The sequence below is a fragment of the Aedes albopictus genome, chromosome 2 (assembly GCF_035046485.1).
Source record: "Aedes albopictus strain Foshan chromosome 2, AalbF5, whole genome shotgun sequence".
Classification (NCBI taxonomy): Eukaryota; Metazoa; Arthropoda; class Insecta; order Diptera; family Culicidae; genus Aedes; species Aedes albopictus.
Genome location: NC_085137.1, coordinates 206,063,709 through 206,207,887, shown reverse-complemented (window position 1 = coordinate 206,207,887; position 144,179 = coordinate 206,063,709). Strand labels below are relative to the sequence as shown.

Below are 144,179 nucleotides of genomic sequence, written 5' to 3'. Positions count from 1 at the left end.
GTTGGTTGATGGAAGATGGTTGCCAAGTGTAGTGATGTGCCTCAGTGTGATGATGAATGGGATGACGAAGGACAATGACGACGTCGAAGATAACCTGTGTCACACAAAGACCACGAGCAGTACTGGATTTTTGGATGTAGAACCTTGGAATTGCACTCACCGATTTTCCATGAAAAATATGCCTTGGGTAAGTGTACTACGTTGATTTCGGTGATCGGATGATGGGAGGTGACGTGCTCCGACGCCAATATCCAAAATGGCGCTCTCCAGTGGTTGGGCAGTGAATCAATTGGGGAATTGGAATGGCGAATTGGTTTCCTCCTTTTCGGTGCCTTCGACCAACGAATCCGGCTCGAAGGACCAACTGATCGATAGCTTGGGATTATAAGCCGGAATTTGTCCTGGTTGGTCGATCCTGGGGTGCCTAGGATCCGATTCCTATGCCTTGGGAATTGGGTTTCGGTTGGGGTCAATTCACTGCCACTACTAGTCGGTTTAGTTAGCACAAATACACCTTTTATTCACTAAAACCACATACTACGGAATTAACTTTATTCAAATTGACGTACTAACTTAACATTAATTTATTTAGTCTAAGCTTAAAATTCTTCCTCAACACGTCTCTTCACATGGCTATCAAATTACAGACTAATTTCTCATGGCAAAAGGCCAACTTCTTCTAGTTTTATAATAGTATTGTTCACCATAGTCTTCTATAACAAAGTCGTAGAAATTTTACAAAGACAGAGTCCAGTTGGTAGCGTGGCCGTTAGCACCGGCTATAAAAACTGTTTAGGGTGTCTCCAACATATACTCTAAGTAGGAAAATCACTTCTATTGTAATCGACCTTCCGTAGCATATTTACCCAGCAACCAGCTTTCCTATCATACCTAGAGATCATAACAGCTGAAAGAGACGCAAAACGACTACATTCTGATTCTGAAGACAAACCCGAGCAGAGGAGAATATCAAATTAATAACTACGAAATCACATAACCTGTTTTATATCTTGTTTTGTTATTATTTAATTATCAAGGCATAGCTTTTCCATAACAAATTTTGTTGGGCAATCTTATTTAGTTATAATCAAGCTATTGATATACATTCACTCGATTACATTTCAATAACATGTTTTGTTGAAGTACAAGTTTTGTTATTGTTGTACTATTGATTAACTTATCGACAATAGCACAACAGTAACAAGTATTGAAATCAAAGCGACAGTTCCATAATAACGATCAGTCCTTTTGTTTTGTTCCACTTTTGTATTCAGTTATTAAGGAAATTTCCGAACGAATCCTCTGAAAATTCCTTAAATAATATTTGGGAAAACATTTGGAAGTTCTGGAGGAACCCTTCGATACCCTGGAGAAGTCTTCAAAAGAACTCCTAGCACAGTCTTCTTGAAAATTCCAAAGTAATACTTCTGAGCATGAGCATGAGCATGAGATGACCGTACAATTCGTAGTTGCTACTCCGTTACTGACCAGAACGGTCAACATTGCACAGGGAACCAAATGGATGGGGCCTGGGTGTAGCTTTCCATCCTCAATGTGCAATTTTGAAGGTTCAAAACTTTATATTGTCAGTACCGGCGCCGGCCACGTCCTTACGGTCATCGGGGAAGGGAAGGAATGTTGGTGTGACATCCGTTGCTACTAGAGACCGTGTGTACCTCCGCATCCCCACGGTTGTCACATGAAGGAAGTTTGTTACAAGGGAAGGGATAGATAGTTCCATAGATCTGGATTCACATTGGTAAGTGATGTGAGCTATGCAACCCTTGATATGATTTAGTCTTCCGCCAGCCGGCTGTCGGAAGAATACAATAATTTTATTGTATGTTTGTGTATTAAATTTAATTATATACCGGGTATGAATATTTTTGAACCACGCTTATGTCGGATCAACTCGTAATAACGCACGTTTTAAGCTTATCGTTTCTCAGTCAGAAAATAAACTGTATGCAATTCCGTTTAGTGTTACTGCCAACGCTGAAAAACCGAAACCCGCGCCGTAGCTTTACGACAAAACTGGACAACTAAACAACCAGAATCGTTGCTTTTGAGTTTCATGTTCTTGTATTATTTTTTCCGCGTTCCCGTATTAATAAGATTGTGGATAATAAAACCGTTGTACATATTTATTATCCGTGAATGTTCGCGACGCGTAATATAAGTTGAAGATGTGATGAACAAAAAAATATCGTTAAAAAAACGAAATTATGGTACTCGGCACGAATAAATCGACGCGGAAAACGTAGTCTACTTGTCACTGTATCGTACGGTAATCTTGACCTTTCTAAAGAAAGAGATGCTTCGCCGTTTTGATCGCTGATTGCCTGCTTGTAAATCTGAAATAGAAAAAAAGTATTAAATTGTGATACGTTCTCCACTGTTATATTTTTGTAAATTGTTATTTATATATAGTTTAAATTTACCTTCATCCCTCTGAAACAAACGGTATATTAGCAGTGAAAAATAAATAGTATAAAAAACATAAGTAAATAATGTAAAAAAGTACACCAAATTTTGATCCTGGAATGTTCCTGCATTTAAATAAACCAGGCTGGAAAATAGCAAGATCAAAACTTGAAATGGTAGATCTTACACCGTAACGCACCATTCCAAGGTGATCTACCCACGTTACAGGTAGATTCCAAAGTAATACTTCTGAGCAATTATTAGAATTCTTGGCAAAATCTTTTGAAAAACTCCAGGTGAATTATTCGGAAAAAACACCTGGTGAAATTCTCAAAAAAAAATCAGAGAAATCTCAAGATGAATTTCGAGACAAATAATCACGGGGAATTCTGAAGAAATCCGTGAAGGACCTTTGTTCATAATTCTGAACGAATTTCTAGAGAAGTCTTTGAAAATCTGTGAATGATTTCGTGGAAGAACTCTCGGATAAATTTTTCGATCATTTACAGTATTGTTACTCATGTTATTTGTGGGTTCGTGAGACAAAGTGAATAATTTTATATAATACTAGCTGTCCCGGCAAACTTTGTCTTGCCAAGTTGTGGTTGTTTGACAACTTTTGAGGTCATTGTAGCAACACCCTCTAGAATAATTTAATTTTGATCACGCTAAATTTGTTCCCGGCTCATACAAAATCAGTACCTTATCATTTTTTTTACTTTTCTAGCGGATTTTCGTAACTTTTCGTACATATAAACACAGCCACCATGAATACGAATCTAACCATGCAAGACTCATGCTGATCGGTCCACCCGTTCTTGAGTTTTGTTGCCTTAAAGGGACTTCAAATTCATTTTTATATATATAGAAGAAGTATCATTATTTACTTAGTTACGATTTTGATATAATAACAAATTTTGCTTTCCGATTATTATCAATAACAAATTAATATTAAAATTTGTTATTGAAATATTTTCCAAATGCACTGTTATTAAGTTGTTATTGAAACTAACAAAACAAGTTATTAAAATGGTTTTCCAAGAACATTTTTTTGTTATGATATTAGTTATTTTGCCGCTTATGACAGACAAGTTTATAACATAATATGTTATGTTAATAACTTAAAAATAATCGATTCTATTATTCAGTTATTTTAATTTAATCTAATCTAATCTAATCTAATACAGACGCAGCCAGTACGAGAAAGCATCCTGGAAAGTAATCGGGCTAGATTAGGCCCAATTACTTTTCTTGTCAATATTGATGATTGCAGCATATCAGAGATATGACACAAGCGTCAAAGCGGCCAGGCCTACTGCGTTGTATTTACCGCAAAGATGATTCTTCAAAGTACCTGGAGCTCAGAACATTTTTTCTTTCGTCAAGGTATTTTTCGAATCTACAGGGGAGGAAGGATGCGTGGACATACCGTACCAAACGCTCCAGGTGTTGATGAATATGTTTGAAAAATATGACAATGTATATAATAGAGTTATGTATAAACAAGTAGGTAATATTGGAAAGATCTCACCAAATTTTAGCCTGTTTTCGTAGTCCAATGTCGATAATCCGATTCATTGTCCTTGAGTTTCCGCTTTCATTTTTTCACTCTTCGTTGTATTTTGTCGTAGATCCTTTCGCACTTCGCATACTTAAGTAGCTTGACGGTAAAACCGACCAATCGAACACCTATGTTGCTTGGTCATCCTACATTCGAAGGCTCGCCGCAATCGTACTGCCGCTATCTCAACTTTTCCAATAACAGACATGAAGCTCCAACTTCTTCTCCTTTTTCGCAAAACGCACGACAAAACATGAAGCGCGAAAATAAATTTGTGGTCACTTATTACCGTCAAACAATTTCCCACTGGAATCTACGCGAGTGACGATAACTTTGGTGCTCGACGGAACGATTTTTTTTAATGCGCGAGACCGAACTTTTATTAGTTGTATGGGAACTCCGAATCAAACCTGTGGTCACGTGTTAAAATAACTAAATTCACCAAAGCACTATAACATTTCTTTAAATATGAGTTTGAAAACGATCGGCCGAATCAAAAATTTAAGGAGCAAAAACATGACAGCCAGAAAATTTTAGGCATGCGCGCGCTCGCAGACTGCTGCGATCTTAGATTCTATTATTCAGTTATTTTATCCATTAGAATAACCAGCCACAGAAGTTCAATGTCGCGACTGTTCGTGTGACTAACATCTAGTTTGCCACGCCCTTACAGCGTCACTAGCGGTACTAGAAGTGTCAAATAAATTTTGTTTACCAAAACAAAAAATTCTCTACCAGATGGACACTTCAAACAATCAATTAATACAATTAAAGTTATCTATACAATTAAATAGGAAAATTGACTACAGCGCCAATGGAGTTCTAGTGTATTTCTATTTTTTATCCAAATAACACAGGTTCTTATGCAGTTGTTATTCCCTTCTGCTCGGGAATGTGAACAATTTTGGATGTTCGAGGGTTCGACTGTTTGGATGTAACGATTGGTGGGAGTTCGGCTTTGCAGTCTAAAGTTCTCGAGAACTTTAGACTGCAAAGCCGAACTCCCACCAATCGTTAATGTGAACAATTTTTGTTAAAGTTTATCGTGGCTAAAACATCGATTTTGGGCAGTAAACTAAGCCTTATATTGGCTTTTTGGCATTAGCGGTAAGCGAGTCGCAAAAAATCGTAGGTGGTACTGTCGTAGACCGCTATTATGAGGATTCCCGTCCGAACCAAAGCACAAGGATTCGGGACCAATCACTGACTCTTAGACAAGACTGACGAAATCCTCCAATGCTCGAGAACTGTCCTGGCCACTTGCTTGCGACTGCTGAGGGATGAGAAAGGATGATTAGTAGTATGGTACACGCTTGTATGGAAAAAATAAATCCTCGCTCCAGTCGACTTTTTAGATTCCATTTAGGTCCCATATGAACTGTGCAAAATTTCAACGCAATCGGTGAAACTATAATTTAGCGCAAGCGGTTCAAAGTTTTCATAGGATTTACTATGGGAAAAGTTACACTTTCAGATAAAAAATCCCAGAGGTCGTCCCTTGTCTCCTTAATTCAAATCGATCAATGTTTCTTGTAAAAAAATCAATTATGAAACTTTCCTTCGAAGACAGCAAAACAATTGGATGCTTGTGGAAAAAGTTATTGATTTATTACCGATTAGTGATCCAACGAACGGCTTCTTATTTTGTTTTATCAGCAGCACTGCTGCTGCCGTTGTTGCATGGGGTGGCGGGAGGCATCACCACCCCCAGAAACAGCAGCAGCCAAGGCAGCAGCTACAGTGCTGCTAATAAAACAAAACAAAAAGCCGTTCGTTGGATCACTAATCGGTAATAAATTAATAACTTTTTTCACAAGCATCCAATTGTTTTGCGGTCTTCGAAGGAGAGTTTCATGAATTATTTTTCTACAAGAAACGTTGATCGATTTGAATTAAGGAGACAAGGGGCGACCTCTGGGATTTTTTATCTGAAAGTGTAACTTTTCCCATAGTAAATCCTATGAAAACTTTGAACCGCTTGCGCTAAATTATAGTTTCACCGATTGCGCTGAAATTTTGCACAATTCATATGGGACCTAAATGGGATCTAAAAAGTTGACTGGAGCGAGGATTTGATATTTGTCCCATACTAATGATTAGTTGTGAACACCTATGAAAGAAGTATACAGCTCTACGATCTCTCAGGCCTAGGTGTCATTGGAATTTGAGTGTTGTTAGTGAAAAGGTAATCTCCAAAGGATACGTTTGGTCAACGTTCAGGTACACTATTTGTTGAACTGCTTTGAATCAGTTGTCTGTCAGCCTTATTTTGGCCTTATAGAAAAATTAAAATATGACTTATAATAATAGTCCTGTAGCTTGTTACTTGTAATTATCGGTTGCATGCCCAAGTAACACCGAAAACATAATCCGAAATAACAAAAAAAAAATACTTTGTCTTACAGCAGTTGTTATGAAGTTTCTCGAAACATATTATGTCATGGATATGTCGTTTTCATGATAGGGTATCGCGCCACTTGGGCGGTGGCTTCTATATTCGTCTGTTTTCCACTATAACTCAGTCAATTTTGAACCAATTGACTTGAAATGTTGTACACGGGTAGATATTATACCTATCTCACCACATTCCAAAAGTTGTGTCAATTGGTTCAAATTTGACTGAGTTATAGTGGAAAACAGACGAATATAGAAGCCACTGCCCAAGTGGCGCGATTCCCTACCTAAAACTTATGCACAGTGATCTTGTATTTAGAAGTCTTATTAAAGATTATATTTTGTTTTCTCAAACAAACCTTGCATGTTGTTTTCGATTATGTTGGGTATGTTCTATTTAAGTACACTTTGTTTGTTACCATACATGCTCAGTATGTCCTATATGTCATATTGGAGTAACATTTTCAGTTTCTTGTTTAGGACTTGTTTTCAATTATGTTTGGACAAAACATAGTATGTTTCGTATGTTTATAATTAGTCGAATTTTGATTTTCTGCAGTATGATAGAAAACATCCCAATTTTTTTTTTTTTTTTTGAACAGGGACATGCTGCACTACCGATCATAGAAATGTCGATTAAATTTTTATTACCTACGTAAAAAATATACTCCTAACAGAATCTTATTTATGAATACACCTAAACCTCGTTTTACGTCCACTATTGGCTTAGCGAAATAAAATTCTTCTGCCAAAATAATAATTGAAATAGACCTTTTTATATTTTTGTACACTTCTCCTAATTACGGAGATGTTTTAAAAAATATAAAAATGATGAGTTTGCTCATTTTCTTGGCGGCAGAATTTTTTGTCGCTAAGTTATGCATGGACGTAAAAAAAGGACAAGGTGTACCTGTATAAAAAAATGACAGAAATATATGTTACCACAAAATTTGATTATCTATAAGGGCTGATTTTACCGTGCATAATGCTTTTTGAGCCGCTTCAATGTATAAACTGTGATAATTATTTGATACTTGATATTTGTTGTCTTTCCAAATCGTGATTGATATCAATCCGTACAAATACCTAACCAAACATGGGAACCAACAATAACCACAACAAAATTATCCACAAAAACAATATCAAGCCAATTTTGAATCATATCTCAAAACATGTATCATGCCATGTCACATAGTATCATTTAAGGTGTCATGATGCATCACCAAGCTCGCATAGGAATCATTGACTTTTTGCTTTTCAATGATTGTTGGCCTCGCGTTTTTGAAGTGATGAAAAACTGTCAATCTTGCAGCCACGCAGCAGAAAAAGTATCACCGCAATCACTACGAGTGAGCAAATAGGATTTTTCATACGACTATTCGCTTTAGTGGCCGAGAATTATCACTTTGAAATATCGAGCCACATATCCAACATAACTGCCGATGCTGATGATGCCGTAAAAAGCCTTAATTTTATTTCTAAATTATTGAATATTTATCAAATATTCTATTATGTTTCAATAATTTGTGATATGCATGTATAAACTTGACAAATTCTTGAGAAAAATAAAGCATGTTTGAGTTTTTGTGTTAAAATAAGATGGAAACTATTTATTTATTTTGATGCAAAATTCTTCAAAAATACTGATTTATAAGGTGCATTAATTTTATCGGGGTACAATAGTCTTTTTCACCGTTAAAATTGATTGGCATTAACCCTTTATAAGGCCGAGAAAACTAGAAGAGTTGTCAAAGCATACTATTATGGAAATGATTATATACATGATTGGCCGGAACAAATCTCATTTTCTTCTTTTGTCACTGTTCTCGTTGACTGGTCAAGGGGGAGGATGATAAATAATAAATGTATTCGATGGAAAAATATCCAAACAATTAGGCAAAATCGGTAAACTTATCGGATTTATTAAAAAAAAATTCTGGGGGACTCTAATTACACCTTAATTTTTTTTAAATTCTTGAACATTTTTATTTGTATCCCCCCTCAAAATGTTGAATTCCGACCAAAATTTTCCGAGGGGGCGGTGACATAAGAGAAAATCGAAATTTGTGTCAGCCTTACATGTGCAAAGCAATTTTTGTTTGAGAGAAACTCTCAAAAATTTAGGTAGCAATATAGTTGCCACTGCCCGTTTAGGGTACTTTTCTTCTTTTGACCTCGACAAAAAGCCGGAAAAAAGAGTTTAGAGTGGATTAGGGCTTAACCCATAATATAAACTGTGTAGTTCAACTCATGTCAACACAGAATTTGATTATTTCTTAAAATATTTACCAAATCTTTAATTTTATGATAAGTTTGAGCTAGTTTTCTTCACGCGGTCAAATTTGGCCATTTTTGAGACTACAAATGACTCATAAATTGTTGTTAAAGCTTTGTTTAGGTCCAAAACAATACCTGGCGTTGTTAGTAATCCCAATTTTGCGTAAACCAAAAAAAAAAAAAGTTCGAAATAAATTGTTAGGTCCAAAACAATACCTGGCGTTGTTAGTAATCCCAATTTTGCGTAAACCAAAAAAAAAAAAAGTTCGAAATAAATTGTTACAAATACAAACAAATACAAACAGTAGGAAGCAATATAGTTGCCACTGCCTTATAAAGGGGTTAAAGTTTATGATCACAGTATGGCAATTAGGCGTTAAAGTGGCTTGGTAGAATTATTGATGCATGCCGATTTTCGCAGTTGTCGATTTGTATTATTGACATATTGAAACTTAATTATTTACGGCAATAAAACATCTTGATTGCCAAGGCACTATTTTCTGGAATTTGTTGAAAATATATAAAGGAAAACATACTAAGATACATAATTAAGTATGCTCAGATTCATATAGAACATGAATATGACATCACAAAGATGTTGCGCAGGCTCCACCTTCTGCGCTTTTCCAGTCGTATAGCAGTCTGAAAATCGGTTTTATAGCTTCAAACCAAAACTTTGTAACTGGTCATACTGGAGTCGAAACAATTTCTATAAGACAAGACATGTTGTGTTAGTTGGGTGAATAGTCCACAAGTAGTTTGGACTTATATTATTTATTAGTTGGTGTAAAGTCGCGTCTGGCTCGGATCTACGATAAATGATACACCCGTGTGCCTTTGATAGCAGTCAGAAATCAACTGAGTTTATTTCCGTTTCTCTCTTTCAATGTTAGTCTACTACAGAAGGTATAGCAGGGCAAGGTAATTGTAATGAAGGTATGTATGTACGATTGCAAGATTAAATAATAATAAAGGTTTGTATTCAAAACATTGTTTCTTCGTGGATACTACATTCCTCCCTTTCTTTGGATTATTCGACATTACTAACTTCAAAGTCTTTCAAATACAATGGTTTCTTCGAATCCCGTCGTGGCCGAGACTTCTCCGCTTCTGGTTTAGACGGCAAAGGTTTCGCAGAGCACGGTATGTTGTTTAGCCCGTCCGTTGCAGCATTTGTATCACCAACGTTGGATTTACTAACCTCCGAGTTAACGGTTTCCTCTTTGTCCATCGTATCTTCACGTTCAGAGCCCTCCTGACATTCCGATCCGTCGAATGCCGCCGTAACAAGTTTCTTCACGTGTGACACATTCCTGTGGATGATTCTCCCAGACTGCGTAGACTGTAGTGTACAGTCAGAGCCTTTGCGTCCAACGACTTTGTACTCCTCGGAATCGAATGTAGTCGACAACTTGTTGTCCTTTTGAACTCGTTTCAAAACAACTATATCTCCGACATCTAGGTCATTCACCTTTGCCATTCGCCGTGTATCCGCATACTCCGCTTCTTTCATTTTCTTAACGTGGTCACGGTCCTGAACCTCCTCGAGAATCGTATTTGCTTTTAGCATAAGACCGGGTAATTTATCCTTTATTCTCCTCCCAAACATCAACGACGATGGTGCCACTCCGGTTGTTGAATGCGGTGTCGAATTATGCATCAAGATTAAATTTCTGAGGTCCCACTGCCAATCAGAGTCATCTGTCTCTTGGCTGATTTTTAACCGCTTGCCGATTGACCGATTTATTCGCTCGACCTCTCCGTTCGCCTGTGGCCAGTACGGGGTCGTTCTTCTATGCTCGATACCATATTGCTTACAAAACTCCAGTAGTTCATTGCTAATGAACTGAGGACCATTGTCAGTTTTAATCGACTCTGGCATTCCGAAACGGCAAAAGGTCTCATGTAACGCCTTGATTGTCAAGCTAGCGGTGATCTGCTTCATAATAATTATCTCAGTGAACCGGCTGAAATAGTCAATAATAACGAGGAGATTATGCCCAGATGGGAGAGGTCCAACAAAATCGATTGCAATGTCAGCCCAGGCTTTCTCTGGCATTTTGGTTCGAATTAATGGTTCAGGATGGTTAGGCATTGAAACCAGAGTACAGGCTTTGCATCGCTTCACGTAATCTTCGACCTGCTTATCTAGTTGAGGCCACCAAACTTTTTGCCGTAGTCGCCTCTTCATTGCCACCATGCCTGGATGTGATTCGTGGGCAATGGCAAGTGTTTGACTCTTCAGAGATTCAGGAATAACCAATCTATCCCCTCTTAGCAATAAATTTTGCACTACACAAAGCTCAGGCGCAAACATTTTGAACTCCTTAACCGAGTCCGTCCAAATTCCTGTTTCTAGGCTTTCGATGACCATTTGCAAAACCTCATCATTTGATGTTTCGTCTGACACTTCTTGAACCGTAATAGCATTGGGGATGTCGGCCACCGCCAATTGGTAGATACAACTCTCATCTGTAACGCTGAAATCTGTTGGCTTTGACATGGACAGTCGCGACAAAACATCTGCCAAGTTGTTGGATCCTGGTTCGTATACCACTACATAGTCGAAGGTGTGCAGTCGTAACACCCATCTCTCGATCCGTGCACAAGGTTTGGTTCTTTCTTTGAACAGGAAGTGGAGAGGTTTACAGTCGGTTACCAGTGTGAACTTCTTACCCAGTAAGTACAACTGAAATTTTTCTACGGCCCATACCAGAGCCAAGGCCTCTTTTTCCGTTTGGAAATATTTCCGTTCAGTGTCCGACAATGCTTTGCTGGCGAATGCAATGATTCGTTTCTGACCATGTTTGTCTTGTTGAAGGAGGACGGCTCCGAGTCCAACAGGACTAGCATCTGCTACTACCACGCAATGATCATTTGGATCATAGTAACCAAGACATTTAGAGTTGCAAATCGCTGCTTTGATCTCTTCAAAAGCTTCAGAATGTTCGTCTTGCCAAACAAATTTTTCGTCAATTCGCAACAACCTACGAAGAACTTCTGTTTTATCTGCCAGAAAAGGAATGAACCGTCCGACGTACGTAATCAAGCCCATAAAACTTCGTAGCTCTGACACATTCACTGGTGGTCTGAACGATGCAATCGCAGCCACTTTGCTTTCCATTGGACGAATACCTTCACAAGACAGTTCATGCCCTACGAACTCTATCCGAGATGCATTGAAAACACATTTTTCCTTGTTAAGAAGGATACCATATTCCTGAATACGCTCCATTAACCTAGCCAACCTGTCATCATGTTCTTTTTGCGTTCTTCCCGAAACCATGACATCGTCTAGATAAACAACAACTCCTTCCAACCCGGCAACAATTGACTCCATCACTTTCTGAAATAACTCGGGAGCGCAGCTTATTCCGAACATAAGACGTTTGAATCTGTGTGAAAGAACATTTTATTCGTGTTTTATTATCAGAAAAAAAAATGACAAAATCAACGTCAAGTATGATCGGCCTATTTACCTGAACAAACCCTGTTTAGCAATAAAGGTAGTGACTTCCCTTGAACGTTCAGCAATTTCTACCTGGTGGTATGCCTCCTTGACGTCTAGCTTTGAAAATCGAATGGCTCCATTTATTCCGCCGAAGATTTCCTCGATTATTGGCAAAGGATGTGTTTCCCTGAGGACGGCTTTGTTAACTCTGCGCATGTCAACACACAGTCGGATCTCTCCATTGTCCTTGAGAACTGGGACGATGGGAGAAACCCAGGCTGAAGGCTGATCAACCTTCTCGATTATATCTCGATCCAGTAGACTCTGCAGTTTGTCCGCGATTTTTGATTCCAAAGCAAATGGGGCACGTCGGTAAGGCTGTTGGACCGGCTTCACGTTGGGATCAATGGGAATTTCCACTATCACTCCTTTGATTTTCGGAAACATTGCACATGGTTCCACTGATCCCACATTGTACCCTATTTTCAGCACTCTCAACTTCTTGGCTGTTTCGTCGCCCAAGAGATTCTGCCTGCCATTTTGAGTGACATAGAAAACAGCATCTGTCTTGCTTCCGTCGGCTTCAATTTCCGCAGAGAACATTCCCATAATTTTCAGTGGCGTAGACGAACCGTATGCCTTGAACGAGCGGTCCACATGAGTACTGAGAGACAGTTTTGCACCCTTGGCACGAAGTTTTTCCCATGTGTGGAAGTCTACGAGGTTGGCTGCAGCTCCTGAGTCAATCGTCATTTCGATTCCAACTCCCCCAACTTTGAATCTGAACACGTTCTCACCCATCACGTAACAAATCTCCTCATCGGTTTTGCTGTCAGCTGGCTTGCTCTGGCCACCTGTCTCGTAAACTGCCTTAATCCGTTTAGTAGGAGGAACTGTGTCCTTCCCGTCATCGTTCAATCGCTTGGTACACCATTTGGCAAAATGTCCGAAACTACGACATTTTAGGCATTGTGCGTCCTTTGCAATGCAAGCTTGACCTCCTCGCAGATGTCCTCGACGGCCGCATCCGAAACAGATTCTGTTGTCAGCGATGACCTGACGATTACCTCCGCCTTGACCAGAAAATCGGGAATTTGAAACCGTGTTCCAATTTGTTTTGCCATCCGGACGGACGAACTGCCGGCGAGAATCTCCAGCGAAACCAGAAGAACGATATCCAGGGGGTTGGTACGAAATTTTCCGAGGAAAATTGTTTTGCGGATTGACTTTATTCACAGTTTCCACGATAGTTGTCCCTTTTTCCTTTTGAGCCATCTCCTTGCATTGCAGTTCCACATCCTCCATTGTCTTTCCAATTACCACAACCTCTTCCAAAGGACGGTCCCGTTCCAAAATTTTCTTCCTCAGAGCAGATGACAGGCATTTCTCCGCGATTTGATCAATGATCATACTGTCCGAAACCGAATTCCCTTCCAGGTCAAAATCGCAGCGACTTGCTTGGACCCGTAGCTTCATCACAAAGTCCCCAAACCGTTCTCCGGGTTGCTGGGCGATCTGACGGAAGACATGCCTTTCGTATGTACGTCTGCGACATGGCTGAAAATGCGCTTCGAGTTTCGTAATAGCAACATCGTAGAATGGTGAATCTGGGGCAACGTGGGGAATGTCATGAACGCCGGGAAGATTATCAAATATATCTTGAAGATCGGGTCCTCCAAGATGTAGAAGCTGATTCCTCTTTTCGCGTTGACCAGTAATGCCGCTTGCAGCCAGGTAATACTCTAAACTGCGTTTCCATTTCCTCCATTCGGTTGCGAGTTGGGACTGGTCAGTTTTCGTATCGAACGGTTTGATTGGCCTGAGGGAATCCATCTGTCTTGGAAATGTTATTTAAGTATAAATTACTTCTGAAAATTATTTTCAAACATCTTCTAAAGTGCATTTTCATAACCGGCAGTACGAATGTTAAAATTAGTAAAAAAGGAAAAAATTTCCAAGTGACACTAAAATGAAATGAAATATTATGGCAAGGTGGTCTTATTAACTCATACCGTGTTGTGTGAGGACACTTTTCAAAAACCGATTACTTAAAACCTATCGCAGCCCTGTATTTCACACAAATAGTTCGTTGCACTTTCAACAACAAAAAAAAGTAATTTACAGCTTGATTCACAGTTCATATGCCTATAATGTAATTCGCTTGCTACTGATTTATTTTGTTGTGAATCGAGTTCTCCACTCATTTCAAAATTTTATTTTTAAACATCGCTCACGTTTAGTTAGTTATTAGGGATGTGAATCCAGTTCTCGACTCATTTCACATCAGGTTATAATCATCATCTTCCACATGTGTTACCAAAATCGAATGAATCCAGTTTACAACTCATTTCACTCTTGTATCTATTAATCATCAATACGCATTTATAAAGTGAATCCAGTTCTCAACTAATTTCACTTGACTCCATCAAAACTGCGAATCATTTCAAACATTTAAGCTTCTACTTTACTCAGTTTTGAATACAGTCGACCCCTTGGTCGACCCTCTACACCTCGAGATTGAAGGGACCGATCAAACCATCGAGATAGGGAGAGATATCGAGATGTAGAACATCGACATGTGGAGAGTCGACTGTAATGTGAATCCAGTTCTCGACTCATTTCACATCGGATTATTAACATCATCTTCCACATTTGTTATTAAAATCGAGTGAATCCAGTTTACAACTCATTTCACCCAATACATCCATTCGTCATTGCAAATTCATAAAACATCCCGTTCTCAACTAAATCATCTTTGCCCAAACAGCCAAAACTACGAATCATTTCAAAACATTTAAATTTCAACATTACTCCGTTATGAATGGTCAATTCAGTTCTCAAATACTTTCCCTTTAGATTAATATCAATTTGAATGTTTGCCTTCAATATTCATGAAAATAATTATCATCGTTCTAGTTGCCATTCAATCATAAAGCGAATGCTTTTCTCGACGCACCTTCTAATTGAATATTTTCCATTTTTTTTTATAATTTTTATATGGCTTCATACTCACTTCAATACGTTGTTAAAATAGGCATCTACTTAGGTATCTTCAGACATAAGATAAATTATTAGAGAGACTTACCAGACTGTTGGTTAGGCGACGACTCAATAACTTTCCGTTAACCCGTTCAAACCAATGTGCTCAACTCATTCCTAGCACAATTTTTTTTTAACCACCTACATCCACAACCCCCATCTCATTAAAAAAAATCTATCACCTTTTTTGCACAGCTTCGCTTCAGTTTGCACCCAGTTCTTCACGGTAATCGCCATCTTGTTTGCCATCTTCTAACACAACATTTTCATATTATTCATCTCTTTTGAAACACCATACGCCATCATGCTTATGTAATCCACTATCCATTCCATATGTCAAAATCTTTTTTCATCACACATTGAACAATGTACAGCAATTTACCAGATTCTTCACAACTTTCGTCTTCTTGTGCCATCTCTGAACGCAACATCCGAAAAAAAATCACAATTTCTTCCTTCATTAATGATCCATTTTTCCGCCATCTTTAAAACACAGCATAATTTGCCCACACCATTCAATTGATGTTTCCCAATAAATTTTCTTCACTACCGTTTGCTCCATAGTATCATTTTCAAACGCCGCCAGCTGTTCCTAACTGTTTCAGCAATCCCACGGCTTAGAAACGCTTCACCATTTGCATTGTGTTCCCCATCACCTTTTTCTTTTCCACGTTTTGCTTCTGCTCTTCCCAAATTCAGCCATCACCAAGGTCATCACATAACCACAACGTTTGCTGCATTAGCCACACTACCGGCGCTCTGCCCCTCTACATCTTTCCATCTCACACGCCATTTTGATTCCCTTTTATCATAAAAATGCACCTTAGAAGATGTTTTTCCCAAATTCACAGTATTCACAGCAATCAATCACAAATTCTACTTACAATAATGCTCTCCAAATACTTTGCCCGAAAACAAAATCTATTTTCCCAGCTGCTTCTACCACGCTAGAATGTGAGCTTGAAAACTACCGAATCGGAATGTTCCGCTTTACCTCGTCAGCCAATGTAAAGTCGCGTCTGGCTCGGATCTACGATAAATGATACACCCGTGTGCCTTTGATAGCAGTCAGAAAACAACTGAGTTTATTTCCGTTTCTCTCTTTCAATGTTAGTCTACTACAGAAGGTATAGCAGGGCAAGGTAATTGTAATGAAGGTATGTATGTACGATTGCAAGATTAAATAATAATAAAGGTTTGTATTCAAAACATTGTTTCTTCGTGGATACTACAGTTGGAAGTACCGTCAAGTCGCCAGTCACCGTAGGGGCTCTATTCACCGTAGGCATTCAAATATTTTAGAAACTTTTCACAGTACCATTTTGACATGAAGCCATATTTTGCTCGTTCACTGCATTCGTAGTAAAAAAAACAAAAAACAACGCTTACGTGATTTAAGCAATTAACTAATTGTAGTAGCGATTTTATTTCACCAAGAAGCCATTAAATTCACCTATCAGGTATGTATTTTGCATTATCGAAGCAACTTTACAAGAAAGTGCGGTTTGCTTTTCTAAATAATTCTAGCAAGTTATTACTTAAAATGATCACAAACGAAGAAAATTAACTTTGCTAGGTAGTAAATGGGTCCCTACTAGCGTGGTTCAAAAAATTGTTTTTGCTCCACACCACTTATTCGATTCGTAACCAGATTCTATGCCTTCTCCCAAAATTTGAGCTCAATTGGTTGAAAATTGAGAGTGCACAAGCCCTTCGAAGTTTGTATGGGAATTAGTATGGGAAAAGGACGTTTTTCATTCAATTGACCGTAGCATTTCCCCAAGTGCCCTATAGTGTTAGTTGACCCTTAGTACTGCTAGGCTACTCTATCAGCTACAACTCTTCCGAAGACCACATTCAAATCGGACGCCTCATTAATTAGTTATTGATTTTTATCCAGAAGGAAAATCTTTGGTCATGATCATTACACTATTCGATGGGCATCACTGCAATTTGCCTTGAAACATAGTAGCCATGATTTATGTGTGCTATCTTTGGCGACATGTGCAGCAATGTTGCCTGCTGGAAAACTGAACGATCACTGTTAAAGTTTTTGCTGCTGGTCAAAAATCGATAACTAATTAATGAGGCGTCCGATTTGAATGTGGTCTTCGGAAAAGTTGTAGCTGATAGAGTAGCCTAGGAGTACCAAGGATCAACTAACACTATAGGGCACTTGGGGAAATGCTACGGTAATTGAATGAAAAACGTCCTTTTCCCATACTAATTCCCATACAAACTTCGAAAGGTTTGTGCACTCTCAATTTTCAACCAATTGAGCTCAAATTTTGGGAGAAGGCATAGAATCTGGTTATAAATCGAATAAGCGGTGTGGAGCAAAATCGATTTTTTGAACCACGCTAGTCCCTACTACAATGGTGAATGGTGACCTACCACGGAATCAGGCGACCTTCCCATCCTCTACTGAATATACTATATCACCAATTTTTGTGAAAAAATTTCTACTTTTGTGGTTCTTACTTTAATTTTAACCTACAATGAAGGCAATTAACAGCGATAACAACAATGTTTATAAGATTGGTGTAAATCTTTATTCGCCCCAAATCTCCCTCCCCAAGCATAACCACAAAAGGAGTCGTGGAGAACCAGGGCGCCCTCCAGAGTATTTAATCCCTACTGCGCTAACCGGAGCAATTGCGCAGTACAGGGTGGCCACACAAAATCAAAATTGAAATTCCCGCATTTTTCCAGACTTTTTCCCGCATTGATTTTGAAATTTCCTTATTTTGTTTCATATACCTGTGGAGCATGTAAAACATCCAAGAATTCGAGCTTCCAAGTGGATCTGTAAAACTTACTTACAGTTTTACAATATTTTGGAAACGTTAACATCGAAAGAAATTTACATGTAACATATGCTTGAAATTTGCTTCTAATTCCGGATGTCCTGTAACGTAAACCTGTACTTGAAAATATTTTTGTCGGAATTACCAAAAGATTATAAACTCTGTAAGAAATCCTTGATGAAGGTCCAATAAAAAAAATCTAGTTAGCTAGCTGAAATAATACTCTTTGGTGAATTCTTTAAAGGAGTTTTTTACGCTATCCCAGGAATTATGAAGGTATGAAGGACGGCATTACTGACGTAATTCTGTTTTGATTCCTATAGCCTAAATTGCACATAGTTTTATATTTCGTATATATAAAGGGTTTTTACAAAGTCTCGCTGGCTATTTATGTCAAAACTCTAGGAAGAAACTGGCTTCTGAAGATACATTTAGATAAAAAAATGTAGAACTAAGTGACCCAATTGTGTCAGCTCCTTTTCGGAACACTTTTTATTTTCTTCAAAGACTGAAACAGTTTTTCATAATTTTTATCTCTCTATGTTCTGCATCTCAGCAGTAGTTTGATGATAAAAATTAATAAATTGTGACTGTATGGTAATGAGAGCAAAAAGTATGTCGCAAAATGGGGCTGACAAAATCGGGTCTTTACTGTATTCCTGTTTAGTGGGAATAGCTAGCGATGAATTCCTTAGTGAAATTTTTATCTAATTTGGAAATTACATGAGGATTGTCCTAAATGGTTGTCTATTGTCTATTCATAAAGAATTTCTAGCTGAACTTGTAGAAAAAATCTCAAACCCTGAAAAAACAAAACTTTGACATTTCTGACGAAATTTGTAAGGCTCTTTTTAGAAATTTCAGAAAAAAATCGTTATTCTGGGCTTAATTTCTAATCCCATTTTTAAAAAACTCACTTGGAAACTCGTGAACATTTTTTATGAAAACTGTTGGATACAGTATACTTCTTTTTAAAAAGGAGTTCGTGTAGTAGACAGGCCATACATTGGAAGATTTCATAAAAAAAAACTAGAAATTCGGGGTAATGGCTTTCAGTCTGTTTCAATTCAAAACGGATTCTTATGTTTTCATCCGTAGTTTCGTACACATTTATTGTGCCTTCTTCTTAGGAATTAACAAAGTCCCGTTTTATCGTTAAGGGCAGCATAGGCACAATGTGTCCGAAATGTCGGATGAAAACATAAGAATCCGCTTTGATTTGAAACAGACTGAAAGCCATTACCCCGAATCAACATATCACAGTCGTATCATAAGGAAATCTAAAGAATTATGTCTTCTGGTTATCAACTTGCCAGTAATTCTACAAATCGTTATGCAGAAAACACTTAAAGAGTTTCTCTCGTCATCCATTCATAATTCCATAAAAAATCCACCAGAAATTCTTCCGTGACGACTGAATTTCCAATGTTTTAGTAATTATTCAAAAAAAAATAAAATAAAATGCCACTATGTTAGTGTGATAACTTTGTTGATTGCAGAGAGCTTTTCTATGAATTTCAGAATGAGTAATTTCTAGAAATACCGTTAAATACTCCTGCAAAGCAATAATATCAAAGTCCTTCACTAGCAAATTAAGAAATAATTTTAAAGTTTCAATGAAAACATTAATTGTAACTTTTCCCAAAGCTCAGTCGGACAAAAATCTAACTATTACATGGAAAAAATCTGGATAGAATCTTTAAAATTATGTCAATAATTTCTCCATGGTCTCAATCAGAAAATCCTTTCCAAATTTCGTCAACATACAAAATCCCATCAGCAAGAATTCTCTGATTACCACCAGAAATCCAGGGGTTTCTAGTTAATAAAAAACACGCTTAGTTTTTTTCTGGCAGTAGACAGTCTAAACTCTGCAAACTACGTGATACCTCGATTATACTCGAACTGTATTTCTCGACAAATAGTTTTGTGAAATATTCTGTAGAAAATCATTGAAAGAATTTCATACTCTTCTAGTTAAAATACATAATAGTTTTTTGCGCATGACTTAGATGATTTCTGGTTTACGTCATTATTAAGCTATGATTAACCATGTATCAGTAAGTCTGCTTCAGAGGCATGTTCTCCTCCATTTAGGAAATTAGTACCAAGTAACAGGCTAAAAATGTTCTAAGAACATATTGCAGTAGTATTCTGTTATTCTGTCTCAACGAATGTTGGAGAAGAATTTTATGGAAATTTTGATAAAATTAATCAAAATTATTTTTGTGATACTTTTTTCACGTTTTGTAATTTAGGATTTTTAATCGTTCAAAACTTTATTTCGAAAAATTGTGATTTAAAATAGGGTCTAGGGGTTTGTGGGGCAAGATGGCCACCCTGTGTTTTAAGCATTAATTCGCAACACAAAAATATTCTGCATGGATTGTGATTATTAACAATGTTTCATGTTTATTATGTGCGAAACAGTTACTATTAGTATGGAAAATCAGCTATTAAATAGTGTTTGAAGTTTGAGTGTTCAAAAACTGTGTTTTCTTGTAGTATTATTACTTCTAATTTTAATGATTTGTAATGAAATAACATCGTTTTAAAAATTATTTTTAATGTTTCATGGTGTCTATATGTGACTGTTGTTGAACATCGACAAAAAAAATTCAATGTTTTAAATTAATTATATCATATAAAAAATGATAAACGTATCGTAATCATTCGGGGCAAGATGACCACCTGTGGTAAGGTCTATGTCGCCATCGAAAACCAATCTAACAGCCTCAAAATTGTTATTGATATTTAGAGATGCTGCAAAACCACAGAAAATTACTTTTTCATATTAGTTGGAGCAGTTAATATTAACTGCGATGGAGATGATATCTCAGAACAACTTTGAAGTTATCTGGTGTTGAATGGTAATTAATTTCATTGAATATTTTGACGCAGGGTTGGAAGATCATAGTTAAAACCGCCTTAATAGGGTTCGTTACAAGACGTTGAACTACAGTATAATGCAAGAAAAGAGTAGTAGGATAGCGAGCCACTTGGGCAGTGGCCGGTATTTTGGGCACTTTTCGCTTTAACTCAGTCAATTCGAAACCAATCGACTTGAAATTTTGAACACGGTTAGATACTCTACTTATCTCACCGCGTTCCAAAAAATGTGTCAATTGGCTGAGTTATACCAGAAAATTGCCCAAAATAGGAGCCCTTCCGAATTGGTTCCACTTTCCTAATGTGACTGCAGATAAATCGTTTCGAGAGAACATTGAAGAAATTTCTATCAATTTTGTTTCAAACATTATCATAAAGAAAATGTTGGCAAATATCACACCCTCTGTAGGCGAAGCGCTGCGGGTGATTCGACCTTGGTTTATTGAACTTTTCTTAGGGATTGAAGCACACTACACTGAAGTTTTTTTTTTTACGACGGTAATGGTCCCGCGTAAAAAAACCGCGTTATTTCAAGACCCGTCGTAAAAAAACGCGTTATTTCAAAAAACGTCGTAAAAAAAGTCAAGTCACGTTAGATGTGGTGCTGACTATTTTACGCGTGTTTTTTGAAAAAACACGGATTTTTTTTACGACGGTTTTTGAAATAACGCGGTTTTTTTTACGACGGGTCTTGAAATAACGCGGTTTTTTTTAGGACGGACCGCGTAAAAAAAAACCGCGTAAAAAAAAACTTCAGTGTAATTGTAAAAATTTAGCTCTGTGGTCGTCTTGCCCCGATGGGGTGGCCATCTTGCCCCATATGGCAAACATTCTATGTCGAAAGTATCATTTTTCAAATGAATTTATTTTGCATTCGTAGTGCAAAATAAAATGTTTTTTTTTGTGTTAAGAACCCCCCTAAGAATAACTAGGTTAACTGGAGACCCAATGACGGTTCATTAAGTGCTACATCTATATTTCCTCACACTATCCCAGGATACATGGGCGTAGTCGGGAGTAGTAACATTCATGTTTATGATATTCTTGTTAATGACTATTAATGACTTCGAGTTTCTATTAAAAAAGACTAATTCCCCTGTTTTCAAAAGCAGTCTGAACTAAACAGCTAAAACGAACATGGTTGTTGCATGTATTTATCTACAAAGAACACCGTAACTACGCTAACGTTTGCTAAAAAATACATACTTACTCTAATACTTACTGCTGACTTACTGATTCCAATTATCCGCCGAAGCAATAAATGCAGAAACCACCTATCGTTGATACCGGCGAATCAAGAGTCAAAGCGGAAATGAACACCATTCACACTGGCAAACCGATGAACAAACAAAAAACCCTGGTCCAAACTGTGATATCTTGCCAAAGAAACACAACAACAAGCATTTCACTTTTTTCATATTATTAAATAAATTTTCTTTTTTGTCGATTTTATTCATCAATATGATACATATTTATAGATAATGTTCTGCACTTTTCCACTTTTTCTCTGTTTCTCTTGCTCTCTGTTTTATCATTTCATCGTTTTTTTTGTTTGATGTCTTTTTGTTTACTAAACGTTACCTTATACTCAAATATAATAATCATAATCATAATTATACATCACTTGAAATCATAAACTTGTTTGTTTGTTCGTTCTTTTTGCTTGCGTGTCTGTCAACTGAACATCCTGCATGCACGCCCGACGCCAGGCGCGTGTCGTGAGTGTATGTATGAGTGACTCTCAGTTATGTGCTTTTGATGTCAAGTCTTTTCGTTAAGCTTCTGTATTTTGCTTGGGAATGTGTATGTATGTGTGTGTGCGTAAATCATAGCTGCATAATAGAAGTACTAATAGATATAGAATCACCTGTTGTTGTTTTATCATTGCATTCATTCATTCTCACTCACGGCATGGCATACGTTCTCTTCATTTAATTAGCTTCATTCGCATTCACTACACTTGGTTTCTTGTTTGTTGCATAATTACTATGATAACTTTTTACAAATTACATCGTTTTGTTCCTGGCTTTCGTTTTATGCTCATCTGTACCGTTGTATCTGTGATTTCACTGCTAAGTGCGTGTTAATTCTTTTGTAGGTGCACTCACGTGAGGGTTTTCTTTGTTTTGACAGGCGGAAAACATGTTCTGATGATCACATCCAACTGAGGGTTCTGTTTTCACGATGAATTAAATAATTTGCTTTCGCTGCGTTCCAGTTTTTACTGTGCGCGGGTGCCCTAATCAGTACAGATCACTATAATTGGTAAATAATTGGAATGATTATAACTGAACCTTCGTCGAAAAAGTGGTTCCACTGTTTGCGTTTTTATATCTCTTTCGCACTATTCGCTACACACAATCTCTCGCTTACACGCGCGCACCTAACAAACAACCAAAAAAAATAAAAACAAATCTCTTTCGCGTGTAATCTCAACTTCCGAATATCGGGGAAGATACAAAATGAGGCAAGAAGAATTTATCGTCGATAAACAAAACGAGAAAAAGCCTAATTTCTTCCGTTTTGTCGTTTTTATTCGCTTTTTTTCTCCATCTAACAAGGCAGCCAACGAAACGTAGGAGGATTTGATACAGAAGTTGGCGCGGTAAAGAAACTAAAACGTTCAATATATGTACAAGTTCTACTAGTTTCTCACTTGGCTCCCTTCCATCGAGACGATGCACTCGCCCTGTATCTATCTTTCGTAGGTCTCTCTTTTCTAACCAAGAGAGTGGCGATGCAGTTTCTCCACTTATAGCCATTTTTAGTGTTACTAACCAATTAATCATAATAATTTACAACCACACGTTCGCAGTGTGTTTCTTTTATGTATTTTCTTTTGTTTACCTATAAATTAAATGAGCACTGGCTAAATTTGTCGTCTTTGATTTTATTTTCACTTATTTTTTTTTTACCTTATTTGCGTTTGTTCTATATAACTCTGTGTGTTTACTTCTTTTCCGCGGTCTCTCTTTCGTACGTTGACTTTGCTAGTGTTTGTGTGTTGATTGTTTTCAATGTTTAAAAGTAGCTTGATTCTTTGCAGTTAAAAATCACTGGATTTTGGACGTGTGTTGTTGCATCGACAGTACCCAGACAGTCACGGACGGGAGCCCTGCTCACATGCCTTGCTGTCTGTTCCTAATTGAGAAGTTCCCTCATCAGTTCATTATCCGACCAGACTCTCCAAACTATTTCTCGAAACGGGGCTGTTGAAGACAGCCTCCGTCGACAGCCGCGGCTACCGTATCGCGATTTTGCATGGTGTGAAAAAATGAATAAACTTCCAATAAAGTTGAAAACTTTCAAATAAATTATCACGCGAGCGTCGAAGTCCTCCGTACGTTTCTGAACCGGGAGCACAACCCGAACGGCACATTCAAAGAACGCGAAGATGGCTTAATCATTTCTCAAATTAAACTTTTTTTGCTTTTTCTCGCACCTAAAACGGCACCCGAAAATGACTTGGAGCGGTTCGAGGTGGACCCCGAAAGCAGCGAGAAAAAGTGTTTAAAAGATGATAGATTTCTCTATTTAGAGACGAGGTTTTGTTATGCTTTGGAATTCTCGACCCAAGCCGGGTCTTTAAGGTGAGACAGAATTGTGCTTCGGGAAGATGATGTGGCCTGCCAACTACCGGGAGAATGCTTCCAGCCAGGAAAGCCGACGGCAAGCAAACTGCCTCGGCGTGAGAAACCGTCGGCTAAAGGATTAGTGTTCATTGGAAGACGGTTGGAGAAAATATGATGATGAATGTTTTGCGATCGGTTGTTATGTTTTGTTTTTCAGGGTTATATGCCACAAGTAGGATTTAGTCACGGAAGCTTTGGTATCAGGCACATCTGTCAAAATATGTTGACAACTGCTTGAACATATCCGAAGGATGTTAGAATTGGTTAGAAACACTGGTTTTCTACCAGAGACGAGACAACTAAAATCTTATATCCAAGTTAGGAAACGTGAGTGGACAATCTTGAAAAAAAAAACTAGCAATATTAGTACTTTTGTACATAATGTACACACTGTGTACTATTGTAAATACATGCTAGAATGATCTTTTTGTTAGTACTAGATTGGCCAAGAAAAACCGATGTTCCAATACACTAAACATTTTAATATTCAGCAAACTTTCTAAACTCCAAAAGTTAGTCTTTACAAATACTGGCGTGAGTGAGAAATGGACAAATTGAAGTGGAATTTGCGAAAAAGTTACTCGTCCTCCCGGTGAGACTCGAACTCATGACTTTTTTTCACTAGACAGGCGCGTTGCCAACCACACCACGAGAAGACCCGAAGATGTAGTGACTAACTTGAATTCAAGTACAGCTCGAAATTCTGAGGTTATCTTTTCTACAGACCGCACTTCTTTCGGATGATTTAGATGTCCATCCACACAACGCACCTATTGTATATGTAAAGCCTAGACGAGAGCGCATTGTTTTTAGTGTGTTGGAAGTCCACACACCTCAAACGACTACACACTAAAAACAATGCGCTCTCACCTAAAGGGTGATACGGTCAAAATTTGATCACGAAATTTGTTTCATAACTTGAGACTGCGTACACCAAAACAGCTAATTTTTTAACCAGTAATGGTATATTCTATGTAGCTTATACCATAAAATTTTCATCAAAATCGGTTCAGTATTTGCGGAGATATTGTGAATCCTGAAAACTGCAATTTTAAAATTTTGTACAAAGAGGATAAAAAAATAAGAACACATTTTTACTCTTTTATTTATAGAGCCAGAAATACTGAACCAATTTCAATAAAAAAATTTCTGTATGTAAAGTATACATATCGAAATGTTATGTAAAAATTTCATTCAATTTGATCCAGCCTTTACAAAGTTATATTTGTTTAAGTGGTCAAATTTTGTCAAATTTTGTCAAGTCAAGTCAAATTTTGGTCACATAATTTTTTTCATAACTTTAGACTGCGTACACCAAAACAGCTGATTTTTGGATCTGTAATGGTACATTATATGTAGCTTGTACCATAAAATTTTCATCAAAATCGGTCTAGTATTGGCGGAGATATTGTTGAACTCTGAGATCTGCAATTTCAATTTTTTTGCACAAATAAGAACACATTTTTACTGTTTTATTTATAGAGCCAGAGATACTTAACCGATTTCGATGAAAATTTTTCTGTATGTGAAGTATGCATATCTAAATGTTGTGTAAAAAATTCATTCAATTTGATCCAGCCGTTACAAAGTTATATTTGCTTAAGTGGCACCCGGTCAGTTTTTTTCATATTCAAACTGCTACAACTTTGAAAGTATTCATGCAAAATGGCTCAAAATTTTACTAAGAACATGTTTTCATAATAGTATTATACTGTAAAATTTTGATAACAATCGGAGCAGTATTGGTAATTCTATAATCAAAATTGTGCTTTATTGACCTTAAATTTCCGAAAATTTACTATGGAGCGCCTTTGTACAAAATTTTAAAAAGGTAGGTCGATGGTTTTATCTATATATCAACCAATACTTAATCGATTTTGATGAAAATTTTATGGTATAAGCTACATATAATGTAGCATTACTGGTCCAAAAATTAGCTGTTTTGGTGTACGCAGTCTAAAGTTATGAAAAAAATTGTGTGACCAAATTTTGACCGTATCACCCTTTAGGCACAGCTGCAAAGTTCGCAAAATTCCATCCCTGATCCCAAAATCAGGGTTCCGGATTTCCACTTTGCATTTGTTCGCCTTGGAAGCCACAAAGTAGCGAACGGCTGTCGCTTTTGTATGTGTGCCTGCTTGTCAGCGACGATAGCCAACTACGACAAACGGTTGGAAGTCAATGAGAGTCTAATAATATACTCTCATTGGTTGGAAGTCACGCTCTGAAATTATTTGTTCGTCCCTATTCGCAACGCAATTGATCGACCGGCGATGCGATTTGTGAATGACACTACAAATGAATTCTTTTTCGAAAAATATTTATTATTTTCGTTGCCAATTTAGCATTTCAACAACAATACCTTAAAGAATAAAGGTAGGGTAAGAAATCAAACTTTGAACTAGTCAAATTGTAATCTTAATTTGAACCATTTCAAAATTCATTAAAACGAAGTACTTTTCAGGCAAATATTGTCCCGAAAAAGATGGTAAACAGCTTTCCGTAATATAACCTGATAACATGGACTTTAAAAGCATTGAAAAAAGCGTTTTTGTCATGGAAAACAGGCAACTGAAAAATCACTGTGATTTCACCCATTTCCCCCAACAGAAAGCACATTTTCGGTGCACTCGTACAGCTCATGCATTGTATCACACGCAATATGTAAACACGTCAAATGAAAGCTTATTTATCGTAGAATCGACCAACCGAATAATATTCCGCATTATTTGTCATAAAATTATCAAATTTAAGTGATTCTTACTTGGAGAATGTTATCTTAAGTTGAACCATTTGTAATCTAAATTTGAACTAGTAAACGGGGGTGAGCTTCTAGTGTTGGCCTGTAGATTGCGCTAGTGGTTGCTTTGTTTACTCTTGGTGGATGAAAAATTCCAAATTTAGTTTCCAAATTCCTAAAGAATTTCGAACATTCTGAGTTGGGATTCCACTGCCTAATGAAAAATAGGTATGATAATTAGCAGATTCATGTGATTTTTCATTGTTTAGCATGGAATTGGCTGTTTTGTGAGTTGCTCGAGCTGCTGCCGCCAGTAGTTCAAATTAAGATTAAAATTGGTTCAAATTATGATTACGATGGTTCAAATTAAGATTAAAATCATTGTTGATGAAATATCAAATATTTCAATGAAATTTGGTGGAAATACAACCTTTTTTGCATTTAGCAGAAAGCTTATACCCGTGGCTTTCATGTACATACGATTTTGCCGTAGTAAATTATTTCCATGTGGGAGAAAAAATCACTTAAAATTTGCACTGCTTCAGAAAGCCGCAATTTGGTTCAAATTTTGATTACCTACCCTATTGCATGCAAACAATCTGTGCTGATTGTAATAATTGTCGCTTCGATCGCTCTCCAGGGGAAAAAACGAAAGCTCTGACGAACGCTTTAAGCTAAAATGGAACGTTACTCGCATCAGTCAACTAGTGCGAGTGAAACGAGGGACTCGCAAAATGTGCTCTCTCATTCATTTTTGAATGATTATTCCAAGCTTTGGAATGTATACCATCTTTGAAAGTTTCCTCTATTATGCTCGATTATTCTTCGTGATAAGTTGTTTTAATTCTCTGATAGGGAAAGGTCAATTTGTCAATCGTCATATGATGGTCATGAACAATAACAGCACTGGCAGAACTCATTCGCGAACAACTGTCATATTCTTGCACGTTACGTTTATTTACGAGAAAACTGCACTTAGATCTTCGTTAGTGTTGTTCGCTTATTCACAGCCAGTGCTGCTGAATGTCATGGATTTCACGTGACTTTGTCATTTGAACATTGCTAATGCCATGCTTTTTAGCGTGGAATAGCGTCGATAGTCTGTTTCGATGACTATATATTAGGATTACGATGGGAAAGCGAATGATGGCATGTTTCTCTTGAAAGCAAGCTATTAGAAATTTCCAGTTTTGAAAATATCGACACTGTTTTTCTGCAATCCGTTACGGACTTTGGAGTCCAACAAGGAAATGGAAATACAGTAATGTTCCAATTTTATCACGCCCTCCGCGTGTCAGTCCTTCAGTCGTGAAAAAATTGTCATGACATTTTTCAATTCCCACCACTTCCTGTGTAAATTGACATCGCCGAGCATTATGACTTTCTCAGCGAGAATTGTAATATATTCCTGATATTTCTGGTAGATGCCTTATAGTTATACTAATTTGGCGTGTACTCAACTGATGGAATTCCCAGCAAATTTCATTAAAAGGTCATTGTAATGCTTCGGTAGATTACTGCCAAGAAGTGTGATAAATTGTTTCCAATGCTGTCATGTTAAAATCAGAACTAGTTAGTCAAATTGCCCGATTTCAGCGCGCAGCGCCCCTTCACTGGTACATTCTCATGGATGTATTCCTGGAGGAATCTCTAAAGGAATTGCTTGAGCAATTCCTGGCGGAACTACTGGAAGAACTTCTAAAAAAATCCATGGAATAACTTTTGAGGAAATCCCTGCTTTTGAAGTAATTTGAAGAATTTTGAAAGAAGTTTCCCAAAGTATCGCTGAAAAAGTTTCAGAAAGAATTTAAAAATCTAAAGAAAATTATTTATGAACTCCTGAAAGAATTTTTAATAAAAAAACAGGAGTATTTTGGAGAAAATTCCTGGACGAATCTCTAAAGAAACTGTTTGAGCAATTCCTGAAGGAACTGCTGGAACAACTTCTGAAAGAATCCATGGACATGGAACAACTTTTGAGGAAATCCCTGCTTCTGAAATAATTCGAGGCATTTTTAAGGCGTCTCTAAAGATATTTCCCAAAGTTTCGCTGAAAAATTTTCAGAAAGAATTAAAAAAATCAAAATAAAATTCTAAATTAACTCCCGGAAGAATTTATCAAAAAAAAAAAAAAAAAATAACAGGAATATTTTAAGAATTCATAGATGGATTTCCTGAAGAAATTCCTGGAAAAATTTTCGAAGAAACACCTGGAAACTCCTAGTGGAATGTCTAGCAAAACCTCTTGAGAAATTTTTGATGAAATCACTGTGTGAATTTCTACAGGAACTTCTGCAAGAATGTCTTCCAGAAACATTTCTGAAGGAACCCTTGTACGTTTTTCCAAGATTTTCTTTAGAAATCCGTGGAGCAATTTTTGAAAGCGAAATGTTTTGAAAAATATCTAAAGAAATGTGAAGAAACTTTGGAAATTTCCTTTAACACTTTTTTTGTAGAATTTCTGAAGCAATCCTTGAAATGTTTTTGGGAAGCTTCTGAGAAAATTTTGAAGAAGTTCTGAATTTCTGATTCTTAATGTATCCGTGAATGATTTTCTAAAAAAAACATGGAGTATTTATGAGAAAGTGCATGGAAGGTTTTCTAGATGAAGGCTTTGGAAAAATTTCTGCAGAAATACCTATGAAAAAAAAATCTGAAGAAATTCGTAGAGAATCTCTGGGAGATTATTTTCAGGAATGATTTTTTTAAATGAACCCTAGGATGAATCCAAGAAAAAAATATCAAAACATCTGTGTAAGTTAAAAGCCATTGGAGATTTTCTGAAAAGAATCCCTCGAAAAAAATGTGAGAGAACCTCTAAGAGAGTCTATATAGGAATCCCTACAGAAAATTCCAGAATGGATCCCACACGATTTTTTTAAATGTGTTCCTGGAAAAGTTTGCGGAGAAATTCAAGGAAGATTTTCTGATAGAAATTCAGATCCTCAAAAAGGAAATCCCTAGAGCAATTTCTAAAGCAAACTCGGGAGAAAGTTTTGGAATAAATCCTTGGAAGATCGTTTGAAAGAATGATTAAAAGAAATTAAGAAACTTTGAAACTTGTGAAACTTCTGGAGGAATCCCTAATGGAATTTCTGGAGGAATTTGAAATTGCTGTGAGAATTTCTAGTGAAACTTCTAAGGGAATTTTCAAAGTAACTCCAGTACAATTTTTTGTAGGAACTTTTTAAACATTTTCTGAAAAACTCTGGAATAGTTTTTGAAGGCTTCACTGATAGTTTTATTAAAGGAATCTCTGGAAAAAATCTGAATAAATGTGTGAAGAAATTTCTGATGGAATCTCTGGAAGAATTTTTGAAAGAAAGCTTGGAAAAAATTCCGCTCATGCTTGTTTTTTTTTTGGATAAATGGAACAATTTCAGAAGTAAATCATGCAAGATGCCTTGAAAGAATACTTTGTTGATTTTGAAGAATAGGAGGAATTTTTACGAAAAAAAAAATCCGAATAATTCCGTGGAAATTTGTTTTTAAAGAATCCGTGAAGAAATTTTTGGCCGAATACTCGGACAAATTTTCAAATGATTTTTTTTGAAAAAAAAATTTGCAAGAATTTCTGAGGTTTTTTTTTTGGTAGATTTTCTAAAGGAATCTCCATTAGATTCTTCAAACGAATGCCTAGAAAAATTAAGGAAAAAATATTCAGAGGAATATCTTCCTGGGCGAATTTCTCAAACAATTTATCAAACAATTTCTGAAATGATTTGTGAAAAATCATGGAGGAGGAATAGGCAGTCACTTACTTTTATTTAACACCGCAGAATTGCAACAAAAGGCGACCGAGCAGATAGTGGTTAAAACCTACACTACTCGTACAGAAAGATCGTTCGGCAAATATACATCACGACCAGTAGCCAAGTTCTATCAACCGCTTGTCACGATTCTCTAAATTTCCGAAGGAACCCCTTGAGGAATTTCTGAAGGAATTCGTGAAGGAATTCCAGCGTAAATCCTCGAAAACATTTTCACAGGAATCCCTGAATAAATTTCTGAACTTTTGAATTTTTTGGGGCTTTTATGCGTTATTGTGGATGTCCATTGCTCAAAATATTGGCTTTTGAATCAACCATACATATTTCTGAAGACATTTTGCTTCTATTTTATGTAAAATTCGATTTTATAGACATTTCGAAAACTGAAATGTCCATCAAATCGAGGTATGCCTGTGGCATAAAATCGTCTAGAAATCTCATCAGGAGTTCACCAAAAATCTTTCTGGAAAATTCGTAAAAGAACTTAGAAGAACATCACCGAAACTCTTAGGCAACCAATAGGTCACCAATCTTCGTCAAACTGTTCGCGAATTTATCAAAAAATATTCAAGCAAATTGTCAACAATCACAGCTGAAAGCTGCTCAGAATCGCCGTAGAAACACAATTCCCAGGATCTCACCAAACATCCACTAAAGTCACGTCACTAATTTTGCATGTCTTTGTTCCCAGGAGATTCAGGAACATTTCAGTGGGTTGTAGGAGGATTTTTGGAAACGTTTCAGATTATTTCAGGAGTATGATGCAGTGTTGCCACATTTAAATCTGTATTTTGCATTTTAAAAATCTGTATAATCTCGGAGACGAACCAGCCTCGGGCTGAAAGTCTCGATAATAAAGATAAAAAAAAAAAAATCTGTATAATCTGTATCACCATTTTTTGTCAAAAATCTGTATGAAATCTGTAATGTTTCGGAAAAATCTGTTTGAAATTCTGTAAGTTTCTGAAAAATCTGTATAATCTGTATCATTTCCAAAAATCTGTAATATTGGTATACAGAATTATGTATGTAAAGCTGCAAGAAAATCTGCATAATTATTACAGAAAAATCTCTATATTTGGCATCCAGAGGGGTTTTAGAAGATATATGGGCGTTTTGAAGGGCTTCTAGGGTTCCAGATAGATTTTAGAAGGTTTCAGGAATTTCAGAGGCTTTTGAAGGGATTATAGAAGTTCTCCCCTGAAACGCAATCAAAGGTCCTGTAAATACAAACACCCACCTGAATTCTCCTGGACCCCTTGAAATATCCCTGAAACTCATATAAATGCCTTTGAAACCCCTATAAAACCTCCTAAACCCTAACGCCTCTCTTAATTTTCTAAAAATGCATATGAAAACTCACTAAAACTCCTTTGAAACTCCTTGAGACCCCCATGCAACGTTGTGAAGCCCCGAACTCCAATCTACTAAGAAGCCCCTGAAACTTGGTTGAAACTTTCTGAAATGCCCTAAAATACCTCAAAAACTTCCCGAAATGTCCTTGGAACGTCCCTACCCCCAGAAGCCTCCGAAAATGTTTCCGAAACGCCCAGGAACATACCTTAGCAACTTCCTGATATCAGCTATACAGTGCACTGCACATACATAAAACCATCACTTTAAAATGAACTGAAAATTGTTCATAAATAAATCAGAATTCAATCATGGGCTGCATACAGCCTCTAAAACAGGGCGTTAATTTCCCAGCAACCCAAACCGAGAATTAAGGTAGTTGAGTCATCATTTCTCTTGCCTAGTAGTGTAACCGCGCATCGCGTCGAGATCACTTTGCTAATGAACCGTCGTCGAACGGAGAACGGCTGTGCTATGGCTGGTCTCGATCCCGAAAACAAAACAACACCGATGACGAACGGGAGGACCCACGACAGACACGAGAACGTACCGAGAGACGGTTCAATCGGGTGTGAGAAAAAAGGTAAATATCACTCATTTGTCATGGCCGGGACTGCCTGGCTGCTGGCTGGGGAGCAGCTAGCTCCGTAAGAACGCTTCGCGCAAAAGAAGCTTCCACTTAATGATCTTAAGCCCCCTGTCCTCTGGTGTCGCCCCCGCCGCCGCCACCTCCGTAATCGTGGGGGATTTCGAAGCCTTCTTCTTCACAGAGAAAATTATGAGGGATCGGGCATGACCTGAGTTGAGGGATACGCGCTTGGTGTGGAGTACCACCGCCGAACGAACCCATCGAAGCCCATAATCAACACCCAGATCACCTGGGACTAATGAAGTGATGATGATGATTATGATGATGGTGGCTTAGTTGTTTTTCTCTCTGCGGCCTAATAGAAACATCAGCCGGAGGCGCACCACGATTTGATTAAATTTGACCGTTGTCACGGAGGAAAGTTTGGAAGTTTTTGGATGACCATCAACACCCGAAATCCAAACAATGCAATGTCTGCTACAAAAACTTGGATTGAAAACAACGCGTACCTTATTTTAGCGTATAGAAAACGCGGTTTATTACTTGCGCAACGTTTCGACAAGTAATAGATGTCTTCTTCAGGGTTGATGACTGACCTAGGATGACAATGACGGAATTGTCAACATTTCATCAACTAACTGAAAAAGTGTAACTAGTAGCAAACAATGCATGGGCAAATATATTGAAAAGGTGAAATAATATAGTTGACACAGTGTTTTATTGACTAAACAATATTTTTCTCAGTGTACACAAAACACCACCCAATCATTTCGGCATGCTTCTTGGAAGTTAACTTTCTGCTGCTCACAGGTGTAAATGCCAGCAATGAGTAGCAATCAAGTCGAGACAGATAGCAGCGAGAGTGAGACAAGGATTACCATAATTTCTGGTTCGATTTTATGGTCCATCTTTCACCGATCGATTTCTAACGTCTTTCACACATTAATTAGAGCGCGCGCGCGAACGAATCAGTGCACGGCGTGCGCGATTGGACACATTTCCCATAGATCGAGCGAGTGCACGGAAAAAGTGAAAATCAAACTGACTTTGGGGGGATTTCTCCGACTGATTGGGACAATTTTAATAGCCCCGAACGAGAGACAGATTCTCAACCAATTTCACCCCTGGCTGCCTGCTTGGCAGGCTAAAATGGTTAAGAGACGGACACCGAGGAGAGCTCGGCCCTGAGCGAGCGCGAGGTGCCGTTAATGGGCTCATAAAATTGTCACTCGTAAAATTTGGGATCGATTCGGAGCCGCACTTGAATCCCCTCCTGTTGTTTTTCGAGGTCTCCGTTTTTGTCGGGTCCTTTCCGATTCGGAGATAGCAGCAGCGACAACTTCGGGGTGCCGTATCGTTTGGCAGTACAGTGGGGTACGAAGCAGTGCGGATCGTGGGGATTGTAGTATTTGAAACACGATTTTTATCCTCCTCTCCTCTTCTTGACGTAACGGTCCAACCTACGCGGCTGCTTAAGAGGCTATAGTATCCTCATGAGCAACTTCAGGCTGTATAAAGTTCCGTGAAGCTTTGTTCATAGGATGACTGATTTTGGTGGAACTTCTAATGGTTTCGGCTTGCCGTCACAGAAATAAGCGTTGATTATTTTAATTCATCGCCGACGTTTCGATCCTCGGGTTTGGATCTTCTTCAGGGCCTGTGGTTTATTGACTGTTTTAATCTTGGTAATTACACATTTCTTACTTCTACTTACTCGAAGTTAAACAACTTGTGAAGTGCCGTTTTTACACGGATGTATGTCGGGATTTTGGTGAAATGGCCTCACTGAGGATGAACATTTTAAAATTGTAGAAAATTGTGGGGATGTAACAAATTAAGAATTGGTAAAAACCTACTTAACAATTTTTGTACCCCTGCTAGGTTAACGGGAAAGTTAATTAATGGGGATTTTACACACTGTTCGACGTCCGGAATTTTTGTTACGCTTTGAACCTTTTTCGGATGTTTCACCATTAGAAGTTCCGTGAAGCATCTGAAGCTGCTTAGGAGGCTAACACTGAGCTTGATTGAAACTTTGTAAAGAAGTTCCAAAAATACTTTTTGTTGTATAAAAGTTACTTAATATGCTACCGGGACATAACCGGATATTTAAAGACCCTAGAAAACGTGTTCAGTGCTGCTTATCTTGTGGTCTCCTAGCTTAAATTAAATTTCTATCAATGATTTCTAGTTTGGGCTATACATACACAGCCAATGAGAGTATATTACAGGTGGGGAATAAAAAGAGATGGCTATGTATTAGTAAGGAGAGGAAAATGTAAACGCAAATAGTGATTCACTATTTGACACGCTTTTTTATGGGAACTCGCTTTGCTTGTAGTAGTAACATGTTTTGCACCAGACACGGATCTCACGCACACGAAGTATCTTCTTCCCCACCTTTATTAGACTCTCATTGGATACACAACCATTTATTGAAAGAATACAGGGAATTGGCTATTTTTATCATTTGTTTGCGATTAAAAACGCTTGCAACGTATCGGGGATGCATCACAAGTGAGGGCTTTTAAATTTATAAAACGGACATCTCGTGTTGTGTAACAATTTTCTAATTTTTCAATGGAATCACTATCGGTTTTCTGCACTACATTTAATGACTATTCTTTTATAAAAAATATCGAGCAAAACTTTTGAACTACTTTAAACTTCGAGCAGTTTCTAAAACATTTCTATGGAAACCTTGCTCAAAATTCCATCAAATATTTCGAACAGTTCATAAAAGATTCATATTTTTATGATTTTTTTGCGTGGCCTGGTAACAGAAATTGATAGTGGAAAAAATACCAAATGGTGACTACCAAATTGCAAAAAGTGACTAAACAGTGACTTCTGGAACACAAACTATGATTAACAGCTAAAAGGTATAAGCCGAACTGGGAGGAATTCTATCGACTGAGAGATGCCATCTTCTACAAAAGCATTACATTAATATCGCTTAACAACAAAAGCCTCCTGCTTATGTTTCTGTAAGATTTGTGTAAGTTTGACATTGAAGCACATTAGCTTTTGATTTCCATAAGAGACTGCTACGCCGATAAAATATCACTGTGTAAGCCGAACTTGATTTAGTAACTCTGGAGTACAACATTAATGAACATTTTCAAAAGTGTTTCATGCGTCATGTTAAAAAGTACTATTTTTTTTGACGGATTCATCAATAACATCCGAGAGAATTTATGATGTTTACAGATTTAATTTGATCGTTCTCAGCGAACTTACGACCTATTTAAATCGAGTGCAGAATTATATGTTCTCCTGGGTGCTAATATCCCTGGGTAAATTTTCAAAAATAGAGAGAACAATCAAAAGAAGCATTTTGCGAAATTCCTGATACAACTGATGTTACAAATGTCTAATTAGTTCAAAATTAGCTGAGTTATAGCAGAAAACTGCCCCAGAGCTCCTGTAGCGATGGTTCCACTTCCCTATTTCCGAATTATTCAATCCAGGATTTTCCAGCAAATAGTAGAGAAGTATTACGCTTTTCCCACGATCTTGCATCGGATCGTGTCAATTTTTTTGCACACTTACGCATTACAAGATGTTGAAAAAGTACGCAGAAGACAGAAACGATACGATGCAAAACCGCAGTTTTTTTAATGATTCCATACTTGACTGCGAAAGGGGTTCAGTGGAGTGGAAAATCCGCAATATTATCAGAAATTATATCTTAAACCGAAGTATAGAGGTTACTTTTTTGAAACATTTCAGAGACATTCCAAAAACATTAAATTTTGTTTTGGGCTAAGTATGCCAGACATTCCTCGGAGAGTACCACCAGGAAATATTCCACGAATTCTGCTTGAATTGCTCCCAGGAATTGAATCTGAATGAAATACAAAAAAAAACAATTAGAAATTCACCTAAAACTTACTCTAGGCGTTAAAAGTTTACAAATAATTTTCCATGGATTTTCGTGATTTCCTGCAAGCAATTCAAGCCTAACAATTGAAAAGGCCATATTAACAATTTGTAAACATGGATTTTCGTGATTTCCTGCAAGCAATTCAAGCCTAACAATTGAAAAGGCCATATTAACATTTTGTAAACAAACATGTTTCTGTCGACTTAGGGCTCCTCTCTCCTCTTCTTGGCGTAACGTCCTCACTGGGACAAAGCCTGCTTCTCAGCTTAGTGTTCAATGAGCACTTCCACAGTTATTAACTGAGAGCTTCCTCTGCCAATGACCATTTTGCATGCGTATATCGTGTGGCAGGCACGAAGATACTCTATGCCCAAGGAAGTCAAGGAAATTTCCTTTACGAAAAGGTCCTGGACCGACCGGGAATCGAACCCGTCACCCTCAGCATGGTCATGCTGAATACCCGTGCGTTTACCGCCTCGGCTATATGGGCCCGACTTAGGGCCTTCTGAACTTCACCCAGACACCTCACCACCACTAACAGAAAGCACAAACATCGAACTTTCTGTTAAATAGCAATATGCTGAAGAAAATTGATTTCCATACAAAAATCGTATTGTTCAATGCAATATTGCACAAGGATATCAAAAGACCCACCAAAACATCAATGCATGGTGTGAGCATCGAGTGAACATCTTTCAAATCCTGCAGGAGTTGTATCCCCGTTTTCCCCCCATTCAAAGAAAACAGCATTCGAAAATTTCGTCTTTTTTGTAGATTCATTTTTCTCATCTCATCAAGAATTGAACACAAAAAAGTTATTCAAAAAAAAAAAACAATTTTTGGGTCCACCCTACCACAGTTTTTGAAAATTGCTCTAGCGCAATATACAAATGACCATCAAAGTTAGTGTCTTCGCCAAAGTTTCTCCAAATAGATCGTAGAAAAACTTTTAAGAATATTGCTTTGAGCTAACTTGAAAAATGAAAAAGTTAAAAAAATTATATTGATATTTTGCTATGTTATTGATAAATGTTCTAACTACATAACACAATATGATATAAACTTGGTTTTATAGTCGGGATTCTAGCTGTCAATATGATCATCAGATCTTTTTTATCATAGGCTTTCCCAAGTAACAATGAATGCTGAACAGTGGGAGTATAAGCTGGACATACGCTGGTTCATGGTGCTAATGGCTGAACACAAATGATAGCTGAATATTGGCCTGAATAAAAAATATAGCTTGTTCAACCTCTTAAATTACCAATACATACTTGATATTCAGTTGAATAGATAGTTCCTCTTATCAAATCTAATCAACAGTTGTTCAACGTAGAATCAACCAATATTTAACAGCTGGCCCAGTTTTCCTAGTGTCTGCGTCGTTTCTTCAGCCTCAAAACAGACTCAGTTCAACTAATGTTTTTGGTGATTCAGACAAAATTCTCTCGTTTATAAACAAATGTATACAATTAGGTGTGATTCACATGCTAAGGTGAGTGACTATAGAGCAGGAGGTCCGAGTGGGTTCAATTTCAATTTATACATTCCAATACATGTGAATTTAAACTCATAAATTGTAAAAACAAGCTTACGTAAGTGTTTTTTTTTTCAACCACCATACATAAATTTGATTGATAGCTGATTAAAGCTGATTAAGAGCATATTAAGCCATTAATCAGCATTTAAAAGAACCTTAAACCAGCTAGAAGTTGAATAAAATAACCAAAATTAGATGCTTTTGTCCAAATAAAGGCTGCTTTGAATTACACAGTACATAGCATCAAATTTTTACCAGTTTTTTTTTTTTCTATTTTTGAATAAAGACGTTGAAGCCGAACAATTTTTTATCACAGAGTTTTACTTCTTTACATCTTAAGCTGATCTTTCGAACGGCTTTGGAACAAAATGTCAAAAGGGACAAAACCTCGAATGAACAAAACGTCGGAATCGAATAATCTAAGGAAACAGTGAGTTATTTTTTTCTTTTAAAGAAACCCTTTTTTTCTCTATCAAAGGCTGTTCTTTGTAAAACATAGAATGCCAAAAGTTCGAAAGGGACAAAACGTCGGTAAACTAAGTAAAAAGAAAGTTATTTTAAAGAAAACCCATTTTTTCATTTATTTCATTTTTTGACGTTTTGACTCTTCTGCGTTTTGGTATTTGACGTTTTAGCATTCGACGTTTTGTCTTCCAACTCTTTCGAGTTACGGGCAAATTTATCATTACTTTACTTGCTTTATTAGCATTCGGCCAGATGACCCCCTACCATATTTTTTTGATTGATTTGTCTTTATTTGTCTTTCAGCCCTCCCATATTTTTTTTTATTACACCAATCAACCCAAACTCAGATTATTTGACAATTAGCATGTATTTTTAACCTGTAGATGGCAATAGTAACCAATCATGTGGAAGGTATTTTTTACCTTTATTTTTATGTGTGTATGTGACATGTCAAAATGTGAATTGTCAAACAGTTTGAGGTTAGGTTACATGGTGTAATAAATGATTTCTCCTTTTTGGAACCCCACGAAGCGTAGATTCTGATTCGTCATGCAACTTGAAAATGGGGAAACGTAAATTCAGAGCAAAAAGATTTTGAACAGACTCGAACCGTGGACAACAGCGGGAGTATCAAGTTCTCACTTTACGTACCACATCAGCGTCCAGTAGCTCTGCAAGAGAATTGCTGCTGAATGCACCATAAAGCTACTAAAATTGCTTGTTACTTTATTGCACCCTCTTTGTCGTAAGCCGGAGAATTCGAAACGTCTTGAAAACAGGCTGACCCGGCGGAATGGCACGAAAATAATGTTCAAGTCACACAGAAATTACAAGGCGTGAAAATCAGATGGAGTGACGCAGCTGAGAAGTTCAATGTCACTGCTTGGTGTTTGGATTTCTGGGATGCAATAGAGGTATTACCTCCGTGTCTAAGCTTAAACGCATACATCTACAAGAACTTTCAGTCTATCTATCAAGAATGAAATATAGAACCTTTAGGATTTGATGTCGAACCTCTGTATTGAAAGTTTCTAGTCTAAATTGTTTTATTTGGTATGTTTCCGACATGTTGTTGTAAAATTTCTGATTAGAGGAATTACTCACATTTGTTCGAACTCTTTTTGTTGTATCATAGAGAATGAAACTTCTTTAATTTTCATAATATAGTTAGTTTGTTTCTAGGGTGGGTTGCCATCATTTTCTGTATAAACGATATAAAATTTAACATTGAGAATTGACGGAAGCCCTCAAGTAGTAAACAACACTGAGGAGAGGACCCGTACAATTGGGGGGAAACCTGTCCCTGGCCCCAAGCGCCACACGTATCCAATCAAAGGTTCGTTGTCTTCGGTAGGCCCAAGTCTCCTGAGACACAAGCGAGCTCGCGCCCTGGCTTCACGGTATTTAATTAAAATAAACATAAAATGTGTGATTAAAACTTTCCTCCGCCAGCAATCGGTAGCCACCGAATGAAATTGCCTCCAAATTTCGGGCCGATTTGAAACCCGATTACGAGAAAGCACCGACTCACTGTTACAGTGAATTTTGGTTCGAAAACGGAGGAATGGCTCCCCGAAAATCGCTCCTATAATTAAGTACACCAAACTGCTCTCGAAACTAGGTACGTACGACGCTCGAAGTGGCCACCTCCGGGAAGGGCGATCTCGCCCTACCCGGGCCTAGCGGATCAGTCGCTTTCTAGCTACGTTACCATTCAGGGCGGGCGGCCACTAATTAATTATTAAATGCCCTCCTGACGATTCCAGCTGAAGCGAGTGAGCGGGTCCAGTCTAGTGGAAAAAAATATTTCGAAAACAATTTTCCGCGAATTTCTCCTCAAACTGGGCCTCCTCGGTCGTCAAGAACCGAAAGTTTGAGCTCTCGTCCTCGTCCTAGGGGACGGTGGTTCAAACCGTACACATAGAGTATTAATCCATTTTCGATATGTCTAAAATATTTTGATTTTATAATCATTGGGAAACTTTTCCCACAATCATGCAAAAATGGATATACAGATAGATTGAGATGTGACATTCAAAAATGTTCAGAGAGAACAAACGAAACGTTGAATCTATCATTTTGAACCACTCCCCCCTCTCGAGCAAGCGGAGTTGTTGAAATTATTTTGAATGATTTTCAAAAAACGAAAATAAAATCCTTGACGCTCATCGAAGTTGAACTACACACACACACACGCGCTCGGGGTGGCATGGCAGCAGAGCTGGATGATGATGGACGTACGAAAAAAAAAATACTCCAAGTAACCAACAACAGCCGGACGGACCACTACCACCAGACAGAGTCCAGAAGCAGCAGGTTCGTCTTTAGCTGAACAAATAGCAATTAATTCAATTTACCTGTCAGCTGTTGGCCGATTTTTTTTTCGTTATTTCCACTTTTTTGACGTACATTTCTGCCTGGTCAGCATCAACTTCATCAGCACGGCGTCGAATGCATTTCACACGCACTTTTTTTACTGTATATATTAAGGCAAAATACATCTACCCGAGTTAGGTTAGAGCACACGAAAACTCGGGACTCGAGATGAAGGGCGTTTCCCACATAATTTGTGTGTCGCACAGTACCGACGGGACACATGATCAGACTGCTTCTCGATAACGACACGGAAATCTACCTCTTGCATTGGTAGTTTGTTTTGCTAGGTTTTTATGTAGATTGTAGATTAACACATTTAGAATGACTTCAGCGATTATCCCAGCTATCTCGTTGGATACTAGCAAACTTTGGAGACAACATAATGATTTCAAGAACTTATTCAGGGACTAGGAATTATTTTTTTCAGGGATTTTTTCTTCTAGATTTTTTTGGAAAACTGCAGGATTCGTTCCAAATTCCTCTCGAAATTTTATAAAAAAAATCATCTTTAAATTCCTTTCGGGATTCCTCCATGGATGTCTACCGCCATTCCTTCTACATTTTTTTTACAGTTTCTTACAGAATTGCTGCGAATTCTTCCTTTATTTTATCAAAGTGTTTTTACCTGGAGGTTTGTAAGGGGTTTATTTTTCGAACTTACTCCCAGAGTTCCGTTCCGAGCTTTTCCGGTGGTCCTTCCAGGACACGGAATCTCTGCAGGAGTTCCTCCTGGGATTTCTTCCGTGTATTCTCAGAGGTTTCAGAACTCCTCCTTAAGATCCTCCTCCTAACGTTTCCTTCCGGGATTACTCCCAGAATTTTTCTCGAGATGTTTCTTTGGGTCTTTGTTCCGAAGGTCCTCTCGAGATTTCACCAATAGGTCTTTGCGGAGTTTCTAGTAAGATTTCTCCTGGATTCCTTCCGATATTTCGCCGGGAATTTCAAACAAGGATTTTTGTAGGATGTTTTAGGAGATATTCCGAGAAGAACTCCTAAATAAAATCCCGGCACTAGCTCCGGGAGTAACTATTGAAGATATCCCAAATGGAACACCCAGAATCTCGGAAAAATTTCTATTAGAGTTTCCGGAAAGAAAACTAAGAGTAATCCCGGGAAAATTTCTAAAAACTTTCAGGAAGATTACAGCAAGAAAATCTGTAAACAACAATGAAGATAAGCTTGGCAAAAATTTTGAAAGAAATAATAGTTATTACTCCTGCAGAACTCCCACAAGGAACTCCGGAAGAAACCCAAAAAATCCATGATGAATCCAGGAACTCTGAACGACATCTCAGGAGCAACAGTGGAATCTTCTATAAGAAGTTTCGGTGTTATCTCCGAAAGAAATCTCAGGTGGAGCTTCAAGAGAAATCCGGCGAGAAGTTTCAAGCAATATCCCGTGAAAAGCTTCAAGAGAAAGCTCACGGAATTTTCTCGACGAAATAAAAAAAAAATCAACAAGAATTCGTGAAAATCTCCTGGAGAAATCTTTGGAGGACTTTTTGTCCCATGAACAACTCCTGCGGAGACTTAAGGAGAAATCCCGGGAAGATGTTCTGAGGAAGTCCCAAAAGGTATACCGAAAGGGATCACGGAAAATCATTCATGAGTCGCGAGATAAACTCTAGGAGAAATTCCGCGACAACATCTGAGAAATATCCTGATAGAAACTTCTGTGAGCATCCCCAGATAAATCCTGGGAGATATTCCACGAACGTTTTTTTTGGTTAAAATGCAGGAGAAATGGCGGAAGGAGTTCCTGGACTCTGGAAGGACTCTGGACTCTGGAAGGAATACCGGGAAAACTTGTGGCAGAATTTCTGATGTCCCAGTTTTTCTAAAAAAATCCCAAATTTCTCTCGAGATTTCTTTATTAGGTATACATTAATTACGTAAGGGTTTATGAGGGATTGAGAGCTTGAGAAATCTTATGCGTCATACAAAATTATCCATGGATTTCCTACAAAAAATCTTACAAGGGGGTGTCTAAAAACGAGTTAAAATACATGGACAACCCCTTTGCAAAACTCCGATATCCCAGGAGCAACGCCATAAGGAATCTTCAAAAGAAGTCTCGGAAGAATCTCCAAGAAAAATCGCGGAAAATTCAAGACGTATCCCGGAACAATCCCTAGGAGAAGTCTCACGAAAATTTTTGGAGAGTTTAGGAGAAACCACGGAAGAAAACCCGGAAGAAAATTCGTGGAAAACTCCTGAACGAGTCCTTGGAAGAGCTCTAGTTGAAATAATTCCTGTAGAGACTCTGGGAGAATCCCGGGAAGAGCTCCTTAAGAAGACAGAAGAAGTCCCCGCCGGAAGAATCCAGATAGAAACTTTAGGAGGAATCCCGCGACAAATTCTGAGATATATCTTGAGAGAAACTTCCTTGGAGACCCCAAACATAAATCCTGGAAGATATCCCACGGAAATTTCTTAGGGTAAGCACAGGAGAATCACGGGAAGGACTCTGGGAGAATGACTGTGGCAGAAATTCTGAAAAAAAGCAAGAACAAATCGGTCTGAATTCAGGAATCCTAGAAGGTTCTCGAAGAGGAATTACGGAAAAAATTGTCCGGATCTTGGAAGATTCTTGAAGGAATATCAATAAAAATGCCGAGAATATTGTGACAAATCACAAGAGGTATTTCTAAAGAAATTGGCTATTAATATTGCCGCTCAGATTAAGGAAGGAGTCGAAACGGATTATGGTGTACTTTTCTGAGTATGTAGAAAAAATACGGAAATTTTCGACAACATACTAAATTTTGGTAATATTTGATTTAGTCCCAACAAAAAAAGGTTATCCACTACCCTTTACCACAGCTGGTTCGAATGCAAATATAACTTATCATTTTCTATGCTAATGGTTTACTCTCGTTCGCAGATATTTGTCTTCATCTTTACTGGCGTTAGTAATTATTTTTTCACACCATAATTCCAACAAAATCGCGAAATGCACTAATAGGAAACTAGTCGATCGGATGCAAAACTCATCAACTGTCTGGGTATGGAACTTCTTCCGATGCACAAATACACACACTAGATATTCTTATGGATTGCAGAGATTGTTTCCGGTTGCTTTTTTTAAATTTCAGCTAACGATTTTATTTCAGTTCTTCCCAAAAGCTTTTGATTTATACAATTTGGGCGTTTCGCTACCGGCGGTTGCATAAAAATGGTTCAAATAACAACAACGCGCTCTCTCTCTTTGTACAGACGAAGGGGAAAAACTTAAGGCGGTTAGAACGGCAAGAAATAAAAAGACAAGGGGGTAAATAGATAATTCAACTTTTAAAAGCTACAAAATAGAGAGAATCCAAATAAAAAAAAATGCACAAATTCATATCGATCGTTACGAAAAGAAAAATCAAAATAATATCACACTGTGTTTTCTTCCTCTTGCAATTTGCTCTTCACGATCTGTTGACTTCCGGGATTCGGGCGGAAAAATGGGAAAAACGGGTCAAACTTAACAACGTACAAACGTTTTTGGAAGCGAAATTACTAACTTAGACTGAGTGTAGTTCACGTTATCGCAAACCGACCGTATAGGGAAGGGCAAAGTGAGGATTAGAGGGGCGATATGTCCATTAAATGATTAGTTCTATCGGTACTAACACAATTGCTGATGTGATGATGAAGCTGATGTCCTAGACTACTGCCGGCATCGGTGCCCGTGGGCGAGACCGAGGACGGTGCGTTGAGGTTATGGCCAAGGCTGAGACTGCTACAACTGCTGCTGGAACCACCGACACCGACGGCAAGACCGGGCCCACCGCCATTGCTCAGGTGATGATGGTGGTGATGGTGATGATGATGGCGGTAGGACGACAGCGGCGACGAGGACGAGGACGAGGATGATTGCGTTGGAGGTCCCGCCGGATGGCTGTGGAACAGTGGCGGACCGGTGCCGGAGTTGAGCACCGGCGATAAAGGCGGTGCCAGCGCTCCCGGTGATGATGAGGTTATGGACTGGAGACCCACGGAACTGGCCAAATCTCACATGTGCGAGATGGGGGCCATCGTCCGGAGGACTTGCTGCTGTTGAGATTGAAGATCCGGCGACGCACTGTGCTGGTAGTGCTGCATTAGGTTCCGCTGATGTTCTGCACTTTGCATGTCTGGCACGTGATACATATTGATGAGATGGCTTAGATCCGGACCCGCAGGTTGCCCATATTCACGCTTCATTATCAGGTTGTTGTTGGTCGACGTTGGACTAGGTGATACGGGCTCTGACTTCACACTGGAATCACTGGGACTATGACTTTGGCAGGAGATTTGGCTGCCAGGTTGGTTCAAACCGTAAGGAGATCCTGGCTGCTGTTGGATTGAACTGTAGGGCGATCCCGGTTGCTGTAAACCATAGGGAGACGTCTGCCCGCCGGATACAGTTCCGTACATACCGTAACTGGTCGCATTCATGTAGGAGTTCAAGGAACCCGTCGAGGCCGCGTTGTGCATTTGACCCATATCGTAGCGATGATAATTGCTCATGTAGTGTGACTGTGATTGATACGCTGCCGCCGACGCATCGTGCATCATGTATCCATTCGGCATGTAGCCGTTGGGAGGCATTTGGTACATATCACGGTTGGCAGCTGCTGCCGCGGCCGCTTGTTGTGCCGCCGAAATTGTGTTGGTATTCCGGATGGTATTGCCTTCACTGGATTGTAACAGAGAACCGACGCCCAGAGGGTACTTCTCCTTGCTTTTCGTCAGGGTCTTCGTCTTTCGACGTGGACGGTACTTGTAATCGGGGTGTTCCTTCATATGAACCGCACGCAATCGCTTTGCTTCGTCGATGAATGGGCGCTTCTCCGTTTCCGAGAGGTCTTTCCACTGCGCTCCTAGTCGTTTCGAGATTTCCGAATTGTGCATCTTTGGATTGTCTGAAGCCATCTTCCGCCGTTGACCACGTGACCACACCATGAAGGCGTTCATCGGCCGTTTCACCCGATCGGCATTCAATTGCGCTGCCTTGCTAGTATTGTTATTGTTATGATTCACAGTTCCTCCGACGCCTACATGACCATGACTTTGGCCGGTTGAGGTGATGTGATGATTACCGAGCCCTGTCGTTGGAGGAGTCTGCTGCTGGGATGCCTGCGATGGTCCATTGGGACTAAGGCCGGAACCGGGTTGCAACGGAGAGCCATGTGGATTCGTATGAGTTTGGCCATACGAACTACTGTTGTTGTTGTGCGACAAATGTTGCTGATGGCTCAAATGCTGCGCCTGGTGACCCAGCTGTGATTGTCCGATGTTCATCATGCTCAGCGACCCTAACGCTCCGTACGGAGACGTTGAGTGGCTATGCAGGGATGAAGCATGATGCGGCGGCATTGTGGCGTGCAGTATGCCGCCTTTCATATCAGACTCCATGGTCAGCATATCGTCGGCGGTGCTTTGCCTGTACGCAAACAGTTTGAAGGTCTTCAGTTAGCCACCGAGAAAAAAAAATATACACAACCACACCCGCAAGCGGATTTAATCCTATAAGCCGTAACCGCCGCAGCGCGAAACACGTTAGTCTTCCTGTTATTCAGTACCGTTGATCCCCACAGAAAACAACACACATCATCCAAACATAGATAAATCCACAAACATTTAGCATGCTCTTCTTCGCCCACGAATAATCATCATTCTCGCTTAACAGGCTATCACCCTCAGCGACGAATCTTCTGGTCACTGACACTGACTCGGCTTTAAAGTCGTAACTTTAATTCAAACAATTGCTTCTTTGTTAATTGAAACCTTCACCCCCTTTGGATTTTCACTACTAGTGGCCGGGTTCTATTGTTAGTAGTTTTTCTTTTGTTTTGCCCACGTGCTGTCTCACTCACACTTTCGATTCACACGGGAACAGCCATTCACTGTCTCGCTCTATTGTTATGTACTTCGACGCTTCTACCCCCTTGTACACTTCGCCAGACCGGGTCCTCCGTGTGCCAATTCAATTGATCGATAGTACAAAAACCGAAATAATCATAATCATTACACAACAACAATACACACACGGAGAGAACAATTCATTGACCATCGGGGCACGAGCGAATACTCGGGGATACTACGAGAGGACGTCACTCACTTTCACGATCTCTTCACGCGCACCGTTCGAAGATTATAGTTTTCCTCTTAACGAGATTCGAAATCCCGACGCATCACACGGATCTAAATTCTTGCACTGATTAAACCGAGAAACAGCTAGACCTTTCCACGCGGAACCGTCGAAATGCCGTTCACTTGATATTCAGAGGAAACGATTTGAAAACCGCGCTACACAAACTGGCGACGAGATCGGCCGTAAAATGCCTCTATACAGCTGCGAACTGAGCACCCTTCTGTTTCACTGTGAGCACTTGGGAAAACCTGATAGCAGCCAACAGCTCGACCAAACCAGACTCTGGCAGAGTACCCCCACTACCGTAAAACGCCCGAAGCGGCCGCGCCTGTCGACCCCGAACGGACCAATCACAGCAAATTCATCTACCTACACAGACCCAAAGCGGAATGCGTAGTTATGCTACTGCCGTAGCATACCTATCTCTGTGTGAGTTGATTAATATGCTGCTCGTGTCAGCGTTCTCTTCCATTACACACTCTTCGAGCGTGGTTCCAGCATAGCATGGGTACACATACCCGCGCATAACTCGTTTGCCGTAGACAGCCTGGCTAGCAGAATCGCAAACACGAAATTCCACTTCTCACTACGACGAAACGCAGACTCAAGCAGACATGTGTATCATCAGGAGAAGGGGCGTGGCTTACATCAACCCCCGCTTTCGCGTGAGCACGCTCTCTCGCGTGAATGCCATAATCATACCGCGCGCGTCTACAACGTTGCCAGTTTTGTTGTTCTCTCTCGCCATAAAACTACGACGCATCCGATATGCGATGGTTTAAGGTCAACCCAATGCGATAGAATGCTATAAAGAAAGAAAAAGGTACCTAAAGCGCATAGATCCATCGGAGAATCGATGGAAAGGCATAGAAACCAATATATTTATTGCGATCGGAATGTTGTGCACGTCTCCTCTCGCACTTCTGCTGACTGGTACCCTGCCATTATTTCCTACCTAGTGGGTTTCATTCGAGATTTGTGTGAAATGAAAAATCACTTTATGAATTAATGCCCTGGTTGGATTATTTTTTGCGAGTCTTGTGCTTTCTCCGCACGCGAATGCGAAACTTGGAGCGTTATTCCACTTACACCACTACACGCGTTCTAGAGCGAGGAGCACAACAAGGGAGACCTGATGGCGACGACGACGACACGGCGGAATTGGAGTTGACCATAGGTAGGATAGACCGAACTGCGATTGTGTAGCCTAGGGAAGCGAACACCGGGAACAAGGGAGCGGGCATGTGGTGCGTGGACGACACCGAACCAGTTGTTTGAACTTTCTGCGTCCGTGGAGCACGAAATTTCCACTTTGAAATTCAAATTACTTTAAATAATAATAGTTTTTTTTTGTGCCCTGCCCATTTCCCAGATGACCCCGCCGCTCGCTGATCCCGGTTCGGGTTGGGTTCCGTACGACAGAGCGTTCTACACGTCTAGGTGATTTCAGGACCAGACAATTACCAGAGATTTACAAGTTTTGAGCCAGATTCAATTGGCGGGCCACTGATTGAATTTGCAGGCGAGACTTGATGATTTATTGATTCATTCTCATAAATGAGTAATCAAATTTGTTTTTTTGAATCAAATTTTTAAGTGTTTCGAAAGAACTATTTTCACACTGAGAATTTATGCTAAGCGGTAAACGTGTGAGTATTCAGATCGAAAAAAGAGTGTAAAATTCTGTGACATATGATGCACATGTTTGGAGCGTAGGATATCACAGAAGTTTACATGACATATCATACAGTACTGGACAAAATAAAGTACGCACTCACTGTCTGAATGCTCAACATTCAATAACTTTTAAAGTGTTAGTTATTCTCATTAAACATGTTCGAACGTATTGTGTGGCATTCATCATACTAATCGAAACTTGCGTCGACTTATCTTTAACATGCTTATAAAGTTTGAAAAATGGAAATAATCTTAAAAATATAGATTTCCCTCTGGACAAAATAAAGTACGCACTGAAGAAAACTAAGTTGTTCTCACTGGCATGTTGCATGTGCGTTGTTTCCTATCCCCCAACAGACATGCGAATGTCAAAACAAACCATTTGTTGTTTATTTACTTTCACTTGTGCAGTTTTCAATCTATCGGATTGGCAAAAAAGCAAATTTCTACAGAAATCCATAAACTTATCGTTGAAAACAGTCAGGAAGGTCTCTCAAACAGAGAAATTGGCCGAAGATACCACATAAGTGAGGCAGCAGTGCGTAAAATACTCAAAAAGTTCGAGAAATTTGGGAGCGTGGCCGACCAAAGTGGTAGAGGAAGGAAGCGGAAGACGACAACCAGCGATGATCGCCGTATTTCTTGGGAAATTGCTAGAAACCCGTTTGCTACCAGTCGAGTTATCCGAGAAAATGTAGATTTGAATATCTCTGAGCGAACTGTACGAAGGAGACTACAAGAGCTGGGATATACAAATAGTTTTGCTCAACGACGACCACTGATTCGGAATGTTAACAGGTTTGTTTACTTTATATTTAATTTCGAGATTGAATTTATTTTGTTTTCTGCAGGATCAAACGTCTAAAATTTGCCCGAAAATACGTCGACAAGCCATTGGAGTTCTGGAAACAGGTTATTTGGAGTGACGAGAGTAAATTTGAGCTGTTTGAGCATAAGCAGCGAACACGAGTTTGGACAAAACCTGGCGAGAAACTGGCTGACAAGAATATTCAAAAGACAATGAAACATGGAGGTGGCAATATCATGGTGTGGGGAGGTTTTTCTCAGGGAGGTGTTAGAAAACTTGTAAAAATAGATGGAACTATGACGGCAGATTCGTATATCAGCATTCTGAAGCGGAATTTGAAGGAGTCGGCGCTTAAAGTTGGTTTGGAGAAGAAGTTTGTTTTCCAACAAGACAATCACCCCAAGCACACCGCCCACAAAAACAAAGCGTTTTTCCAAACTCCCCTTATTAAAATATTGGAATGGCCACCTTAAAGCCCTGATTTGAATAAAATTGAAAATCTGTGGTCAACCATGGATCGCAATGTCGACAAAGGCGATGTGACTAACCGTGATAAACTTTTCGAGGCTCTAGAAACAGCATGGTCGTAGATCAAACCTCAACACTTGAAAAACTTGGTGGAAAGTAGCCACGACGCTTGCAATCAGTGATTGAAGCTAAGGGAGGCCACACTAAGTACTAGAAATAAGAGTAAGCAGTGATATTCTTGAATTTTTGTGATGCGTACTTTATTTTGTCCACCACAAATACATTTTTTTCCATAAAAATGTAATTGTTTCATAATTTATCACTTACAAAGCTATTTAATTGACATATTCCGAATGTACAATTCCAGTGCTAGTTTTCGCTAGAATACTTCGATAATCTATCTATTTTAAATACCTGAGAATTTGAGAGAGTTTGAAAATATGCCAAGTGCGTACTTTATTTTGTCCAGTACTGTATAAAAGTCATAATGTAAAGTCATAAATGTAATTCAGCAGTGTGTTTACATGACATATAACACAAATTTACACGATATATCATGTAAACCATCATAACACTAAGATTACATGACTAAAATTAAGTTTACATGACGTGTAAACCTCACTATTTTTATCTGTGTATGCTTAGGGCCTTAGGGTATCTTGGTTCGAGGCCCAGTCGATCTATTTTTTTTTGTGGTGATAATTGTCTTGATGAAATATTTTATTGTCAGCCACACGATTTATACGAATGCGAAAATGGTCAATTAGCTGTAGGTGAGCTCAACCAATAACGAAGCAAGCTTTGTTCCAGTTGGATGGCTGTGTCAAGAAGAAGAAAAAGAAGTGTATTACGTATAAAGATAGGCAAGATCTTTTTCACGTTGTTTCTATTCTTACAAGATTGCAAATAATGTAAGAAAGAATTAGAGCTAGCACGGGACAAAGAATGTGTTCCATTCTTATTAGAATTGTTTATGTCTATTAGAAAGTAGGGCCTGTGATTATTTGGGACCTATTTTGGAACTTTCACATTCTTGTAACTTTGGACTAATAACACGGTGAGACATTTTCTATCCATGTACAAAAGTTCAAGTCAATGTGAAATTTATAGCGGAAGTGCTCATAATGCATAGATTCACCTGCTCAGGAACCATTATACCCTAAATCATTATAGTCGGGTCTGCACAAATGATGAGTTAAGGAAATATGCTTGTTAAAATTTGTCATTGCAGTTTTATTCGTTCATGTGTTAACACATACTGCTGTTGCCCAATTATTAAATAAGATACATTATTCCTGTATGAAACCCTAAAATATTTCTGAACAATTATAAACAATGACTTTTCACGTTACTGCTGAGCAACCATCTACTTATCCACACAAACTAATTCACTGTCAGAAAGAGCGATCATAAGTCTATCGAATTATGTTAGTGTTAGTTTGTGTAGGTGGGTTGCTGTTAAGCGGATTGCAAAACGATTAGTCGACAAGGAGCGTCTAACATAAATCACAAGTTTCTCCCCCAAGTTGTGTGTTTAGCTGATAGTACAGCCTGGGGTATTGAAGAGGTACGTCCTGAGCGTCTGGCTCAAACAGTGTGTGTTCTGGCATCCAGCAGCTGTGCATGGAATGCTCCAGAAATCAGTGAAGATAATTGTCAGATAAATTAGACACAAAACAAGCAACAGAGAAGGCGTGATCCCAACTGGTAACATGATCTCGACAACTTTTGTTGCAGATAAAACGGAAGCTGAATTTGTTGCGTACTTTTCAACTCGTGAATAATCAATTATTACTAACCCAAAATCGAAACTGTTTGATGATAGATTTTCAGTAGGGGAGACTGGAGAGGCTTGATCCCTTTTTCTTAATTTGCCTGTAATTTCAAGAAAAACACAAAACTTGATCCGTTTTTCATACAGAATGGAAGGTAAACATCTATTGAAAGTTTATACACAACAGAAGGACTTAAAATTATTGTTAAAGTTTTCAAAACTGTGTTTTTATGGAGGCATGTCTTATGATGTATTTTTAAAAAATGGGCCACAACTGATCCCCTTTTGAGCACATGGTTAGTTTAAAGGGAAAATAACCCCAGAATCTGGGGGTGGAAGCTCAGGTAAAATATTATCTCCTGGGCGCCCATTAAAAACACCACCCCGGCGAAGACTGGCGCTCGAGCCTAGCTATTTAGCACTGTAGTTGGAGGAAATGCCAATGCAGAACCCGTAGCTTCCGGGAAGGTAAGCCCAGCTCCCTGAGTTAGTGGGTTGGTGTCAGGCCCTGCGAGCCAGCCGTAAAAAAGACTAGCACCGGAAAATCAACAAGAGAAGAATGCGAACCGATACCAATGGCGACGACCACAGCGACGAAAAGGGACCTGCGATTGGAAGCTCGGTACGTGGAACTGCAGATCTCTCAACTTCATCGGGAGCACCCGCATACTCGCCGATATACTGAAGGACCGCGGGTTCGGAATCGTAGCGCTGCAGGAGTTGTGTTGGACAGGATCCATGGTGCGAACGTTTAGAGGTAATCATACCATCTACCAGAGTTGCGGCAACACACGTGAGCTGGGAACAGCTTTCATCGTGATGGGCGATATGCAGAGGCGCGTGATCGGTTGGTGGCCGATCGACGAAAGAATGTGCAGGTTGAGGATCAAGGGCCGATTCTTCAACATTAGCATAATAAACGTGCACAGCCCTCACTCCGGAAGCACTGATGATAACAAAGACGCATTTTACGCGCAGCTCGAACGCGAGTACGACCGCTGCCCAAACCACGACGTCAAGATCATCATATGGGATCTAAACGCTCAGGTAGGCCAGGAGGAGGAATTCAGACCGACGATTGGAAAGTTCAGCGCCCACCAGCTGACGAACGAAAATGGCCTACGCTTCATCGATTTCGCCGCCTCCAAGAACATGGCCATTCGTAGCACTTTCTTCCAGCACAGCCTCCCGTATCGTTACACCTGGAGATCACCACAACAAACGGAATCGCAAATCGACCACGTTCTGATTGATGGACGGCACTTCTCCGACATTATCGACGTCAGGACCTATCGTGGCGCTAATATCGACTCTGATCACTACCTGGTGATGGTTAAACTGCGCCCAAAACTCTTCGTTATTAACAACGTACATTACCGGCGGCCGCCCCGGTACGATCTAGAGCGACTGAAGCAACCGGATGTCGCCACCGCATACGCGCAGAATCTCGAGGCAGCGTTGCCGGACGAGGGTGTGCTCGATGTGGCCCCTCTAGAGGACTGCTGGAGTACAATCAAAGCAGCCATCAACAACGCCGCCGAGAGCACTATCGGGTACGTAGAACGGAGTCGACGAAACGATTGGTTCGACGAGGAGTGCAGAGCGGTTCTGGAGGAGAAGGATGCAGCGCGGGCGGTAATGCTGCAGCATGGAACCCGACAGAATGTGGAGCGATACAGACAAAAGCGGAAGCAGCAGACCCGTCTCTTCCGGGAGAAAAAGCGCCGCCTGGAAGAAGCGGAGTGCGAGGAAATGGAACTGCTGTGCCGTTCACAGGAAACACACAAGTTCTACCAGAAGCTCAACGCATCCCGCAAAGGCTACGTGCCGCAAGCCGAAATCTGCAGGGATAAGGACGGGAGCCTTCTGACGGACAAACGTGAGGTGATCGAAAGGTGGAAGCAGCACTTCGACGAGCACCTGAATGGCGAAGAGAATGTAGGCACGGAGGACCAAGGCAGTGGAGGAAATGACTATGTTGGTGCAGCAGAGGACGGGAACGAACCAACTCCCACACTGAGGGAAATTAAGGAGGCCATCCACCAGCTCAAAAACAACAAAGCGGCTGGTAAGGACGGTATCGCAGCAGAACTCATCAAGATGGGCCCGGAAAAGTTGGCCACCTGTCTGCACCAGTTAGTTGTCAAGATCTGGGAAACCGAACAGCTACCGGAGGAGTGGAAGGAAGGGATAATCTGTCCCATCCACAAGAAAGGCGACAAGTTAATGTGTGAGAACTTTCGAGCGATCACCATTTTGAATGCCGCCTACAAAATGCTATCCCAGATCATCTTCCGTCGTCTTTCCCCTAAAGTAAATGAGTTCGTGGGAAGTTACCAAGCCGGTTTCATTGACGGCCGGTCGACAACGGACCAGATCTTCACCGTACGGCAAATCCTCCAGAAATGCCGTGAATACCAGGTCCCAACGCATCACCTGTTCATCGACTTCAAAGCGGCATACGACAGTATCGACCGCACAGAGCTATGGAAAATTATGGACGAGAACAGCTTTCCCGGGAAGCTGACAAGACTGATAAGAGCAACGATGGACGGTGTGCAGAACAGCGTAAGGATTTCGGGTGAACTATCCAGTTCATTTGAATCTCGACGGGGACTACGACAAGGTGATGGACTTTCCTGCCTACTATTCAACATCGCCCTGGAAGGGCTCAACAGCCGGGGTACGATCTTCACGAAATCCAGCCAATTTGTCTGTTTTGCGGATGACATGGATATAGGAGGCAATCAGTGAAGTACTAGATTGAAATTAGTGAGCTGGATTTTTGTATGGTGAGATGATCAATTCTCCATTTTTGCAATGAAATGGTGCAAACAGCGTAGGTTATATGATTTATTGGCTAATTTGATGCTATTTGAGCAAAAGTTTGAAAAACTGTGTTGTTGTATTATTTTTTCCTGCAACAACACAGTTATCCAAACTTTTGCTCAAACAGCATCAAATTAGTCAATAAATCATATAACCTACGCTGTTTGTACGATTTCATTGCAGAAATGGAGAATTGATCATCCCACCATACAAAAATCCAGCTCACTACTTTCAATCTAGTACTTCACTGATTGCCTCCTATTATTGCTAGAACATTTGGAACGGTGGCAGAACAGTACACCCGCCTGAAACGTGAAGCAGCAAAGGTCGGACTGGTGGTGAATGCGGCTAAGACAAAGTACATGCTGGTAGGTGGGACTGAGCGAGACAGGACAAGCCTTGGCAGCAATGTTACGATAGACGGGGATACTTTCGAGGTGGTAGAAGAATTCGTCTACCTCGGTTCCTTGCTAACGGCTGACAACAACGTAAGCCGTGAAATACGAAGGCGCATCATCAGTGGAAGTCGTGCCTACTATGGGCTCCAGAAGAAACTGCGGTCAAAAAAGATTCACCCCCACACCAAATGTACCATGTACAAGACGCTAATAAGACCGGTGGTTCTCTACGGACACGAGACATGGACGATGCTCGAGGAGGACCTGCAAGCACTCGGAGTTTTCGAGCGACGGGTGCTAAGGACGATCTTCGGCGGCGTACAGGAGAACGGTGTGTGGCGGAGAAGGATGAACCACGAGCTTGCTGCACTTTACGGCGAACCCAGCATCCAGAAAGTGGCCAAAGCCGGAAGGATACGATGGGCAGGGCATGTTGCATGAATGCCGGACAACAACCCTGCAAAGCTGGTGTTTGCTAACCATCCGGTTGGTACAAGAAGGCATGGAGCGCAGAGAGCACGATGGGCGGACCAGGTGGAGCGTGATCTGGCGAGTGTTGGGCGTGACCGACGTTGGAGAGCTGCAGCTGCAAATCGAGTATTATGGCGGCAAATTGTTGATTCAGTATTATCATGAATTTGATGTTAACTGAATAAATGAATAAATGAATGAACCCCAGAATCTTCCTATTTATTTTCATTTCAAGATTTCTTGTATTTTTGATGAATATGGTGAATTTGAAATTATAATATTTCCTTAAATTGTTAAGGTTATGCTGTATTTTGAAAATGGGGAGACTTGATCCCTCTTTTTATGGTGTGTAATAACAATTATCTGACATGTTTTATCAATGAATATACTAGAATTCCGAGTAAATAGAGGCTTCCAAATAGAATTTTATTTTTCACATGTACAATGTGTGTGTAATCCTCGAGGGATCAACTCTCCCCATGTTACTGTTGTATACACCAAGCTGCATTAATTAAAATATTTATATAACAGCCTTATTTGAATAAATACGTTTGATAGTATTTTATTTACACTATGTGCTGTAAAATTTTGACACGATTTGGTTCAATTTTTACAAAGTTATTGAGATTTTTCGGAATCGCCTAAAAGATTTCTGAAGGACTGAAAACAAACCATCTGCCATTAAAAAATAATGCAATGCACAATCAAAATCAATTGTAACCAAAACATTGTCGTCTTTCAAGATGTAGTTTTGGAAAAAAATATGCTAGAAGAAAACTGTTTTTGATTCCGAGAAAATATGGGGGGAACAAGTCTCCCCAGGGATCAAGTCTCCTCAGTCTCCCCTAGCGTTGCAGTGTTTACCGACTCGAAGTTACCGCTTGAAAATCGCAATGCAAGGCCTTAAAATCTCTAAATCTCGTGGTGCACAATGTTTATCCTATTCTGTTCAAGTTGAGACAAATGTATGCCGCATTGGGTGAATTGTCGCAACAAATGCAGGTTGCGACATTGTCATAATTGTTGCGTGATGGTCGAATTTTGATTCAGTGCCGGAAACTATACCTAAGGTGACAGCCTCACCACGGTGGATAAGGAACTTTATTAGGTCAACAGCCTGCTGCTCCCGAAACATCAAAAATCGTGACAGAAAACGCAAATGAGTGATTACAAACTGATTTAATGGAAACATTTTTAGCGCAAAAAAAAAACAATAGCGGACAAGAATTGGAGCTTGAAATGTACTAATCCTAGCCCCGCAGGCTAAAATAGCACTAATAGCCAATGAGATATACCGCATGCCGTTTCCCGGACTTTTGAGAACACCGATTGGCATCGGGTCAAACTCTGCTATACTCTGGCCTTCGAGGTGAACACGCTCCTCGTCATCGTGGAGTTAGTTTCCTCCTAAGTGCTCGCGCCCATGCTGCGCTCATGGAGTGGGCACCTATTGGTAAGAGGACAATTGTGGCCAAATTCAGAACACAAGTTCGAAACCTTATCATGATCCAATGATACGCGCCAATCGAAACACGAAGGTTGATTCCGACCATCATCTCCTAATCGGCGAGATCCGACTGCGCATTGCCAGGATCCAGCGACAGGAGGAGAAAATCGGGTGTCAATTCAACACACGCCAACTGGAAGACGCTGCAGTGAAAAGGTCCTTCGTCGAGGAGCTAGAGAACCGTGCTACTGATATTCCAGCAGGTGGAAGCGTAGAAGATCAATTGAGCGCCATCAAGAACGCCTTCATTGCCACCGGAAAAAATAATTTGGGTGAGCTATGTACCCGGAGAAAGCAGTGGATCACAGATGATACCTGGAGGAAGATAGAGGAGCGAAGAAACGTCAAAGCCACGATAGAGCGAGCGAAAACACGAGGAGCCAAAGTCGTAGCCCTTCAGTGCTATTCGGCTCTCGAAAAGGAAGTGAAGCGTGAGCAGACTCCCTGCCGACGAAGGCGAGAAAGCCGCAAACACCGGCAACATCCGTCTTCTCTACGATGTTTCACGTCGCCTTAGTGGGACTAAGATGAATGCTACGATGCCCGTGAAAGACACGTCTGGACAGTTACTGACCGACCCAGTTGGAAACCTTTTTCAAGTGTCGGTCACGCCATCAACACTTTAGCATGATCCGCCAAGGGTTCGACGCATTACCCGTGTCAACACCAAAGCTCCATCAGTGCAGGAGATAGAAACAACCATCCGTAGCATGAAATCGAACAGGGCTCCAGGGGTCGATCGCATATCAGCTGAGATGCTCAAAGTTGACCCCGTTGTATCCACACAATTACAGCATCAATTATTCTGCAACATAAGGGAAACCGCGACACTTCCGGCCGACTGGATGCAAGGCGTCTTAGTAAAGGTACCCAAAAAGAGTGATCTGACCAGAGATGGGAATCTGACTCAATTTTGAGAGTGAACCGCTGTCGATTCACTTTCTAAAAGAATCGACTCTTTTGTTCGATTCAGTAACTCATTCCCGGAATCTGTTGAAATGTATTTATTCGATGTTAGCCAACTCCTCTTTTAAATATCCAGTTTCCTAGGAAACTCGCTTGCACCGTACATTTTTTCGTGACACAGTAGGTTTTTCTTCGTTCTAGACATGGGTAACTCACTCGCGAATCGACTCAACAAAATCTCTTTTAAAAAGAATCATGATTCACTCACCTGGTTTCGCGAATCGATTCTTGGAGTCGATTCGCGAGTGAGTTACCCACGTCTAGATCTGACTGTATGCGATAATTGGCGGGGTATCATGTTACTGTGCATCGTTTTCAAAGTTCTCTGCAAAGTGATCCTTAACTGTATACAGGAGAAGATTAAGCCAACTCTCTGACGGCAGCACGCAGGATTCCGGATACTGTATGGACGATTCTGTGTAGACTATATTGTCACGTGGGGAGCTCTCAGGCACAAGGGTGTCCCCACCGGACTCATTGAAGCACAGTGCAAAGCATTCTCGGTGTCATGTCAAATTCTATCCGGGTCGTCGCTGGAGTGAGGCAAGGATGTGTACCACTACTGGATGTATCCCCACTACTGTCCCTCATCGTAATCGATGAAATGCTGGTAGGTGCGATTGATCGTGAACCAAATCGTGGGTTGCAGTGGCAGCCCGTTGCCATGAAGCTCCTGAATAACTGCGAACCGATCGTCAGAGTAGTGACTCGCCATACAAAACTTCCCAGTTTTTCCTGACAAAAACAGTTAGGAATTGATGAAGTTCGTCCCAAATTTGACTATATATCTAAACCTTGAGAAAGATGGCATAGACCATTGAAACGTCGGGCATAGAAAATATAATGTCGTTTTGACTGCACCAAAGACTGCAAAGCCGAAAAAAACACCAAGTACAAAATTATCAGTCGATAGCATCCACAAAAAAAATCCTGGAGGATTTTTGGTACTCTTGACCAGTCTTGTTAGAGATCACAGTCATTTAAACCTTTTCGTCGATATTCGGCCTCCTTTGTCTCCGACATTCGCAACACAAGCAATCAAACTACTGTCCGAAACAAAAGTGTCAAACGAATGCACTTCACGACGATAGCGGCTTCGGAAGACGGTTCGGCTTTTGTTATTCCTGTCTTCTTCCATAATAAGAGCTATGTTGCCCATCTGTGTGTCGTATTCAATGCAACATGCAAGAATAAACTAAAATTAACATTCATAATCGGAATTGGCTGAAAATCTGTGCGTAAAGCTAGAATTAGACAAATGTCATCGTGTCAGATGAAATTAATTTGACCCTTTCTTATGTTTATTGATCTTCGTTCTACTGCTCGTGTTGTGTGTAATAGGTAACGGTAGCGCACGAATGTAACAAAGCAAGCTGACACCCGACTGCGGCAGCGAAATGAAGGTAGTAAAAAGTGTCGAATGTTTACAAGACTGCTCTTGACGGACGGAACCTCTTAAGAAACCTCAGAAAAAAAAAACTCCTGGAAGAATCACAGAGGGAACTTCTGAAGGAATCCTGGATAGACCACTGGGTTCATATCGTGGTTCATATCAATTAAATTGTCCTTATAAAATCGCGTTTGAGATCTACAGAGTCACTTTGGAATTTCTCCAAAACCTTCCTTAAGAAATCCTAAAGGGGCGGAGTGAACTATAGAAGAAAATTTTGGAGGAATACCGTTAAAAATCACGGTTGAAATTCCCAGGAGGAAATTATGAAGGAAATTTTGGATAAACCCTAGAAACAACTCCTGGTTATTCTTGGAAAATCTTGGAGGAATTCCAGAAGGAACTCCGGGAGGTATTTGTAAACGAACTTCTGTGAGAATCGTTGAAGAAGCTTCTGTAGGAATCCTAGAAAGACTCCAAGAAACTCCTACAAGGAACGTTTTGACGAATCCTCATGAAAATTTTTATCAGAATTAATTCTTGAAGGAACACCAGTGCTGGAGTAATTTCAGTAGAAACTCCTGGGGGTCACTCGAAGCAACCTCTAAAGAAAGTTAAGAAAGAACTCTTAAATCAATATCTGAAGGCACTCCAGGAATAATTACAGAAAGTTCTTCAATGAAAAAAAAATCTAGGAGGAAACTGGGAAGAAACTTCCGTAGGAAAATCAGAAAGAATTCATGGAGGAATTCAGAAGAAACATCTGAAGGAATGCCTGACGAAATTTATGGAGGATCATCGCTCTGCACCAGGCGAATTTGCTGGAATATTTTTACTAACTGAAGTTCACACAGTAGCCCGTGGCTGTATGTTTAAAAATAAATAATAAATAAAATTCACGGTTATTTTAAAGTGATGGAGACGTATGGTCATTCCACACAAATATGAGCACAAAACTTGAAATTTTCAAAAAAAAAAATGCAACTCGAAAACGGCTTGAAGAACATTTCTATTTTATTATACAGGGGATGGCCAAAATGTTTGGAATAGGCAACTTTTTTTCTCCCACAAAAAAAAAATCAACATGCTGTAACTTTTCATAGAGTGCATAAAAAAATCTCAAATTTTGACTGTTTTTCAACCTATTATATGTGCATCATTGGTACAAATTTGGGCTCGATTGATTAATTTTTCGCGAAGTTGGAACCGTTTGGGTAAAACACTATTATTTAGACAACTAATTTTTGAACTGTCATACCTCGGAAACCAGTGAACCGATTTTTTTTTTTTTTTTTTTTTTTTTTTTTTTTTTTTTTTTTTTTTTTTTTTTTTTTTTTTTTTTGGAAAGGTTCCTAGCGGCACGCCGATGGACGTAGAAACCTCTCCCATCACTGTGCGCACAAGCGTCTCGCGTTTGCGCGGACAACGACAGTTCACTAGGCCTTTGGATAGGATAGAGAACGTAATCCTTCAGAAGCAGTTCACCAGCCGTGCACGGAACATGTCGTCCAGTAAGACACTGTTGCGTACTGACTCAGAAGGTTACGGTAGAAGGTGTGAAAGTTTCAGTTTTGTCATATGGTCGATTTTGTATTTGTTTTTTTTTGTCATGTCAAGGTTTAAAGAATGTTATAGTTCATATTTATGCTGTGCCCTATAATTCAGTAATCTTTGGTGTGTCTATGATCTGTTAGACAGTCGATGTTTTTGTTATGTCCATTTTCGTTGATCCTAATTTTAGTATTGTTTTTATTATCTTTGAAAGTTGTCTTTCGTTTACATCCCTAGCACTATCAGCATCGGTCCAAATAAGTCCATATTAAAGAAAACCTTTCATACACTCAGTCGAAAAATGTAAAAATATCTAATCTATATATATAAAAATGAGTTAGAAATTCCTTTGAGGCAACAAAACTCAAGAATGGATGAACCGATCAGCATAACTCTTGCACGGTTAGGGTCGTATTCATGGTGGCTGTGTTTATATGTACAAAAAGTTACGAAAATCAACTTGAAAAGTAATAAAAATGATAAAGTACTGATTTTTTATGAACTGGGAAGAAAATCAACATGGTTGAAATGAAACCAATCTAGAGTGCGGTGACATTATGACCTCAACAGTTGTCAAACCACCACAGCTTGGCAAGACAAAGTATGCCGGGACAGCTAGTTTGTCATAAATAGTCTACGTTAGTCAAAGTCGAAATAGTCAGTTTTTGTCGGTTTCGTCTTGATCACACGTTAGCTTCGAATCTATAAGCAAGCACTGTTAAATGCTGCACTTCCCACTATAAGTTTCTTAATTATTTTAAATTGATATTAAAAATTATAGAGAAAATTGAATCACGAAAGCACATCAAATGTTGAGAACTATGTATTAGCAAATTGAATACGCGAGATACTACTAATTATTTTATATTTGAATTAAATTTGTATTTGTATAGTGTATTTGTTAAAATTAACCGAATAGTGGGAAGCCCAGGAAACAGTTCAAAGTTTGCTGACTCAAAAAAAGATTCCGAGACTCGTCACAAAACACAAAAATTTGCATTATGATTCACAACGACTCTCGAAACCTTCCCCGACTCAATCGACCGGAACTGTTTTCTGGGTATAGAAACTACTAGGCCCCAGCAGGTCCCTCCTGTTTATCGAGCATTTCTGATAAATCAGCCATACTCCATCTGTAGCAGCCGGTTCGCAATGAACCGTTGGAGGCGCATTAAAGTGTTAAAGGTGATATTTTCATTACAAGAATTACAATTAACATCCTTCACTTTAATACCGTCGAACCCTGTGATCTTGGCCAGGGGAAACCAGTGAACCGAATTGAATGAATTTTATAACGTTTATCAACAATATATTGATACTTAATACGATGTTATAAAATGTAATATTTTCTCACGACGAATTAAGTTATACCGGATTGAATTTTTTACCCATATAGAGGAAAATAAGACAAATTTACAATACCACACAAAAATTACTAAATGTGTTCTTTCTTCAATCTAAATAGGCTCTAATATATCTTATTAGAGATAACTTGAGAACAGAAGCGGAAAATCTTTGGACATCAACACTTAAATTTATTGACATTGATGTAAAAAATTACATTTTTTCGAAAAAAATCAACAGAGTGTCAATCCATGAAAACTTTTTTCAACGTTTAAAAAGTACCTATGTTTTAAAAATTTGTGAAGCATTTACATATTGTTAGTGTACGTTCAAAATTTCATTCAATTCGGTTCACTGGTTTCCGAGATATGACACCTCAAAAATGAGTTGATTGAAAAATAGTGTTTTACCCGAACGGTTCTAACTTTGCGAAATATTAATCAATCAAGCCCAAATTTGTACCAATGATGCACACATAATAGGTTAACAAACGATTCTTTGATGCGCTTTATGAAAAGTTATAGCTTGTTGAACTTTTTTGTGAGAGAAAAAAAAAGTTGCCTATCCCAAACATTTTGGTCATCCCCTGTATGTTATTTAAATTAGTTCAACTTTCGTTTTAAAATTGGAAAAATATCGTCATTGTGATCCAACATTCCATCAATCATAAAAACTGATATTTTGACCATTTTTGATAAATAACATTTAGGTACTATAGTTTTTACTTGATATTTTTTATGAAATCTGGAACTAATAGTCTGTTCATTAGTTAAAAATATTGCAAATTGGTCTATTGGTTCAAAAGTTATGATTTTTTGAAAATTTTTAATGTGTTCCAGATTTATCTGGTTACCTCGTTCTTTCTGAAATGCTTGAAACGCATTGTCGATTATCACATCTGTGATGTTCGTCTGGCTAACATGCCTATTCATGTGAACTCACATGCCTTCCAATTTGAGATGTCCACAGTGACTCTTTTACACAAAGTTGTGTACGTTTTCAAGAAAGTACTCGCTCGAACATAGTTTTTGCTTGGGTGATTTCTTGAATATTGAGGATGCTTTCGATGACGTGCCTTTCAATGTCATATTGAAAGTTGCATGACGTCACAAGCTACTCCCAATGACCTATAGACTCTTTTAACGCTTATGCGTTTTACGGTGTCCTTTTCAGGGCACTGATTAAACCCGTTGTGGTATGGGCAATGAGCTCTTGTTGCGCTTATGCGTTCATTCACTCTTCTAGGTTACCCCTTCCTATTTCATCACCTTTCCCTTTCCTAATTCCCATCCCTTGTCTGATTCTCCATCAGGTAAATGATGAAATAGGCTTATATGTATGGCGATGGCACAAATGCCCCAAATGGAAGATAACGTGCCTCTGGAGCCGGCCTTCTGATACCTTCTGATACCTTGAACATCCCAGAATATAAAATACCTTTTCATGTTCTTGACGAAGGTTATGCGAATACAATAAAATAATTAGCGGTTCGAAAACGTGAGTCGGGTTAGATTCAGAAAACAGTGCGATTTTGCAAAATTAACACTTTAAGGAAAACCTGTCACACGCCCTGCCACAGCTATAAAAAAACTTATATTTACAATTCTACAAGTAAATGGGCTAATATTTGAGCCCATGAACGTTAATGGGACGATAACCTATATAGTCAAAGCTGTAAAGGCGTTGGTACTCAGTATAACCATGCTCAGAGTGACGAATTCGATTCTCGGTCAGTCCAGAAATTTTTCGTAATGAAAATTTCATGACTTCCTTGGGCATATAGTATCCTCATACCTGCCACACGATAAACACATGCAAAACGGTTATTAACAGAGGAAATTCTCAGTTAATGACTGTGGAAGTGGCCATAGAACACTAATCTGTGAGGCAGGCTTCATCCCCGTTGAGTTACGCCAAGAAGAAGTAGTGTCCTATTGTCTAAAGGCTTGGTCGATTAGGGTGAAGCCGCTAATATTCCGTAAACACTGTATCCCATATTCCAGGCCTTACATACATCAAGAACTGGGACCTATTGTAGCTTGCACACCTCTGCCAGTGGCGGATGCTGTCTGGCCGCCGTCCTAGGCAAAGTGTGGAGGAGAGGAACCAACACGGCGTGTTGTATTTGTCTGATTGTGATTCATTTCATTCCTCCTGACGTTGCCGGCGACATCGGAGTTCTGCCAGCCAGCCTTGGCAATCGCAGATTGGCATCAATGGGAAGCGGAGGAACCGGAGACGCGACTTTCCACGTCGGCGTAGCACCATACTCTCACACACAGTCAAAAGTGGGCGACGGCGGCGGCGGCGGCCGACGGAGGAAGGAGCGAAAGGATTTGGAGTGTTTTGAACTAAATTTAGAATACTTGCTCCCTCGTTGTTTGTAGTTGTCGTTGTTGCCGTTTTGTGTGATGTATGGTGTGTACGCGGACCGACCGTAGCCAAGCACCATCTCATACGTATCCTTGAGCCTTCCTGACACATTTGAAGAACTCCAGAGGGGAAGCGGGGCAAACAAATTGAATGAAATAATGCAAAGGACAACAGAAGGACGAGAACACGAAAGTAAGAAGAAAAAAATATCGGTGAGTGTTTGCAAACCAAACGAGCGAAGATAGGTGTAATCCTGTTTTCCGGTTTTCGGTGCCAAGCGATCACCGCACGGCAAAGAACTAGTTTCTCTGTCCCCTTTGGCTGCTAAACAGGATTTACCAGTGAAAAATCTGTGTAGACATGCAGGAACCAAACCGGTAGGTACCACGGACGAGCCAGAACGGAGGAAACTCTCATTGTGTGGCGGAATTTTTTTTCCCATTCGAGGTTTGAATTTCAGCAGGGGTAGATAAAAGTGCGACGCAAATTCTAATTTAAAGTTTTGATTAAAGTGCTGCACCACCACTGGGCAGGAGTTTACGGTCTTTATCATTGAGTGAAATGGATTTTGGGCTACGACAACAGCAGGTAGCTTCTAATGTGCCTTGTTCGCTGTGAGAGGAGTGAAAAGCAAGTGCACCTTTCATCAACGTCTGGTTCATCTATTGGGAGAAGGTAGACGAAAATTGGCATGGTTAGTTAGTCTGTTTTTCTAGTTTTCATTAACATGTCACTAGTGTTATGATTTCCGGACACCTCGTGTACGTAGAACATTTTGAGAGAGACCACTCTTTCGATTTTAGAAGTTCAATCAAGGTAAATCATATGCAACTAATGATTGCGCTTAAAGTTAAGTAGATCCGCCCAGCATCTTATTTATAGGACAGATGCTCCGAACGTCCAGCGTCCTATAAATAGGACAGCCCTTTTAATGTGAATGTCTCCAGAATTAAGCAAAGTTTTAATGACAATAATGTTTGTGACTGGTTCACAATACTGCAAAGATTACATATTGTCACGCTCTATGAGCTTCATTTTCAATGCGAAAGAAATGTATTTCACGGGAATCTTGACTGGAATGATTACCCTTTGCGTTCTGTCCTGACGTATTTTGCGTACTCAAATTTTGATGTTCATTTACTGCCCCTCTTCGCATGTCAGTCCCATGTTGTTTTTCAAACCGCATACCTTTTGTATGATAACTCCAATTAGTTTCAAAAAATGTATTTACCTCACGAGCTTTAAAAAAAAAAGGCGGAAACAATAACAAATTTGTTTTGAATGACCTCGTGAGTGACAAAAATATAATTTGCATTAGAAACGACATGGGACTGACATGCCAAGAGGGGCAGTTTAGCTCCATTTTCTTCAATTTTCACTTGGTTCTGATGAAAATTTGACAGAACAGCCGGAATTCCTCCTCTTCCTCTTCTTGGTGTAACGTCCTCACTGTGACAAAGCCTGCTTCTCAGCTTAGTGTTCTATGAGCACTTCCACAGTTTTTAACTGAGAACTTCCTCTGCCAATGACCATTTTGCATGTGTATATCGTGTGGCAGGCACGAAGATACTCTATGCCCAAGGAAGTCAAGGAAATTTCCATTACGAAAAGATCCTGGACTGACCGGGAATCGAACCCGTCACCCTCAGCATGGTCATGCTGAATACCCGTGCGTTTACCGCCTCGGCTATATGGGCCCTCTTTAAAGCCGGAAATTACTACTGTTTAATAAAATATACCGGTTGGTCAAGTTGGATGATCCGTTCCGGATTCATACACGGTAAAAATTCTGCACGCTCAATGTAAGGGAAAAATCCCTTAACTATTCAGTGTCCTAATCAACATGATTAGAAGTGCTTTTCCTTTGAGATCGCAATGCTGTCAGTGTTGATTTGAGGACCAAAACAACCCCACCGGAGAAATCAACTGAAAATCCCTTCGATTTGCACTACTGTAAAAAGCAATACGATCCAAAGTGAAAAGCTGTTGATTTGGTAATGACTGTTTTGGGCATGAAAGTAAATATAGATGACAGGTGGTAGAAAGTGCTTCGCTTCGATTCACACCTCTCCAACAGATGTGAAGTAGTGTAGTGATAAAACAGTTGATCGTGATTCTGAAGGTCCTAGTATCGAATCTGGATGCGGCTGAGTACATTTTTTTTTAATTCTAGTTTTGAAATCAAAACATTGTCAACATCGAATTGATGTGAAGTTCCATTAAAATTGAAGAGGCATTGGATGTTCTTTGCCAAATGATATGTAATTGATAACAAACTGATTGAACAGAAGTGCGAATTCAAGTGCCAATCGGTTCATATCACAGTGCAGATTTTTTACCGTGTACGGAACCAGCGGGGTACGTCGTTTGACCGCCTTCAAACAATCTGTTCTACAACAAAGATTTGGCTATTTTTTCAATTTATGGCTTATCCTCGGTAGATCAATCATTGTAGAATCTAAGTATGATCTTAAATTTCTTAACGAGCGTGATTTTACGAATTGGAATCAATTTTGAAAATTGGGACGGGAGTCGGTAAACTCCTAAATGTATGCAATGTCTTGAAATTTCTTGTAGTTAGAACTGTTGTGTACAAAATTTGTTAATGTAAATTTTCAATACAAATCAAAAAGAGAATTCAATATACGTAGCACATAATAAAATGTTGATATACAGTTAAAATAAAGCAAAAATCAACTACAATGACTCATTTAATAATTTATAGTTCATGTCTGCGGCAGAGTTGTTGATCAATACATACATACAAAATTTAATGTATGTTTATTTGTATGTTTATAAGCTTGTTTGTTTATTAGCGTGGTTCAAAAAATCGTTTTTGCTCCACACCGCTTATTTGGTTCGTAACCAGATTCTATGCCTTCTCCCAAAATTTGAGCTCATTTGGTTGAAAATTGAGACTGCACAAGCCCTTCAAAGTTTGTATGGGAATTACTATGGGAAAACGATGTTTTTCATTCAATCGACCGTAGTATTTCCCCAAGTGCCCTAGAGGATTAGTTGACCCTTGGTACTCCTAGGCTACTCTATCAGCAACAACTTTGCCGAAGACCGCATTCAAATCGGACGCCTCACTAATTAATTGTCGATTTGTATCCAAACGGACAAACTTTAGCAATGATCCTCCAGCTTCCCAGCAGGCAACATTGCTGCATATGGTGCCAAAGATAGCCCACTGAAATCATGGCTACTATGTTTCACTGCAAAATGCAGTGATGCCCACCGATTAGTTTAACCATCATGAGTAAAGATTTCGATTCTGGATAAAAATCGGTAACTAACTAATGAGGCATGCGATTTAAATGCGTCTTCGGCAAAGTTGTAGCTGATAGAGTAACCTAAAAGTACCAAAGGTCAACTAACGCTCTAGGGCACTTGGGGAAATACTTCGATCGATTGAATGGAAAACATCGTTTTTCCCATAGTAATTCCCATACAAACTATGAAGGGCTTGTGCAGTCTCAATTTTCAACCAAATGAGCTCAAATTTCGGGAGAAGGCATAGAATCTGGTTACGAATCGAATAAGCGGTGTGGAGCAAAAACGATTTTTTGAACCACGCTAATGTTTATATGTTTTTCTATTTGTATGCATGTTTATATGTATGTATGTGTGTATGTCTGTATATATGTATGTATTTTCCTGGAATGCATCAAGCAATTTCAATCAAATTTGGTATACACGTTCCTTAGGTTGTCAAGACAGAGAAGAGAAGGGCATCTCAAAACAAACCGACCACACGAAAAGTGATAAATTTTAGGCGTGAAAAATCGACTCGGTTCATTTTGTTTCTGCTCCTTTCGTTTCCATCGTGCCTTAACGTCAAAACAACTGCATGGCTCAAGGTGTATTGATTTCTTTGAGGTATAATCAAAATTAATGAATAGATGACGCCATATCGATGATTAATTCTCTTATTTTTCGAAATTTTGTTTCATTGAGAGCATATCAATCATTGTTTCGACCACTATTGCAATAATATGATAGACGTACCAATGATGTTTTTTTTTTGCAATTGCAGGCTGTTATAGCATAATAATGGTGTTTTAGCATTTTTTCTTAAATCAGGCCAAACATTTCAATAGGTCCTATCTGCATTTGAGAGGCTCTCTTTGTTTACTTTCTCTTTCAATTATTGCAATGTAATGGTACACTTCAACTTTGACTTTGACTTTCAGTTAATGGTTTGTTTACACCCGATTACCGAACTCCTCAGTTTTCCACCCACACCTCGCATTCTCCCGCATTTTGTTTGCATTATCCCTCATTTCTGAATACATTCAGGGTTTCTGATTTCCACTTTTCATCTTCTTCCCCATTCGAAGACAGTCAGCAGCGAACGGTTGTCGCTTGAGTTCGTGAGTGTGCTTGTCAGCGACGACAGCAAACTCCGGCGAACGGTGGGAAGCCACACTTGGAAATTATTCATTCGTCCACATTCGCATCGCAAGCGAATGCGATTCGTGAGTGATGCGATTGATATTGTGCATACGAATTATTGATGTTTTCGAATTATTTTCTTTGCTAATCTAGCATTTCAGCGACGATGCAGTAAAAAAGTATGCATTACATGCAGAAATTCTCTTCTACTTATGATAATAGCCGCTTCGATCGCTCACCAGTATTCTTCACCATTCGCCAGTCATTCATTCGCTTGCGATCCAAACTGCGACGAATGGCAACGAATATTCATGTCAAGCAGATGGCTCATCGCTTCCCACTGGTGATGGGGTTGCGTGTTTGATCACGACTGCCCGTTTGCTGCATCTTTCTCGATTCGCTTCAGCAAAGAGGAGTGAATATGAATGGAGTGAGGCGAATATACCGATCCTTGAATACATTACAGAAATTTCATGAATACGGGATAAGGCTCGTCTTTTTTCCGAATCTTCGCCAACTCTTGGGTGGGTAGTTCAGGATCTGTGACGGACTTGCAAAAGCGATTGCACAAAGTTAGACACGCGATGGTGCTGAAGTGAGAATGAAAAACCGTCATTGAATCAGACGGGAAAAGCCTTATAGTCTGCATCTGCGTTGATCTGTCCTGGGCAATTACTTTTTTCCGCCAATTCGTCGCTGATTTTGTATTCCTTACCTGGGAGTTGGCGTGGGTGACAAAAAGATCGAGCCTCCTGCTGCATAATCCGCTGCTACCGCTGCTGCAGCAAAATCAATGGTGAATGGATGTGTGACAGCTGCTCGTGAGAGCAGTTGTTTGTTTTCATTTGACATTGGCGAAAACTCGGTACAAGAGCAACGATTACTGAAAGTCAGTAGTTATCGGGTAATAAGTGACTCGAATTACCGAACTCAGTAAAATGAAAAACAATTTACTGAAGTTCGTTATCTTTTCAAACAAAAATACTGTGTAACCGGGAATTCCATACTTTACAATTGCGGCTCGGTTAAAAAAGTTACCGAACTCCTAATTTTTAAATAAGTGTGTAGTTTATACTAATGTCGATAATTTTGTATGGACGAAGTCTATAACGGTGGATGGGGCGAGGATGGCTCTGAAATGACAGAAATTAGTTTACGTAGTTTTCAGAAAATACTTAAGAAATGCCAATAGGAAGAGATGCCTGTGAAAAACAGAAAATACCTTGCTCCACAGTTATATACTACTAAAAAATCCCTACAGCAACTCTGTGAAAGTTCCTAAAAGACAATGTTGCATTTTTTTTTTAAAGATTTTTTCGCTGGTTAAATTATTTTTTTAGGATTTTTTCTAAGATTTTTCTCAGAATGTTTCCAGTTTTTTGTCCATTAATTCCTTCAAAGATTCGCCAGGGGATTTCTTCAATTTTTTTCGCTATAATTCTCACACGGATTTACATGTAATTTTCTTCATGGTGCCTCGACAGATTTTCCTGAAATGATCTAAGGATTTCTACTAGAAATGCCTCTAGAACAGAGGTTCTCAAACTTTTTCAGCTTGCGACTCACTTTGGGTTTTAAAAGAATTTGGCGACCCACCAGCACGCAATTTCATAAAATACGTGATTTTTGCAAATTTGGACTAACTTTTTAAGTAAATACAATTTCTCACTTTCATAGGTTTTGATAAACTTACGTTATATAGTACTCAAACTTTTAAACAGTTTTATTTATTGATGGTGCTCTTTTCTTTTTTTTTTTTAAAGTCTGAGTAAGTTTAAGGAGCTCTAACTAGTTTAAGAAAACTCTTAGAATTTGAGATAGTTTCTAATATATTTGATCAGTCTTGCTCCATGCAACACTACATTCTCACACATATTCTAAAAGTGAACAACAATCATTCAATTCATACAAAGGATTTGAAAATATAGTGACAAAAGCACAAACTGCAGAACTTTAAAATCTACTTTAAAATGAAAGATCGAATTGAAAATGCTATAAATATTTACAGCGAGTGGGTGGACATCAAGTAGAGATGGTCAGAAATTGGCTTTAGTCGTATGCTACATACACACTTATTTTATTTCAATTTTTATTGACTCCAGACTTATAAAACAGAATTTTGAAAATAATTAAGGAGAAACCGAATTCCAAGAAAAAACCCTGCCGAATCTCCAAGAGAATATTTGTAAACTTGAAAAGCAAACAATATCATTTGACTTAAGGTTATTAAAACATTCATTACAATGTTCCCCAAGCCTTCGCGACCCACCAAAAATTAGCACGCGACCCACCAGTGGGTCGCGACCCATAGTTTGAGAAACGCTGCTCTAGAACTATGTGATGAACAATTTCACTGTTTAATCTATTCTTACGGGAACTCTTTTAGTGGCTTCTGATGGGAGGAATTCCACGGAGTCATGTCAGTCGATCCTGAGCGACCATTTCAAAAATATCTGAAACTTTGCACAGTTTTTCAATTTCATCTAAATCGCCATTTTTCGATATCAAACCTTCATATTCACTCACGACTAACTTTTCAAAAGGGTGTATGCGAAAATAGTTCAAAAATATTCTAAAAGCTGTACAGCAAAAACGGATTGTTCGATTGTTATGAATTTTTCGGCAAAGTTAGATAACTAAATGATGATTCCTTAGAAAATATACACTGTAAAAAATTTCATTTTTTACTTTAAAAAAATACGATCTTTGTCACAAAAACTCAAATATCTCAAAACCCTATCTTTTTACCAACGTCAATTTTTTAGGGAAAATGGCCCATTTAATCAGCTATCTACCATAAAATTTTGGTGATGGTAAACTGATAAACAAAAAAGTTATGACATTTCAAACATTTCACAATTTTTACATTTAGTAACAAAAAAATTTTTTTTTCTGTGTAAATTATTTCGAGAATTATATTTTGATGCTGATTTTATTGTAAAGGCTACCGCCTGAATTAAACAAGTTGTTTTCATGATATTTTTGTTTGATTATTCATAATTACTATAGTATTTATTTGAAACTTAGACGCGATCCAGTGTTGTGATCAAAAATATTGAGAGTGTCATACTTTTTATTGTACATGACTGGTGAAAAAATCCCTTGATAGTGTTGAAAAATGGAATTAAACTTATTTTTAAGACGAAAGCTGCATAATAAAAGTTTTATATATACGCGTATACGTCTAGTTGATCTGCAAAAAAAAAATACCTCTTAGAGAACAGACTTTATGATCGGAAGAATGCGAGTAACTTCAACAACAACAAATACATGAGAGGTACATACCACAGACAAACAGACGAAACGCCTAGAACAATTTTCGTGAAAATCCATCGCCCAGTTCACACTACCACCACCTGGTGGAAATGTTTCATGAAACACTGCGTTGTGCAATATCGTCATCAGAAGGCGCTAGTGTAAAACGTCAAACGCAAAGAAAAACGATGGGCACTCTTCTGGTTATGAAAGCCACGACCAAGATTCAAAATGATCGTTAAAGGCGTGGTCAATGAAAATTTCGTCAGTGTTACGTTTGTTTGTCTGTATACATACCATGACAATGCACACGCAAAAGCAAAAAAAAATACTACCGCTATGGATATTTAAAACTTTATTGTAATTTTTTTCTTCGGCCAAGCAAACAACACCAAACTAGTCAGTTAAAACTTATAAGTGATTTTGTTTATTATAATCTAACGTACAACATGAACAGTCGCTTTCTCAAAGGTCTTCAACTCAACGCTCTCTTGTAGACCATTTGATGAAAAAAAAATGTTCAAAAGAGTTACGAAATCTCACCGAAAGCACCATAGATAAACTGAAAGAGACTGGTTATGCCCAAATTGAATACAAATTTACGCATTTGAACGTCCTGCCGTCTAGACTTTGACAAACGAGCCATCTGTATATCATCGGTAAAGCAGGGCGCAGGAAGTTCGAAAACGACAACAACTGAGAAATTGCCAGAAGTGCTAAGTGCAGAGAGTCATGCCACCGTACCATCAGGGACATCTGTTTAAACAATTTTATCACGCCCCTTTTCAAAAATGCTTTGAAATATACTTCAACATCTATACCCATTTCAATATTTTAACGTTGCAAAACACGCTTTCAACATTCATCTTGAAGAAGAGGGAAAACACTTGTCCTCAGCAAATTAATGAATAAACGACTAATGCGCGGAGGGCGTGATAAAATCGGAACATTACTGTACATATAATATACATAATACATAATAAAAACAGCTTGTTTTACTCACGTAAGGCCATTCACAAATCAGCATCAAACTGCGATTTCCGGCCGAAATAATCCACACTAAAAAAATATTACTAAATGTGAAAATTGTGAAATTTTTGAAATGTTATAACTTTTTTGTTTAGTAGTTTATCATCACCAAATTTTTATGGTAGATTGCTAATACAATGGACCGTTTTCCCTAAATAAATTACGTTGGTAAAAAGATGGGGTTTTGAGATATTTGAGTTTTTGTGACAAAAATAATATTTTTTAATGTTAAAAAAAGTTTTTTTCACAGTGTATATTTTCTTAGGAATCACCATTAAGTTATCTAACTTTGCTGAACAATAAAATCAGCATCAAACTGCGATTTCTGATCGAAATAATTTACACAGAAAAAAAAATTACCAAATGTGAAAATTGTGAAATGTTTGAAATGTTATAACTTTTTTATTTATGAGTTTACCATCACCAAATTTTTATAATAGATTGCTAATACAATGGACCGTTTTCCCTAAATAAATTACGTTGGTAAAAAGATAGAGTTTTGAGATATTTGAGTTTTTGTGACAAAAATGATATTTTTTAATGTTAAAAAAGATGTTTTTTCACAGTGTATATTTTCTTAGGAATCACCATTTAGTTATCTAACTTTGCTGAAAAATTCATAGCAATCGAACGAACCGTTTTGGCTGTGCAGATTTTTGAATATTTTTGAACCATTTTCACATACACCCTTTTGAAAAGTTAGTCGTGATTCAAAATAATAATTTGATATCGGAAAATGGCGATTTAGATGGAACTGAAAAACTGTGCAAAGTTTCAGTTCAATAGAAAATCATGAATTAAAAAATTTCCTTAATTTTGATGTTGTTGCTTGGAATCGCTCATGGATGGATTACCCCATCCATTCCTAAGAAATATTTGTAAAAAAGAAATCTAAGAAACAAATTTGATTTTTTTTTATGTTTAAAGAACTTGTATTCAATCGTACCATATCCATAATGCGTAACTACAGCGCATTTGTCCCCTCTGTTCCAATGCCGGGCGCGCAGCAAGCGTGCTCAACTTGGGAGATAAATGCGTTGTAGTTACGCGCATGATCATCTTGGAGAAATCGTTGCAGAATTTCTCCAGAGAAATATTTTGTGGAGTTTCATCCAATTTTATAAGAGATTCCAGTAATTCAGAAATGCTTCACATGACAATTCAATTCAAATTCTTATAGTTTTGTCAGATAAAACCTTTCGAGAATTTTCTTTATGAATTTCTTTCGGTATTACAACAGGATTTTTTATAGAAAATTTTAAAGCATTACAAAAGAATTCATTAGAGATTTTTTAAGATGAAAGCATTAATCCAAAAAAAGGGAAAAAAGATGAAAGTTCATTCACAAAGATCTTAAGTATAGTATCAGAAGAAATGCTTAGATGAATTCTTGGGGTGCACCCTGAAGAGGATCGTAGATGATTTCTTGGATTTTGTTATGAAATTTCTCACAAGTATTCGAAGTGGAGCTCAAAGTTTAGTTCATTCCTGTGAATCCAATACATAAGTATTATATGATATGTCGGATGATCATTTATAAAGGTGAGAGAGTGCTAGCTATGCAAAACAATGCAATGCGGAATAGCAAAACCAATTCCGCGCGAGGGCCGAATTCTAGTGGCAAATCCGCGAAAATCGCGAAATTCTCAAAATCCGCGCTGTTGTAACAACCCTGTGTATGTTATTTAGCGGCAGTGTGGCTTCCTGCACTATGCAATATGGGTACACGCAGAAAGAACTATGTTGAAATCCCGTGTAGCTGCCGGCTTAGGCAACCCGTGCTGAGGGATGAATGGTTGAGGGGGTTTAAAACATGCTCAATCTTTAACAGAGCCTGTAGCGTGGGTAGATCGCCTTTTTGGGTTGCGTTGCGGTGAAGGATCTACCAAACCGAAGTCAAGTGTCGTCCTGTTTTTCAATTTTGGAATATGTGTTCTGGTAATTAAAGGCATTATAGTATTTAGTCCTTGCTACTGGTGTTGTGATGACTTCAGGGTCGGATTAACAAAAATAGGGGCCCGGGGCTGTGGGGGCCCCTATTTAGAGGATATATTTTTGCCTATATAACATTCGACATACGCGCAGAATCCCGAGGCAGCGTTGCAGAACGAGAGAGGGGTTCTAGAAAACTGCAGCAGTACCGTCGGGAACGACGGAGAGAAACTGAGTCGAGAGTATGATTGGTTCGACAAGGACAGTAGAAATTTTGGAAGGAAAAGAATACAGCGTGGGCGGTCATTCTGCATCATGGGACCTGACAGAACGTGGCTCGATACAAACAGAAGCGGAAGCAGTGGATATTTACACCAAATTCGGGAGAAGAAACGCCGCCTTGAATAACAGGAATGCGAAGAAATATGTAGAATTGATGTGCCGTTCTCAAGAATCGCGGAAGTTCTACTAGAAGCTCAACGCATCCCGCAAAGAATTTGTATCACGAATCGAAATGTGTCTGGATAAGGACGGGAGACTACTGCCGGACAAATGTGTGGTGATCGAAAGATGGAAGCAGCATTTCAACAAGCAGCTGGAGCTGGATGGTGCATAAAACGCTAGCACTGACTACGTCAGCACGGCAGATGATGGGAACCAACCTCATCCGCGGAGTAAGTCAAAGATGCCATTCAACTGCTCAAGATCAATGAGGCAGCTGATAAGGATGACATGGTATTGCAGCTGAGCTCACCAAGATAGACCGGAAAAGCTAGCTATTTGTCTGCACCGGCTGATTGTCTAGATCTGGGAAACGGAATATCTGCCGGAGGAATGAAAGGAAGGGGTTATTAATCCCATCTACCAGCAAGGTGACAAATTGAAGTGTAAAAATTGCGAGCGATCATACCACCGACATTCATGATCATCCCGAATAGGGGGAAAATCTGATGAATAGCATATTCAGTTATGATTGATTGAATTACTGAAGAGCAAAAACTGATATTGGTTTGATTGATATAAGAGATAAAAGAACAGAAATAATAGCAAAATCTAATATGGTGAACTATTCAATAACAGCTCGTTAAGATATTACAAGATCAAAACAATAGCAGACAAAGATTTGTCATTTTTTTCTAGAAAAAAAATGAAAAAAATGTCAGCATCCAGCATCGAACCTTCGACCTTGGAATTCACAGGCGGCGATGCTTACCACTCAACTGTGGCTCGCTGTTGTAAATAACATGGGAATAAGATCATGCGGTTCTTCGTTTCCACAGCTCAGAAAGGGGCACATGGCATTTCACTAACATTGAGCCATCTCTATGGGTGTATGTGTTCCATTTCGTGCAGAAGAGCTGAACTTGTTCTTATGTAGAAATTTTCAGCTATTTCGACAAGAACAAAAACTGATATCATATCAGTTTGAGCTATTCGTGCGATATTCATTAGGTATTTGAATAACTCATCAAAATCACATCGAGCTTTGACAGCAAAAAGTGTTCGATTTGAGATATGATTTAGATATTCTCGTCTACCCGGGATGCCATCATTCTGAATGCCTCCTACAAAGTGTTCTCCCTGCTCAAGCCGGCTTTGTCGATGGCCGATCGACAACGAACCATAGCTTTACGGCAAATCCTCCAGAAATGCCGTGAATATCAGATCCTCAAGCATCATTTGTTTATCTATTTCAAGGCGGCATACCATATAGAAAAGCTAAGGATTATCAAGGGTGGACACGGCTTTCCTGGGAAGTTAAAAAAGACTTATCAAAGTAACGATGCGAAAGAAATAAAAAAAAATGATTCCGTAGGAACTTTCCAGTTCATTCGGATCTCGCCGCGATAGGGTGACGGTTTCTCATGTTTACTCTTCCACATCGCTCTAGAATTTGTAATGCGACAAGCCGCACTCAACAACTAGGGAACGATTTTCACAACATCCGGTTAATGTGTGTGCTTTGAGAACGTCATGAACTTATCGCCAGAACATTTAGAGCGATGCCAGAGCTGGCATCAGCCTGAAACACGAAGCAGCAAAGGTCGGGCTGGTTGTGAATGCGTCAAAAACAAAGTGCATGCTAGAAGGCGGGATTGATAAAGACAGGATTCGTCAAGGAAGTAACGTTACGATATACAGGAATACCTTCAAGGTATAGTAAGGTACCCTTATACGAAGGTTCACATCATGTAAAGTTTCGCAAGCAATTGGCCGCTGAATGGTGCTTCTTCCAAAGGCGATCCCCTCAATTCTGGTCGCACTTAAAACAGATTAATAAATTAACACTATTTCAACAGCATTCCTCTGATCCAATAACGTATGTAAAGCCACTTTGTTTCACACGGCATGGGCCTGACATCGCTCTCCTCGTTGTGGTAACTAATTACAGTATGCGGCAGGAAAAAATGCGAAAGTGTTTTTCAACTTCAAACCTCATTTTCGTCCATTTGACATTAACCAATCTATGTTTCAACATTCCATGATCTATAATAGGCTAGTTTTCTGAAAAGTTAATTTAAAAATTTCCCATTTTGGTCACTAACCTTTACAGGGCGGCGCCTGAAGATAAAGACAACCAGAATTTTCAAACCGCAGAAAATCGCACAGGTCGCTAAATTTCGCATCTGATAAAACAAAATTTTTGATTTTCTCTACAATATCATCAAATATATGTACTTATTTCATCTGGTATGTGAAACTACATGGCTCTGGATAAGTGTGGTCTGGTTTTTCATCGAATTTGAGCTAATTTTGTTACTGTTATAGTCATTTTGTTTAATGACCGTTGGGCGCGCAGTTTATTGATATCCGCTTATTAGACCTACATTATCACATATTAAACATCAAATATGTTCATTTTTATTTTTCAGTGCTAGAATATAGACATTGACTGATACACTGTCATGAAAAAATAGTCATATATATCCCATATTTAGCGTGTAATAGTGCCTTGAACTTTTCGCATTTTTTCCTGCCGCACCCTGTAGCTCCGGGGCCTGAAATTAACGGCAGCAACAGAACTTTGCCTGTTCAGCCAACCGAAAGAAGGGTAGGTAGGTAGGCAGAAGTAGCAATCTCAGTGCTGCTCGTTGCCTGCCAGAGCTATGGAGCGCGTACTCACTCATCATCTCCGTCGCCGGTCGGCTCACCTCAACAACTCGGCGACAAAGACCTAATAAACATATTTCCTTCGCGACGTCGTCGGTCGGCTCTCAGGCCTCACAAGTCAAAGTTTTCCTGACAGCTCGCAATAACTCCCACCGCAGCGCAGCAGTGGCCAGTTGTCTGCCGGCAGACTAAGAAAAATGAGAAAAAGATACCGAAGCGGGACCACATTTATCACTGCTCGTACATTTGCTTATTAGTTTTTTTTTGCGTTGCCGCTGATCCCGCCGCTTGGTGCTATTGGTTGAAGTCTTGGACCGCGTCGTTGACGTGCGACGAAGACCCGGGGACTAAATAACCTTTGGCGTATTAACAAGAGTTAATTTGGAGGCACTGTGCGCAGTGCATGCTGCTGGTTGGTATAGGGGCAACCGTTAGCTAGGCCATATGTATGTGGTGATTCGCCATAGATTAAAGTGACCAGACGTCGTAGATTTTACTACCTTACTCTAAAAGCGTTATAACTTAAGGACAAACGTCTTGAAATCCCGCTTCAATAGTGCATCAGAACTTCAGACGCATAAATCTCAAGAAGCAGGCTTCAAACAACAGTGCATTTCATTATTCTATTCTTGCTCACTAGTAATAAGCTTAAAATGAGAAGATCATTTGCGCTGGCTTTGTTTACGAAGAGATTTGTGCGCTTGAAATCGTGAGTAGGTGTCAAAGTCGACCATTGTGGCGGCCATTTTGGGATTCTACCAAGTCTGTCCTTAAACTTTGTCTTAGAACGTTTAAAACCACATACATATTTGCTCGCGGGTATTCAGCAAGACCATGCTGAGGGTAACGCGCTACAACGGACCAGATGTTCGCCTTACGCCAATTGTTGCAGAAATGCTGCGAATACAACGTGCCCACACATAACTGGTTCATTGATTTTAAATCGGCGTATGCTACAATCTATCCAGACCAGCTATGGCGGATGATGCATGGATACGGATTCCCGGATGAACTGATAGGATTGCTCAAGGCGACGAAAGATTAAGTTACGTGCGTAGTTTGAGTATCAGTGACACTCTCGAGTGCCTTCGAATCTCGCAGAGGGTTATGGCAAGGTGACGGTCTTTCGTGCTTGCTGTTCAACATTGCTTTAGAGTGTAATATGGAGAGCGGGGATAAACACGAGTGGAACAAATTTCCCGAAGTCCGTTCAGCTGCTTGGTTTCGCTGATGATATAGATATTATAGTTCGCAAATTTGAGAAGATGGCGGAAACGTACATCCGACTTAAGAATAAAGCTACGCGAATCGGATTATTGATTAATGTGTCGAAAACAAAGTACATGATGGCAAAGAGCTCCAGGGACGAACAACCACGCCCGCCACTCCCTATTTATATCGACGGTGTTGAAATCGAGGCGGTTGAAGAATTCGTGTACTGGGGCCCACTGGTGACCGCCGACAACGACACCAGCAGAGAAATTCAGAGGCGCATTGTGGTAGGCAATCGAGCTTACTTTGGACTCCGCAGAACTCTACGATCAAACACAGCTCGCCGTCACACGAAGTTAACTATCAACAAAACGCTGATTAGACCGGTAGTCCTCTATGGGCGCGAAGCACGGACTCTGCGTGCAGAGGATCAACGCGCCCTTGCAGTTTTCGAACGGAAGGTGCAACGGGTCATCTACGGCGGAGTGCGGATGGAAGACGGGACTTGGAGAAGACGAATGAACCACGAGCTGCATCAGCTGCTGAGAGAACCATCGCGAAAATCAGGAGGCTATGGTGGGCGGGTGAAGTCATCAGGATGTCGGATAGCAACCCGACTAAAATGGTTCTCGAGAATCATCCGACCGGTACAAGGAGACGTGGTGCGCAGCGAGCTAGGTGGGTCGATCAAGTGGAGGACGATCTGCGGATCCTACGCAGAGTGCGGAACTGGAGACGTACAACCATAAACCGAGCAGAATGGAGACGACTCCTATGTACAGCAGAGGTCACTCGGGCCTTAGTCTAACCGGTGAGGTAAGTATGCTGAGGGTGACGAGTTCGATTCCCGGTCGGTCTAACCTTTAGTACTGGAAATTTCCTTCAGCACTTAAGGCGTAGAATATCTTCGTCCTTGCCACCGAGACACACGATATACGAAGCCAACAAATGTACACATTACTTTCATTCATCTGCCGGGCACACAATTCAACAACTTTTTTACGTATAGGACAATCTGAATAGTTTGATAGCCTCGAAATTCGTGCACCGAACAATCATCATTGGCGCGACAAGTATCACCGCAAATCAGGCATTCAGTGCATCCATGTGGCAATGCCTAGTTCCGTGACAACTAGGATAGGATGTGTCATCTGCAACTTCCCTTTATAATTTCATAGCTTGCTGTCTTGTTTATCCGCATTGCTAAGATTGTTGGTTCCCAAACTGGTCTCTTTTAAGTTGACTTGTCGTCATATCCTCCAAGTAGTGACATTTGCTTTGGAAAAAGTTATTTTCACTGCGAACGATCAAAATAAACATTTTAAAATTATAAACATTCCCAGATACTGTAATATCATTAGTCGAGAGCAAAATATATCTGGTAACTTCCCCATCGATCAAACCTAGTGCTTTGCCCGCGTGCAGATCAAATAGCCCATAGACATATCGCCTCCCGGAAAAATAAGCTAAAAACGAACCGGCGGCATGTGTGCTGGGTCGCGCGAGAAAAGTGGAACAGAGGAGCTCAGAACGTCGGAATAAAAACGTCATAATCATTAATTTTGGTCACTCCTTTGAGCAAGTAAATAATTGAGAAAACAAACGTGTACAACAACAACAACGACGACGACAACACGTACGCCGCTGCGTCGATCTACACAAGCCACCTAGTCGATCTACACAAGCCACCACCACGACCACACCATCGCATCACCCGCTTTAAGTCTCTCGGGGGATTTCTTTTTACTGACTCTACGGAGGTATGTACTTACACACAATTCCAGCCGTCTCCGTAGGCACACCGAGATTCCAACAATCGTGGGTACCGTGAAATTGACGAAAGAAAATTACACATGATAAATTATGCTTCTCTCGGCAACTACTCCACTCGTTTAATTTTATTCACCGGAGAAATAATAACGCCGAAGTAATTTAAAATACTAATTAATCAATCAACGTAATTAACACAACATGATAATATTTCATGCCCATGTGGTGTTTTTTTTTTCTTATCCGATGCGGTGCCAAGCTTTGGACTGAAAAAATCTCAGTCTTGATTAAGTTTTAGAGGAAACGGTGACAGCTTTGTGAATTAGGACCCAAAAGAGTTTTTTTGTGCAATCAATTTCTGAGTTCTCTTCCTGGTCGAGATATGTACCTGGAGAGGGGAACGAACTATAGATTAGCTTGTGAAACATGTGATTCTGAACAGATATAGAATCATTTTCATAGAAGAATACTGTTAGGAATAAAGTTTGATGTTTTTATTTGTATGGTAATAATGGATGACCCGGCCCACTTCTTATTTCATATATTATGATGATCTGATCCAAACGAGTTGACATTTTGTGTTGCTATTCGAATTTCATGTTTTATTTCATGTGTATGATGCAATACATGGGAAAACACACATTCGCATATTTCATGCAAGTAGCTTTGATTTTTCATAAACCTGCTGTTGTCAAACAGTTGTGCAAACCTTTAAACATAATAAATCGCATTCGACAGTAAACATTGTAAATGTTGCCCACCGTATCTAATGATGATTTCCAGATCTTCCATTTCTCCCTAACAACAAATAGGATAAGACTACCAATTATGGCTATGGTACCAATTACACTAGTTTACAAAATAAAACAAAAGTCGTGAACTTCTGTCAACGACCAAAGTTTTTGAAGCACAATTTAGCGCTGATCTCGAAACCGTGCTTCAAAAAAATTTAAGTAGAACAGTTTTAAAATATCTTGCGTTTTGTTCAACCAATTTTGAATCTTTTTCTATAAATTGAAAGCTGAATATAATACCTTTCGATCATTTGAATGCAGGTTTTGCGTCATATTGATGAAATTCAAGATAATGGCGAGTTTTAGGGACAACCTCCTTAAATTTTGGCGCAATTTCCAAAAATATATGAAGAAATCTATTTTTTTTTTTTTTCAATAAGATTAAAACAATTTAAAAATTCTTTCTCTACGTTTATTTGACACATCATATGTAGGCGAGTTACAGTAAAAAATTCAGATCAATCGGAGCATTCATTACGAAGAATAAGATGTGTGAAGTGAGAGACTTTGCTTAAAAATAGAACAAAAATCGATTTCAAATCATCAACCTTGTATGGAAAGTCGAAAAAAATATTTTTTTTCCTTCGCGTTTTCGAACTCAGGGCATGATTCTACACCAAAAATGATCATCAGCTTATCGAGAACAAAAATGCTGTAAACTAGTGTTATCCGCCATAGTTAATTTTCACCCCTACAACGATGTATATCAACAAGAAAAAAATTGTGAACAACAGATCACGTTCACAAAAGATAGACGTACTCACACGTACGTACATTTTCCTCAAATCATAAACACATACGTACATTTTCCTCAAATCATGGTAGAAATAGATCATTTTCCTTAAAATTTCAGCTTCCTTGCACCCTTTTTCGCCATAGTGTACCAGTTATGACTAATCCCATAAGGAATGCATGCAAATAGTGCGAAAATGAACCGAAGTTAAAAAATGTAACCATAACTGGTACAGGGTTCCTATCATTGACACACGCTGTAATCAATACTAAAAGTAGTTTTGGCGCCGTTTCTATATTTTTTTCCTGTGAAGTATGGAAACTAAGCTGTCTTTTAACTAATTGATGACATTCGTTGGTCTTCTCGTTGTTTTTGTATAAATAGCTTTCCTTAGGTAGTGTCATAATTGGTACACGCACCCTACCGTTTCCGTGGCGGAAAGGGCGACAAAACGGCGAATGCCAAAATCTAGTTTTGTCCTTTCGACGTTTTGGCATTGAACCTTTTCGCATTCGACGTTTTAGCATTCGGCATTTTGTCCTTAAGTCCCATGGGTATGTGGAATAGAGGAAAAGAATACAAGGACAATGCTGCAGCATGGAACCCGACAGAATGTGGAACGATAGACACATAAGTGGAAGCAGCAAACCCGCCTCTCTTGGGAGAAAAACGCCAGCTGCAAAAAGCGGAGTGCGAAACAGGGGAAACTGCTGTGTCATGAGGGGGCATCCATAAAGTACGTCACGTTTAGAGGGGGATTCGAATCGCCTTCATGGCTTTCCCACGACATTGGTAAGTATGTGCGGCCAACTTTTAGATAAAACTACAAAGTAGAAGTCCTCTATACACTGTTTTCGATAACATGCTTCTGAGCTGAGATAATAGCAAGTAAGTAACTCATTTGCAACCTTGCAGTTAAATGAAACTCCCCCAAACATTTCTGGAATCCTCCTGATGCTTAATCGATGCCACATTATGTTCTGATTATCCTACCAAAATATGAGCTCGTTTGAATTAAATTTGACTGAGCACACGCCATTAAAAGTTTGTATGGGAAATACTATAGGAAAACCTGATTTTCGTTTGCATAAGTTGAAATTTTTTTCCATATTGACTTGACAATTAAACCGATGTGGATTCTTATAGATTACATTGCCATCTTTCAAATTGCCGAAGACAACTGACACGTAAAACCAACAGAAAAATTGATATTCAATCAAATGATGATGATGATGATTGTGTACCCACCATCAGCGCAAGAATTACCTCTGGCTGCAGAGTCATACCGGAAGGGAATGATCTACCTGATGGTTTGTTGTAGCAGGGTAAGCTTAAGTTACTGGAGGCCTTCGCGTAAGACAACACGATGGTTATTATCTCGTGACAAAGCCTGGCCACCCCACGATCATTTGTCCAGAAACCAGTTCATTTAGCTTCCTTAGGCTACCCTTCCCAATATCCCAAGGATCATGTAATTTAAATATATTTAATAAACATAAATTCTTTTGAAATGATGTTTCTTTTCGCTTCATGAGAACACCACGCGTCAAAAATTTTGCTTAGTAGGCCGAAGAAAAATCAAAGTAGGCAAAGAAGTTGTCAGTACACTTCAAATTTGTAGGCATGAATCAGCGTAACCGAAATTTGATCATTAGGGGAACTTACGAATTTTTGGCAGTTTTGTTCTCTTAGTCATGGGTTTTTTTTTTTTCAACCCGTAACGTGGGTAGATCACCTTGGAATGGTACGTTACGGCGTAAGATCTACCATTTCAAGTTTTGATCTTGCTATTTTCCAGCCTGGTTTATTTAAATGCAGGAACATTCCAGGATCAGGAATTGGTGTACTTGTTTACACTATTTATTTATTTATTTTTTTATTCTATTTTTTTTTCACTGCTAATATACCGTTTGTTTCAGAGGGATGGAGGTAAATTTAAATTATATATAAATAACAATTTACAAAAATAAAACAGTGGAGAGCGTATCACAATTCAATACCTTTTTCTATTTTAGATTTACAAGCAGGCAATCAGCGATCAAAACGGCGAAGTATCTCTTTCTTTACAAAGGTCAAGATTACCGTACGATACAGTGACAAGTAGACCACGTTTTCCGCGTCGATTTATTCGTGCCGAGTTCCATAATTTCGATTTCTTTTTCGAACATTCACGATAATGTATTTCTGTTCATCACACCTTCAACTTATATTACGCGTTGCGAACATTCGCGGATAATAAATATGTACAACGGTTTTATTATCCGCAATCTTTTTAACACGGGAACGCGAAAAAAAAGTAATACAAAAACATAGATAAAACTCAAAAGCAACGATTCTAGTTGTTTAGTTGTCCAGTTTTCTCGTAAAGCTACGGCGCGGGTTTTGGTTTTTCAGCATTGGCAGTAACACTAAACGGCATTGCATACAGTTTATTTTCTGACTGAGAAACGATAAGCTTAAAAGGTGCGTTATTACGAGTTGATCCGATATAAGCGTGGTTTAAAAATATTCATACCAGGTATATAATTAAATTTAGTACACAAACATACAATACTAAATCATATCAAGGGTTGCATAGCTCACATCACTTACCAATGTGAATCCAGATCTATGTACACTTGTTTCTGAATTACCTGTTCGGTACTTTTTTGACGAGATTAGAACAGCAGTACGATCTCAGTAGTTTCAGTAATCGATTTTACTGAGGTTCAGTAAAAAAACTGTCAAAATCGTATGGAAAAGGTAAACAATACATTTTTGCTGAACGAGCTCGGTGCTCAGCAGTTCTAATCTCGTCCAAAAATTACCGAACTCGGTAATCTAAATTAAGTGTGCGTAAACTATCTATCCCTTCCCTTCCCACTAACAAACGTCCTTCCTGTGACAACCGTGGGGATGCGGAGGTACACACGGTCTCTAGTAGCAACGGATGTCACACCAACATTCCTTTCCTTCCCCGATGACCGTAAGGACGTGACCGGCGCCGGTACTGACAATATCAAGTTTTGAACCTTCAAAATTGCACATTGAGGATGGAAAGCTACACCCAGGCTCCATCCATTTGGTCCCCTGTGCAATGCTGACTGTTCTGGTCAGTAACGGAGTAGCAACTACGAATTGTACGGTCATCTCATGCTCATGCTTCGTCATGGGGGGTTTTTTGAAACCTGTTGATCTCAAAGTTTGCCTCAAATCCTTCCCAACCAAGCTGAGTTATGTGCCCAAATTTCAGGCAATGCGGCCCACAAAAAAACCCATGACGAAGAGAACAAACCTGCCGATAATACCCTTTGTCACCCTAAGTCAACATTGACGAAGCAAAGAAGTTGTCAGTACGCTCCAGATTTGTAGTCTGAACCAGGGTTCCTAATTTCCACTTTGCATCTTCATTCATTCACATTTGAAACCAGTCAGCAGCAAACGGTTGTCGCTTTTGTCTGTGTGTCTAATTGACAGCGACGATAGCAAACTCCGGCAAACGGTAGTTGGAAGCCACACTTGGAAATTATTCATTCGTCCTCATTCGCATCGCAAGCGATCGCCCGGCGATGCAATTCGTGAATGATAAGGGATGATACAGCAGCGCGGGAGGTGATAGGTACTGCTCAAAGACGACCTAGGAACGGGTGGTTCAACAAGGAGAGGATAACGGACGAGAAGAATGTTGCCAGAAGCCGGATGTTGGTGTCGGGGATCCGGCAGAGCAGGGAGCGATATAGGGAAGCAAGAGTAGCCGAAAAAAAAAACCACCGCAAAAAGAAAAAAGAGCACGAAGAAAATGTGATTGCTCAGGCACAAGAGAGTATGGAACAGAATGATATGCGGAGATTTTACGAAACTGTCAATGGCGTGCAGAGAAAAACAGCGTCTTATCCCGTCATGTGCAACGACCGTAATGGAAACTTGCTGACAGAAAAGACAATGGTGGCTGCCAGGTGGGAGAGCACTTCGAGGTATTGTTGAACGGTGGGAATGGAAGAGTGACGGACAAGCTGTGGAACCTCCAACGCTAGACGAGGTCAAGACAGCCATTAGGGGACTGAAGAACAACAAGGCTGCTGGGAAGGACTAACTCCCGGCCGAGCTTCTCAAGCACGGTAATGCACGCTAAAACTGCTCAGCACTAAAATGTGTAAGACCTACTCATAAGTGCATAATTTCCAGACCACACAAAAATGTGTAGCAGTTACACATTCTCAAAAAACAGCTCGTACACTCTTCTAGATGCGAAATGTTGATTTTTTTTTATTTTCCAAGGTCACTAGTAATCCTACCTAGATTGGCGTACAAAAATTTTTGCGATTTTAACAATTTTGCGGACACTGGAGCTGATTTTGTAAATGTGCAAGGGTTACACATTTTTGGTGTAGTCTGGAAATTATGCACTTTAGTGCTGAGCGGCGTTAGCGTGTGAGCAGCTGTATCAACTCTTACACCGTATTTTATTAAAGATATGGGAGGAGGAAGAGCTGCCTGCTGGACTGGAGTGTGCGAATTACAGAGGAATAACACTCCTCAAATCAGCGTACACAATTTTGTCCGGAGTTCTGTTCTATCAGGCAGGATTTTGTGAGGGCCGATCAACGACGGATCAGATGTTCACCCTGCGACAGATTTTCGATAAATTTCGAGAGTACAACTTGCAGACCCATCATCTGTTTATTGATTTCGAAGCGGCGTACGATTCAGTGAAGAGAAACGTGTTATGGCAGATTATGATCGAACATGGATGTACGGCGAAACTGATTTGACTGATTCGTCCGGTCGCTTTATACGGTCATAAAACGTGGACGTTGAAAGAAGTTGATCGGAGAGCTTTTGGAGTCTTCGAACGTAAAGTGCTGCGAACAATACTCGGCGGTAAACTGGAGGACGGCATCTGGCGGCGTCGCATGAACTACGAATTGTACCTGGTATATAAAAAGATGTATATAGTGAAGCGAATACAACACGGCAGGCTGCAGTGGGCTGGACACGTAGCTCGTATGCCGGAGGAACGACAAGCTAAAATTATATTCAGCAGAGACCCAGGAAGGGGTCGTCGGCATCGTGAAAGGCCGCGCACGCGCTAGCTTTTTGCAGTTGAGGAGGACCTAAGGAATCCTAAACCTTCTGGGCGACTGGAAGCGATTGGCCCAGGACCGAGGCCAGTGGAGGCGGATACTTCATTCGGAGTAGACTCACCGCTATGAGTTGTAGCCCATGAAGTATCAAGAAAGTAAGTAGTGATCCATAAAGTACGTCACGCTTATAGGGGGGAGGGGGGTTTGCAAAAGTGTGACAATCAATGTATTAAGTATAGGAAAAACCCGTACAAAGGGGAGAGCGGGGGTTGAGCATTCCCAACTCTGGTGTGACGTAGCTAATGGATGCTCCCTAAGAATAATATTGTAGGTACATATGATTTTTTCATGATTTCAAAAAATATTGATTATATTCTTTGTAGTATCTGGCCGTTTGGCCGAACGCTATTTGGCTGAATGCCATCTGGCCGAGTTGTCGTTTGGTCGAAGTATAACCAAACAAATTCAAAGAAACTTTTTGACATTTTAGCTGCCATTATGGACATCACAAACATTTCCTTCTTTTATTCATAGAAGGAACTTTTTCAGTTTGACCATTTACCAGTGAAGAGAATTGTCAGACAAAAGAGGCACAAAACAAGCAACAAACAAGGCGCGACGATTACTCTTTATCCCTACTGGTAACAGATAATGACATGATTTCGAACATTTTTGTTGCAGACAAAACGGAAGCTGAATTTGTTGCGTACTTTTCAACTCGTGAATAATCAATTATTACTAACCCAAAGTCAAAACTGTTTGATGATAGATCTTCAGCAGAATTGCAGAGTTTACCGACTCAAAGTAATCGTTCGAAAATCGCTATGCAAGGCTTAAAAATCTCTAAACTCGTGGTGTACGATGTTTATCCTATTATTTTCAAGTTGAGACAAACTTATGTCGCATTGGGTGGATTGTCGCAACAAATACAGGTTGCGACATTGTCATTATTGTTGCGCGATGGTTGAATTTCGATTCACTGCCATTTACCAATTTTGAAACTTCGTAAACAATTGCGCTCGATTTGGACAAGTTGCTTTTTTTGCAAGTGAGCAAAACCAGGATAAACAAGTGCGGCTTGTGTTCGATGCTTCATTCAGCAAGATTTGTGCCTTTAAAGTTTGTATGCAAAATTGCAATAGGATATTTCAGGCCAAACATGTCTAAAGGTCCTATCTGTAGAAGAGAGGCTCTCTTTGGTTTCCCTCTCTTTCGTTAATGTCCCAGCTGTGTATTTGTATTCTGATTGTCTCCTTACATTGAACGATGGTCAAAACAATCGTTTTTTTGATTTGTACTGCAAAAATAGTTAAAAAGTGTACCATTACATTGTAATAATTGAAAGAGAAAGTGAATAAAGAGAGCTTCTCAAATGCAGATAGGACCTATTGAAATGTTTGGCCTGATTTGATGTTTCACCTTAAACCATAGGCTGTTCTTTCGAGTTTTTACCGATGTGTAGAACAGTGGCATGATCACTTAAGTTCATCATTCATTTTTCGGCCAAACGGCGTTCGGCCAGCAACGAATAAAAATGCCAAGCAAGTTGCGCATCGCATCCCACCGCTGATGGGGTTGCGTGTTTTAGCAGTGATTATGGATGGAATAAAGCAAATATGCGGATCCTTAGTCTGACACAGATTATTAAATAAAATAAGGGTTCGCATACCCATTTTTGTCTGTTTGTAAGTAATGTCGCATTACTTTTCTGATTTGATTCATTTGATGCATTACGTTATACAAAGGATTTTTCATGAGAAATCTCCGAAGGAATTCCAGAAAGAAACCCTTTCAGGGAACGGCAGGAGAAATCCCTGAAAAAAAAACTCTTAGAGGAATCTTTGAAAGAACTAACCAAGTAACCACGCTGTTGAAGCTGTACGTGTTGCATAAATAACGCACATATATTGACATGCATTACTCTATATAAACCATTAAAGTTGAATTAAAGTGGGAAGTGGCGCCACTATTGTTGAATTACAATTATACAAGTATAATCGTAAGTCAGCAATAGTGGCGCCACTTGTCACTTGACTTTAATGGTTAATGTAGGGCAATGCATGCCAATATATGCGCTTTATAGGGTATGTGTTCCATCATTAATCTCACGCTCCCATATTCATCCTATTCGGAAACAAGCGATTACGGCACCGATTGATTCCGTTCTTTTTGTTTTCATGGGTGCTCACTCCTAACAAAAAATACAAAAATAAGAAACAAAACAAACAGCGTTTCAATCCTTTGTTTTTCGTAGGATGAAAATGGGAGCCACATGCTTAAGAAGGGAACCAATACCCTATATGCAATATGTACAGCTTCAACAGCATGGTTACTTGGGTAATCCCTGCAGCAACTGCTGCACGAAACCTGAAGAAACTTTTGCAGGATTTAATTGGTAATTCAACAATATCTCTCAAAGAGATCCCTGCAGAAACTTCTGAAGAAATCCCTGATTGGAATTTTAGTGGAATTCCAGGAAAAGTCCACGAAAAAAAAAAATCAGGAGTAATCCCCGAAAGATTTCCGAGTCCCCGAAGCAACTGCACACGAATTCTCTGAATATCACGACCTGGAGTTCAGGGTGACCGGGAGACATGGCTGTCTTTTGAAACTCCCAGGCGTAACGAAATAATACATTAAAACGTAACTTTATTTACATAAAATATACATTACAAAAACAACACGGCGGCTATACAACTTCTAAATTAATCTCTGCGATTGTGCATCGACCGAAGGCATATTACAATGCTATCGGCTTTTCAACACTAAAAAAATAACTCCTAGAGGAACCTCTGCAAAAACTCGTAGAGGAATTCCTGAAGCAACTCCTGGTAGGAACTCCCTGTAGGAACTGCAGCATGAAACCCTGAAAAAACTTCTGCAGGAATCCTTGATGGTTCTAGAGTCTTTCTTAGAGATCTCTGCAGAAACTTCTGAAGAAATCCCTGATTGGAATTTTAGAAGAATCCCAGGAAGAACCCTCGAAAGAATTTCAAGTGGAATCCGTGAAGCAATTTTAGGAGGAGTCTCTGAAAGCCGTGTAGGAGGAATCCCCAAAGGATTTCCGAAAAAAAAAAACCCGAAGGAATTCTAGGCGGAATCCCTAATGGATTTCCAGGAGGAATCTCCGAAGGATTTTGAAGAGGAATCTTGGAAGGTATTCCATACTCAGCAAAGGAGATTAATTGAAATACCTTATGAATTTAACCATAACTAGAAAATATGGATGCCATATATGAAAATTGATCGTGCTTTGTTATGAGTAATTTCATAAGTTAGACTTTGAAAAAAAAAGCAAATAAATTTTAAAATGATGCACTACTGGAATCCATGTTGCTAAGTTTGTTTAATAAGCTTTGAGTTGATTCTGCATCATAGAGTAGCCTCATGAATTTCCTTTTAATCGTTGTGATTTATTTAAAGGTCTAAGTTAGAACTTACGAAAATTTTAAGTTTTTTTGGCTTAGTGCAGGAGAAATCCCTGAAGGATTTGCAGAAGAAGTCCCTGAAGGATTTGCAGGAGGAATCCCGAAGGATTTCCAATAATAAGTTAAGGAATTCCATGAGGAACCTCGAAGGATTTTCAGGAGGAATCCACGAAAGAGGAATTCCAAAAAGAAAACCTGGAGGATTCCCTGAAACTTATCCTTGAATTGTTCTTGTACGAACTCCATGAGGAAACCCGGAAAATATGCCTAATTATAATCCTGAATGAATTCATGAATTAACTCCTAGAAGAACTCCTGTAGGAGCTTCTGGATAAATTTCTTATGCAACTCCTGAAAGAACTCCAGGAGCGATCCCTGGAAGACGTTCTGGAGGAATCCTCAAGGGAACTTCTGGAGGAATCCCTGAGACAAATCCGAGAGGAATCTTAGTAGGATCTCCTGAAATAATCCATGATCTCCTGGAGGTATCCTTGGAACCTCCTAAATACTCCTGGAGGTATCCTTGGAACCTCCGAGCAAATCCCGGAGAGATCCTTGAAAGAACTCCTTGAGAGTTCTGAAGAAATACCTGAAGGAATTCCAGGAGGAGCTCCTATAGGAATTCCTGGAGGAACTCCTAGACTAAGCTCTAAAAGACTTCCTCAAGGAATTTCTGAAAGAATTTCTGAAACAGCTCCTGATGGATCTCCTGTAGGCATCCCTGAATATCACGGTCGCAAACTACGTATAACCTTTGCGTGATGTTAGGCCCTACGAAGCATTTTTGAAAAAAACGGCAGCATGGGCCCTTTTCAAATGTTGCTCCAGAGTTATTCGCTGCAGGTAATCAATTTGACTAAGAAAATGCAAGATTTTTGCAAAAACAATTGGGATGATATCACAACAACATTCCTGCAGCGATTAATTGAACGATAAAAACAAAATTCAAAATTATACACCCTAGAGTGGTTATAATGAAGTGCTAGATCAGATTAGAGCGGAGCAGGTAATAAACGAATACATGAAGATGAGCCTTCGCAAAGCCTACTGAGCAGTGAACGTACCAAAAGAGTGAGCAAAAACAGCGGACATCATTGCATGGCGTGTTCAATTACAACCGTAACGATTTTAGAAGCTCATACCCACAGGGGCACTGTCGACCCAAAAAAGAGGCTCATCAATCCACCTAGCGGTTCTATTTGCAGCTTGCTCATTTCAGGACATACAAATTACCATATCTCCGAAATGGCATTTTTATTCCCAAGATTTGAAATCTGTAGTGTCAACAGCGATAAAATTCTTGGTTGAAGAATTTATGCCAAAAGCCTAAAATTCAATATAAACAAGTTACAATAAAAGATTCAAGCTTTCGTTAAACAGTTCTAAACGCATAAAATAGGCTACAAAAAAACCTCTATAGCAACAGCTGAGAAGGTGATAAGAGTTTTCAGCAGGGTTTGATTTCCGATCGGTCCAGGAACTTTTCGTAATGGAAATTCTTTGACTTCCTTGGAAATAGAATATTCGTGCCTGTCATACGATACACATGCAAAACGATCATTGGCAGAGAAAGCTTTCAGTTAATAACAGTGGAAATGCTCATAGAACACTGAGCTGCGAAGCAGACTTTGTCCCAGTTAGGAAATTACGCCAAGAAGATGAAGAATAAAAAAAGCTACAATAAAATATTCTTACTGTTTCAGCATTAACTGACAATATATAGTTGCTAAATCCGTCAAGCTGAGTATAATGAAGTCCATTAAAGATCTAATTTGAGGCTGAAACAACTGCCTTTCAGTGCAACGTTGTCGTAAAAATAAAGCAAAAACAAATTCACACGTACACCAGACTCCGTGTCGCTCGGCATTTTTTGATAGACGGTGATCATCTCTGCGCATCCATCTCAGCCAGCCAGCAGAGCGCTCTCCACCGCGTCAACTCGACACGCCGCAGCAGCAGCAGCAGTGGATCGCGCTCTGCAATCCGATACATAGCCGAGCAAATGAAACCACAATGGACCTCGGCTGGTGCTGCCATTATTCATCATTTACCACGCCATATTCGTGAGCTACAATTACAAATAATGGTAATAATGTGGCGAAGATAAAAAAAATAAGCTGTAAGAAAAAAACAAACTCGTACATTGAAAACGATTTGTACATTTTTTTTGTCTGATCGCGATGAACATTTGCGCTGTGTAATTGATGGTCCAGAAAGCGAAATTGTCTGCGTGTGTCCGAAACAGAACTAGCGTGAATTGCTCAGTTTACATACATGGGAGGGCTCGATCATGGCGCGCCCAGAAAAAAAAATGTGCAAGGTGGATTTGAATTGGCATAATGCTGGGTTTCTGATACGGCTGATGAGGCCTCAATATAGAACTGAGTTTGACATATTAGCAATAACCAGATCATTGATGTTTTTATCTAGAAGTATTTCTCAAGAACTGCTTCCGAGATTTGAAAAGTCTAGAAGAGAATTTTGTTCATCTGTTCAAATTCAGTGTAAATAAGTGCCCGTTAGGCACGGTAAAGGCTGGGTATGCTGCGCAATTCAGATCTTATTGTGATCCACTAGCCTCTGCCCAGCAACTCCTATCCCTACCTCCACGCGGTACCGGCCGGAAACTATGAGCAACCTTAGGGAAGATCGGGTAACCAACCCCGGTGGGAGCTTTGGTCGTAGGCTGACAGGAAAGGGGGGGGGGGGGGGGGTTGCTTCGGCAAACCTGAGCGTCTGTTCTCCAGGAGGAGCGGCTCACAACAGCGTCTGATCCCCATGTTAGGGGCGGCTGATCTACGTCCGAGTGCCAGGGAAGGACTCTAAGCTCAACTATGGTCCTCCAGAAAGTAGGGAATTGGTGTCAGGCCCTACGAGCCAGCCGTAAAAAACCATTGTAGCGGAAAATCAGCAACAGAATAATACGAACCGAGACCAACGGCAACGACCCCAGCGAACAAAAAGGACTTGCGATTGGAAACTCGGTACGTGGAACTGCCGATCTCTCAACTTCATTGGGAGCATCCGCATACTCGCCGATCTACTGAAGGATCGCGGGTTCGGCATCGTAGTGCTGCAGGAGGTGTGTTGGACAGGATCCATGGTGCGAACGTTTAGAGGTAATCATACCATCTACCAGAGCTGCGGCAACACACGCGAGCTGGGAACAGCTTTCATCGTGATGGGTGATATGCAGAGGCGCGTGATCGGTTGGTGGCCGCCCAAGCAACCAAAAGTTCGGATAAAACGGCATGTTCGGGTTTAATTAGCTATTCGAAGGAATACAAATAGCAGTCTATACAGCCCACTTTTTAAGTAATTAACCGAACTTGAGTTCACAAAAACAGCACAAAGCAGCACTTCGATCAGCACCTGAACGGCGTGGAGAACGTAGACACGGGAGCCCACGGCAACGGAAGGAACGACGACGCCAGTGCAGCGGAAGACGGAAATGAACAAACTCCCACGCTGAGGGAAGTTAAGGATGCCATTCACCAGCTCAAAACCAACAAAGCAGCTGGTAAGGATGGTATCGCAGCTGAACTCATCAAGATGGGCCCAGATAAGTTGGCCACCTGTCTGCATCGGCTGATAGTCAGGATCTGGGAAACCGAACAGCTACCGGAGGAGTGGAAGGAAGGGGTAATCTGTCCCATTCACAAGAAAGGCGACCATTTGGAATGTGAGAACTTCAGGGCGATCACTATTTTGAATGCTGCCTACAAAGTGCTATCCCAGATCATCTTCCGTCGTCTGTCACCTAAAACAAATGAGTTCGTGGGAAGTTATCAAGCCGGCTTCATCGACGGCCGGTCGACAACGGACCAGATCTTTACCGTACGGCAAATCCTCCAGAAATGCCGTGAATACCAGGTCCCAACGCACCACCTGTTCATCGACTTCAAAGCGGCATACGATAGTATCGACCGCGCAGAGCTATGGAGAATCATGGACGAAAACGGCTTTCCTGGGAAGCTGACTAGACTGATTAAAGCAACGATGGACGGTGTGCAAAACTGCGTAAGGGTTTCGGGTGAACTATCCAGTTCATTCGTATCTCGCCGGGGACTGCGACAAGGTGACGGACTCTCATGTCTACTCTTCAACATCGCGCTGGAAGGTGTGATGCGACGAGCCGGGCTCAACAGCCGGGGAACGATTTTCACAAAATCCGGTCAATTTGTGTGCTTTGCGGACGACATGGACATTATCGCTAGAACATTTGGAACGGTGGCAGAACTGTACACCCGCCTGAAACGCGAAGCAGCAAAGGTCGGACTGGTGGTGAATGCCTCAAAAACAAAGTACATGCTGGTAGGCGGAACCGAAAACGACCGGATCCGTCTGGGTAGTAATGTTACGATAGACGGGGATACTTTCGAGGTGGTGGAGGAATTCGTCTACCTCGGATCCTTACTGACGGCTGACAACAACGTGAGCCGAGAAATTCGGAGGCGCATCATCAGCGGAAGTCGGGCCTACTACGGGCTCCAGAAGAAACTGCGGTCGAAAAAGATTCACCCACGCACCAAATGCACCATGTACAAAACGCTGATAAGACCGGTGATCCTCTACGGGCACGAGACATGGACCATGCTCGAGGAGGACCTGCAAGTACTCGGAGTTTTCGAGCGACGCGTGCTAAGAACGATCTTCGGCGGTGTGTAGGAGAACGGTGTGTGGCGGAGAAGAATGAACCACGAGCTCGCTGCACTTTACGGCGAACCCAGCATCCAGAAGGTGGCTAAAGCCGGAAGGATACGTTGGGCAGGGCATGTTGCAAGAATGCCGGACAACAACCCTGCAAAGCTGGTGTTTGCAACGGATCCGGTTGGCACAAGAAGGCGTGGAGCGCAGAGAGCACGATGGGCGGACCAGGTGGAGCGTGACTTGGCGAGCATTGGGCGCGACCGAGGATGGAGAGCGGCAGCCACAAACCGAGTATTGTGGCGTACTATTGTTGATTATGTCTTGTCTTTATGATGTTGAACAAATAAATGTATGTATGTATGTATGAGTTCACAAAAAGTGCACTTGTGCCGCTGTACGGAATGCTATTCAACTAAAAAATAAACTTCGATGAAATTTAAAAAAAATGAAATTTGCCCTCAAAAGTGTTTGATTATTAGATATTAATACCTGTGGAATCCTAATTGATCAATTTCTTGAGTTACATTTTTATGTATTTTACTTACTATGAGACTCGAACTCGTGTCTTCCTCGTTGAAAGTCAACGCCTTACCAATGCTCCATGTATGCGTTGTTGAACACTGATGGATTTTAGTCAAAGTGCTGATTTCATTTATTAGAGCTCAAACAGGTTCACATGTGAACTATTTCTGAACTTGAAGTTGTCTGCGTGTACTTTTTTGAACCCGAATTAACGACAAAGTTCAAAAGAAGTTTCCATGGAACTTCTTGTGAACTTGCACAGTTTCACATTTTCAGTTTGTTTTGGTCGGCCACTGCTAAAAGTGCAAAGCAATAAATTAATGTCAATTTCTTGATTTTTGCTTTGGCTGACCAAGCCATGTGGGAAATTACACTGTTGAAAATGCTTTGACATCCATGTGCACAACAGAACACGTGCTCGATGAACAAATTGAGATTTGAAATTATGAAAAGAAATCCGGAGTACGTGGATTTCTTTTCATAATTTCAAATCTCAATTTGTTCATCGAGCACGTGTTCTGTTGTGCACATGGATGTCAAAGCATTTTCAACAGTGTAATAAATTAATGCCAAGTTCGGTCATTGGCATCAGTTTATCAGTTTTTAATCACCGTGATTGCATTGATGATCATCGCGCGGACGTTAGAAGTGAGAGAGAGACGTCAACAAGCAAAGCTGGAAGTGTTTTCGTAGCCGAGAAAATAAACTCCTGCAGAATTGTTGTCCCCTGAGGGAGCCGAGACGGGAGCAGTCTTTTAGCTACATATTACGGATTCCTTTCGTTAATTGCAGGTAGGTACTGATGAAAAATAATAATAGTGAAACAAAGTGTAGTTGCAAAATTCACGCAAGATGTGACCGATGAGCTCGATTTCCGAGTGATTTAATTGAATGAGAATTTCTCCCGAGATCCACTGTTTCCGAAGTTCAAGTGAAGTTCACTTTTGGTACGGTTAATATTCATACGAACTTTAAGTAGTAAGTTCAAAACAAGTTCGAAACAAGTTCAAACGGAACATTTCAAGCTGGTGTTATATGTCTAATTAAACCAAATTTGAACTTTAGAGGCACGCGAAAATCCAACCTGAGTTCGATTTAAATTTAATTGAACTCTGCTCTTAAGTTCAAAGCAAGTTCTTTCTGGACCTATTTTCGACTTTAATGTCATTTTGAAGAGGAATCAAAAGCATGTACAAGTATGGTGGGGCGGGGCAAGATGGGTCGCCTAAGGATGTATCCCCATAACTTTGTAAATACAAAACGTATTGGTTTGTATTCGTCCGGTACTCTTTAATACACTAGTTAGCTATGCTAAAAGTCGATAGAAAGTTTATTTAATACAAACTATGATGTCAAACAAGCAGTTTTAAAAAGTGATCGATTTTGCGTCGTGAAAATAGTGCGGAGCAAAATGGGTCACCTTTGAAGTAATTCACATTTTCTCAACGAAAAACGTCAAAATATAAAATTTGTTCCGCATTCATAATGCTCCATATCCATACTGAGTAAACAAGAGCTACTAGTTAACATTTTATAAATTTATTTGGATTTTTATATTCTTTATAACTTTACGATTTGAGTGGTCCTAAGGCGACTTGATAATTGATGTTTTCACTAAAAAATTACCATAATTTTATGTTATAATTTTGAGCGTTCATTCCGCTTGATTGAAGTCATTTATGAGATAGGCTTGTAATAAAAAAATAAATAACTTTTGAATGCTCCAAAAACACGTTCATAATTGAAGGTGACCCATCTTGCCCCGCGGCCGTTTATATGGAGATTATATGGAATGTATCGCCTAAGAAAAATTGCTAAAAGCATTTTATTTTTTATTTCCAATGAGATTAAATATTTTTTCAATTAATGCCCCAAACTTTTGAATATTCATGCTGGTCACCTAACAAAATTATTAACATAATCAAAACATGAGTAATGTGCCCGAACATAGCACTGACCCAGCTTGCCCCGCGACCCATCTTGCCCCGCCCCACCCTACTTGCAAGTTCATAAACAATACATGTGTAACTTTTTGGAGAATGAAGTTCGACGAAGCCAGAATTGAACTAAATGTGAATTTCTGAAATCCGAACTTTTGGTTGCTTGGGCGATCGACGAAAGAATGTGCAGGTTGAGGATCAAGGGCCGATTCTTCAACTTCAGCATAATAAACGTGCACGGCCCACACTCCGGAAGTACTGATGATGACAAGGACGCATTTTACGCGCAGCTCGAACGCGAGTTCGATCGCTGCCCAAGCCACGACGTCAAGATCATCATAGGAGATTTGAACGCTCAGGTAGGCCATGAGGAGGAATTCAGACCGACGATTGGTAAGTTCAGCGCCCACCAGCAGACGAACGAAAACGGCCTACGACTCATTGATTTCGCCGCCTCCAAAAATATGGCCATACGTAGCACCTTTTTCCAACACAGCCTTCCTTATCGTTACACCTGGATATCACCACAGCAGACGGAATCTCAAATCGACCACGTTCTGATTGACGGACGGCTCTTCTCCGATATTATCGACGTCAAGACCTATCGTTACGCCAACATCGACTCCGACCACTATCTGGTGATGGTCAAACTGCGCCCAAAACTCTCCGTCATCAACAATGTACGGTACCGGCGACCGCCACGGTACAACCTAGAGCGACTGAAGCAACCGGATGTCGCCTCAGCATACGCGCAGAATCTCGAAGCCGCGTTGTCAGACGAGGGCGAGCTCGATGAGGCCCCTCTAGAGGACTGCTGGAGTACAGTGAAAGCAGCCATCAACGACGCAGCCGAGAGCACCATCGGGTACGTGGAACGGAATCGACGGAACGGATGACGGAACGAACGAAGAGTGCAGAACGGTTTTGGAGGAGAAGAACGCAGCGAGGGCGGTAATGCTGCAGCAAGGGACTCGACAGAACGTGGAACGTTACAAACAGAAGCGGAAACAGCAGACCCGCCTCTTTCGGGAGAAATAGCGCCGCCTGGAAGAAGCGGAGTGTGAAGAAATGGAACTGCTATATCGTTCCCAAGAAACACGGAAGTTCTATCAGAAGCTCAACGCATCCCGCAACGGCTTCGTGCCGCGAGCCGAAATATGCAGGGATAAGGACTCTTGACGGACGGACGTGAGGTGATTGAAAGGTGGAAGCAGCACTTCGATCAGCACCTGAACGGCGCGGAGAACGTAGGCACGGAGCCCACGGCAACGCAAGAACAACGACACCAGTGCAGTGGAGGACGGAAATGAACTAACTCCCACGCTGAGGGAAGTTAAGGATGCCATTCACCAGCTCAAAACCAACAAAGCAGCTGGTAAGGATAGTATCGCAGCTGAACTAATCAAGATGGGCCCAGAAAAGTTGGCCACCTGTCTGCATCGGCTGATAGTCAGGATCTGGGAAACCGAACAGCTACCGTGCCATGCCCTAATACCGTGACCTTAAGGATGCTCTTCACTTCAAAGAGCCCTGGAAAAATCAATAATCCAAGTTTCTTGATTTTTCAAACGCTATATTATTGCTTATTGTGTGCATTATGTATAATAAATATAATTAATCGAATTCCAAATGTTTAATCCATTGTTAAAATCAAAATTGTAAAACATAGCATTGTTCCTAATACCGTGTATGTGACCCGCATACATTGGTGGTCCTTTGAATCATCTCTATATCAATCATACTAAGTTCATACTTAAAAGAACCTGTGCGGCAAACGTTGCCTAGAGGTTTGTGCAATTGATCCATAAAGTAAAAAGTATCAATAATATTTTCAGTTTGCAAGTTTTAACCGAAACACGGTATTTGGAACACAAAAGGAACCATGCCCTAATACCGTGTATTGGTACTTTGCACTCACATTCTGTAAATATTTTTAATTGCTTGTTTTTGTAAATATGTGCCAAATTTATCACGCCTAACTTGAGCAGGTTTAATATGCTAATGATTGAAATAGTTACTCAGTTATAAAAATAATACACTTAGTAAAATATTTGAGTTTTTTGTCAAATACACGGTATTCGGAGGCACACGGTATTAGGGCATGGCACGGTACCGGAGGAGTGGAAGGAAGGGGTAATCTGCCCCATTCACAAGAAAGGCGACCATTTGGAATGTGAGAACTTCAGGGCGATCACTATTTTGAATGCTGCCTACAAAGTGCTATCCCAGATCATCTTCCGTCGTCTGTCACCTAAAACAAATGAGTTCGTAGGAAGTTATCAAGCCGGCTTCATCGACGGCCGGTCGACAACGGATCAGATCTTCACCGTACGGCAAATCCTCCAGAAATGCCGTGAATACCAGGTCCCAACGCATCACCTGTTCATCGACTTCAAAGCGGCATACGACAGTATCGACCGCGCAGAGCTATGGAGAATCATGGACGAAAACGGCTTTCCAGGGAAGCTGACTAGACTGATTAAAGCAACGATGGACGGTGTGCAAAACTGCGTAAGGGTTTCGGGTGAACTATCCAGTTCATTCGAATCTCGCCGGGGACTGCGACAAGGTGACGGACTCTCATGGCTACTCTTCAACATCGCTCTGGAAGGTGTGATGCGACGAGCCGGGCTCAACAGCCGGAGAACGATTTTCACAAAATCCGGTCAATTTGTGTGCTTTGCGGACGACATGGACATTATCGCTAGAACATTTGGAACGGTGGCAGAACTGAAACGCGAAGCAGCAAAGGTCGGACTGGTGGTGAATGCCTCAAAAACAAAGTACATGCTGGTAGGCGGAGCCGAACACGACCGGATCCGTCTGGGTAGTAATGTTACGATAGACGAGGATACTTTCGAGGTGGTGGAGGAATTCGTCTACCTCGGATCTTTACTGACGGCTGACAACAACGTGAGCCGTGAAATTCGGAGGCGCATCATCAGCGGAAGTCGGGCCTACTACGGGCTCCAGAAGAAACTGCGGTCGAAAAAGATTCACCCACGCACCAAATGCACCATGTACATAACGCTAATAAGACCGGTGATCCTCTACGGGCACGAGACATGGACCATGCTCGAGGAGGACCTGCAAGCACTCGGAGTTTTCGAGCGACGCGTGCCAAGGACGATCTTCGGCGGTGTGCAGAAAAACGGTGTGTGGCGGAGAAGGATGAACCACGAGCTCGCTGCTTTTTACGGCGAACCCAACATCCAGAAGGTGGCCAAAGCCGGAAGGATACGGTGGGCAGGGCATGTTGCAAGAATGCCGGACAACATCCCTGCAAAGCTGGTGCTTGTAACTGATCCGGTTGGCACAAGAAGGCGTGGAGCGCAGAGAGCACGATGGGCGGACCAGGTGGACCGTGACTTGGCGAGCATTGGGCGCGACCGAGGATGGAGAGCGGCAGCCACAAACCGAGTATTGTGGCGTACTATTGTTGATTATGTCTTGTCTTAGTGATGTTTAACAAATAAATGTATATATGTAATGTAAGAGAGAGGTAGCGAGGATAGGCTTGACGATTGATTCTACCAAGACGAAGTACATCATAACAAGTAGAAACAGAGGCAGACTGAGGTGGTGATTGATGGGAATGTGTTTGAAGTTGTTGAAGGATTTGTTTATCTTCGAACACTTGTGACATGTGACAATAACGTTTCCCGTGAAATGAAAATGCGTATCGCAGCTGCGAATAGCTTAGGTCCTGTAACTTTCAAACGCAAACTAAATTCGCACTATATAAGACGCTGTTTTTTCCGGTTGCCCTCTACGGTCACTCAAGAGACCTTATGTTTTCAAAAATGTTATGGGTGCTTAAAAACATGTTTTTTTTTGATGAATAATCCATTTGGAACTAGCCGTTGCGGGATGTGTAGAGCTTCTGGTAGAACTGTCGTTCCGACTGTTTCCGCTTTTGTTTGTAACGTACCAGGTTGCACCGGGTTCCTTGCTACATCATTTCCACCCCTGATGCGTTCTTCTCCTCCAAAATCGCTCTGCACTCTTGGTCGAACCATTCGTTCCGTCGACTCATTTCCAAAAACCCGATGGTGCTCTCGGCTGTGTCGTTGATGGCTGCTTTTACTGTACTCCAGCAGTCCTCCAGATTTGCGAATCCGTTCGCTGTGGTGATCTTCAAATGTAACGACCACGAGCCTCTGCATATCGCCCATCAGGATGAAAGCTGTTCTCTGTTCGTGTTTTGCCACAGCTTTGGTAGCTGTGATTGATGCTGTTCAACACAACTCGTAGAGCGTTACGATATCGAATCCGCGGTACTTCATTAGATCGGCGAGTATGCGATTGCTATCAATGAAATTGAGAGATCAGCAGTTCCACGTACCTACTCAATCTATCCGTGTATAGAATTTCATATAGGGTCCAGGGTTAGGCACGTACAGTATCTAACGCTGTACAAAAATTCAAATCAATCGGTTTGAAATTGACTTAGTTATAGCGGCAAGTGCCCAAAATAGGTACACCTGCCCAAATGGTACAAGACCCTATGTAATTTCGTTCAAAATCGAAGTTCCAAAGTGGTTTCGTTCCCTATATGGTGAATCTTGTTACTATTTACAAGCTTTGGATCCGTAGTAGCATTTCAGAAAACATTCTGAATCTTATGGTAGTATCACAGACAAACAGACGTCTCACTCTATTTACTTCCCATCGTTTCACTTTTTAACGAATAATTCAAATATTCCGAAGTTTGCAAAATGCTCGCTCATGGCGCTCGCATCATTTTTGCTCCTATTTGACGTTTGCTCACTACCGCCATTTACTCAGTAGGTTTGCGTACCACAGCGTAATTAGCAGTGGGCGATTATGTTTGCGTGACGATGATTTTTATCGCATTTTGTTCCAAGTGATTCGTCTGTTTGTCTGTGGTAGTATCGAACAGACACAGTATGCATTTGGTCCTAATCTCTATGTTAGTTATCTAGCGACAAGGCTTTGGTAGCTGTACGTGAAATATGCCTACCTTAGTTCACGACAGGGATACCAATCCGTAAACGGGGATACCGACTCGCCTTCACCAGTTCGGCCACATTACTACACTACCAGGGAAATTGCCATACCACCTACCACCCAACCCAGACACCAAGTGGGATAGGAAAAGGTGCAGGCAAAATTTGTTTACTGACGCTCTCGAAATTATTGTAGTTGCCTGGTGTACAGCCACCAGCACAATTCGGTCGAACCCAGTCGCCCGAGAGCCGGACCACAGTGCGTGCACAACACTACCTATCCCGCCAGCAGCACTGTGCCCTCTCCCACCAATCCACGACATTGTGTTTGTTCTGCATTCACGATGGGAAATGTGAATGTTTGCATTTTGGTCGCCAGGCGCAGTTTGTAATTTTTGGCTTTAATATTTTACGACGATCCCGCCCGCTCGGCCCACCCAGTGCAGTGTTTGGGGGACAACGATGTCGTCGCCAGATTGCGATGGTATCTCGACGAAATGGACTCCAGGCGGTTGGTTGGTGGTATCGTTGCCGACGTGTGCGTTGTTGGTTAGCCGGTCCGGGTGCGCTACCGGGTAGGCTCAATGTTTGATTCATTTGTCAGTGGTTTAATTGGAGTGGAATTATTTATGGAGTTTGCCTCGCCGAGGTCAGACCTTAAAGGTTAACTTTACATCCGAGTGATTTATACCTCCCGGGCTTGGGGCATGTTTGTTTTAGTGTGTGTACTGCACATACAGAACCGGCTGGCTGTGAATGAGATGGTAGAATGATAGGGCGTTGTGTTTCCATGGGGGCATAAATTTGGTTACATAATACGACATTTTCCAGAATGAATCTGGAGGTCTATATGTAAGAACGTCCCTACACATTTTAATATTAGCGCAACCGTGAAGCTGAAATGGAGAATTAAGCAGTAATAAGAACACTCTTTGGCGGTGGGCAGAAGAACTGTATGGGGCGACGAAGGAAGAAGTCCGAGCTAGTTGCATTCTACGACGCAGCCAGAAGCTGGCCAAAGCCAGAGGGATACGGTAGACAGGACATGCTGAGGGGGGTCTGATTAGGCCAGAGTCCGCTTCTCAGCTTAGTGTTAAAGTTGCTTGAGAGCTTTTATGGACCAGTTTCGAAACGCGAAAATACCTACTCTTGTCTCTGCTGAATAACAGCACGTTTTTCGCTATATGTGCAGTATATTCTACTGATCGATTTCACTGCTTCAAACTACGATACATAAGTACCGTAAAACGGGGTATCATTGATCAGCGGGGTAACATTGATCGACTTGACCGACCTCATGAAATGTTCAAACAAACATTTTACATTGAATCAGTTTCTGCTATCGAATGGTATTTCGCAATCTGCTATTATTTAGCTATTAAATGACATGTAATTCTTGAAAATTGAATTTCATAAGCATTGAAATATATCGATTTTTCCATTACTGTTTTTCGATACGCAATGAGTTACATTGTCAAACATTCATGCACGGCATGAGTACTAGATACAATATGAGATTCGAAATCACTGTATTACTTCAATATGATATCCTAGAGTTGGATTTAATGTACAAAACTTTTACAAAAATGATCTTTTTCTATAAAATATACGATTTATTAAAAGTAGGCCATCAATTCCTTAAGCAATTGCCTACCTTTAGGCGTTAATTGCGGTTTGGAGGATTTTATTCTCAAAATAACTCAAAAAGTACATAACTTGTAAGAATTTGGACAACATATTCGAAATCAGCACCTCCGAATTTAATAAGTAAGGGTGTTTTCAACACAAACGAACATTGATCTCTGACATGACCAATGTTACCCCAAATCAACAATCAACAAAATTAGATTAAAAAGCCTATTTAAACATGTTTAGAAGTTTTACAATACTTTTTCGAGTAGTTTAACAAATAATCAGAGGGCCAGTACTTGTTTAAAAATATAAAACATGTAACATTTGCTTTAACAAAAGAATTATTCAAAAAAGATCGAAAATTTTGATCAATGTTACCCCGGATTACGGTACACGTCTTTTTTAACCCGGTTTCAAATATCGGTGCTACGTAAGTTGTAATTTAAATCCAATCGGATGCCAACAAATTACCATCAAATAATGACATCATGAATGACCCCAAATGTAACGAAACGGCAAAAACAGCCCTCCAAAAAAAGCAAAATCTTCGTATTCAAACAGAGCAGGACAATGAATGTGATCCGAGACAACCGTTATTATCATCGCACTCCGGAGGCTCTGCTTTCGGGTGCGAAATTTCCCCACAAATCATTAATCTCCGCATCTCAACAGGCCTGAACTCGCTTGTGGAAATCGATTATCAGCAACGTGAGCCCATTAAAACTACACACAAAAGCTAATCTTCACGCAATTTGATCGAAGATAATTGAACTTGTTTATTTTGGTCCATCGCATCGGGTGAAAAGGCCGGACACCTTCATCTCCCAGCGGCGGCGGCGACGCGACGGTCTTCGCCTATCTATGCAAAAGTAAACATCCATTGCCCAAAAAAAAACGCCACGAACCTTACAACCCGGTTTGGTTCCACGCAGGCTAGCCTGACTGACGGACGGGTAATAACTGTTCAAATTGTGTGTGGACAGTCGTCCATGGGATCCTCTCTCCACGTAGGGAAGCACGGGGAATGATCGTCACGTTGAGTTAGGTGGGCACTTCGAATTGTCTAATTTTATCATTGATTCATGAAATGTATGTTAGCGTGGGTCATCGGAATCGTTTTCTTAGATCAAAGCTTTTCTGATTCCACAGGACCTGAGTATCTGTGCAAAATTTGAGCACGATCGATTGCGTCTACATTTTGCGCATTACAATTGAAATTTGTATGGGATTTTGTATGGGAAAACAAAAACATACTTTTTTTGCTTTTTTTCCATAAGTTGAAAAAGTTTGTCTGAAACTTTTCAACCGATAACGTGAAATGATAGGCTAGGATGTTCTGAAAAACTTTGTCGAACACCGCAAAACGATTCGATGCTTGTGAAAATAGTTATAATCAACGAACCGCATGCATGTGTTTATGTTTTAACATGTAAAGGAATAATAATAGCAACAAAATCATGCTGTTTCGGCAAGCAATGCCAACATTATAACTTTTTTCATGAGCATCAGATCACATCGTGGTCTTCGACAAAAAATTTCAGGACACCCTAGACTATGTTTTCACATTATCGGTTACATGGTTTTAGAAAAATTCGAGCTTGTCATGAGAGAAATGCAAAATAGTGGGTTTTCCCATGTAAAATTCCATATAAACTTCAAACGCGATGCGCAAAACGTAGACATAACCGATCGTGCCCAAATTTTGCACACTTATTTGGGTCCTAAAATGGAACCTAATAAGCTTTGATCTGATGGGATTTCATCAAATTTTTCACTTTTTCTTATAACGGATGACCCACTCTAAGTACACATTTTCAATCCAATCCAATTCATCTTCAACTGATAACGGCTACGGTTAAAATAGGTGAGATCAATTATCAGAATAACACTACAAAAACGATCAATCTTCGCTGACTTATGAAAAATAGCAAATCCCATGCGGCTTCAGTGTAAGAATCTCATTTTCCAAGGAGGAATTTCTATCTTGGTAACCTTGTGAATCCAAATTCCGGCATTTGCTACTTTCAGTTGAAGTGAAATATCAAACTCGCAATTCAAGCCTCGAGGATATGCGCTTTTCATCAACGCAATCGTTGCTACATACGTCGTTTTCGAAGGCTGTTCCGAACCCGTGTGAAGTTGATCATCAATATCAACTTCTTTTCCCTGCCAACCCAGATAGCTGTGTAGTGTTGGTTGCGATTGTCTCAACCGACTGTTCCGGTGATAAGAATCCACCAACAGGTGACCCCCTAATTCATGGTGTGATGCGGCTTTATGCTTACCGTGCCTAGGAATGAATGGCTAGGGGAGTCTAATAAAAACCTAACCGCTAACGGAGCCTGTGGAGTACCAGGGCGCCCTCCACAGTATGTAGCCCTTACTGCGCTAACCGGAGCAATGGTGCAGTGCAATGGACCTTATGTTTCTCCGAGACAATCAGCTGCCCTTCTTTAGTCTCACTTGAGGCTAAATAAGGGCGGGATTATGAAGATGTTGTTTATTAGTTTAAATTTTCACCTATATGGTTTCGCATTATGCGATTTACACAGTGTATTCTGTGTATCCTCACCTTTGGCGTTTTCCAATTGATACCGATTTGGTTTTATTGTTGCTGTTATTTGTTGTGCTATTGTCGCGAAGAGTTTAATCTTACCTAGTTTGGGTAGTGGCTACGGCTAGGATAGCTCAGATCAATCTTCAGCATAAAAGAACAGCAACGATCAATCTTTGCAGACTTATGCAAAATGGTACAGCCCAAGTGGCCTTGGTATAAGAACCTTACTTTCGTAAGGGAAATTTCTATCTAGGAAACCTTGTGAACCCGGTTTTTGCTACTTTCAGTAAACATGAAATGGCAAACTCGCGTGTCATGCCTCGAGCCTGTGTGCTTGTCATCAACGCAATAGTTGCTACACTCATCTCTGAACTAACCACCAGAGATGTATGTGCTACCACAATTGATGTATCTGTTGGAAACCTCAACAGGAAATACGTATACTGTTCGGTTTATTTACCGCATGATGAACCATCCCCTACGGATGCTTTCAAACAGGTCATCGCATACCGCACTTCAAAAGGCCTTCCGCTAATTGTTGGCAATGATGCTAATGCTCACCATAGCATCTGTGGCAGCTCAGACATTAACTTTGGAGTCTCCAGTTTGATGGAATACTTAGGTAGTACAGATCTTGGGTTATTTAACATAGGCAACCACCCATGGTATCTGCTAGAGAGGAAGTGTTGGACATAACGCTTTGCTCTAGTAGAATTAGTCACGAGCTGACCAATTAGCATGTGTCAGATGAAGAATCTTTATCTGACCATCGATACATCTTTTTTGAACATTTAAATGTTACTTCGCAAACATTGCGTTTCAGGAATCCCTGGTCAACAAACTGGGATCTTTTTACTGATTTGGTTGCGGCCAAATTTCATGGATACTCACCATTCATTGACACTCTAAGTGGTTTACATGATGCCATTGATACTACAACGACCTTCATCATGGAAGCTTTTGAAGAAGCATGCCCTCTACGGTCTGTGAAGATCACAATAGGAACCTCTTGGTGGAACTCTGATCTGGCGAAACTCAGGAAACAGTGTAGAAAGAGTTGGAAGAGACGACGTTCGGCTGGTTCAGAGGCTTTCAGGTCGGCTCGCAAGGCCTACCAGAAAGCTCTTCGGTCTGCTGAACGATCCGGCTGGAAAAGCCTTTGTACAAATCTTTCCAGTCTGAGTGAAGCCAGTCGGTTGAACAAAATCTTTGCAAAATCTAAGAATTTCCAAGTGAACGAACTTCGTTTGCCAAATGGCGACTTCACTTCCTCTAATGAGGAAGTTTTAGAATGTTTATTCAGTACACACTTATCCGGATATGTGGATATTACATCTTCGGATGAACCTGATGTCTTTCTTGTAGTTATGATTCTCTAGCTTCGGCTTGGAGTATCATAAATAAAGCAACGATTGAGTGGGTACTAAATATGTAGCTTTGCTCCTTTCAAATCTCCTGGGGCAGATGGGATATATCCTATTTTGCTTCAGAAGAGATGTGATTATTTCAAACATGTTTTAAAAAAACTACTTGTTTGTAGTTTTGTTTCAGAGTATATTCCAAAATTCTTGCGGGATATTACTGTAAAGTTTATTCAAAAAGTAAGTCGTGCGTCGTATGAAGAATCAAAGAGTTTCAGACCCATCAGTTTGACCTCTTTTCTTCTAAAATGCCTTAAACGCCGTGATGTTCATCTGGCCAACGCACAATGGTCCGAATCCACGTTTTAGCAGGAAAAAAAATCCGTATCTCTGTTTTCGATAATTTTAGGCGTTTGGTGTCTTCAGAGAAGTTGTTTGAATTTGTTTGCTGCATTTTTTCCAAAAATTTTTGATTAGGGTGGTCCTTGTCTTAACTCAAATCTGGAATAGAACTTTTTAATTTTAAGTCATACGCGATCGAATTCTTCAGCAAAATTGTTGGCAATGCTATTTCGAGCAACTTTGCTGAATATGCCGTTTATCTAGCTCTTAATTTGAACATAGTAGGTCAATTTTAAGTTTTGACTTAGGGTGAGCCCCCCAAAAACGGTTTTTTCGCAATAACTTTTTTATTTGATTTTTTTCGAAGATGTGAGCTTCGGAGCATTTGAAGAGCAAGTAATGACGCATATTTGTTCTGAACATTGCATGTTGCTAGGTCTTGTCATTCAAATGTTATGGGCAATTTTGACTTAAAAACAACGATATCTTAAAATGCTTATATCTCATGGAGCTGGTAAAATAAAAAAAGTTCTTTAAGCGGCATTTGGAAGGTCACATATAAAGCCAAATTTGGAGCAAAAATTACAAGAACGTTATTTTTTAAATTGGAATAAATCGACTCCAAAAATGCCCTTAAAAATCGAAAAACTTCATATAACTCATACAATTTTGAAGATAGAGTCAAACTGTCTTCGGAAAAAAATGTGGGTTTTTACAATACCTAAAAGTTTTCCATACACGAGTTTTTTGCAAAACGTGAAACAAAAGCTTGAAATCGATAATTTGATTCTTAGGGGTACATGCTATGTTTTTCTAGAAAATCAGAACGATTATATTCTTTAAAAACAAATTATCAATTTCAAGCTTTTGTTTCACGTTTTACAAAAAAGTCGTGTATGGAAAACTTTTAAGTATGGTAAAAACCCACATTTTTTCCGAAGACAGTTTGACTCTATCTTTAAAATTGTATAAGTTATATGTAGTGTTTCGATTTTTAAGGGGATTTTTGGAGTCGATTTATTCCAATTTAAAAAATAACGTTCTTGCAATTTTTGCTCCAAATTTGGCTTTATATGTGACCTTCCAAATGCCGCTTAAAGAACTTTTTTTATTTTACCAGCTCCATGAGATATAAGCATTTTAAGACATCGTTGTTTTAAAGTCAAAATTGCCCATAACATTTGAATGACAAGACCTAGCAACATGCAAAGTTCAGAACAAATATGCGTCATTACTTGCTCTTCAAATGCTCCGAAGCTCACATCTTCGAAAAAAATCAAATAAAAAAGTTATTGCGTAAAAACTGTTTTTGGGGGGCTCACCCTAAGTCAAAACTTAAAATTGACCTACTATGTTCAAATTAAGAGCTAGATAAACGGCGTATTCGGCAAAGTTGCTCGAAATAGCATTGCCTACAACTTTGCTGAAGAATTCGATCGCGTATGACTTAAAATTAAAAAGTTCTATTCCAGATTTGAGTTAAGACGAGGACCACCCTAATCAAAAATATTTGGAAAAAATGCAGCAAACAAATTCAAACAACTTCTCTGAAGACACCAAACGCCTAAAATTAACGAGAACAGAGATACGGATTTTTTTCCTGCTAAAACGTGGATTCGGACCATTGTGCAACGTGCCTCTTCATGAGAACCAACATGCCTACCAATCTGGAAAGTCCACTGTAACTCTTTTACACAAGGTTGTTTACGATATTGAGAAAGCATTCACTCAAAAATAATCTTTTTTGGGTGTTTTCTTAGATATCGAGGATGCTTTTGACAACGTGCTTTTCGATGCCATATTGGAAGCCGTACGGCAGCATGGTGTATCTCCAATGATTTCCAATTGGATTCACCAAATGCTCAAAAACCGACACCTCTTCTCGAAATTGTCGAAATTGCGTCTAGCAGCGATTAGGAAATTGAGTGTTTGTGGCTACCTCCAAGGGGAAGTCTTGTCACCGCTTTTGTGGAATCTCGTAGCGGAAACGCTTTTCAGGCAACTCAATAATAGCGGTTTTTATATTTATGGTTTTGTCGACGACTACCTAACATTGGACACATAGTCGGTATATGTGCATCAGCACCCTTCGACCTGATGCAAAGCGCCATTCAGGTAGTTGAGACTTGAGAGTTGGTGTCACCAAAATGTCCTTTCGGTTAATCCGAGTAAAACATCCATTGTTCTTTTCACGGAAAGGCGAAACTGTAATGGCGTTCGACCTTTGCGTCTCTTTGATTCTGAAATAAATGTGACTGAACAGGTAAGTACGTTGGAGTCATTCTTGATTCCAAGTTTTTCTAAACACCTTACATTGAGTTCAGAATCAAGAAAGCTTGTATGACCTTCGGGAAATGCCGACGAGCCTTTGGTAAAACTTGGGGTCTGAAACCCAAGTATATCAAATGGGTTAGCGCAACTGTAGTTCCAATATTGGTTTATGGATGTCTTGTGTGGCGACAAAAGGGCGAAGTGAGAACGATCCAATCAAAATTAGGTCATCTCAAAAGGATATGCTTAATGGCGTAGTCTGGAGCGTTCACTTCAACTCCCACGGCAGCGCTTGAGGTTCTGACGTTGCCACACTACACATTCATCAAAACAAAAAACACTTTCTTGAACTTACCGTTTATGTGTACTCGGTGATGTCTCAGGTGATAACATATGCTCATTGTTATGACGACCTTGTTGAGATTTAACAAGTTCGTTATTCATCTCACAGCTGCCCATATTGCCCCTTCATACCGTAAAATTTTGTCCGACACACGCCGTTCATGTCCAAGGAACCGTTAAATTTCAATCCCACAGCAGGCAACGCAACATAGCTATGTAGGTACGAATGCATGGCATGGTGTACCAATGTGGTAAACTCAGATTGACGAGATGAATAATTATTTTTTTGCGCTACGACCGGAGCGATTCGTCGGACCCCAAGATGTGGGGTTCACAGTTAATTCACTCTCCCCGCCACGAGTGGTGCGAGAAACCGATTGACGCGAAGTAGGTAGGAGGTGCACTCGGCATGCCCCCTTTTTGAATGGATCACCAACCGGTAGCAAGTAGTGGAGAAAAGCGTCTTTTCTCGTATTTCTCTCCCACTTGCAGATGGAGCATCACTTTTTATCGAAAATCGATCATATTGATGTCCATACGTAGGTATAAGGGTGAAATATTTGTCCAGCATTCAATGCAAAAACTCGATAAATTTTTAACAACTTTCCATAAATTAAAAATGCGCTGAAACCAGAACACGCCGCCTGCATACAGTACACACACAAACACCGGAACAAGCAGGCGTACTGTACACACATCAACCAAGAGCAACGACTAGAGACTTCTTCGATACGCCCTGCCCAAAAGTGTAGGGGTAGGCGGGGCATTATGGACACCCGGGGCAGAATGGACACCCTCAGTATTTTGAAATATGCGTACTTTTTTGAACTTTTAATGAATGGAGAATATAGTCCATTGGTCTAAAACGTAGTTTCAGGAAATAAACATTCGAAATCAAAATTATACTTGATTTTACACGAAAAAGTTGCGTCCTCCGTTTTTTGTGCATGGAAATTATAATTTTCACACCATCTAAAATAAGATTTAGTGATTAATTTATTGCAGGTCGATTAAAACCTGATATTTCTAGAACACATGCAAGTAGTTTTGCTGTATCTACATGCTTAACATGTTTATATTTTCTTCTTGATTATATAAAAAATCAAGTTTGGAAATATCTTCTGCTGCCGGGGCAAAATGGACACTCACCTTTTTGAAAGAAGCGACAAGGGAAAAATATAACCTAAATCACAAACCAACCAAATTCTTCGATTTCAGTATATTTTCGGTTAAATGTTCACTATAGTAGACATAGGGTGAAACAAATTGGTCAAAAAACGACAGAAGGAAAATAGCAAGCACCGCTGTACTTGCCAAAAAAACAAAGCTTTACCCAAAACAGCCTGAATTTAAATTAACTGAACAAAAATGAACTACTTCGGCGTATTATTCATCCATAATAGTTGTTTTGTAATGAAATGAATTTATAGGTGCAAATAATGTACGAAATTCGTAAAAGTCTCATGGTGTCCATATTGCCCCATGGGGGTGTCCATTCTGCCCCGTATGTTTTAAGACGGTCATGAAAAACTAACATTTTTCAAAACATTTTTTGAAGTGGATAAATTATTTTTCTTCGTGAGCATTCTTATGCAATAGATGCTAAATAGACTTTAAAAGGATACATGTATCAAAAAACTAAACTTTTTTGACATCTTGCCAGGTAGAGTTGGCAAAAACCTTAGGGTGTCCATATTGCCCCGCCTACCCCTATTATCATAAATAATAGAATGCTGAACGTAATGATTCCCAATTGTAGTGAAAATCCTTATACGGGGGTGAAGCGAATATAATCCTTAGTGAACATAAACCACCACCAAACATGCAAAACACACCACATGGAAACTAAACCAGCATTAAAACAAACACAAAAACAACTAAAATCATCCTACCTTAACGTTGTCATCTTGTACGATGTGAAGTATTTGTTGAAAAAGGCGCTGTCCGGATCACAACCGTCGTCGTCTTCACCGGACGATCCGACCGGCATCTCCAGCTTGGTGTAGTACTGATCGACGGCCTTTTTGACCTCCTCGTCGGACTCGTCTAACCGTTCGATATCCATCACGGTTATCACCGGCGAAGAGGTCGTATCCAGTGCCGAGTCGTTGTTGTGGCCGTTTAGGCTGTCGGTGAGAAAGGCCACTGCACTCCTGAAAGTATAAATAGAAACCGACTATGTAGATAGCTACGCTTGAAAGAAAAAAAAATGCTTAGCAGATACATATCGATGTATTCGCGTTACTAGTTTGAATTTGAAAAGAATATAAAAACTCAAATTTCCCGCTTTTGACGAGTGATGAGTGATAACAACTAACTGGCTAAATTCACAATTCAGCAAGAAACCAAATATATTCTATAATGGTAGTTGCTCTTGCATTTTTCTAAGGAAAACATGAATTAATTGTACCGTAATTATAATTGCTCTATAAATTTACATCCTGACCGATTATTCGGTCAATAAAATTACAATTACAATTACTGTGGCCCATATTTCTTAGATGTTTGGCCAATTTCATTCGAAGGAGGTTTAGTTTGTGAAAAGAAACAAACCATGTGCTATTATACACATACTGCCTCCACTCACAGAATCATAATTCTGCGAAGTGACGTTAGCGACTTTGATAAGGTATGCGCACAGCAAAATCTGGCCAAAGAAAATCAAGCAGTAATAATTCATTCCAACTTGTTCCCAAACCAAGAGCAATTCATCGTAAAAAAGCATTAATTTACTTTAAATCAACATCAAGACATTGCTGATTTGACTTGTTATATCCGTCATCTCGAGTTTTGAGCTTGAGCCCTTCCGTAAAGTTTTGCACAGTACCTTCGACCGCATGCCAAGAAATTTTTACCACCTTTGTGTCAAAGGCCCTTATTATGAGTATCACTTCACGGTGAAAATCGATCACGTTGACACATTGCGAATCCACGGTGGAAAAGTTGTGGGTTAATCAAATGAGAATCACTTTCACCGTCCTTATTACCGGTGTCACTTTTTTGTTTTCACCGTGGAGTGACACTCGTAATCAGGCCCAAAATCAATCTTATTTTTCGATGAAAGCTGTCGTTCTTGATATTTTTTGAAGGTTCCAATTCACAGTTACTCAATATTTTTCAATTGGATTGAGTTTTGAAGTGTATGAGATTTTACGTTTTTAGGAAAAATGCAGTACAATTTCTACATAGTTTTCTGCATACAAACGCAAGCATTCTCCGCCAAAAACAGGGGACAAAAATCAATTCAAATCAATACACAATATCTAAGCTTTTGAATAAGGGGCTGTCCATTAATTACGTAAGGGTTTATAGGGGGAGGGGGGGTTTGAGAAATCTTACGCGCCATACAAAAATATTTGGCTTTCCATACAAAGAATCTTACAAGGGGGGGAGGGGGTGTCGAAAAATCGCTAAAAATCCCTTACGTAATTAATGGACAGTCCCTAAGGGGTGCCAGCCATTTTTCCCGACATTTCCCGTAGTGAAAAAGATGATTTGCTATACATGTATTTCTAAAAGTTCGGTTTTTCAAACCACAAATTCATATTGTTGACCAAACTATGTATTTCTTGCCAAACTTCGATTTTTTCTTGCTCTTAAGTTGATCTGCAACCTTTCCAGGTTGTAATGATGTATAGAACCGAATACTTGAAAGCTCACTTAGGTCTGCGGGGACGGTCGCTTTAATGTACATTGTCAGATTTTCAGCACATTTGTGCAAAAACTTTTCGAGGACTTCTTGTTCCCTTGACTCTATTTTAAACACAATGTCAAAATATATCCCGAAGTAAATATTTTTCGAATCCTTACACAATAAGCTTTCATTTGCGCCAGAGATTGCTACGATTCGTTGAAAATAGAGAAATTTCTATCCAAAATGCGGTGGCTAGATTTTGCTGTGTGCATACCTTATAATAGTTTAACCACAGACAACACACGTCTCACTCTACTTACATCCCATCGTATAACGGATAACTCAAATATTCTGTAGTTCTCAAATCTCTCGCATCGCTCTTGTTTGATATTAGCTCACTACCGCCATCTACTCAGTGGGTTTGCGAAACACAGCGCAATTAGCATTGGGCAATTATGCTTTCGTGACGATGATTTTAATCGCATTTTGTTCCAGTGGTACGTCTGTTTTTGTGTGGTTTAACGCTGTCAAATTTTGATAAGAATCGATGCAGTATGGGCAATTCTACAGTCCGAATAGTGCACACGGACTTAAGCGTTGTTAAAAAAAGCCTAAATTTACTCTAGCGCGATTTGAGTGCCGAACCGATTTTGATGAAATTTTAAATATGTGTTAGGTTAGACGTTTTTAAAAACTAACAGCAAAATTCTAGCAAAAACCATTTTTTTGCAGTGGTGCACAAAACTCCAAAAATCACTTTTTTGCGTCTGAGATACATATCTTCACCAATAATCTACCGATTTGTATGTATTTTTCATGGCATCATCTACACATAGGGGTAACCGGGGCAGAATGGACACCCTCAATTTTTATACATTCGAAATATTTTGCACTTTCAACGCAAAGAGTATATACTCCATTCGTTTGCAATATAGTTTCAGCAGATGAACTCTCAAAATTATAACTATATCTGACTTCTCACAAAAAAGTTGCAGTCTCCTTTATTTGTCCATGAACATTATAAGTTTCATAACATATAAAATAAGATTTTATGGGAAATAAATGTTAAGTCGATTGAAAACTGAAATCTATATAACATATTTGATAAGTTTAGCTTATTTTACTTACTTAACTTGTTTATATTTAGTTATTTTGAATAGCAAAAAACTGCCGGTGGAAGCATATTTGTCCCATGAGCATTTTTAGCCATATTGAGATTTTGCAGCTTATGAACTTGAATCATAGTATACTATCATATCACGGAGACAAATTTCGTTAGTTCGAAACAATAATATTCATATTTATTCGGTAAACTGATAAAAAGTTTAAAACTAAAATTATATATTTTAAAACTAACTCAATTGCACATTTACTTCGACAATACCCATTGAGGAGTCCCCCGTTCCGCCGTCGAGAACATAAACAAAACTCACAAGTTCCAGCTGCAACATCAAACTAGATTTCCTCCTTCAGAAAAGGCAAGGTTCACCGAAAGTCTCCACGAAATCCCGTTGTTTTCGGGAGCGTATGTTATCTAATAGTTGTAAACATGGTGTTGGCGTTGAAAGTACAACCCGGGAGGTGGGGTTTTCCTGCGATGGAAGTGACTTTATAAGTTTAATTTTTAACAAAAATATTCACATTTATTTCTAACATAATCTGTCAGAAGATGCATTTTTGTTTCAAACATGGATTGCATTTGCTTCAAATCTGACGTTCAATTTGCTCCAAACAGTTTTGTTTTTGTGGCCTGAACAAATTGACAATTTATTTGAATTTACTTCAAATATTTTTGATTTTGACATAGTTTTTTTTCTGCGTGATAGAGAAATACACACTCAATCCTGAATAGCCTGTTCGGTACTTTTTTGACGGAAATAGAACAGCAGAACTTTTTCGGTAGCTTCGGTTATCGATTTTACTGAGGCTCAGTACACCAACTGTCAAAAACGGGTGCAAAAGGTAAACAATCCGTTATAGCTGTATTCAGCTGTTCTATTTTCGTCAAAAATTTACCGAACACGGTATTCAAAATTAAGTGTGTAAAAACAAGTAGTTTGTTCCGAAAATTGTCGAAAAAATGCAACACCGATTTGTCATATTCTAAAAAGTGAAAGTTACGTACGCATAAGCGTAACGTTTCATTGAAAATTCTACGGAACATTAAAATCGCTCTTAAATAAAAATTAGTGCTCAAATTCAAAATTGGTCGATGTTATAACACGATTCAGCACTTATGCTTGATGGTTGAGGCAATTTAGTTGTTTGAACTTTGGACGCGATTGTCTATTTTTGCACATGGGACAATTATGCGTCCACCGGCAGTGTAGTAGACAGAGTTGCACTCTGTCACTATCAATGGCAAGCAAATAGCTGATTTTGATAGGCCAGCTGCGATCAAAGTCAGCGTGCGCTCTGTTGAGTCACCGTCACTTCCCTTGTTCCATCAGAACTGGACTGACTGTGATGGTGTGTGGATATCACTGATAGGCCATCTTTAAAATTTGTTTAAAAATCCAAATGGAGACTTACCTAGATGATATTTTAATATATGGTACAAAATAACAAGTTTTGCACGTTGCAATGACATATTGCCCATTTTACTGGCACTTTACCAGATTTGCTGGCATGTCTGAAACATACTGGAAAAACTTGTAATTAAAAGGCACGAAATGTTTCTAATTGACAAATTGAGAGATGAAATTTGTGGAAAAATCGCGTTCATGGATCAATTCCAGTCTGCATTATTTTACGATTTTACTGATCTTCATAATAAGTCATAATAAGCATGATCAATTCTCATAAGGTTTTCTTATGACATCCATACCTTATAGTTATGGTTAAATTTCATAAAATATTTTAATGAATTTCGTTAGTTCACTTCGCTGAGTGTACGTAAGTTCCGTAGTATAGTACTTTTTCGATTATATCACGAATAAAAAAAACGCGTGATATATTGGAGCGTGATAAAATTGAAAATTTTGTTTTTCGAACTGATTCAATAATCAGAATACACTTACATCCAACAAACGAAAACAAAAGCCAAACAAATATGTAGTCACCAGAAGGACGTAATTATAGTATCTTTTTATGAAGTTGTGTATCGATTTTTTTATATCTTTATTAACGAGATTTTTGACACGGGGCTAGTTTATCTCGGAACCCATGCTTCACTTCCCTTCCGAAGAAAGAAGTCACATTTTGTGAGTATATCGGGAGTTGGGTTCGATTCCAGGTCCTCGGAGAGATAGTCACGGGCTTTAATCATCACTCCGCACCGAATTTATCTTTCCGATATTGGAGATGGAACGGTAAAATACGGCCCACATATTTATAAGAAGGTCCTGTTTTCGAATGCAATAATGCCTTATTGAAATGTCAGGTTTAAGTCATGGAAGTCTAAAATTATGCATATTACTATTATTGTGTAGATTTTTCCCAAAGTTCGTTACGCGACTCCCCAGCCGCTTGGAGGCACCCTTGAGATGTTCTTCACGAAGCAAGGTGACAAGACAACCAAGTGGGAGTTCGAGAGAGCCAAGTTTGAGAAACGGTGCCCTACGTGCCGAGATGAACTAGCCTAGGGTTAAAAATCTCGTTAACCCGGGAGCAGTCGCGTCGTGTACTGAGTACACGCAACATGAAAAATGCACGCTTTTGGTACACAGCGTGAGCGTGGCGTCGTTGCAGGTAGTCAAAGCCGCGACTGCTCGAGACAAAAAAAGGTGCCCTACGCAGCATTCTAGAAAATGAACTGACTTGTCACAATTGTGTAGATGTAAATTTGATCAACATCATTATCTTGAGTTAAGATCTTGTACTGCATTATAGAAAGGTGTAAAACTATACCCTCAGCTAGCTAGCAAGGATAGAAATGTAACAATCCTGTTAAAATAAATCAAATACTGTCCGTATTCAACCCAAAGCGAGTTCTAAAACATCCAAAATATTTTGTTAAACCAACTCTCTGATTAGCAATCAGACAAAGTTTTTGCTTTTTAAAGCATTCCATTTGTTAGATGAATATTTGAGAAGTTATAGGTATAACACGACACGAGTCCAGCGTCCGGCCTACATTGGTGGTACATAAAACCGTATCCTAATATGCAAAATGAGTATGATACATATGACGATTCATTGTCCTGTTTACTTCTTTAATTGGCAATATTCTTACTGTCGTTCTACACATAATTGTCCCATGTATATAGGGAAGCCCATATAACGGGAGCATTATGCGTAGAATAGCATCTTGGCCCAGGCTAGTTCATACCGGGAGCCACAATTTTACGACACTTTCGAAGGAAAAACTCACATTTTGTGAGTTTGTCGGGAATAAGGGTTTGATCCCAGGTCCTCGACGTGATAGTTATGTGCCTTAAGCATCACAAAAGGTTCGCTTCTATATGTCCTTTCTAGTTTAGAATATGTGCTTGTCAATATTTCCAACGATTACCATGGCGTGATATAATCGAAAAAATACCGTGCTAAAATCGAGATAAAATAGAGCGTGATTAAATAGAACCGTGACAAAATCAAAAAACCACTGTACCTATGTGATTGAGATAAACATTAACAGCTCTGATTCTTTTTTTTTTTGTTACCCGCCACTTTCCCCCATACCGAAAGCCTCATTCCTGAGACTCTTGGTAATGGACGCTACTAGCTCAGCTCTGCAACTGGCAACAATTCAAAATTTATAACGGAACAATAAACATGAGCTGAGTTATTATGATATTTGAAAAATAAATTACATATGGAAGGGAAAATCGGTAAAGTAAATTAATTGGATGCCCAGTGGAGTTTATCTCCTTCTAAGGGATCCATTAATAACTTCTACTAAATACAAAATACGAGAATAACAAGAATTACTACTATAAATTATAAAATTTAAGTTGAAGTTATGGCTTAAACGGTTAGAGTAAGTTGATTCGTCAAAAACCAACTGATTTTTTCATGTTGTAAGGACAAAAAAAGCTAAAATTTACTGAGCCATGTTTTTAAAGTAGGTAGGGGTAGGCGGGGCAATATTAGGCAGACACCCTAAGGTTTTTGCCAACTTTACCTGGCAAGATGTCAAAAAAGTTTAGTTTTTTGATACATGTATCCTTTTAAAGTCTCTTTAGCATCTATTGTATAAGAATGCTCACGAAGAAAAATGATTTATCCACGTCAAAAAATGTTATGAAAAATGTTAGTTTTTCATGACCGTCTTCAAGCATACGGGGCAGAATGGGCACCCCGATGGGGCAATATAGACACCATGAGACTTTTACGAATTTCGTACATTATTTACACCTGTTTCGTCTGGGGCTAGGATTCTACGTTGTGTTGGATTGGAGGGGGGGGGGGACTCCAGGCGGCGACGAACAACAGGTTCAAAATCCAAACTATATAGAGTTTTATTTGCCCCCGAGAGGCACACGCCTGCTCGGGAGTGATCTTCACTTACTATTCTAACATCACATGATTTCGTGTGCACCTTTTATAGGTGCACACAGTAACGGACAAACAATACATCAATTATTTAATTGCCGAGCGCACTGCTTTCTGCAGTTTGGCGCGCTTGTGGATTGGCGCCAGAGCAGAGATGCTGCACGCTGGATGGTAATGACAGGGTGGCCACTCAGAGCGGCAAATTAAATTCCCTAGTTTTTCCCGGTTTTCCCGGTAGCTTTTTGAAGATTTTCCCGATTCTAAAATATGATACACAGTGAAAATTAAACGTAACCTGCTAAGAAAAATTTAAGGGATTTAATAGTGAATATTTTCAAATCCTTGGATTTAACATAGTATTTATATGACCCATAAAATAAGCTTATAACTAATTTACTAAGCATTTAGCTAAGTCGTGTGTTGTTTGATCTCTTTGTCTCGTATATAATGATGGGTATTGCAGTAACAACAACTTTATTAGAGATTCGTTAAATTCGTAGATAACCAACTATAGTACAAATTATGCAGTTATTAAAGAAAACAACAATAAAGAGGATAATCCTGGGGGGTCGAAATTCCTAGAGAAAACACTATGAATAAGTATAGGATTTGTTGTACGAATCTAATAATAGGTGGATTTCTTAGTATTATTCCAATAGTCTCTTCCAAAAAAAATACTTGGTAAGTTCGTTTGGGAACTAATAGGCAATAACAGAATGCCCAGAAAAAAAAAACATCTTAGGGTAGAAGCTTCAGTTTTGGCCAGCCCGGAGTTTTGGCCATAGTGCGGTATTCAGCCTGTTACGATCTAAATCGGCATAAATTTATTTTTTACTAGTAGATTCTAATATAATATGATGAATGCAGCTGTGAAAACCACACATTTTGATTAAAAACTGGAAGAAAAAAATAATTTTCCTTAAAAAATCAGCTCCCATACATCTATTTTGGCCAGATTGCTTCTAATTTGGCCACTCCCATAAGAAATACACGTGATTGGCCAAAATAGAAACCAAAGCTGAGAATATAGCCAAAACTGCGGCAATGCTTCTATTTTGGCCAGTGCCACTTTTAATACAAAAATCAAGTATTAGCTTGATTTCTGCATTTTTCTAATAAAGTATAGATCAAAACCTTTCAGTTGACACATTGGTAGTTTTCATTGAATTATTGGTTATTTTTATAAAAATGATTTCCCTTAGACTGGCCAAAACCGGTGCCCGCACCCTAGATGAACTCCTGGTGGACTATCTGGAAAGATTACTCGTGAAAGAATTTTTGAAACAATTTAAAATAGGGAAATCTTCTGGCGAAGTAAGTGTAGTATTTTTGATGATCGTTCTTAAGTTATTTCAATGGAAAACCAGTGGCGAATTTTTGGTAGCGTAAATGGATACTGCAAAGAGTCAGGTAGGTTTCTTGGACTGAAATCGTAAATTCTAGGAAAAATTTAAGAGATCAAAGAAATCTTGAATATTGTCTAGCATTCAGTTATTTCATCAGCGATTGCAATATGAAATACTAAGAGATTAATTTTCTGATCACATGTTTAGATGTGTTTGGAATTTCTTCAGAAATTCCTGAAAATATTTTCTTCAAAATTTAGAAACAGATCAATTATTTGGAAATTCTCCAAATTCTTCAGAATTTCGTGGACCAAGAGTTTCATCAGGAATTTATGATATAGCTTCACAAAAAGGGATTTTTCAAACAACTTACTCCAGTTTTCTCCGTACACTTTTTTTCAGCAGTTCAACAAAGAATACATCAAAGAACTTAATGAAAAACGACAGAAATTTTTCAAACAAATTATTAGAAATAAATACTTTAATGAACTACACCAGGCGTGCTTTGATTCTTATATTCCTCCATATGTTTTTCACTAATTATGTCTAAACTGTAAGAATGTTTTAACCAGAATCACTCATCCAGATTAAAAAAAAATAATTTGAAATTCTTCTGGCATTACATCAAGAATTTCTTGGAGCAATTCTTTCAAGAAATCAATCAAAAATTTGATCAGCATCCTATCCGAATCTCTCAAAGACTTTTCACTCATGGGCTATAACAAATATTCTCCTAGAGATTGTACCAGGACTTTTTTCAGAAAGAAGTTATATTTTTTGTTTTATAGAACTTTTATGGGACGTTTGATGCTTCCTGAACATGTATATCCTGAAATGCAGGAGGGTCACATGTATCTATAAATATTTTAATTTGTCTCAACCAGTCTTTCCACCAGAATGTTCTTTAGAATATCTTTTTTTTATCTGTATTAACGAGATTTTTAACCCTAGGCTAGTTCATCTCGGGACCCACGCTTTACTTCCCTTCCGGAGGAAGAACTCACATTTTGTGAGTTTGTCGGGAGTGGGATTTTAGAATATCTTTTAAATTATTCAAATTGTGGTGTTAGGTAACATCACTATGATTCATTTTAATTCTCATTACTCGGAGACAAGATATTAATTTTCAAGAAAAAAGCCAGTTCACTGAACAGTTTTTGACTGTATATCCCACAGATTTTCGTACTTATGCTTCTGGAGATAGTATACATTTTAGAAGTCGCCCAAGTGTCCATGTTGGAAATTCTCGGTGGCTAGAAACAATTCCCGAGGTTTTCCCGACTTTTTTCCGGTGCTTTCAAATTCCCGAGCTTTTCCCGTTTTTCCCGAAATTCCCGACTGGGTGGCCACCCTGTAATGATAAATGCTGCGCTGAATGAAACAATAGGCAGAGCTTTGAATGCCTCAAACTCTGCACGCACTTGGTTTATCTCGCAGCAGCCAGTGATGACGCCGACAACGGGTCGAGATCGAACAACACCTATAAAGTCATTTCATTACAAAACAACAGGGAATGAAATTATCGATCACGATCGCGATAGTAGAAAACTCTCCCACACGCATTATCGGCGAAAAAAGACGTGCGATAAATTCAGACCCGGGTTTCTCCCGAGAATGTGTTTTCGCTCGTTCCGCAGCGCCGAAAATCGATAATCATCAGCAATGAGAAGTTGACTGGTTTGCATTTTGCTCTTTGTTCGCCTTTCCGTAGTCCCGTTGCCACCGGCTGTAGCTTTTATGTATAAAATTTCTGTCCTCTCTCGAGCAGCTTGTGTGGTCGAGTGGTTATGGTGCGCGCTCGTACACATTTTTGTGGAGGGTCTAGGTTCGAATCCCGTTAGCGGCAAATTTTTGTTATTTGATTTCTGATAATTATCGCGATAACTTTGCAGGCGATAAAGTTGGATAGCGAAAATGAAAAGAGCGATTTCGGGGACAAACAGCAACGACCGATGAACATTTCTCACAGGAAAAGTAAAAACAGAAAAAAATCGGTTGCTCGAAAAACGCCGTTTTCGTCTCAATTTGCTGATAATTTCATTCCCTGCAAAACAACTATTATGGATGAATAATACGCCGAAGTAGTTCATTTTTGTTCAGTTAATTTAAATTCAGGCGGTTTGGGATAAAGCTTCGTTTATGTCGGCATGTAAAGCTGTGCCTAGAACAACTATTTTCCACTGCTGTCGTTTTTTGACCAATTTGTTTCACCCTATGTCTACTATAGTGAACATTTAACCGAAAATATACTGAAATCGAAGAATTTTATTGGTTTGTGATTTAGGTTATATTTTTCCCTTGCCACTTCTTTCAAAAAGGTGAGTGTCCATTTTGCCCCGGCAGCAGAAGATATTTCCAAACTTGATTTTTGATATAATAAAGCAGAAAATATAAACATGTTAAGCATGTAGATACAGCAAAACTACTTGCATGTGTTCTAGAAATATCAGGTTTTAATCGGCCTGCAATAAATTAATCACTAAATCTTATTTTAGATGGTATGAAAATTATAATTTCCATGCACAAAAAATGGAGAACGCAACTTTTTCGTGTAAAATCAAGTATAATTTTAATATCGAATGTTTCTTTTCTGAAACTACGTTTTAGACATATGGACTATATTCTCCATTCATTAAAAGTTCAAAAAAGTTCGCATATTTCAAAATATTGAGGGTGTCCATTCTGCCCCGGGTGTCCATATTGCCCCGCCTACCCCTATAGGTCACGGGTTCCCTACTGGTGGTCCGCGGCCCCCTGGGGGGCCGCGAAGCCACTTCAAGAGGACCGTGGTGTTACGAAAAAAAAACATGTTAAATTTTTATTCTATTTTGTGCAAATTAAACCGATTTATAATTTTGCAACTTTGTTTGCATTATTTTGTCTGTATGTGTAATAAGTAACACGTGAAAATAAGAGATGAGTACAAACCAGTGATTCCCAGAGTGGGCGGAAATAAATAATTATGTAGAATTTCAAGGTTGGTACATGTATGGCAACAATTTTTATAAGTGTGTCTGAAGACTAAAAATATTTTGGAATTCGAAAATCAAAAAATAATGATAAACGTTTAATTGATTTTATTTCATAGCACTTTTAGTGAATATTAATATAGATTTATTTTTACAGAAATTGTAAAAGGTTTTTTTTTAATTTGATAAGAAAATGTTGAATCATACTCAGAAGAGGATTTTTCAGAACAAATTCTACCATAAATTTGGCAAATTTCACCATCCTTAAAAAGAAAAAAAATCATGAATTGTGTTGTACTTTGTCAAACTGTGGGTATGTCAGAATAAGTTTCCAGGAGAATTACGAATTATGCTCATTTCTAGGAGTGGTTTGAAAACACAGAAATTTAGCGAGACATTCGTTAAACCGCTTTCCATTTTTTTTTAGGATTAACTACTACAAAACCTCCAACCGTCACCTCCAAGAGACACAATTTGAGAAACAAATTTTCAGTATAAAACGCTTTGGGAAGAAAAAGTTTTCGGCTGCGCCGCTATGTTAAAGCTCACTCAAATTAAATTTAAATGGAATAATTGTTTACGAAATGTGTGTGTCCTCCAATAAAAAAAAAAAAAGGATCATTGATCGTCGTAAATACCTCCCACAGTAATTTTCTGGCTTCACCACTGTACCCCAATAAATTCATTGGGCCGCAGAGGTTTTCAAAATTCTTAAAGGGGGTCGCCACCTCAAAAAGGTTGGGAACCCCTGGTATAGGTATTTGATACGTTTTTGAATAATGCTGGGTCGTTAGAGGTGTACTAAAGTGCTGTTAAGGTGATACATTCACTGAAATATAATGCTAAACAAATGAGATGAACGCAATTAGGAACAAAAAAAGTTATAGGAATTAGGTGATGTCACGTCACGATATATTGTAAATATTCAATGATTCATGTTTTCTAAATGTTAATGAAATTTCATACGAAATAATTAAAGGTTGCTTTGATGATCGCGATGTATGCGGAAAATATTCGACACAATATTGGGTTACACTGTTTAATGAATTCCCTTAAATATTTCCATAACAATTGTATCATAGATATTGCTAGACAGACATGGGAAACTGAAGGTACGGCATAGAAAGTGGTCACAGTGTAGGTATGAAATTGTAATTAATTTAGTTAGAGCGGCAATTGCCCAAAACAGGTCCCCTGCCCAAATGCCCTCAAACCCAGCAAAAATTCATCGGCAGGAAGATTTACTGAAAATTCTGAAATAACTAGGGTATGTATGTGTGCCATCAGTAATCTCACGCTCCCATATTCATCATATTCATCCTATTCGAAAACAAGCGATTACGGCACTGATTGATTCCGTTCTTTTTGTCTTCATGCGTGCTCACTTCTAACAAAAACTACAAAAATATGAAACAAAACAAACAACGCTTCAATCCTTTGTTTTTCGTAGGATGAAAATGGAAGCCACATGCTTTTTGTAATTGTAATTTATTAGCAATACGATAACCTATTCGCTTAAGCTTTACATCGGGTCAAGGAAAAAAAAACAATTAAAAATACATTGAAAAATTGCTTAAAAAGGGAACCAATACCCTACGAAGGGTCCATTATTGGTTAGAATACCCTAGGCAGGTCTGGGAACAGCTGATAGGGTAAAAGGGTATAATGCGCCCCACCGGGGCAAAACGCCCCTCTTCATTTTCTAGCGATTCAAGCGCTTTTCGCATGCATGATCGATTACAAATCTCAAATATTGAAGAATTATTGCCATCAAGCTGGTCCGTTTGTGGATTGGTACAGAAAAGCAATAAAAATATCAAAAAATTTGAAATCGAGGCTTTTGGCGTAATATTTTACCTCTTGTAAGCTGACTTCATTGTAAACGAAGCTAGTTCTGTTCGTTTGTGTGACTTTGCAACTTTTATGCAGTTAAACACTTGTTGAAAAGACCCTCCTAGGATAAGCATGTGGTGGAATTATCCCCTGGGACAGTTTTATCACGGGGCTGGACGTTTTTCTTTGAAAAGTCAAATTTTGGAACGTTTTCGAAAAACGTTTCAAAGCTTCCATAGCCACCTCTCCAAAGGCAAAGTTCGCATGCAACACTTCACTAACTTTAGTAGCAACGATTTGCAGTGAACAATAGATGGAATAAGGCGTCAGTTTTAGATATATTGCCATTTCTGCTAAGGGGGGCATATTTATTATACCTGTTTACCCTATCTGTTTTCTATTTTCCACCACTGACACTGGTGTTCGTGCAACGGTGTATTTACTACATATTCGTACCCGCAAACAACTAAACAAGCAGAACCACTATGGCGGCAAATTAAATCCCGCTTCCATGATTATCCCAACACTAATCCAGCACTTACCCGAACTCATCAACTCCCTCGACCAGAATTTGTCCCGGCCAGTTGTCATCAACCAGCACAGAGGTCACAGATTCCTGCAGCTCTTCGACGGAACCTTCGAACTCGATCACTCCACTCGTTTCATCGGTCACCGAAAATAGCACACCGGCAGAATCGTTCCCACCCGAAGCAGCGCGCGACGACGACGACGACGGCGACGAAAGTTCGGTGGTATTCATTCAACACAGATTCACTTTGACCCGGGCCGCACAATGCAATTGAAACAATAAATTATTATCGTTTGATTGTTCCACACCGAAAGGCACTCTGAATAAAAGCACTTGGTCCTTTGAAACAGCAGCATAAAAACCTCACTCGGTTCGCGATTATCAATCAGTTCTTCAGTAGATAACGACGCGCGCGCTGGACCAGACCGACTCGGTTCGACCGTGGACTGTGACGATAGAATAGAAAATGGTGTAGATTTTGATCGAAAGCTGCTGCCGGCCGCTGGCTTGGCTGGCTGGGTGCTTGTGGACGACACGAACGGAAAGAGACAAAGGTTGCATATTTCGCGCGGTTGATTCGCGGGAGAACAAAAGGGATAACATGATTACCCAGCACGGAGGAAGTTAGGCGTTCGACACTGTTAGGCATTGGTTAGACATGTTGCTCATCGAAAATTTTTGGAGAGCATAAATCATAACTCCGAATTTATGCTGAATGTTCGATTTTTTCGCGCATCGTTGACAGTTGAGCAAATGGCAGTGGAAAAAAACTTTGTTGATTGCGGCAGCTTGAAAATCACGTTCGTCGGTCGAGAGAATGAAAAAAATTCTCGTCTCAGTTAGTTAAACCCGTACCATTTCCGTTCAGTTAAACCATTTCCGTCGTTCGGTTGTCCAACCCGTCAATTCCTCGTCGTTGCTCTTGGCCACTAAGTCCGTTTCGTTCTCATCGTACTGTCGCCGGAACCAGTCATCTCCAAAACAGTGTTCGATTCCGTTAAGTTTGGCTTCATCGAGCCGGTGAGTAACTTTAATTTTAATTTAATCTTTCATTTAATTTGATTTATTTTTCATTTAGTTTAAATTTAATTTCATTTCAATTAAATTTTAATTTAATTTTAATTAAATTTTATTTAAAATTTAATTAAATTTTAATTTAATTTTAATTTATTTTAATTTATTTTAATTTAATTTTAATTTAATTTTAATTTAATTTTAATGTAATTTTAATTTAATTTTAATTTATTTTAATTTAATTTTAATTTAATTTTAATTTAATTTTAATTTAATTTTAATTTAATTTTAATTTAATTTTAATTTAATTTTAATTTAATTTTAATTTAATTTTAATTTAATTTTAATTTAATTTTAATTTAATTTTAATTTAATTTTAATTTAATTTTAATTTAATTTTAATTTAATTTTAATTTAATTTTAATTTAATTTTAATTTAATTTTAATTTAATTTTAATTTAATTTTAATTTAATTTTAATTTAATTTTAATTTAATTTTAATTTAATTTTAATTTAATTTTAATTTAATTTTAATTTAATTTTAATTTAATTTTAATTTAATTTTAATTTAATTTTAATTTAATTTTAATTTAATTTTAATTTAATTTTAATTTAATTTTAATTTAATTTTAATTTAATTTTAATTTAATTTTAATTTAATTTTAATTTAATTTTAATTTAATTTTAATTTAATTTTAATTTAATTTTAATTTAATTTTAATTTAATTTTAATTTAATTTTAATTTAATTTTAATTTAATTTTAATTTAATTTTAATTTAATTTTAATTTAATTTTAATTTAATTTTAATTTAATTTTAATTTAATTTTAATTTAATTTTAATTTAATTTTAATTTAATTTTAATTTAATTTTAATTTAATTTTAATTTAATTTTAATTTAATTTTAATTTAATTTTAATTTAATTTTAATTTAATTTTAATTTAATTTTAATTTAATTTTAATTTAATTTTAATTTAATTTTAATTTAATTTTAATTTAATTTTAATTTAATTTTAATTTAATTTTAATTTAATTTTAATTTAATTTTAATTTAATTTTAATTTAATTTTAATTTAATTTTAATTTAATTTTAATTTAATTTTAATTTAATAATAATTTAATTTTAATTTAATTTTAATTTAATTTTAATTTAATTTTAATTTAATTTTAATTTAATTTTAATTTAATTTTAATTTAATTTTAATTTAATTTTAATTTAATTTTAATTTAATTTTAATTTAATTTTAATTTAATTTTAATTTAATTTTAATTTAATTTTAATTTAATTTTAATTTAATTTTAATTTAATTTTAATTTAATTTTAATTTAATTTTAATTTAATTTTAATTTAATTTTAATTTAATTTTAATTTAATTTTAATTTAATTTTAATTTAATTTTAATTTAATTTTAATTTAATTTTAATTTAATTTTAATTTAATTTTAATTTAATTTTAATTTAATTTTAATTTAATTTTAATTTAATTTTAATTTAATTTTAATTTAATTTTAATTTAATTTTAATTTAATTTTAATTTAATTTTAATTTAATTTTAATTTAATTTTAATTTAATTTTAATTTAATTTTAATTTAATTTTAATTTAATTTTAATTTAATTTTAATTTAATTTTAATTTAATTTTAATTTAATTTTAATTTAATTTTAATTTAATTTTAATGTAATTTAAAATTAAAATTAAAATTAAAATTAAAATTAAAATTAAAATTAAAATTAAAATTAAAATTAAAATTAAAATTAAAATTAAAATTAAAATTAAAATTAAAATTAAAATTAAAATTAAAATTAAAATTAAAATTAAAATTAAAATTAAAATTAAAATTAAAATTAAAATTAAAATTAAAATTAAAATTAAAATTAAAATTAAAATTAAAATTAAAATTAAAATTAAAATTAAAATTAAAATTAAAATTAAAATTAAAATTAAAATTAAAATTAAAATTAAAATTAAAATTAAAATTAAAATTAAAATTAAAATTAAAATTAAAATTAAAATTAAAATTAAAATTAAAATTAAAATTAAAATTAAAATTAAAATTAAAATTAAAATTAAAATTAAAATTAAAATTAAAATTAAAATTAAAATTAAAATTAAAATTAAAATTAAAATTAAAATTAAAATTAAAATTAAAATTAAAATTAAAATTAAAATTAAAATTAAAATTAAAATTAAAATTAAAATTAAAATTAAAATTAAAATTAAAATTAAAATTAAAATTAAAATTAAAATTAAAATTAAAATTAAAATTAAAATTAAAATTAAAATTAAAATTAAAATTAAAATTAAAATTAAAATTAAAATTAAAATTAAAATTAAAATTAAAATTAAAATTAAAATTAAAATTAAAATTAAAATTAAAATTAAAATTAAAATTAAAATTAAAATTAAAATTAAAATTAAAATTAAAATTAAAATTAAAATTAAAATTAAAATTAAAATTAAAATTAAAATTAAAATTAAAATTAAAATTAAAATTAAAATTAAAATTAAAATTAAAATTAAAATTAAAATTAAAATTAAAATTAAAATTAAAATTAAAATTAAAATTAAAATTAAAATTAAAATTAAAATTAAAATTAAAATTAAAATTAAAATTAAAATTAAAATTAAAATTAAAATTAAAATTAAAATTAAAATTAAAATTAAAATTAAAATTAAAATTAAAATTAAAATTAAAATTAAAATTAAAATTAAAATTAAAATTAAAATTAAAATTAAAATTAAAATTAAAATTAAAATTAAAATTAAAATTAAAATTAAAATTAAAATTAAAATTAAAATTAAAATTAAAATTAAAATTAAAATTAAAATTAAAATTAAAATTAAAATTAAAATTAAAATTAAAATTAAAATTAAAATTAAAATTAAAATTAAAATTAAAATTAAAATTAAAATTAAAATTAAAATTAAAATTAAAATTAAAATTAAAATTAAAATTAAAATTAAAATTAAAATTAAAATTAAAATTAAAATTAAAATTAAAATTAAAATTAAAATTAGAATTTAAATTTAAATTTAAATTTAAATTTAAATTTAAATTAAAATTAAAATTAAAACATGCTCCGAGTTTTTTATTAAATATGTTTCGTCCAGCTTTCATTCGAGGCAAGAGTATGGTTGTAGTAGTGAACATCGACAAAAGTTCACTACTACAACCACACTTCTTGCTCGGATGACAGCTGGAATGAAAACAAGCAGCATAAAATCTATGCCTAACATTTGTCTAACAGCCCATAGTAAAACATGTCTAACGTTAGTCTAATGTTAGACTAACAAACATGTTTCGAATTTGCAACATGTCTAACAAAAGTGTGTCATATCTGTCTAATTTTAGACTAACATTAGGCAAAAGTGAGACAAAAAGTTAGCCTAACATGCTGGCCAGTTAGTCTCACATTAGGCTAATGTTAGGCTAACCCTCCGTACTGGGTAGTGATACCGTTAGCCCGATATGCCCGATGAAGTGGCGACTTCGCTCGCGAGAGAATCGTCGCGCACGCTCCACCGCACCGTACTCCAGCTGATGTGTTTGTGTGTGTGTGGTCAGTGTTGTGGTTCCGTTTTGTTCTGAGCTGTCAAACAATGCGTTTCGATGTTTTTGCGATTACAGTGGTTTTTCGATTTTGTCACGGTTCTATTTAATCACGCTCCATTATATCACACTCGATTTTGGCACGCTATTTTTTTCGATTATATCACGCTATGATAATCGATACAAATATTGCTAAACACATATTCCAAACACTATTTAGCACATTAGTAGGCATTGGTAACAAGCCGGACACAGGATTCGATTATCTAGAGTCACATTCCCATGCTTTGCTCTGCATCGAGTCCGGTTTGTATGCGTCAACTCCATGCGTTACATTTTCCATCAAGGGTCTCCAGTTAGGCTTTGTGAATAAGGTTTTGGATTGCCGGGCGGGTTCGATTCCCATACCGGTCGGGAACTTTTCTAGACTTTCCTATGCATAGTGTATAATTGTACTTGCCCCACAATATACAAATCCTTACAATGGCAGGTAAAGAAAGCCCTTCAATTAATAACTGTGATAGTACTCAAAGAACGCTAAGTAGAAAAGAGGCAGCCTTAGTTCCATTGGGAACGTAGAGTCACAAAGAAGAAGTAGAAGAAGAAAAGGCGTTTTCCGTAAGAGCCTTACTTTGGTTTAATTTTTTTTTTTGTATTTTAATTATTATTAACGAGCTTTTCAACCCGAGGCTCGTTTATGTCGAGACCCACGGTTTCACTTCACTTCCGAAGGGATAACTAACATTTTGTAAATTTCTGGGCTTTTAAAAATTGATATGTTGTTAAATTAATGCCAACTAGCATATCGAACGATCAGAAATTAAAGACAGAACCTTAAAACTTCGAGACAATTGTACAACAAAGCGTAACGCGACAACATCGCAAAAATGTCAAATTTAGATTTTTCAAATAGAAATTCCCAACCTTCTGGAAACACTTTTGAAAATGTTAAATACTCGACGATAAATTTAAGCAATTATCTTCATTTTGCTGTGTTAAGATTGCAAATCGACAACATATGGAAACATCGTACCATGAAGTTCAAAAACTATGGTGTAGAAGTGCAAATAATACCTCCATTAATTGATCTTTTTTACAGAGACATTAAAAAATAATTACATACAAGAATATTAGACTTCTATTACCGGGTTAGATATTTTGTACGATTTTGTTTGATTTTTTTGTGTGCAAGTGTATTTTAATTAATAAACACCATCGGAAAAAAGATGTTTCAATTATCTTCTTCTTCTTCTTCTTTATGGCTCGACGTCCTCACTGGGACTTGGCCTGCCTCGCTTCAACTTAGTGTTCTTTGAGCACTTCCACTGTTATTAATTGAAGGGCTTTCTTTGCCTGCCATTGCATGAATTTGTATATTGTGAGGCAAGTACAATGATACACTATGCCCAGGGAGTCGAGAAAATTTTCCCGACCGGAACGGGAATCGAACCCGCCGTCTCCGGATTGGCGATCCATAGCCTTAACCACTAGGCTAACTGGAGACCCAATTATATCACGCTCCAATATATCACGCGAAAATTTTTTTTTATCGTGATATAATCGAAAAAGTACTGTATTTTATTCAAATTTCGTTTGAATCACGCACACTTGAAACAATGCGAACCGTTAGAATAATGGGGTGTTTAAATTGACGGTAATTTAAAAGGCTCTTCGACAACAAATAGTGATTGAAGTACATCTTTTTGTGTAAGTATAATCAGCTGATTTTCTTCATTGAAGATTTTTGACCCGAATCGGTGACTAATAATCTTCTTCAGTTTTTGTTTTCTTGTCATGTGCATATGAAATGTGATAAATATTTTTGAAAAACAAATTTGTACTGGTTCTACGCTGAGAGAGTTTCAGGTTCTACGGTGTTTGGGAAAGTTAGGCTTGATTTATGCTAGTTTTGTTATTGTAGGGGGGATGCAAATAAGTTTGCTCGATACAAAATGAAAAAAAAAATATCCATAAATAATAAACATTTGCTCATAATTATACCATATTTGCCCCATTAAAAATTGAAATTGCATCATAAAGATATTTATGGAAAATGCAAAATTCAAAACATTGTTGGTTTTAGGGGTTAGTGGGGAGGAAGGAAGGGACGGATGAAGGGTTTGGATTGGAGAGTAGAGTACAGTAGACGTTCGCTCGGTGCAAACGGTTTAACTGCAATGCTTTTTAACTGCAAGTCCGCTTAGTGCAACAATTTTGCAGTTATCGCACCGCTATCTGTCAAAAACAAAACGTCAACAGAGTTGCGATGTTTTTCGGATGCACTACACCTGCATTGCGATGTTTTTGAGTGCATTCTGGCTGCGTCCAACAGCATTTGACAACTATTTGACGGCTGTCAATCGTTGCAGTTAGCGAATTTCATTCGGTAACTGAAACGTAAACATGTTGCACTTATCGAACGTCTACTGTATATACAATCTAGACTCCTAGTGCATGGTTGGTTCGGGGATGCAGTAGGAATCCGCGTTGTGGGAATCACAGAGCTTATGGGATTTCACCTAATTGGGGGTGTAAGCGAATATCTCAGGCGTATTACAAGATAGCACTATACTTTCTTTGGTAAAGTTGTAGTACTAGAATATTAGTTGGCAATTTGGCCGATAGAGGCGCTATGTACAGGGGATGGCCAAAATGTTTGGGATAGGCAACTTTTTTTCTCCCACAAAAAAAAATCAACATGCTGTAACTTTTAATAGAGTGCATAAAAAAATCTCAAATTTTGACTGTTTGTCAACATATTATATGTGCATCATTGGTACAAATTTGGGCTTGATTGTTTTTTTTTCGCGAAGTTAGAACCGTTCGGCTAAAACACTATTATTTAGACAACTCATTTTTGAACTGTCATATCTCGGAAACCAGTGAACCGAATTGAATGAACTTTTTAACGATTATCAACAATATATTGATACTTAATACGACGTCATAAAATGTAATATTTTCTCACGGCGAATTAAGTTATACCGGATTGAAATTTTTACCCATATAGAGTAAAATAAGTCAAATTTACAATACCACACAAAAATTACTGAATGTGTTCTTCCTTCAATCTAAATAGGCTCTAATATATCTGATTAGAGATAACTTGAGAACAACAGAAGTGGAAAATCTTTGGATATCAACACTAAAATTTATTGACATTGATGTAAAAAAAATACATTTTTTCGAGAAAAATCGAAAAAGTGTCAATCCATGATAACTTTTTTCAACGTTTAATAAGTACCCATGTTTTAATTGTTTGTGAAGCATTTACATATTGTTAGTGTACGTTCAAAATTTCATTCAATTCGGTTCACTGGTTTCCGAGATATGACACCTCAAAAATGAGTTGTCTGAAAAATAGTGTTTTACGCGAACGGTTCTAACTTTGCGAAATATTAATCAATCGAGCCCAAATTTGTACCAATGATGCACACATAATATGTTGACAAACAGTAAAAATGTGAGATTTTTTGATGCGCTCTATTTATAGTTAAAGCTTGTTGAACTTTTTTGTGAGAGAAAAAAAAGTTGCCTATCCCAAACATTTTGGCCATCCCCTGTAGAAATGGTTGTCATGTACACTCGTCAGTAGAATTCTTAAGCTTAAGCTTAAGCACTCTTAAGCACACTTAAGGGCCCATATAGCCGAGGCGGTAAACGCACGGGTATTCAGCATGACCATGCTGAGGGTGACGGGTTCGATTCCCGGTCGGTCCAGGATCTTTTCGTAAAGGAAATTTCCTTGACTTCCTTGGGCATAGAGTATCTTCGTGCCTGCCACACGATATACGCATGCAAAAAGGTCACTGGCAGAGGAAGCTCTCAGTTAATAACTGTGGAAGTGCTCATAGAACACTAAGCTGAGAAGCAGGCTTTGTCCCAATGAGGACGTTACGCCAAGAAGAGAGAGAAAGCTTAAGCACTCATTAGTTATCACATGCGATATCTCAAGATCTACTTTATTTGGAACAATGATGTCTTCAGCGAAGTTGTTCAGTAGGTCAAGAACAATCTGGTGATTCAACAATCAGTTTGTGATTTTGACGAGGTGGGGCTAGTCGCCAAGTAGAGTTTTAAACTTCTCTACCTGGAGATCCAGAGCAGATAGAAAAGTGCCGTCTTCGGCAAAGTTCTTCAGGAAGTCAAAAGCAATCTGGTGATTCAACAACTAGTTTGTGATTTCGCCGCTAGGTGGCGCTAGTCGTCAAGTAAAGTTTCGAACTTCTATATCCCGGGATTCGGAACAGATAGAAAAGTGGTGGTGATCAGGAAGTCAAAAGCAATCTGGTGATTCAACAATTAGTTGGTGATTACTGGTTTCAAAGAGAGTTTCGGAGGATATTTGGAGGTATTAGGACGGTTTAGAGACGAACGAAGCGAAGGATTAACGAGACTGTCACGAAGCGTTCAAGAGGACATAGGGTAGGACGGTGCAAGATGGCTACCCGGGGCAAGATGTCTACTCCTTCGTTTTACTACTTTTATGATGAAGTTTATCCAAACAACCTCATAATCCGTTAGAATACAGTTTATCCTATTTGTGATCCTGATGAAAGGTACTTCATAATAAACGAATTGAAAAATATCGTCAAATTAGACAATAGCATGGATTTTTAGCAATTTTCTTTTAAAAAATATCAGAATAAAATAAGGTTTTTTGTCAGAATAAAATTTTTGCCATAATTCTGGTTATCAGCCAACATCAGCTAAGCAGTAAGCTAAGCATTTTAACTTACATTACGTGAAGTTCAATGAGACATCTCAATGAGACAAGCTTCAGATACAGCTACTTGTTGGCCGATATTGGTTTGATTTTTCACTATCATGAAATTTCCGGATGATATTCAGCTGGGATTTGGTTGGAGTGTTCCGGGGGTGTATGGAACGTAAACTTTGGCCAGACTCCCCCTCCCCTCAAAAAGTCTACGTGGTTTATGAATGGTCTCAAACGAAAAGTGGTAAGAGGAACAATACTGGCAGGGGATTCTTCCCAATTGACGATATTATGTCCGTTAGGTCATGGGAGATTCCGTGCTGCTGCGGCTGCTGCAGTTCATACGGTTTTGCCACCTCGTGTGCTTCCGTTTTAGGGCATGTTATGTTATGTTATGTTATGTTATAGTGCCTTTGTCACTAATGAAATCGTCACCACCCAAGCCCTAATTGAGGATTGTGAGGGGCCGGGCCAGAGGGTTCGGTATATTGGCTTCTGAATGCAAACAACATCCTAGAATACAACCGTAGCAAAAATGTATTTGATCTCCAGATAATCGAGCTTTATGATCAAACTACCGAGGCTGTTTATTGGTCCCCGGTTTATTGGATTCCTGGATAATCATCACTCTCGGTATTTGACTTAATTCCGGTGAGAGACTAGTTTCCGGATCTCTAAAATAACTTTGCTGCAGTTCGTTTTAACTGGAAAGCGTCTCACTGAGAGCATGCTTGAGCATGCTATGATCTCAAACCTCATGGTTTTGAGCATGCTATGATCTCAAACCTCAATTTTTTTTTCTTGAGTCACATTTCAAACAAGCGCATGGCACACTGTCTCATTCATGTATACATTAACGGAATAACAAAGAGGAGAAACGTCAAAATTGGAACAGCCGATTTGCTGTCATCCCCATAGTTCCAATCGAGCAGGAGACCTGTCAAAACGACCAGGATTCGCCACTTTGGTATACTCGAGACACTTTAGTATACATGAGTTTTCAGACACTCTGATCTCAGGTGCGCTGATTTTGTTTACAAAGCACAATGGTCGGAAAAAGATTAAGTTCGGCCAAAACTCTTTTTATGTGTTTAATCGAAGTTATAGGTTGTCTAGATATGTTATATAGTATTTTTAGTGTTTCAAAAGGGGTTTCAAAAATTACGTAACTTCAATAATTTAATAAACGGTATAAATCAGTAAACCCCACATTTTTTGCGTTTTTTGTTAAAAAATCAATTTGAATTCAATTAAATGATCAACTTTCGATCAAATTCAATCAAATTTGTTCAAATCGTGTAAAAAATGTAGGAAGATAAATTTTATTTCAGTCAAAAATGGAAAAATAACTTAAAATATATGAAAAAACATGACTTTTTCAAATAGCTCTAATTTGAAAAACTGCAATTTTCTGCAAAAATTTAAACGTTTTTGCGCAGCCCTAAGCATGATGTTTAAGATGTACTATTCGAAATTGCGGCGACACGTGACGACACGAACCGTTTTTAACTTAAAAGTTACCAAAATTCCTAAGGTACAGTATATTAAATTTTTTAAAGTTTTGTGACATATTAGTTTTGCACCATACGTGCATTCAAACTGTCCAACAACAAGCTTTCATATGCTGGATAACGTAAAACATATATTCCGTTCTCAAAATATTAATATTTTACTTTTTTCGAATGGTTGATTTTTTAATTTTATGACTTAGGCCACTTTGGCAGTGAAGATGTCATTGAAATACAAAAGCTGGTATGCATTTAATTAGGAATCATAAAACTACAATACATTAACTTTGTTTTAAGGTGAAATGAAGTTTAAAAATATGAAATTTGTTTTTTTGGGAGTTTTGGCCGCCCCTTTGTATGGAGCCCGACCAATGTGCAAAGTGATTTGTGCTTTCGAAATCGTGAGTAGGTGCCAAAGTCGGCCATTGGTGGCGGCCATTTTGGGATTCTAACAAGTCTGTCCTTAAAACCACAAGACATAAGTCCTCCAAATATTATTTTTTGATGGCATTCTTCTGAGCAGAGAAAATTACTGGTAACTTCTTAAAAGTGAGTGTTTGCATCCCTGACGTCCTCTATGAGTTTCACCGGGCCTTCCTCTAGAAGTTTCGTCGGAAATTCATCTTAGGGGTTCCTGTAAGAGTTGCGCCGAGAATTTTTCTAGGTATTTCAACCGAAATTCTTCCAGATATTCCAAAGGATATTTCTCTTTGAGTTTCACTCAGAGTTCTTCTATGAGTTTCAACAATAACTTTCCTTAGATTTCCACTGGGAATTCATCTAGGAATTCTTCTGGACTAGATATTTCTATATCACGTCTTTTAGATTTTTCTTCGGGAAATCTTTCTTAAGTTCATCCTGGAACTCTTCCAGAAGTTTAACCAGATTTTCTTATGAAAGCTTCTTCGGGAAGGTTCTTCCGGAAGAAGTTTCTCCAGGAAATCATCAGGAAGTTTATCTTGAATTTCTTTCGAAAACTCCTCGGAGAAGTCTTCCAGAAGTACTTATGGTAATTCTTCCTGACCTTCCTTCGAGGATGTTGTGAAGAGTGGTTGTAAAACTGGCAACGCTGATCGATAGAAGAAATCAGTTGTGAAGAATTCGAAAGGAGGTTTCCTTTGAAGAGCGCGAAAAAGGGCATCAAACTGTGAATATGTTTCTTATTATTTCTAAATACTTTCACGCTAAATAAAAAGGAATTTCAGCATTGAAGCTGCTACTAAGCAAAAAACTGATTTCAATCATTAATTGTTTGCGCTAAATGCAAATCGTCCCAACAGGGGATTCTTTTGGAGGTTCGTATGGAAGTCCCGGGAATTGCTTTGGGAATTGTTACTTAAACAAAGATACTATACCGTCTTGAACCAGAGGTTGCGCAGACGGAGCAATCACAAACATACGACAATGGACAACACACGAAGGTCTAGTGAAGAATTTTCCATTTGATAAAAAGTTTTCAGTTGGCTGACGAACGGCCACGAAGCCCAACTTGCAGTTGCTTAGGGATTTTTTCCTGGAATTTTATATTGAAATCCTCTATGAGTTTCGAGATTTTTGGATTTTTTTCCAGCCGGGTTTGTCAAGTATTCTTCTAAGAATTCCGAACGAAATTCTTTCAGGAACACCGCTGGAAATTCTACACAGATTTTTTCTAGAAGTTTCACCGGGATTTTTTTTTGGGAATTCCATCTAATAATTCCTCCGAAAGCTTTTCGAGTACTCCTCTAGCATTCTTCCAGAAGTTCCAACGAAAATTCTTCTAGGAATCCCACCATTGATTCCTCTAATATTTCGCTCGGAATGTCTGGAAAGTTCCCCGGGAAGTTCGTCATAAATAAACATTAACTAATTCCTTCAGTTGTTTCTTCGGAGTTTTTCCAGATGTTCCCTCGAGAAATATTCGAAGATTTCTTTCGCGACTTTTGAAGTTCCTCTGGGAAATTCCCCCAGAGTTTCTCCTGAAATTCCTTCAGAAGTTCCTCAGAAAATTTCTTCAGGATCTCAGAAAGATTCTTTGCAAAATTGTCCAGGAAATTCCTCGATTTTCATTTCAATAGTTCCGCCTAAAAATTCTTCAAAGAGACTCTTCTGAAATAAGAGAATTCCACCAAGAAGCTTTCCTAAAATTCTTATAGAAGAACCTGAAACAGTTCTTGGAGGAGCTCCTGAAGCAATTTCCAAAGGAAATAGCTGGAGGAAGCTGCTAAAAGAATTCTTGGAGGTACTCTCAAATATGCACGATTTTTCAAAAGAGCCAAACATATACCTCGCAGAACTCTTAACAAACGAAATCCCAGAATTTCCAGATTCCGGAATTCCAGAATAAATTCTTGGAATAATTCCCAGATAAACTATTTAAGAGAACATGACCTTCGAAGAACCTTTTAGGAATTCTAGGTGATACTCCTAGTAGAATTTATGTCGAAACTTTTAAACAATTTCCTAGAGGAGAGATTTGTAGAGAAATTGCCGGAAAAAATCCGATCAAACTTCTGAAGGAATTCTCTAAGAAGCTTCTGAAACTACATGTAGTCGCGATATGCAACACGTTGACTTCTTATCTTCCAAGCAGTGTTCCGACTCATGTCAGCAAATCTCCGCCTTCTAGATAAGATAATGGCGCAGTTATTTCCACAATCAACTAAAGTAATTGCATCCTGCTGTCAGCGAAACGCAATGCTCCCCGACCCAACGGCCATCATCGTCTTCTTCTTGGTACGTGCGAGTATGTACCACAGTCTATCTCACACGAATATTAACCCCCATCAGAGCCAATCCACCAGCTTAAGGCGGCAATGATGGCAGTCAGCAACACCAGAACCCACCATTAGGTACGGCTGCGGCGGGCTGGACGAGAAATAAAGAGCATCAATATCAATTTAGTAGAGAGCTCCCACCAAGATGGAAGCTAATTTGGCTGAACTGGCTGGACTCAATTAGAGTCGAGATTTATAGCGCTTTCTCAGAGGTCACGTCACTGGCCGAGCCGGCCAGTCAGGTCTGGGATGGACAACGTTAGAACCGTCAGGACATTTACTTCGAGGAGGGTGATGATTTTTTTAAGATGTTGCATGTGCTTTTTGTGGTATCTCGAGTACGAGGAAAAACATGAACGTGATAAAATATGTTGTTTGAAGAGAGCAGAGGTGCTATGCTAATTCACTCCTGTTTGTTGACACGCGTCTTCACATGGTTTATATTTTCAATATCTGTTTCGCTGTAAGAGATGTAGTGTATACTGTACACACCTAACTGAAACGTAGAACGTATGGCCCACATGTTTGTGTCTGAGTTTTCGATTGTAGTAAGATATCTGCATCATCTTGAAAACGTAATAGTTTAAAGAATCAGATATAAGTGAACTTGCACTTAACAGACTTCTACCGTAGTTACACCTTTGGCAGAAGATGTCAAACACGCTTGAAGCTGTTAAGCATATAAGCATATGATCTGTAATACATACACAGTTAGTCGAGTTCGGTATTTTTTACCGAAATCTCAACTGCTGAGCGTTCGGTAATGGATTTTTACCAAAATTCTGTAAAAATTACAAAATTCCGGTAAAATGTTATTGTTTTTACGTTCACGTCTCTAGTAAGACCAGACAAAGTCAAAATCTTAGACAATATTTTTTAATATGTAGGCCGGAATGGGTAAGACTTGAGACGGTAAGACAATTTCATAGAAAAAGCTATGGCAGACCTGTACACAAGACAGAAGATATCCGCGAACTAGGATGATTTACAGACCAAGACTTTAAAAGCTTAAAAATATTGTTAGGCAGTACATATCGAACCACGTCGAAGAAAGTAACTGTTTGTTACATTCATTTGATCGGTTTTCTCTCTTCTCACATCACATGGAGTAAAACTTTGTCAGCACTAATTTAATCAGCGCGCCTCCGATGAGACAATTTCTTTTTATATTCTGCAGAACCGTAAACGACGCCAATTTACCAATTATTCGCAATACATTCAACTATCTACGTGCTCGGCACTGTCAGTAGTGGCTGGCGTTGCCCACTACAGACTACAGTCAGTCCGTTGCTACTTTTGGCATACCATACTGGACTCCGATGAAATCATCACTTGCAAGCTCAACTAACAGTGCTACATATTTAGTGGGATGAAGAGTTGAAAATGAAGGAAACTCATTCGCTCGACCAATCCGGCACCGTCAATGAAATGCTGAACAGAATGGAGAGTCAGCATTCGTGAATGCATTTGTCGTTACGATTGACAGCGCTAAACCTTATTGATTGTTGACTTGATTGGCTGCTGTAAGTTGCTGTTATTTCTATGGTTGAAAAAAAAAAGCCAACTTTATAACATTTTTAAACTGCCCCCATTGGCACAACAGTCCCATGTGAATAGGAAACCCAGCAAACACGGGACTGTTATGCGAATATGGGCAGTAAATGTATTATCCCAAAATTAGGCCGGAACAAATTTCATTTTCTTCTTTCGTCACTTTGCTTGTTGACTCGTCAAGATAAATCATGATAAATAATAAAGGTATTTGATGAAAAATTACCCAAACAATTAGGCAAAATCGTAAAACTCAACGGATATGTTAAAAAAATTTCTCTACGACATCAATTTCAATTTAAAATTTTTAAATTCCTAAATAATTTATTTGTGTCCCCCCTTAAAAATTTCGAAATTCGACAAAAAATTTCCGAGGGGAGAGGCTTATGGATTAGTAGAGCATTTCCAGCTCATCTCACGAATTGCGTAGACGCGACTTTTTTTCAATTCAAATGAAATTTCGCTGAAGTATTAACTTCTATCTGAACATATGTTTCATATAATTTGTTTTAAAATATTACTCACCTTAGGGAAGGGCGTATGAAAAAAAAAAACCCTAATTTTCTTCTTTCAAGATTTGGCAGGAAGTTCGAGTTCTGGGCATTGTTTTCTCATGTCACGATAATGACACGAAATGTGTACAAGGATGATAGCCTCAAGAGTCGAGTGCTGCTCTTCAAAACTGCACACGAAAGATCTGTAAAGGTTTGAACTAGGTTAGTGAGCTGCCACGACAGCCGGAGATGTTCAGTGGTATCATCACGGATGGATAGTGTTTAATAACGAAAAAACACTCAAATTTTGCCTCTTCCGAATTTACTGAATTGTCATTAATTTCGCAAGAAGAGAAATGTTTGGCAAAGTTTTGGAATCCTTATCATACTGGTGGAGGATCTCAGGACACTACAGAGATGACCCGATTGTGAGTCCAATACGCCGAAGGGGTGGATACTAAAATGTACTACCATTGTGCAGATTTTTAAGGAGATTAACATGGAAAAAGGAAGAAAATGTATGGAAAATAAAATAAAATCTTTTCAATGATATTTTCCATGAAAGTACAGTCATTGTACAATTATGTAGCACTCTGTCACAATTATTAGTCAGTCAGTTCTCCAAAATTCTCCAAAATGGTACAATACATTATTTTTG

General features: G+C 38.7%; 2 protein-coding genes across 2 annotated transcripts; both read right to left on the bottom strand.

The window, feature by feature from the left end:
* Nucleotides 1-9,686: 9,686 nt before the first annotated feature.
* LOC134286328 (uncharacterized protein K02A2.6-like) lies at nucleotides 9,687-13,940 on the bottom strand. The gene is made up of 2 exons (XM_062847932.1): nucleotides 12,136-13,940; nucleotides 9,687-12,051 (listed from the first exon to the last, which is right to left on the bottom strand). Exons 1-2 carry the CDS (start codon nucleotides 13,938-13,940, stop codon nucleotides 9,687-9,689), a joined length of 4,170 nt encoding a protein of 1,389 aa, XP_062703916.1.
* Nucleotides 13,941-44,465: 30,525 nt separating this feature from the next.
* Nucleotides 44,466-128,445, bottom strand: LOC115264933 (transcription factor SOX-3). The gene is made up of 3 exons (XM_029869072.2): nucleotides 127,943-128,445; nucleotides 114,078-114,338; nucleotides 44,466-46,606 (listed from the first exon to the last, which is right to left on the bottom strand). The coding sequence occupies exons 1-3, from the start codon at nucleotides 128,158-128,160 to the stop codon at nucleotides 45,193-45,195; spliced, it is 1,893 nt and encodes a 630-aa protein (XP_029724932.1). The 5' UTR covers nucleotides 128,161-128,445; the 3' UTR covers nucleotides 44,466-45,192.
* Nucleotides 128,446-144,179: the final 15,734 nt, after the last annotated feature.

What these genes read in the sequence shown, in the direction of transcription:
- LOC134286328 (XM_062847932.1), bottom strand. Translation starts at nt 13,940, where the DNA reads ATGGATTCCCTCAGGCCAATCAAACCGTTCGATACGAAAACTGACCAG. An exon ending in GCTAAACAGGGTTTGTTCAG is followed by an intron (nt 12,052 to 12,135) that starts GTAAATAGGCCG and finishes TCTTTCACACAG; the next exon opens with ATTCAAACGTCTTATGTTCG.
- LOC115264933 (XM_029869072.2), bottom strand. Translation starts at nt 128,160, where the DNA reads ATGAATACCACCGAACTTTCGTCGCCGTCGTCGTCGTCGTCGCGCGCT. An exon ending in GAGGGAGTTGATGAGTTCGG is followed by an intron (nt 114,339 to 127,942) that starts GTAAGTGCTGGA and finishes TTATACTTTCAG; the next exon opens with GAGTGCAGTGGCCTTTCTCA. An exon ending in TACAAGATGACAACGTTAAG is followed by an intron (nt 46,607 to 114,077) that starts GTAGGATGATTT and finishes GTTTGCGTACAG; the next exon opens with GCAAAGCACCGCCGACGATA.